General features: G+C 45.2%; 6 protein-coding genes and 1 long non-coding RNA gene across 14 annotated transcripts in view; 5 read left to right on the forward strand and 2 right to left on the reverse strand.

Moving 5' to 3' along the window:
• The first annotated feature begins 4,396 nt into the window (after nt 1–4,396).
• On the forward strand, nt 4,397–49,664 carry LOC116955526 (tyrosine-protein kinase HCK-like). Of its 7 annotated transcripts, none has more exons than XM_032976662.2 (13): nt 4,397–4,703; nt 9,410–9,567; nt 19,193–19,244; nt 20,569–20,659; nt 22,546–22,644; nt 23,901–24,004; nt 26,668–26,817; nt 29,008–29,160; nt 30,043–30,222; nt 35,294–35,370; nt 42,402–42,555; nt 44,169–44,300; nt 44,560–49,664. In XM_032976662.2, exons 2-13 carry the CDS (start codon nt 9,448–9,450, stop codon nt 44,760–44,762), a joined length of 1,515 nt encoding a protein of 504 aa, XP_032832553.2. In that variant the 5' UTR covers nt 4,397–4,703; nt 9,410–9,447; the 3' UTR covers nt 44,763–49,664. The 7 variants fall into 7 exon arrangements, with proteins under 7 accessions (XP_032832553.2, XP_032832584.2, XP_032832559.2 ...); XM_032976693.2 differs by having other exon boundaries at nt 9,410–9,510; XM_032976668.2 differs by having other exon boundaries at nt 4,397–4,688.
• An 8,837-nt stretch (nt 49,665–58,501) lies between these two features.
• Nucleotides 58,502–59,050, forward strand: LOC142931316 (uncharacterized). Its single transcript, XR_012947319.1, has 3 exons — nt 58,502–58,730; nt 58,775–58,870; nt 58,964–59,050. It is a non-coding gene; the product is annotated as an uncharacterized LOC142931316 (long non-coding RNA).
• A 1,240-nt stretch (nt 59,051–60,290) lies between these two features.
• Nucleotides 60,291–90,211, reverse strand: GCKR (glucokinase regulator). 2 transcript variants are annotated; one of them, XM_032976708.2, is made up of 20 exons: nt 90,117–90,211; nt 86,029–86,169; nt 84,468–84,642; nt 83,423–83,491; nt 81,077–81,145; nt 79,762–79,835; nt 79,332–79,398; nt 78,610–78,663; nt 77,151–77,245; nt 75,667–75,775; nt 72,713–72,831; nt 70,685–70,783; nt 68,335–68,432; nt 67,948–68,024; nt 67,341–67,437; nt 65,823–65,920; nt 64,974–65,057; nt 64,191–64,340; nt 62,326–62,460; nt 60,291–61,542 (listed from the first exon to the last, which is right to left on the reverse strand). In XM_032976708.2, exons 3-20 carry the CDS (start codon nt 84,627–84,629, stop codon nt 61,402–61,404), a joined length of 1,797 nt encoding a protein of 598 aa, XP_032832599.2. In that variant the 5' UTR covers nt 84,630–84,642; nt 86,029–86,169; nt 90,117–90,211; the 3' UTR covers nt 60,291–61,401. The 2 variants fall into 2 exon arrangements, with proteins under 2 accessions (XP_032832599.2, XP_032832607.2); XM_032976716.2 differs by lacking the exon at nt 86,029–86,169.
• A 15,614-nt stretch (nt 90,212–105,825) lies between these two features.
• LOC116955587 (ADP-ribosylation factor-like protein 6-interacting protein 1) lies at nt 105,826–114,623 on the forward strand. Its single transcript, XM_032976736.2, has 6 exons — nt 105,826–106,165; nt 109,484–109,617; nt 111,235–111,354; nt 111,994–112,111; nt 112,512–112,596; nt 113,175–114,623. Exons 1-6 carry the CDS (start codon nt 106,133–106,135, stop codon nt 113,291–113,293), a joined length of 609 nt encoding a protein of 202 aa, XP_032832627.1. The 5' UTR covers nt 105,826–106,132; the 3' UTR covers nt 113,294–114,623.
• A 4,682-nt stretch (nt 114,624–119,305) lies between these two features.
• Nucleotides 119,306–128,050, forward strand: PTCD1 (pentatricopeptide repeat domain 1). Its single transcript, XM_032976748.2, has 9 exons — nt 119,306–120,504; nt 121,008–121,148; nt 121,529–121,753; nt 123,091–123,192; nt 123,841–124,542; nt 125,147–125,266; nt 126,204–126,320; nt 127,024–127,206; nt 127,532–128,050. Exons 1-9 carry the CDS (start codon nt 119,938–119,940, stop codon nt 127,637–127,639), a joined length of 2,265 nt encoding a protein of 754 aa, XP_032832639.2. The 5' UTR covers nt 119,306–119,937; the 3' UTR covers nt 127,640–128,050.
• Nucleotides 128,051–128,200: 150 nt separating this feature from the next.
• Nucleotides 128,201–138,889, forward strand: C3H16orf89 (chromosome 3 C16orf89 homolog). The gene is made up of 8 exons (XM_032976761.2): nt 128,201–128,702; nt 129,187–129,357; nt 129,686–129,917; nt 130,626–130,740; nt 132,136–132,271; nt 135,325–135,441; nt 136,589–136,651; nt 137,383–138,889. Exons 1-8 carry the CDS (start codon nt 128,348–128,350, stop codon nt 137,574–137,576), a joined length of 1,383 nt encoding a protein of 460 aa, XP_032832652.2. The 5' UTR covers nt 128,201–128,347; the 3' UTR covers nt 137,577–138,889.
• Nucleotides 138,890–139,058: 169 nt separating this feature from the next.
• The window catches only part of LOC116955611 (XK-related protein 8-like), a 12,772-nt gene continuing 7,651 nt past the window's right edge, over nt 139,059–144,179 (reverse strand). Inside the window, exon 5 of the mRNA XM_032976771.2 lies at nt 139,059–144,085. Within this exon, the coding sequence (XP_032832662.2) occupies nt 143,660–144,085 (426 nt within the window). The 3' untranslated portion in view covers nt 139,059–143,659. The remainder of the gene's footprint in view (nt 144,086–144,179) is intronic.

Here is a 144,179-nt window from a genome sequence, read left to right on the forward strand (position 1 = left end):
TCCGAATTTAAATCACTGAAATAACAGCGCACATGAACACGGCTACACGACTGCACAGGGTGGGCATGAAGAAGACGCGACTGGCACGTGGATCAGGGCTTCACGCAGGACCGCGAGGGACGGCGTCACCGTGGGGAGGCCTTCATCCAGCAGTGGATATACCATGTCTGACGCAAATTCTATATACACTAATTCAAGGCCGTAACCATGGAGTCAAGATTGGGGAGGACCAAATCTCCCAGGGGATCTGGGAGTCCCCCCCCCCCCCCCAGAAAAAAATCTAAATTTGAAAACTAATTTCCTGCCTAAAATATAAAAAAATTCACTAACACATGGGATGGACTTTTGTTCACAATAATGTCTACTAGTGTATTATATTACATTGCTCTGTTTTTTTCTTTTTTTACCTTTTCTTGTCTCCTTGTATATAATGGCAAAGATTAGGGATTAATAAAGGACTTTACAGCCACAATATAAATCTATGCATTGTTATATGAAGACAAGTCCAGATATTGTGGCCAAGGTTTAGCAAATAGTTTTTTTATTTGCATAGCATAGCAATTATTATTTTTAAATATTTTCATAGCAATATATTGGGGGGGATATTTTGAGCATATTTGAATATTGGGGGATGTGTGTTCCCCAATTTCTTATAATTACGTCCTTGCATTAATTTATCTCATTAAGATGACCCGAAAATAAAGTTATTATTCGTGTATCACAACATGTGCACATCCCTATGTCATTGTCACTGCGGAATGAACATCCGCACGCCTTTCGGGGTCCTGGAGGCTATTTGACCATACTTCACCCCGGTGGTTCAGTGCAGGTTGGTGGGTGAAGGCGGGGCGCATAGACGTGGCAGCATAGCGGAGTTGCAACAATGGATTATTCGCCACTGCCCTCTGCTGACAACCTATATAATGATAATAATAGGGGTTTTCCCCTTTCTGGCAACAAAACAGGTGTTAAGATGTTAAAACACCAAACTGGAACCTTTTACAAGGAATCAGTTTGCATTAACCACAGATACTTGTGGTGAACATGCAAACAAAAAACACGCTCTGACAGAATATGCATTGTTCTTGAAACTGATTGGTCCACAACAGAGACAGTTTTCTTTAGAGCCGAGTCTCAAACGGTGTTAGACCAGAGGACGCCAAAAGGCGAACAGCACAAAGACAATGCACTATCAGAGTAATGAGAGCTCGGGGTGAGCATCTACATCATGGGCTCTCCTTTGCCAGTACCAAAATATAATAGGGTTTTCCCCTTTTATCTGGCAATAAAACCTATGTAATGTGTGCTGGGCCGTGTAAATTATACTTTTTTAATGTTATATCGAGGGACAGAGAGGCGAAGGAGGCGTATCGTCTGCTTAATTATTTCGTTTGTCATATTTCCCATGACGGGCATGAGTATCGTGTGCTTCTGTACTACACCGAACTAGGACCCGTATCTAACAAAGTAGGAGAGAGTCCTTGCCTCTAAACATCTGGCGGTCCATCAGCATTGTTGGGTTAAGCAAACTTGAATTCAAACTAGATTCGAAGCTTTCGTGGCTGCGGGAATTACTCTTTGGTTCTTTCGGTAAAGTCACGTAGAAAATAAAATCAAATAATAATAGAATACGACGTTTCGATTGCAACACAAGCAACCGTCATCAGGTAAGAATGAATGAGAAAAAACAACATAGTAAAACTTAGAAACACAATGCAACACAACACAGAGAGCCGGACAACACAACAGCAAACACCCCTCCTGGCTGACCACGGTTCCTCCAAAGCAGTGAAGGACAGAATGTATAAAAAAATACAACTTTACTGGAGGAAATGTAATTACACTACAGCATATACAAATGACAAATTAACCGCCATCTCGCGCGCTATAAATACACATCGCCAATTACTGAGGTGAGTAATTTAGCCGCCAGTTCGAAATGACAAGTGTACTACAATGCGGCTACTTATTTCAGTTATATGTTATTTGGATCCTGCCCCAAAATTCCATGGTGGTATTTCGCTGTTGTGCCTGCGGCCTCGGGTAAACTCCGAAGTCCATTTCATCTCGACCCTGGCCGTGGAAATCCCTCAAACTCAACGGAAACGTTGCCCACTCTTTGTTTTCTTTCCTGAGCTGCTACTCTTTTTTTTCTTCCAAGAAACCGTAATACAGTAAAGTGTGCAATTGTTACCAACGTGCCTGCACAAGTATAGTGCCAGCTTCGGCTCGGCACTGTTTGCAACTCCACTGCTGGATGAGAGCCTCCTCCCACGCCTTGTGGGTAAGGCGTTGTGTCACCATAATCACGCATTGTCTCCAACAAAGTAGGGAAATGGGCACATGGATAAGTAACCACTCTGCATACGCCCATTTTAAACCTGGCCATCAGAAAATATATTTTGAAATGTAATTCTCATCAGGCCCCGAGGTGTTGTCTCAAACTCGTATTATTCACCCTATCTCTCTGGCGTCTCCGTTTACGTGCTGCGAAGAAGGCCCACTGCCCAAAATGTCGCCGATTATATTTGTTCTTACGGGCACACAGTGTTGTTTTTCCGTATTTCTGTCGAGGGTTGCGCGTGGGTGGAGGGGGCCCACGGCTGCTGCAGGGAGCCAGGGGAGACCACGGGGCGGCGCCGTGCGCGCGTTCAAGCCTCGCCGTTGTGTTCCAGCGTGGGGCGGGGAGCGGTGGCAAAGTGGTTAGCGCAACTGCGCTACGATCCTGGCGACCCGAACTCGTGTTTCTCGCCAAACTGCCAATATCAGTGGCGAATATATGCACTGTTCCTGGACCTTCCCTAGGGTCAGACTCAGTCTTTAAATAAGTACCTGCTTCGGTGTGTAAATATCAGCACTGGGGAGACAAAGGCGACCGGGCGTGGTGTTGGTCACCCATTCCTTGATGTGCTCCGCCGGCCTTCATGAGTGCTCGCTAACAGCACTTGCCTCCAACAATCTGTTAAGGCTATACGGGGGGTGGGGGGTCTTTGTCTTTGTTTGTGAGTGTACTTGCCATATACGTGTGCGCGTTGGTGAGCGTGTGCGTTTGAAAGTTTGTAAGTGCGTCCGTGCGTGGGTGTAGCGGGTGGCGAGGTGTTGTTGTTAGTGGTGAGCGCACTGCGCCACCAACCCAGGCAACTTGGACTCGATTCGCGTTCACAGCTAACAGTGACATCTGAGCCAATTCTGGGCCTCCCCTAGATCGACTCAGCCTCCAATAAGTACCTGAGTAAACATTCCGCATTGGGGAATGCAACGGGCTCGGTGCTGTCCACACCAAATCCCTCGTCCTTCCTCCCGGCTTCAGTAGGAGCTCGCCAAGATCCCTGGCTCCTAAAAAGTCTCAGGGTTACACAGGACCCTGTTTTCGTCTTGAAATGTCTGCTCGAGTAATAGTATACCGTGGATTAAAAAAAGGTTCTTGTAAACCCATTCCATAAAAAAAGGCCGGTCAGCCGAAATGTCACGATTGTTTCCCCCCTTTCAATGACAATGAAAAAGCGCCTCGGTTTTTTTGTTGTTGTTATTGTTGTTGTTATTGTTGTTGTTGTATGAACCTGCTCTAGGCGTGTGCGTGAGCCCTCGATGAGCGCCTTAGCGCGTTCCGTCGCGACCCCGGCGACCCGAGTTGAGTTCGATTCCCGCAGGTCACCTAAACCGGTCCTTGTGGGCTTCTCCTCGGTCGACTCAGCCTCAATGAGTACAGACGTACAGTACCTGCAGCGATGTGCGAACATTGTCACGGGGGAGACAAAGGCGGCCGGCTGTGGTGCTGGCCACCCACCCCCTCGTGTCCCGGCCTTTGGTGAAAGGCGCTTTATAAATATAAAATAGAATAGGTACTCGCTAACAGCACTTGCCCCCAACAGTCTGTTAAGGCTATCTTTGTCTTGTACGGGAGATAGACAAAGGAATGGAGAGACGAGACGCAGAATAATAAAAAAATACAGAGTCGCAGCAAAGAGTGAGACTGAAAGACAGAGACACGCAGATCGACAACATGGCAAGAGGGACACTGAGTGAATGACACAGGCAGACCCGTAGACGCACGTGTAAGTATGTATACGTGTAATCTACGTTCGTGGAGAGCCGAACAGACAATTTCGGTCGAGGCAGCATCAACCTCGTGCCGTTAGCGAGCGCCTGCCAATGTCGGCACGGCACAAAGATAAGCCGGTTTCACGTGGCTTATAAATCACGCCGGGACACCTTTGTCTCTCCCCAGCGCTGACGTTTAAACACCTCTCACCGGGTAGCCATTTCAGGTTGCGTGGACCTAGGCGAGACCCCCGGGACCCGGTCCGAACATTGGCCACTGTCAAGTGGTCGTCGCGCAATGCGCTAACCGCCGCGCCACCGCTCCCCCCGCACAACACGTGCGCGCGCACGCACGCACGCGCGTTGAGCGATGCCCGCAACACCACGCCGGGCCGCCGCCACTTCCTCGTCACAGGGGGAAGCGGCAAGGAGAAGTCTCTCGCGGCCCCCCCCCCCGCAACATTTATTTCATTTTCACTCAGGCGCCACTGCCTCTCGAGAGAAGGGCGGATACCTCACAGCAACCAGCAGCAGCCGCCGACGACGACGCTTCAGTAGCCGCAGCCGCAGCAGCAGCGGCATAATCGGCACCAGGGGTCTGTGCTGCTGCCTTTGAGGGGCGGAGAAGAACGGGGCGTCCCGGCCAGGTGAGCTGTCTCCAGGTGAGCTGTCTCCAGGTGAAGGGTCTCCAGGTGGGAAGAGAGTGAGGTGGGGGGGGGGAGCTCAGCCAGATGAGGTTACCCTGACCCTGGGGTGAGAATGGATGATGTTTCAAGCCAGGTGATAAATGTAGAGGGGAGATCCAGGCAGGAGGAGATCCCGTCGGCGGTGAGAGGGGGGTTCAGGCAGGTGTGGTGTCTCCAGGTGAAGCAGGACAGTTTCAATCAGGTAAGCTCTCTCTAGGCTAGAACAGAAATGAGTCTCAGCCGAGTGTTACCTAGCCGAGGTGCACTGTTCTCATCAGACCGCATAGTTGTGCGTTGGATCGTCTAATAACTTAGCTGTGGTCAAGATGTAATGTTGGTCCACATGGGTTACAGTCTGTGAGTCTACATCACTGACGAGTTAGCTGGACCTGTTTGATCCTGGAGTTAATGGAACCATTACGACGGTTTATTTTTTTTAATGAAATCACTGCCCTATTAAACATGTGTAAGACTGCGATATCAGGGATGCACATGCACCCCATTAACAAAACTCAGCACAGTCTGCAATAGCACTGCCATAAAGAAGAAACGCATATCCAGTGTACAGTAACAATAGCCCATCTTTATAGCAGAAAGGCCAGAGAAATTGAGTGAATAATAGTTTGGAGCACTGCACCGTACACGATATCAGAATATTTTTTCAGAATGAAAATATTTATACTGGACGAATCCGATGAGCTATAAAGCTATTTTTCAAACGTCCAGAAGGGCGGGTAAGAACGTTACAACAACAAACAATACAACAAACATGACCGTAGTTTAGGGCCCTCATATAAATTAATATTTAGACTGTGGATGAACAGCCCGACATTGACCAACACCCGAAACGTCGCCTATTGTTTTATTTTAAGATTATCGACGAATGTGTTTTTTGTTTGTTATTATATCTTGTTGCAAAATTGCCAACGCAGCAGCAGCCTCGCCAAAGTCCAACATTGGCACGCGAAAAGTGACCCATCATGAGTAGATTCGCTGCCGTGCGGCTTTGTTCAAGTTGCCTTGCTGCATCTGCGGAATCGGTATTTAATTTTCTCGTTATTTTACAGCGCCCCCCCCCCCCCCCCATCATTGCTGTGGCCGTGTAACGCAACCCTGCCCGTGTTTTAATTAGTAACGCGACTGGTAGCAGCGTTAATATATGGCCTGCGAGTGGGGGGGGGGATTATTTAGTCAAATCGATCGGGATCAACGTGGGTCGCGCAACAATGGGCTCGCGCGAAGGGCCTCCGCCCTAAGTCTGCCACGGTGGGTGGATTGCAGCGGCCCTACGAGCGCCCACCTCGCATTGTCACGCCGACTCCACGCCTGTCAACCCATACGGTTTATACCACGTATTCTTGTCCGGGGAAATTGAGTTTCCAATGTTCATACGGCGTACAGCCGTTTCAATACGGGCAATGTATCTCTCGTCTGTGTTTGTGTTTCTCCTTTGTGATGGGACTTTGTATGGATGAACGTTGAGATTAATAAGGGCACGGGGTGACTAATAAGGGGTGTGCGACCTTTGAACGGCGTGGGGGTGGCACGCTTTGTGGTGGCTCTGCCGTGTAGCAGTGAGTACACAGCGTTGACAGAGCAAGCCCGTTCCACTGCTGGATGCGAACCTTGCCACGCCTTGAGGACTATTTGACAATACTTCACTGCGCCGGTAAAGGTATGGGTGGGATGCAGACATCGCGGTGTCTTTGGCTGTCCTGCCCTCTCGCTGCTGCCCACAACGCCGAGATTGTGCCTGTCTTGTGCACACGGTTGTGGTCACGCATCCCAAGCCCTATCCAGGCTCAGCCCCTGCTTAGCTTCACGGCTCTGGCGAGATCCGAGCGGGCGCCTTCTCTGGGTGATTTTGGTCGTCGGCTGGAGTCGCACGGATTCACCGTTCTTAACTAACATCAGCCGCTCATTTATTATTCATTTACGAGCCATTGTCATTTTATTTCATTATTCAATTAAATGTGTGACCCGTTAGAAGCGGGAGGTGAAGGGTAATTCAAACAAACGTGTACGCACAATTTAAAAGGCACACAATTTGGGGTGGGTAAGCAGACGACACAGGGATGGGTTTGTTCCGCGCAGAGAGCGTTAATAAATCGGTATTCCCCATTAAAATCGGACGGGGCGATCGTGAGAAACACGACGACGTAAAATGCAGTGCAGCAAACAAAACGAAAAAAACCCCACGATGTGAAATAAATGCTGTAGAATGGACAATCCCGGGATGGAGCTGCCGTGGTGTTCATGGATCAGAATACAGGACTTGCAATACAGAGGTCATCTGCTCGATTCGATTTCCCGGCGTGGCAGTTTATAAACAATGGACAACATTTCTAGAACCACTTCATCCCCACTCCACTCCCGCCCGCCCGCCTCTGCCCATCCACCCAGCCAGCAGTATAAATGGGCTACACCACAGTTGGGGTAAAGTGTAGGCCGATATACCCCCCCATTCCTCACTGCCAGGACGTCTGACAACCGTGGAAGAGTAGGCCGATATACCCCCCCATTCCTCACTGCCAGGACGAATGACAACCGTGGAAGAGTAGGCCGATATACCCCCCCCCCCCATTCCTCACTGCCAGGACGTCTGACAACCGTGGAAGAGTAGACCGATATACCCCCCCCCCCCCATTCCTCACTGCCAGGACGTCTGACAACCGTGGAAGAGTAGACCGATATACCCCCCATTCCTCACTGGACGGGTCTCTATAGGGGCTACCTGCAGTGGAGGCCTCTTTCGCCAGCAGTGGCATGAAATTGCAAGGTCGCACATAACCTTCTCCTCGTGTGCAAAAACAACATCACAACATTAATTATTATGTTTATATACCCCAGCAGTGGGTTGTGGGGAAAAGAAGGGGCTGTAATAAGTATTTACCGCATTATCACTGGAATATTTTATGCGTCTGTTGCGGCTCCTAACTGTTGACATTCCAAATGAGAAAATCGTTACAGTTGGTAACGCTGCCTGCTACCCTCCCCGGCTCTGTTCTTCCTCCTTCACCTGCGCCCGCTGTGCACCGTTGCAATGTTTATTATTTACACGATTATGTTGTTGGCAATGGACGCCTCGGTCCGACCGGATTTTGAACTGAATGTCCAAATCGAACGCACGATGCATTCCCCTGTAAGTGACAACCCGGCTCTGGGGAGCTATTAGGCCAATCGATTCGCCAATAGCTGGAGGGCAGTCATCGCAGACCTATCACTGCTACGTGTGTGTGTGTGCCAGTGTGTGTGCCAGTGTGTGTGTGCGTGCCAGTGTGTGTGCCAGTGTCTTGTCGTGTGGGCCGCTGACTTTGTGTGCCAGTGTGTGTGTCCAGCTGCATGTGTGTGTGCGTTTGTGTGCCAGTGTATTTGTGTGTACCCAACTGTATTTATGTGCCAGTGTATTTGTGTGCCAGTGTATGTGTGTGTGCCAGTGTATTTGTGTGTGCCAGTGTATGTGTGTGTGCCAGTGTGTGTGTGTGTGCCAGTGTATGTGTGTGTGCCAGTGTATTTGTGTGTGCCAGTGTGTTTGTGTGTGCCAGTGTGTGTGTGCCAGTGTGTGCCAGTGTGTGTGTGTGTGTGTGCCAGTGTGTGTGCCAGTGTGTGTGTGTGTGTGCCAGTGTATTTGTGTGCCAGTGTATGTGTGTGTGCCAGTGTGTGTGCCAGTGTGTGTGTGTGCCAGTGTGTGTGTGTGCCAGTGTATTTGTGTGCCAGTGTGTGTGTGCCAGTGTGTGTGCCAGTGTGTGTGTGTCAGTGTGTGTGTGTGCCAGTGTGTGTGTGTGCCAGTGTGTGTGTGCCAGTGTGTGTGCCAGTGTGTGTGTGTCAGTGTGTGTGTGCCAGTGTGTGTGTGCCAGTGTGTGTGTGTGCCAGTGTATTTGTGTGCCAGTGTGTGTGTCAGTGTGTGTGTGTGCCAGTGTGTGTGTGTGTGCCAGTGTATTTTTGTGTGCCAGTGTGTGTGTGTGTGCCAGTGTGTGTGCCAGTGTGTGTGTGTGCCAGTGTGTGTGTGCCAGTGTGTGCCAGTGTGTGTGTGTGCCAGTGTGTTTGTGTGTGCAGTGTGTGTGTGTGTGTGCCAGTGTGTGTGTGTCAGTGTATTTGTGTGTGCCAGTGTGTGTGTCAGCGTGTGTGCCAGTGTGTGTGTGCCAGTGTATTTATGTGTGCCAGTGTGTGTGTGTGCCAGTGTGTTTGTGCCAGTGTATTTATGTGTGCCAGTGTATTTATGTGTGCCAGTGTGTGTGTGCAGTGTGTGTGTGTGCCAGTGTATTTGTGTGCCAGTGTGTGTGTGTGCCAGTGTGTGTGTGTCAGTGTATTTGTGTGTGCCAGTGTGTGTGTCAGCGTGTGTGCCAGTGTGTGTGTGCCAGTGTATTTATGTGTGCCAGTGCATGCGCCTGGCTGCGGACTGTGCTACGAATCCAGCAACCCAAGTTAAATTCCCGATCACGTTTTAACATCGATGCCGAGAATATTTTAATCCAGTCTTCACAGGGCATCTCCTCTACGAGCTGTGGTTTGTAAACATCAGCACTGGGGAGACAAAGGCGGCGGGGCGTGGTGTCGGCCCACCAAATCCCTTCGTGTGCCGATCCAGTCTTTCGTAGGTGTCTCGCTAACAGCACTTGGCGCACAGAAATCTGTTCAATGCTACATGGAGGATCTTTGTCTGTGCCCGGCTGTGGTGGCAGGTTGTGCCTGTGCACAGAGGGCTCGATTTGGATGAAGAATGGGCTGTGCCCAGTCCTCGCCGCAGCCCGGATTGGACGATGGAGATGGCAAGAAGGACAAGGTACAGATCAAGGCGCCGGGGGGTATCTACGTTCGGGACCCCACGTTACGGCCGCAGGTGCCCTGCAACGCAGCACACGCACAGCACACACTTCACACAGTACACAAAGAGTTCACAGAGGTCATACACTACAAGCAGTTCACACAGTACATATAGTTCACACACATAGTACACACAGTTCACATGGTACACACATTTCACACAGTACACACAGAGTTCACAGAGTGTACACAGTTCATACAATACACACAGTTCACACAGTACACACAATTCACATAATACAACAGCAACAGCACACACTTCATAGAGTACACATAGTTCTGACAGTCCACAAAGTTCACATAGTACAAACGCACAGTACACACTTCACACAATATACATAGTTCACATAGTACTTTACACACAGTTCACATAGTACATGCATACAGGACACAATCAATACACTGCACACACAGCTCATATGGTACACACACACTACAATGTTAATACAATACACATAGTTCACAAAGTGCACACACTACACAGTTCACATAGTACACACAAAGTACATCGTTCACATATTACACACAGTACACACAAAACACTCATTACACTATACACACACACAACTTGCATTACGCACAACACACTCGTTATGCACAGCATACGCACAATCAGCACCTAACACATGCAGCACAAACACACAACGCACGCGCAGCACACTCATTACTAAAGCAACAGACGCAGTACGTACATCACGCTCACTGAACATAGTGCACACAGAACACACGCACTGGACACACGGTGCACACACGTGTGCGTGTGTGTATGTTGAACTTCTTTAGCACCGTACGTAGCCAACCGTACTAATCGGAGGTGCGGGGGTAGGACAAAGAAATTCAACACAAAAAGCAGTTCTAAAAAAAAGTTAGTTTTCAATCGAGCACTAATTGGGCGTACACTGTGCAGTCTCAAATTTAATATGTCAACCCGAGTTTATCGCGACTCAAATGGCCAGAAATATAGTTTGCTAGTTACCTGCTGTCTCTCTAAGACAAGTCAAAATTTATTATTAACCAGGTGAGAGCTCACTGAGAAACTCGGTCGGTTATGCGGGCAGAGAAAAAGGGGGAAATGCAATTACACGCAGAAAACAGGAAACTCAAATGTGACATGTCACAAATAAACCCTTAAGCTACAGTACATCGAGAGTAACTTCCTGCTCAACTGAGAACTGAGCCGGCGCTCAGCTCCTGTTTTACAGCCCCGGTTTATAATTCCACGTTGATATGGCGGGGGTTGAGTCCATTCATTGGACAGCTACTCTAATTTTTTCCCCATATTAGTTGTTTGTTTTATAGACTCCGGAGGAATTATGAGGCTGAATCAACCCCGAAACCCAGTGATTGCGAGCCGATTGCGAGCCGCCCGCTCAGTCGAACAAGCCACCGGACCCCGTTAACTATCAAGAGCACATTCAAACCATCGGTCGCAGACATGGACAATGAACACAGATGCGGTTCAAGAATCCGTACAGCTCAGATGTGGCACAGGGGTGACCAAAAAAGCATTTGCACTGAAAGCGCCCGACCACTGGGTCAGGTTTTATTGAAAAAGGACTTATACCAAGAGGACACACTCGTTCTATTTGAGAGACGTAGCATGATGATGATTATCATCATCCCCCACCTCTCTTTTTCTCCTTTACGTTTGTTCCCCTCGCCTCCCCTTCCCCAAATAAGAATTCTACGCTCTCGCTGCTCGCAGTCCCCTACTACGTGAGTGAGGCAGTTCCCCCCCCAACATTTTCTCCCCATTCCCAGAACCCAGGAGAGCACCGAGTTCGTACTTAGGTCCGCAGAAGTTCTAAATTCCCCCCTCGCCCCCTCCCTCGTTACGGTTCGTGCCTTTTACCAGACTCTTGTCAATTAAAGTAAACAATAAAAAAACACTTAACAAGGAGTTTATTAACAAATAATAATGAAGATTGAAAATATTACTACTTATGAAGATTACTTAATGAGGAGTAACTTCAGGGCTTTTTGAACGCTTCCGTGGGCTGCTTCTACTCAGATCGAAGGGGCTACACCCAGCCCGTGATGATGGGCGCTGCCATGACGCGGTGGTGACACTATCAGAAATATTTGTTCTAATTTATCATTATTACATACTCTTTGGTTCTTATTATCATTGAAAAAAACAATTTATTTTCTAAAAATTTTTTGTTAAACTATTTTTTTCTTTTTTTCTTGGACACGTAACTGTGACACGCTTAGCTAAGTGTGAAGTGGGACCCTAAAAGATGAATTGCGTAACTGCGAATTCGCGCTATGGGGATGGGGGGGGGGTGGTACATTACGCAAGGGACACCGGTACATTACCACATAGGACAACACGTACACAGTCACATCGGCGAATGCTTAAGATACTTCCAAGTATTACACAAGATTTTAAAGAGCTTAGTGTGTCCGTATTTTTTACTTTTTCCACACCGTAGTAGCCAACCGTGTTCTTAGATTGTGATAAAATGCCCAATTGTACCATACCTGTCAACCCCTTATCACTGCCTCCTTTATTACAGACTAATTCAGGGCTTATTGGTCACCCCGTGACCTTATACATCTCAACGTTCATCCTACAAAGTCCCATCACAAGGGAGAAACACAAACAAATAGACGCAAATAAATGTGCCCGTATTGAAACGGCTGGACGCCGTATTGGAACAGAAAAACTCAATTTCCTGTACAATAATACGGGTAAACCGTATGGGTTGACAGGTGTGTTGTATTCATTATACAGCCACGAGAGTAGTAGTTAGTGTGGCCAGAGTCTTTAAAATAACATGTTATATTTAATGTTGTGGCGAGTAGTGCTTTGCGGAGTGTAGTCATCTGCGCTGGGGAAGTGGCACCGAAACACACGCGTGTATTTGTGCTGTCCACTCCGCTCAGGGAGGGCACCACCACAGTGCCCTCCTCCATGCTCACACTCACGCGGAAGTGTCAGAAACACGACGCAGCGACGCAAGGCGCCAACGCCAACCACCGCATGGCGCCGATCTCCACTGCCACTGCAACGTCCCACAGCGGCCGCCCCCTCACCACCACCTCCCATTGTCTCGCGTAACTGCGTCTGCCCAGCCTCTCCTTCCTGGCCCATTCAGGTCTGCTCACCAGAAATCCGGTGCTAATTATAGTAGCGGTGTATTCCTATGCACGGAGTGGAGCAGTGGCGCAATGGTTAGCGACGTGACTTTCATTCCACCAGTGGCGAATACTGTACCTGAATCGGTCCCGGGTCTCTTCGCTTCAGCATCACGCATTGACCACCTCCGATTACCACGGTTGGCTACTTGCGGTGCAAAAGAAGTTCAATAAACATTCATACGACCAGCGTGTCCCTGTCCTCACCCCTCCACGTGTGGGGGAAGGATTACAAACTAAACACAAAAAGCAGTTCTAAAGAAATTAGGTTTCAATATATATTTAAAAGTGCATAGCTCCAGTGATGTTCGTGCAGTTGACACTCTGGCCTTGTTCAAGCCAGTATTTGAGGCTCATGTTTCATGCGCATGTAGCTAAAAATGTGTCAATATTTTTCTTTCTACGAAGCATCTGGAGATGTGGGTGCATTTAAACGCTGAAGAAAAGGTAAATTGTACAGGAACAGCCGTTTCAATAACCGAATCTTCTCTAGTCGCGGCATGTCATTTTCCCAAATGCTGTCCCTCACTAGCGTGTAACGCATATCTTCAGACACCGTGCGTCCAAGAAAAATTGTGTGGTGGGACACTTCGATGCGTTCCAACTCTGGCTGACGCCTGATGAGGCTGGTTGTAATTACCGGCGAAACGTCATGGTACTCGAACGGTAAATGTTCTGGGTTTTACTTTCTAACACACCGATGTGCTGAACTAGTATTGAATTGGCATGTTTTGTTTACGTTACATACCTCACTAAGCAACTGTTGGGTGGTGGCAGGTTTAACGATATATTTGCGTGATCTAATCCAAAAAACCTCTTTCATGGAATTCCTCCTCGTGGGATGTTTGGAGGAGCTCGTGGAGTTTCACTGAAACGTTTACTCACCGTTGATTTTGTTTTCAGGGAAACGGTCTCCCCACGTATATAGGAAATTCTTCCACGCGCAGGCTTTGCCCCGTGCCTGTGGGATGTGAGTGCTGTGGCAGGAAAAAAATTGCTGCCTGTAAGTTCGCTGCAGGAAGATGCCCACTTGTAAAGTGGAACATGGACTGCGTTCCCTAGCACAGCGCCATTAGCGTTATTGTCTGGTGATGCCGCAGCTCCCGAGAGCAAAGATTAAGGTCATTTTATTGCCATTTCAAAAGGAAAATGTTGGGCAAAAAAAATGAGCGCTTTACACTATGGTCATATTATAGAAGTATTAGCGACAAAGCGTGATCATATTTTACTGCTTAGTTTTTCGAATTGTATTCTGTAAAAATATTCAGCATTTTTGGGCGATTGCTTTGAGATCGTAAGTGCATTTAAAATTCCATCCTGATAATGTACTGCATCACGCTCGCAATTTGAGTAAAACATTCATGCTTTGATAATGACATGTCTTGTAAAATTAAACACATTAAATATTTCCGTAGCACCAAAAAAAACCGGGAACAGCAGAGAGGAAAGGAACGACGAACGGCGTTAGAAATGTTGGTGGTGGTGGCGGTGGGAATTCTAAACAGTTGCAGGGCCGATGCGTGTTATCGTGCAGACTGCAACTGTGAAAGTGGCTGTACTTTGGCAGTGAGCACTGTTGAATTTACCGCGAACACGCCTGACATGTCCAGTATATATATTTTTTTATTTAAAAATGCTGTCACAAGTTAAGATTAGGTCGAATGGTCCGTGGAGGTATCGAGTTACGGTGGGGATTTTTTTTCACATGGAAGGCAGGTTGTTAGAGGTACAGTGCTTGTGGGGGCTTTCTATAAACCCCGGGCCACTCTCCTTTCAAGAGGCGCAGACTCTGGGTGTGTGCAATGGTTGCTACCTCTCCTGGGTTTTTATTCTCTCAGTCCCCTCCTATTTTTGAACTAGCTGTCCTGGGAGATCCGTCAATCTTCCCAGGACATTAAAATCTCCATGTTTTGTCAGTCGTGTCACAATGCATGTATCAGACAATGCATCCACGTGTCGTTCTGCCCCCCCCCCCTCTAGTATCATGAGATATTCTTATTATTCTTCCCATGATTGTGTGCTAAACCAAGTATGTGTGCCTCTCTCTATTTTGAGTTCCGGCTGTGGTGTGGATGTTGGCATCTTAAGGGAAGACTGTACAGGTTTACATATTTGCGGGCCTCTTAGAGACGTATGGACTCGGTGTGTTTGTGGCTACACAATGAGCCAAGTTCTGACCCAGCGGCACGAGCAATGCCTTTGCTGGTTAGCTTTGCACATGGTCCGATTAATTATTTTAATCAATTTGTTTTCACGAGGTTGTCTCATTCGAGTGCTCCCCATGTGTTCGTGACACGGAATGGACTGCATTATGCAGCGTGGCTAAACCGTCCACACAAAGCCCCGCTGCGCTGACGCCTTCGCACACACTCGCCGCATCTTTTTGTTTACAAAACCCACATTTATATCCGTGCTAGGCACACACGCACACACACAGGGCTAAGCTGAGCGACGCCCCATTCGATGATGGTAGAGGTAGTCCCAGCCAGGCATTCCATCCAGGAGACAATATTCATCATTGTAATTCCTCAAACTACGCGGCTTTGCCTCTTGCTCCTATCGTCTCCAGGGTCGACTCTTGCAAACGACAGTCATCCTGGTCTCTTGAGTTCTCACACCTGGCTGAAAGAAAAGACACTTGGCGACCTTCATAAGTTTATCTGCTGACCTTGTCCAAGACACGTGGTCTCACTCTTATCTGATTCGCCGTCGCAAGCGCCTCGATTCCGCAAGGTTCACGTTGCGTTGTCGGCATTGGGCCCGTGATGAGCTGCAGTGCGCGCACGACTCTACGCACACTTGAAACATCACAAATATCTGCCCGCCGAGACAGAAATTCACGGACGCCACTAACTGGGGTAGCAGGAAACCGGACGGTTTAAGTTTTATCTTGAAATGTGATCGTTGCCCCTCTGTAAATATTTTTCGTGAACTGAGAGTTCACATTTTTGCATTTGCATTGCGCTTTGCATGGCGCGCGTTCGAGGAAACTGGCCCCATCACTCGCTCGCTCTGTCACTCACGCGTTTTCCACTGCTACCCCCCCCCCCCCCCCGTAGTCTGGCACCCCCTCCCTCACGTGCTCGCATGTAGACGCCACGCACATCCACAGTGTACTGGCACAACTTGATTTTCGGTGTTTTTTTTCTCCGTGCCGTATTGTTCACCCGATGTTTGGCGCAAGCTAAAGTGTGACCAAATCACATGTGGCGTGTCTAAGAATTTATACTCGTGTCGCGACGTGGATTTCGAGGGCTTCTGAATGCAGCTGCGTTGCCTTAAGACGCTGTACAAATAGGTCAATGCGTAAATCACGATGACCTCAATACCCGTATACGTGTAGAAGCTATTTTTAGAAGAAACAAGAAAAACAACATTCGAGGGGTATAAGTTGAGGGTTGACATGCTACAGGGCGAGGAATCTGGTGAAGGTGCAAATGAAGACACTGAATAATATCTCGAGAAGGTGAAAAGTATGGGTTTTGGCCTGGACTTGAACACGGGCAGAAGGTTACCTGTGGATCGACAGAGGCCTGTCGTTCCAGACAGTGGGAGCAACAGCAGGGAAGGAGCGACCTCCCACTGAGAGGAGGTTGCTTGGGGACATTGGCACAAGCACGTGGATGGGGAGTAGAGTGAGATGAGAGGGGAGAGGTAGGTGAGTGCATGGAAGGAGTAGAGTGAGGTGAGAGGGGAGAGGTAGGAGAGTGTATGTAGAGAAGATGAGTGAGAGGACAGGTAAACAGGCGTGGATGTATGTTGGATCTTGGAGACGGTGTTGATTGAGATTGGATCGGGAGCCATCGAAGGGATTGGAAGTACAGAATCGGGATGATGTGTTCTCATTTATTGGTGCGGGTTATTAAACCTTTACCTTACTGGGTGGGGGCGATGAGTTGGTCTTCTTTCGTGAGTTGCAGGATCATTCCGAGACTGTCGCCGTTTTTTTTTTAAGTGCTCTCGTTTCCCGGTGACAAACCGTGCACACGTGGATAGATTTCCCTTGAACATATTTGCTGATTGAAATGCCTCGTTAATAATGCGACTGCGCCGTTCATTTTTAGAAAAGAAAATTGTTACTCACGTCATATGTTATGCACATTAATAAGTCTCTAAAGTGTGTGCTGGTGAATAATTAATACCGGACATCTTGTCAGTTTAATATCATCGCGATGCTTTGTTGAACTCTTGTGAGCTTTTGTCTGCCCCAACCAAGTAGGACAAGGCAGTGTCTGGTAACATCTGAGTAAGATCATTATTTTGCTGCTTTGGAGAGTTGTGGATACTAAAGTAATCAAGAGACAAGGATTCATTTTGTCGCCAAAAGTGCATTGAAGTTACACTCACGTGCACCAACCTCTGGGCCTTTTGGACTAGTGGTTTTTCTTCCCAGCACGATTGGTTTAAATACCAAAATCTTCTACTGTATGCACACAAGTTTCAAGTCGTGGACATGCATAGTTCTTCGATGTGTTTATCGGGTTGTTTCGCGTTGCTGTTCGAATTCCTCAGAAACTTAATTCCCAGCCTCTGGAGTGAAACGTCAGACATCGTGATGAATGTCACGCGCTAGAACCGAAAAATACATCGGAGCGCTGTACAGCTCGATTAAGCAGTGGTGAACGTAACGGTTATTCAATTTTTTTGGCCAAGATTCATATGCTTATTTGTTTGTTATTTCTTGACCGACTTCATTAAGACAGTGTGCTTTGCAGTATTTTCAGTCTTCTTCTTTGGTTCTTTCGGTAAAGTCACGTAGAATGAGAATAAAATAATAAAATAAAATAACACAGTAAAATTCTCACGACGTTTCGGCCACAACACAAGTGGCCCTCATCAGGTGAAGGGACCGGACTGTCCAGAGGACAGTGTTGGAGTGAAGACAGCCAAGCCCAGGTCGCGTCCTTTAAGCTCTGTGGGAGGAAACAAAAAACGCCTTGACAAAGGAATTAGCATAACAATGATGTACTGGTCCAGCACGGTGGGGGTGGGGGCGGGAAGGAGTTTACATAATGTTGGTGTGAAGGGAAATAAGTGGCTGTGAAAGTTTGGGATACCACTACTTGAAAAAATATACTGTACCATTGAAAATTAGTTTAATGTTTGGTTTGATTTAGAACATCTTTCCAATGAATGCTTAATTTGAAACCATCCTCTCGGTTGAAATTGCGTCTGTGTTTGTAAATCTGAATTGCCTCGTGGACAAATCTCTGATAAAAAAAAAACCCGTGGGTTTGCAGAGAACCTTGGTATCGGAGAAAACTATTTTAGGAAAGGCCCTCGCTGTGGGCCAGCTGGGACAGATGAATGTGCCGAGAAAGGTTCCGCATTAAGATAACGCGTAAACATTTTTTGAATGTCCCTTTACTGCACTTGAACAGAGGTCCTCAGTGTTCACGGAGTGCTCTTGCACATAACACAAGACAACCAGGCAATGATATCTAACAGATTGAAAACTCATTTATTTTGACACTTAGGCTTTCACGAGCAATGTTATTAATAATAAAAAATTTTTTTTATTAGATCACAAAGTATAAATGTGTCGTTAATCCGGCACCACCCAACATAGCCAATTAGTAAGGTTTGTCATATAAACAAAGCGTGCCAGTTAGTTACTCCTTCAGCCGGTGTGTTGGAGAGTAAATCCACAACATTTACAATTACGCCAATTCTGGAAAAATTGCCCGATGATGCTGGATGTAATTACCAGCGATACGTCGTACTCAAATTGTAAATGTTGAAGTAGTAACTAATTGGCACGTTTTGTTTACATGAAAAACCTATAATTAGCTGTGTATAGTGCTGGCGGGTTAACCACACATTTATATTTATGCGATCTTACAAAAATAAACTTTATTATGAATCATTTCTTTAGAACTGCTTTTTGTGTTTAGTTTGTTGACCTTCCCCCGCACCTCCGATTAGCACGGTTGGCTACGTATGGTGCGAAACAAGTTCAACGTATACATACAACAGGTCATGCCCTGCTGATGAGATTTAGAAGTGAAAACAATTTTAAAGCCCGCCTGCGTAAACAAATGCTGGTGGAAAACATTGGTCAGGAAAAATCTTTTGGCTGGGGGAGCAAAGTGTCATTTAATTTTTTTGGCGGTCAAACAGCCCTTGGCGGTTTATTTATTTAAGATTTCCGTAAGCACCGGTGTGTGTGTAACAGAGGCTGAACCAGCAACTTCCTTCGGTAGTGGTGGAGGGCTGTCCCGTAATGTCAAGCCTGTTAAATAGGACCCTACATTAATAATAATAACGATATATAAGATACCAACTTCCAGGGTCTTTAAGGTGCGGGATGGGATGGGTGGGGTGGGTGGGGGCGGAGTTCTAATCACTTACAGTGGATACATTCTCAATGTAGAATTGAAAGCGTTAAATATATATAAAATATCTTTTGTTATGGTTTTGGAAAATTCCACAGTGACGATTGTGCATCAACTAACCAGCTGTGAAGCGGACTGTGACCGTTCTGTGAACTTTCGTTTCAGAAGGAACCGTCTACTGTGGACGTCACCCTCCCAGGGATGCGTGAGCCTCCAGGTACGTGCCGTTTAATCTCTCTCTCCCCGTCAAATTCTGTAAAGTTACAACTCGGTTTGTTTTAACGATAAAGCCAGTAAACCCTTTACAGAATCGGTCGCTGATTCCGAGTGTCGGGAACTGGTCATCGATTCCATTGGGACTTTCGTCACGGATTCACTGATTGACGCACAGTCCACATTCAGGGCAGTGCAAGTTTTGCACGGCATGTGGCCCAAGAGCCTTTACTTTGAGGGTGTTATTTCCCCTGTTGAATACAATCATTTACTTGGTGAAGCATCAGCAGAGGGAGGGAAACCACTTTTACCTTGCTGTCAATGAGTAATTATCACGTATGATTGCACCAGTTTTCACAATTCAGACAACTTCCTGATGGTGCTGGTTGTAACTTCCAGCGAAACATCCGCACCAAATTGTTAAAAGCTGTGGATCTCTCTCCAACGATAACCCACCGGTGGCGCTGCTGAAGCAGTAATAGATTGGCACGTTTGTTCACGTGACAACTTTGTGAATTGGCCTTGTCGAGTGGAGGAGGGTATAAGACACACATTGTTTTAATGCGATGTGGCCCAAATATCTATTATGTATAATAATTTTCGTCGTAAAGTACAACGTGTTAAAGCTACCAATGCTGATAAATTATAAACACGTAGCAGGGTTATTAAAAAAACTCATTTATTGCCGTTCCATACTCTGTATACCAGATGTCACTTAACCATATCTTAGAAGTTGTTCTGTGATGTCCACTTCCATGAGCAATTCTCTAACATGAAGCCGGGGGTGGGTGTTACCACTCTGCAAGAGATCCCAATGGAGTCTTCTTATCGTGACGCGACACTGATCGGGGATAAAATTGGGAAATAGACAACAAAGCGTGGCACTCTGGTGGGGTTGTATTCATGCTGCTGCCTTTTGCGCCCTACTCCCAGTCACTGTGCTCGTTCCTTTCCCTTCTTGCTCCCCTTCACTGGAACATATTCCCACCGCATAATAAAACAATAATTCTCACTCACGTGGTTTCCGTTTCTCCCTTAAAACACTTAAAACAACCACCATCTCATCTCCCTTACCAATCCTACGACTGCTACTCCCTGCCCTAGCCCTGCAGCTACTAGGCCTACCCCAACCCCTCCTTAACTTCTCCCGTCTGTCCTCCTGTCACCATAACTACACTACGTTTAATAACCCCACTCTCTATCTCAACTCACTATCATCTTATGCACAACTCTGTAATTGCTGTAAAGCTCCTTGGAATAAGGCACTATGTAAATGTATATAAGATAACATCCAGCTGTGTTGACGTTTGCGGTTTTATCATTCGCAGCTGAGCTCGTGGTGGCCTTATATGACTTCGAGCAGCTGAACCCCGACGACATGGGCTTCAAGAAAGGAGATAAAATGCGAATCATCCAGGAGTAAGTTGGCGCTTTGCTCTCCTAATGTCGGCAACCAGGCACCCACACCGATAGAAACACCCCGCGCACTCTAACGCACCTACACGTCGCCACACTGAATTCTAGCGATGCACACGCAGTGTGCGTATGTTGCACGTATGTTGAATCAGAGGTGTGCGGGGAAATTGTAGAGCAGAGTGCATCTGCTCGTTGCGGAACTGCAACCTTCGGCGGGTAAAATGCTGCACCACTTTATCAACGAGTGCAACAATTAATTATGACAGTACAAACAATTAATTGCACAGTGATTATGATGCTTTGTTGTGATTTCATACCGCGCGACATTGAAATTATGTAAAGTCTTCACGGTTAAATCAACCGTTATGAATGAGAATGTTGTTATTAATGATAGTTTCTTCTGTTTATCCAAGGAAACCTCAAACTGATACTCAATACCTTTGTTTATCAGGAGGATCCTGTTATTTTTGAGACGTTTGGCCAATTTCATTCGGGAGTTGTTTGTTTTCATGTTGGAGGAAACTGGAGTATGCAGACAAAACGCCCCACGTGTGCAAGGGGATAACAAAGGGGATAACAAAGGGGATAACAAAGGGGATAACAAAGGGGATAACAAAGGGGATAACAAAGGGGATAACAAAGGGGATAACAAAGGGGATAACAAAGGGGATAACAAAGCTTTGCATGGTTCGGTTCAATGCTGTACTACCATCATCATGCTGGCTGATGTGACAGCCACCTCGCAACCCGTTAGGTTTGGGAGTTTTAAAGATCGTGATCCGCCCACCCCTTACCTCCACGATCCTGGGATCACAGGATGGGCGCGCGCCACCACACCGGACTGTGCGTGCGTGCAAGCGCGCGTCTGCGTGTGTGCACACAGATGTGGAGGGAGCAAGCACCACAAACCCCGCTGCCCAGTTCCATTCCCACTCACGACCAATAACAGTGGCGAATTTTTTTTTTAACCGGTCATGGGCCACTTCGCAGGTTAACTTAGCCTCAAATGAGCACCTGGCGCGATGTGTAAACATCACCACTGGGGACACAAAGACGTGGTGTTGACCACCCATCCCCACGTGTGCTGTGCCGGCCTTCAGAGGTGCTCGCAAACAGCACTTGCCCCAACAGTCTGCTAAAGGCTACACGGGGGATCTTTGTCTGCCTGTGTGCGAGCGTGCGCAGATGAAACCATTGGCTGTATTTTACAGTACGAGCGGGTGGTTGCTCAAACGCAAGCCGGCTGCCAAATCACTCAATTACAGTTACTGTGGCTAAAATGACCACCGTGGTTACTGCAGTGTTTTAAAACAAGTCGCCATTGATCCAATTCCTTTTCGAGGACCTTGGGAGTGATAGGAGCGGGCGTTTTGGCTTGCTTAAGCTTGACGCGTGTCAGTGTCCGTGTACATTAGGCTAATGTACACGTGCGCACAACAACAAAAACCACAATCGTTGCACTGCAGAGCGAGGCCTCTTCTCAATGTCACTCTCGGCCGGCCCCAGCCTTGAGTCGTGGGCGCTTGGAGGCGGCTCGCTCCGGCACCGTCCAATGAACTTTCTTTTGGCGGTCATCCCACAAAGGACGTGTCCGGCAAGGGTCGCTGTTACAGACGTGCGCTGTGCTACGAAACCCGGCGGAGAGCTGAGTTTGATTCCCGCTCACGGCCCCCACGTCAGTGCTGTTATCTAAGCCTCACTCAAGCCGACATCCTCAGATGAGCAACGGGTACGGAACGCGTCAGCGGTGTGGAGAGACGAAGGCGGACCGGGCGTGGTTCTGGACTTTTCTGGCCTTGATGTGTTTGCTCGCCGACAAACTTGCTTGTCCCGACGGTCTATGTCGCCCGTACATGGTGGGGGAATGATCTTTTGTCTCTGTGTGGCAGGCGTGGCGAGTGGTGGATGGCGGAGCTGATGGACGGCAGCCATAAAGGATACATTCCCAGCAATTACGTGGCCAAAGCCAACTCACTGGAGACAGAGGAGTGAGCCATTTGTTTTTTGTTGTTCACTCGGTGCAGCATTGGCGTCGCCTGCCGAGGCGTTTCGCACGCATGCGCTGGACAATCACCTGGCGTTTACTTTACACGGTGGGGGGCTGGGGGCTACAGATGCATGAAGTCCAGGAATGTGGCTGGGCTGGTTCAGCTCTGAAGTCACTTGGTGTTAAATGCCATGCAAATTCAACAGTCTGAGTTGAGCGGAACAGGCTATGATTGATGTGTGATTACGCACGCGTCATCTTTAACGTCTAATTTATCATCGACGTACTGCTGCTGACTTATTGACGGATGCTTTGTCCGCGATTATGCTTATAATTGGAGAATCCAAAAGTGGTGCAAAAGATGAGCGGTTCAACAAAAGAAATTGTCAAACAAAATCTCCCCCTTTCTAAAATTCTAGTTTTTTTTTACTACCAGGAGAACGGGGGCGAAATATTTGGAATTGATTTCATTATCAGCTCGGCAAACACCACCTCACTGCCATCTGCGAGTCACAACGCAATCGATAACTGAGTGAACAACAGGGAGTGTGCAACAGTGCTCCAAGGTGAAGAGAGAGAGTGGATTGAACTGTACACCGTTCATGATCCATCCATTGCCTCGAATTGACAACAACAAACACAGCCACCGTAGCTACGGTAGAGCACCAGTGGCCCCATTAGAGCTCGTACTGATTATAATTATTTTTGGAAAGGATAATTTCAGATCAGAATAATTTGTCTTGTTGCATTTGGCTGAGTGAATGGCCACTTACAGGTCCGAGTTTCAGAGAGCCCCTCTGTGGCTTCATGCGAGGCTGAGTGAATCGCTTCTGCTGATGCTACTGCCTCTTGTTGAATTTCCTAAGTAATAATAATCATCATGCGAGGCTGAGTGAATCGCTTCTGCTGATGCTACTGCCTCTTGTTGAATTTCCTAAGTAATAATAATCATCATGCGAGGCTGAGTGAATCGCTTCTGCTGATGCTACTGCCTCTTGTTGAATTTCCTAAGTAATAATAATCATTAATTATTATTTGAAATGTTGCGCTTGCTGCATGGCCAACACAAGCGGTATTACAACACTGGCGCAGCGTGGGGTCACGCGGTGCCAATACCGATTTGAGTTAAAAAAGGGATGCTGGACGAGAGGCGATGTTGACGTTCATCCCTACCCTGTACGTGTCTCAATTCCCCGCACCTTCCACCCTTGCCTCCTTCCCCATGGTCTGCGCACGTCCGTTTGTCTCCGTACCTAGGTGGTTCTTCTCGGGTGTGAGTCGCAAGGAGGGCGAGCGGTTGCTGCTGGCGCCGGGGAACAGCATCGGCGCTTACCTGCTGCGAGACAGCGAGTCCAACAAAGGCACGGCACCCTCCCCTGGCACCCCGCTGCACCACCTACACTCACTCCCTCCCCCAAACATCGACACATTGAGTTCTGAACTCCCCTAGATAATACACACTTCCTCGTTGCTTTTTTTTTATTTTACCAGTATGTAAGGCACACTGAGCTGTATAGCTTTTTTTTTTCAGAAGCGATCTGGCCACAAACGATAGCTCAACGAAGTGGCTGATCGTGTGGAAATTTATAGCAACCAAATACTAAATGTGGATGGGGAAAACCGGAGGACTCAGAGAAAAATTAACACGACGATGGGCCGATAGACACGCAAACTCCAAATATACAGGCTTCAGGGTCGGAATAGAACCCACGACCTCCTGTATACCAGGCGAGGCAGTTAACATCTTGCCATTGCGGCGAGATGAAAATAATATCAAGACTTTGTTCAATACTATGTTACATTCAGTGTCATTAATATTTACTTCCAATTGCATCTAAAACGTGGTCTGCCTTTGCAAATGTATTGATCGTACTTGCATTCTATTAGGATTAACCAATGACGATATCTGAACCTGATGGCGGGACCCCGGGGTCCCATAAGCCCCCGGCTCTCGCATAAACATTTTATTAGAATGTAAACATAAACATTCTATTATAATGTAAAATTCTATTATAATGTAAACAAAAAACTTTGTTCTTTTTCAACAATGGGTTTGAAGGATGGTGGCAAGTGTTGTCTTTTGATTTAAAGCTTTCTTGACTGCAGGGATTCATATTGAAAACTGAAAACTACTTACCTGCAGTACCTCTTTAAATACACTATCGAAACAAATATTTCCACCCCCTGTCAATCATCGTGTTTCTCAGTGTGGATTTGTGAACACACTTTGTAAACAGTACATAAAATAGTACGCGTTTTCAATGCGCTGTTCATATTGTAACAAGCGTTTATACCAATGTTACTCTACAGAGTAGTGGGTCGCCGCTCCTCTTATCCGCATCGATACGAGCGGTATGTGGGGACTATAGCTTAACCGCAAAAAAAAAACTATCTGCACAGATGCATACGGACAAGATAAGTATTATCAAACAGGAGGAATTTACGGTGCAACGCATCTCATCTGTTAAATATCTGCAGGTAATAGGATTGTCATCGATTGATCCTGGCTGCAGACATTGTTAGGTCACAAATAATAATGAAGATAAGAGAGCAGTTTCACTGTATTATGCATACCGTTATGACAAATAAAAGACTTAAGCAGCTTTAGATAAGACATCCTGCCCATACCCGAGCATGGAGTGCAATTCGCTTGTTCAGCTCTTCTGCGTATTCGTCCTCGCTGCTGCGCTTGGACACGACACGACAACAGAATGATCCGCGCCAGGTGGGCCGCGGCATTGATGTGCGCGGTGGGACGGAGTCGCCAACAATAAATTAATGACGATTTTGACTTCCGTTTATTCGGGACCCTCGGGTCCCACCATAAGGTTCATCTCTCCACCGCCGGCAGTCTGTAACTGCCCACTGCTTGGCGAGGGCCTCCCCCTCTTTTTCTCTCATTGATAAATAGACAGACGTGGGATGACCTTTGGCACCGTCTAACCGGGCAAGGGGTGAAGCTGCGGTGGTGGCAGCGCTTTGCGCACTGCACTATGGGCCAGCGGCTAGTGTGAGTGGTGAGCGATATCTGTGACCAGTGCTAGGCACCCCCCCCCCCCCCTTCACCGATCCATATTCACCGGTGTGGTACAGTGTGGTTAGACATCGTCCATGACAAAAACATGCTAATGGGAATGGATTGACGAAAGGCCCGTACTTTTTTTATCTACATAGCCAAATTGAGTCTATTTTTCAAGGGGAGAGTTGGGATTAAATAAGTACAGAAAATCAGCAAAACAAATTCCAATGTGTAAACAAAACAACCGGCAGGGCAGGTGGTTTCCGGCGTCAAGGGGGTTGGATTCCGCATGCGTGAGGGAATTTGGAGAGAGTGCGTTGTGTTTCGTGGCTGCGTGCAATTGGGCTAAAAGAAAACGGCATCAAATTGGTTACAAATTAAAATTAATAACGACGTGGGCAATTCTTTTTTTAATCCGATTAAAATCAAATCTACCGATTGTGCTCGATTGGCTGATCCGAAGACACATTTGCGATTCTACCCTAAATTTGATGCCACGCTTCCTTTCAGCACGGCCAACAGAAGATAAATGTCCTGAGTGACCCATTACCCGAATAGAGCTGAAGTGCTCCTGTGTGTCACCGCAGCGATGTTGTTACACAGCTTGACGGCTGCAGCACTGGAACAGTCCGGCTGTGCACCGGCTACGCGTTGGGTTGCATTTTTACCATTACCGTGACGTGACGGTGTTTACCTCTCCGATGTGTTTTCGGGGTTGTAACCGCATCACGAAGTCCGACGTTTTGCTCCATGCGCCCCCGGGAGCTTTGTTGGGATGATGTTCCCGGCACTTGGAGCGAAACGTCGGAACATCATGCTGAACCGTGCGTGGTACAACCCGATAACATCAGAGAGCTGTACAGCACAATCGTGCAAACCCACGCAGCAGAAATCAGTTCCATTTGTTCTCTGTGTTCAGTAAGTGTCTGCCAAGCCTCAGCCCCATGTGACCACATCCACAATTGTTTCCGTGTCTCCCGCTGGTGTCTCTTGTGCTCATTCCAGGTTCGTATTCGCTGTCTGTGCGCGACTACGACATCACGAATGGCGACGTGGTGCGGCATTACAAGATCCGGACGCTGGACAATGGGGGATACTTCATCTCCGCGCGCCTCACGTTCCCAGACCTGTTTGCCCTCATCCAGCACTACACCGGTAGAGACGCTGCACGCACGGTGTCACACTCACCAAACCCTCTTGGCCGTCATTCTACTTGTAACTCAAGATAGAAAAGTAATAATTCAGGAAAATACGTAGCAAAAATTCCCCTTAAAAAGAGCATGGGTTTTTTTTCGGAGGGCATGACCTGATTTAGTGAGTGACAAATAAAATCTATTGGAGATGATTAACAGCTCAGCCTCCCACCTCGACGCCATCTGCCAGTTGCGAGCAATCAAACGGACGTTGATCGGAGGCGTACCAGAGATTGCGCACAGACTGTGTGTTTGGACGAGGTGAAGAGAGCGAGTGGGGATTGTGCACACAAAACTTACTGTCCATTTCGAATGCATGATGACTATGGACACAGTCGTGAATAGGTGCCAAAGGTACCACCAAAGCTAATAATTAACTCACAAGCCATCTTTGCCTGCGTGTGGTTATCTTACTGCACATCTTTTGCGTTGACCCCAATTCAGTAGTTTTGAGTCTAATGCCTATAACTGCTCTGAGCTCCTAGATCCACTTGGAGTAGAATGTCCACATCGCTAACAGGGTGACGTATGTATGTTGAACTTCTTTCGCACCGTACGTAGCCAACCGTGCTAATCGGAGGTGACAAAGGTATTTGCAGTGCTCGCCTTGAGTGACATTCATTCTCAAACAGTGGCCGTTTTTAATCTACACTGGGATGTGTGAGAGCGTCTCAGCATAGCGTGTCCAAAGTGAAGGAAGGGACGTTACGGGCAGCGCTGTCGATGCGCCACACACCTTGCCACCACCTCCTTCTGTTCGATCTCTTAGCTGCTACAAGGTTGACACCCGACCTCCAAGACATACTATGACCGTGTAACACCATCTGGCTTCAGCTCTTCCCATTGCTCGCCGGTCTCTCGGTGTCACTCCACCCTGCACAACACGTGTCCCACCCATCACCCATCACTTCCTCCTCCAAACTGCACATCATATGTCCCACCCATCACAACCTCCTCCACTCTGCACAACACGTGTCCCACCCATCACAACCTCCTCCACTCTGCACACCACGTGTCCCACCCATCACAACCATATCCTCCACGTGATTGCATCGACAGCAAGCTCCAGCCACGTTTAACTGTCACCCTATCCTGCTATGAAATCTGCTGATGCCACACTGCCTTTCAGCAAGGCCAACAGAAGACAATTGTCCTGAGTGACCCATTACTGAATAGAGCCAGAGCTGAAGTGCTCCTGTGTGTCACCGCAGCGATGTCGTTACACAGCTTGACGGTCACAGCACCGGAGCACTCCGGCTTAGTGCCGGCTACGCGTTTGGGTTGCATTTTTCCGTTACCGTAATGCGACGATGTTTACCTTTCCGGTGTGTTTTGCGGGTTGTGACCGCATCACGATGTCCGACGTTTCGCTCCACGTGCCGGGAGCTTTGTCGAGAAAAGCGTCCCGGGCACCTGGAGGGAAACGTCGCACATCATCACATCCTCCACACGAACCTGCCGTGAAAATCGAGGTTCTTTTTCTAGATGCTCTGTTCACGTCCAGATCTCTGACCCAAACAGCAACACAGACCTTACTAATGCCGTCAACACTCATCTGTCAACAAGAGTATTATACCTCTCTGGCTTTTGAGATTGTGTGACGATTACGAGAAAAAAACACATTGTAAACATAAAATCAAGATTGAACAGAAAAAAATAATTGGTATTCGCGTGGAGTTATCAATATCCCTTGTACACGATGACTTCTGTTTGTGTTTACAAAGTGAAACTTTAAAGGCGGTATCTTGTTATCAACTACAATTGTAATTAAGCAAGCAAATGAAAACAAAACACTTTGCTTACATTTTTTAAATAATTAAACCGTGTTTTTGAATACTGTAGTGTTTGATCATGGTTAGAGCGGTTGTGATAAAACACAATTTTTTTAGAGCTGTAAATATGAAGCAGTGAATTACAATATAACACACGAGTGTTATATTACTCTTGGGTTCTATTCGGTAAAGTCACGTAGGTAAAAAAATACATGTGTGTTATATTGCATATATGTGTGTTATATTGCAACCGGACATGCACCCTCCGTCACTTGTGCGGTAACTGTATTTATTACATTTCAAGGAATCTCCGCTGTAGGTTCTATAATGCCCTGCGTAGACTACTTGTTGTTTGAATGCCGTCTCTCTTTGCCCCCTAGCCCACTCGGATGGGCTGTGCCAGAAGCTGCTGCGGCCGTGCGTCAGCAAGAAGCCGCAGCAGTTGTGGGAGAAGGACGCGTGGGAAATCCCCAGGGATTCGCTGAAGCTCTCCAAGCGGCTGGGCGCTGGCCAGTTCGGGGAGGTGTGGATGGGTGAGGCCTCCACACCACGCAAGCACGCGCGGGCAAACGCACGCGCGGGCAAACGCACGCGCGGGCAAACGCACGCGCACATATGGTAAACGCCACCACCAAAGACAAAGACCCCCTGTATAGCCTTTACAGTCTTTCGGGGCAAGTGTTGTTAGCGAGTAGCGCTGAGAAAGGCCGGCACGGCACACGAGGGGGTGGGTGGCCAGTACCACACCTCTCTCCCCAGCGGCGATGTTTACGCACCACAGCAGGTAATAATTTGAGGCTGAGTCGACCTAGGGGAGGCCCAGGACTGGTTCAGAAATTCGTCACTGTCATTGGCCGTGAGCGGGAATTGAACTCGGGTCGCTGGGTTCATCGCGCAGTGCGCTTACCGCTACACTTCCACTCCCCACCACCACCACCACCAGCAGCGGCAGGGAGCGGTCACACGCTGAGAAGGCCGTATGCTGAGAGGCGGGAGGAGAGGCGGGATGTTTGGTGTGGAGCACGCTAGCCAGCAAAGCACTTTCCCTACCGCTATCCTTGACTATCCAAACAAACAGCGACGACTAGTACTAACCCTTCCCCTAACCACACGAGCTAATCAAACACTTGCCCTACCCTAACCCCTAACTAACCGACGAACCAGCTACTCATATTTGTGCTCCCAATTGACCCTAACCAACAACTAACCAATTCCTCATCAGCAAACTTAAACACTCATGTTGAACTGCAGGGGCACACAGCCTAGGTGTAAAACTGCAAGATGAGAGCCGTTGTTTTTGTGTTTTCGTCTTCAAGTTTGATCAAGTCCTGTGCGCCGAGAACGTTCGTCTCTCGTGCAGGGCCACGGTGTATTCATCGCCCCCGCTTTTCCCGCCACCACGCGTCTCACCGCAGGCATTTACAACAACCGCACGAAGGTGGCCATCAAGACAATGAAGCCGGGTAGCATGTCACCCGAGGCGTTCCTGGACGAAGCAAACCTGATGAAGACGCTGCAGCACCCTCGGCTCGTGCGCCTCTACGCCGTCGTCACACAGGAACCCATCTACATCGTCACGGAGTTCATGGAGAATGGTGAGTGCGCAATGCTCGCTTGCACCCGTCGCGAAATAACACTCAGGAGCTTTCAATCTGATCGAAGCCATCTAATTTCTGCGAGGCTCAGCCAGGACACACCACGAGCTGGCAGCCCCTTCCTCAGGTCAATTCCCGCCCACTTTTAAATAGCCACGCCCATTCACCTGCTAGCCCCTGTCGATCACGTTGACCCTGCCTACTGCTCATAGGCACTGCCCATTCCTCTGCCAGCCCCACCTACTATTCATGTAGCCCCAAAATTTGTGTTTAAAAGCTTCAGGACACCGCGATAGACTTTCTGAAACCACTGGCCACTGCCCCTCGCATCGTCTCCTTACTCACCATGGAATGGCACACGACTCCCTAACCCATTGTGGTCTCATGCCTGATATGTTCTTACTTAGCAGAACAACGAGCACCTCCACCGCCACGTAACTCCTGCCCAACTCCTCAGTAAGGTTACGAAGTGGAAAACAAAATTCTTCTTTTCTACCCCACGTGAGCGTTGGTTTTGTGAGTAACTATCAAAGTGCCGATTGTAAACTTCTCTGTTTGGGTTTAGAAATTCAACACTGTATTGTCGGGAGCAGGAAACTGACACATTAAAATGAAATTGCACCCACTGTGGGAAACATAAGCTTCCTTCAACTGCCGTCGAGCAACTTGTATGCAAATTGGAAATGTCAATAGCCGCTCCATTGCACATGTAATGTGGAACCAAGTTTCCTCTATTCGTGTACTCGTGCGGTATGCTTGCACACACACATGCGCACATTCACGTGCACACCCACGCACACCCTCGCTCACATCCACTCGCACTCGTGCACACAACAACAGCCGCCGTTCGCCGTTAAGTGACGGCGACGTCACCACAGCGCTTGTGCCAGGCTAGGTGCGCCGTGATGTAGCGTAAAATGTGGAAGGCTCACTTGTAGGGGGCGACAGGAAAGACCTAGATTATACGGGTTAACTAAGATGACTGACAGATGCGTGCAAACTCGTGCACACGTTCACATCGTACAGTTACACAAACTCGCTCAAGCTCAGTCGCGCACACACGCACACACACAGATCCCCGTTATAACCTCAACAGACTTTTGGGGCAAGTGCTGTTAGCAAGCACCTACGAAGACCGCCACGGTACACGATGGGATGGGCAGCCAGCACTTCGCCCGACCGCTTTGGTCTCCCAGTGGCGATGTTTACACACAGGTACTCATTTGAGGCTGGGTCGATAATTGTCACTGATGTTGGCCATAAGAAGGAAATAAACTCGGGTCGGTGGGTCCGTAGAGTAGCACACTAACTGCGACACCACCGCTCCCCATGCACACTCTTGCACACCCACTCACACGCAACACACTTGCACAGACTCAGCCAGTCTCATACACAGGTTCTACATTCACACCCTCATCACACACAAAATAACATACACATAAGTACGACATTTTCCTAACTTGCCCAATTGGACACTCACGCACGCACACGTGCGCACACACACACCAGGTGGACGCTGTTGTGAAAGGACAGTATGATTACAAATTGAGGGGTTAAGCCACAATGAACCTCTTGTGCTTCCTGGAAAATGTGACCACCGTAACATCCGCAAATGTCTCTACTTTAGGTTTGACTTCTGGCAGCCAGGCACTTGTGAAACCCGAACGCTTCAGCGCGTTCAAAACGTTCACTCGGTGATTGTAATGCTATAACTTAGAGCTTGAGTGGACTTGTGCCCTCAATAATGGGATGATTAAAACAAAATTACGATAGCGTTTTTTAGAACATTTCTATCAAAGGTCTCGTCTTTGCAGACAGCCTTCTTTAGTTCGGCTGTAAAACTATTCATGCGTGTTAGACATAAAGAGCTAATGAAAATATGATGTGGAAAATTGTATTTCCAAGTAAATATGGCCACTTTGGCTTTTGTAACCATAAATAATAATACTAGTTATCCACTCCTGGATGAAGGCCTCCTCACGTGCTGTGTCGGTCGTGGGGGAATAATTTGATTGGTTTATGAATCGTTACATAAACACTGTGATAGTGACGATGTGTTGTGTGTTGGCATCGTGTTGACGCGTACACAGTCGAGATTGACGCAGAATTGAAACATGAATCCCATCTCCCGTCCTGTGAGACTCATTGTCTCACGACGTTGACACGGATTGCATTCCTCTCCCGTTCCAGTCCTATTCCTTGCCGTGGCAGTGAACAAGAAACAACGCAAAAACATACAGAAGGCAAAAACAGTGCAGGCTACAACTGAGACATCAGATAGAGGCAGTGGCACAGGCCTGGGGCTGCGCTCGACCTCTCACTACGGACGAAGCGGCTGGCAGAAGACGATGGGGAACACTCTACAGTGGGCCGAAGTGCACTGAGGGCATTCTCTATTGGTTGATAATATCTTAATTGAAAGCAAATTCAAAAGAACGTGTTTATTTTGTACAGTGTATATAAAACCAAAACAAGAAACATAAAATTCACTAGTTTTGACTTTTATGGGAAAAATCCGATTTGAATCAGGAATCGAGTCACCAGCCCTTACGGAGGTGATGCATCGGTTGACGAGAGGGTTGAGTTGTTCCGGGCCGAGTGACCCTGTACACTTGGTACCATATTCGCAACGTTCTTAGGGCACAGAGGATACAACGAGAGGGCATTTCATTACCAATGTTCATGCCCGTGATGTCACCATGCCCTGGTCATGCACACATCAAAGTCCACAAATAACGACTTGGATTTTTCAACAAATCAAAGCCTTGAATCATGACAATTTTTCCAACTGCTCAGATGCTGGCACACTGCACCATGGAGACCTAGCGACCTGAGTGTTGATTTTCAGCCATGGCCAATATAGGCTAGTGATATCTAGACCAATACTGGGAACCCACTTCCATCACTCATCTGCACTGTATGTATGTATGTTGAACTTCTTTCGCACCGTATGTAGCCAACCATGCTAATCGGAGATGCGGGAAATTGTAGAGTGCATTTGCTGGTTTGCAGAAGTGCAACTTCCAGCGGGTAAAATTCTGCACCGCTTTACCAACAAGTACAACAATTATGGTACAAAAAATTATTGCACAATGATTATTATGGTATCGTGCAGTATGTCTGTGTATGTGGTTGTGTGTGAATGTTTAACCTGTATATGAGTGTGGGTTAGTCTGTGCACGTGTGTTGCATGCATGTGTGCGTGCGAGAGTGTGTAGTAGCGGTAGTGTAGTGGTTAGTGCACTGTGCTCCTCACCTGGAGGTGTGGGCGAAGGACCAGCTTGTTGAAGTGTTTTGTTGTTTATCAAAACCAAAACTAATATTCTTTTTTTATTTTACCAAATAAGGCCGACTGAGCTATGAAGCTCTTTTTCAGAGGCGACTTGGCCACAAATGATAGCTCAATGAAGTGGCTTATCATGTGGAAATTTATAGCAGCCAATTACTCTTAAAGTATGTTTCTAAACGTTGAGGGAAAAACCGGAGGACCTGCATAACCAGGCGACCCGCTGCTGGGCAAAGGCAATTCCAATCGTGTCCCATTCAACTCTACGGATATGTCCCCGGTCCAACCAGCGCCTCAGTACGCCTGTCACGTCCACACGTCCATCGCTCCGTCTCTGCTTTGGGCGTTCTCTATTCATTTTCCCATCAAGTATCTGGTCCGTTGCAAATTATATCCATCTGTCATCTATTTGCAATGGCCTGAATGTACCTGGTTAACCAGAAGGTGGCATGTGACTAGTACCCACATATGTTTGTTGAACTTCTTTCGCACCTTACGTAGCCAACCATGCTCATCGGAGGTGCGGAGGCCGCAGAAGCGCATCTTAAAGCGCGCGATGCAGTCACCCTCATTGTTCGATGGCTAGCCAAAAGCCGCTGCTAGGATGACCAGAGTTCGCGTGATGGTTTATGCTCCTTAACGAGATCAGCAAAGGTATTGTGGTTAATTTTTTGAAGCACTTTGTGCGTAATGAGTGCGAACTTATTACGTATTCGTTCGGCAACCAGAAGCCAATGCAGTTCAACCAGCACTGGATGGACATGGTCGCATCTTGCAGTAGCCGTCATGACACGTGCCAGAGAATTTTATACACGATTAAGATTGGTAATGTTTTTGCCAGACGTCCCGTAGAGTAGTGAGTTGCACGACCATAGATGAGAGATATCATGAATGCGGTGTGTGCCGGGGGTGTGCAAATATTGTATAGGTCACCCACCCAGCCAGCCTTGGCTGGAATGAAGCCCTGTTGATTAGTCTCTCCTGCATGATCCGGCCATTTCCAATGTCACTGTTGATAAGTATGTGTGTCACTCGTTTTCTTCCCCTTGTAATGTTATTTCTGATTCTGTCTCTTCTCGTTAACGGTCAACGGGCTTCTCGTTTCCATCGTGCCTTGACGTACTTGGTAGTTTTTTTCGAAAATGTTTTTGCGTTGTTGGTGCTCGCATTTGCCAAGTGGTGACGTATGGTCAGGCAAACCACCATGATCAATTTGGTGTGGGGAGGCGTTCATCTAGCAGTGAATTAACAGTGGGCTGTAAGTTAATATTAGCAGGAGGAAGTTTGTAATTCTTATGAAAATGAGTTCCCACTACGCACAAAATGATCGGATTTTGTTTTTGAAACGTACTCAAAGGATTTTCACGTATTTTAAGTGTTGCATCAGACCTTGAATGTATTGTGTTCTTGGGGTTTGGAGGGTAGTTTTAACTAGAAAACACCTGCTTTGTCAGAAAATGTGTGTCATATGCAGAAACGCTTGCGAAACTTGCTATGTCAGCGATGGAAACACCACTGTTGCAGCAATGAGGAAGCCTTGTGGGGTTTTTTTCTAAGGTCGGCATTCTGCTCAACTATTTCCTTAAATTATCTCACACATTGCTTCAGGGCAGTACCCTGCTATGTTCGGCATGGCGTCCGAAATTTAATTCCGTGTGCTGGGAGCTTATTCTGACTCTGCGAAAACCCATGCGGTGGAACGTCCCCTTATGATCCTCATTGCATACACTCTCTCTCTCTCTCTACGTGCGCTCACGTGCGTGCGTTCGTCTCGTCCCCTCACAGGAAGCCTGCTCGACTACCTGAAGAGCACAGAGGGCAGCACTTTGCCGATGCCCAAGATGATTGACATGGCTGCCCAGGTAAGAATATCACCTCACTCCCAAGCACTGGGCACTGAACAACGATCCCATTGATTCATCGATTTAATAACGTGTTTTTGTTAGTTTACTGCAGCAGCATTATTTGTATTATTTGCAATGCAGCTTGGCTCTGATTGCATGGCCCACGAGTACCCAGGCCTCGCCCACTGAAACTGCAGCCACAGCTACTGAATCTTCGTGATGCCAGTCGATACATGATGGCAGTAACTGAGCAATCACGTGAACACCATCCTTATATATAAACTTAATTACTGGAGCGGAGCGGCGGTACAGTGGTTCACACACTGCGCTATGAACTGGGCTACCATAGTTTGATTCCCATCAGAAGCCGAGTGATATCAGAAACGTTCCTGGGCCTGTCTCCCCTTCATCCTTCACCAACACATGGTGACCAATGTGGTGAAGTACGGTCAAATAGCCCCCTGTGGCCGACACAACAGATTTATAAAGGGTTGTAAATCATTATTATTTTCCACCCCCCCCCCCCACCACTAAAGTATTTCCACTGCACTCTGTGTCACGTGGTATGAGACGAAGATGTTTCCATCCAGAACTGCACAGCTAAGAGTGCATCGCTTAGTGTCAGAGAATGGCCCCGGAAGGTGACATCACAGAACTCGGTTATAATAAAGGGCGCTCGATCAACAATGAGGGCAAACCTTTCATATGCCCTGCTAATTGTTTCTTTGGTTGTAAACACCCCGGTGAGTGTCAATTTAATGTGTTGAACAGCCAAACGTATTGGTGGTAGTTCCGTATTATGGCCATTGATGTGAGTGGCTCCAAGGAGTGAGTGTACCCTGAGTGTGAAGGGACGAGGCTACAGCGGAACAGGCAAAGTGTGCAAGAGTTCTAGATGCCATAGTTCCTTGTAGCAATTACAGAGGAGTGATTAGATAAAAAAAAAATTGTAAACATATTTTTGTAATATCTAGATTTGAAGCTTTCGTGTCTGCAAGGATCCATACTCTTTGGTTCTATTCGGCAAAGTCACGTAGGTAAAAATAACAAAAATCACGACGTTTCGGCCACAACACCAGTGGCCTTCATCAGGTGAAGGGACCGTGCTGTCATGAGGACAGTGTTGGAGTGAACACAGTCAAGCGTTTTGCTTCCTCCCACACAGCTTAAAGGACGCGACCTGGGCTTGGCTGTTTTCAATCCAACGCTGTCCTCATGACAGCACGGTCCCTTCACCTGATGAAGGCCACTTGTGTTGTGGCCGAAACGTCGTGATTTTTGTTATATATATTTTTTACCTACGTGACTTTACCGAATAGAACCAAATAGTATATTTTTGTAAATCCACTGCTGGATAAAAGCCTCTCCATGCTGTGTCGGTGCTGATAATTGTTTGACCACACTTCTCCGAACTGGTCAGGAGCAGGTAGATGAAGGTGGGGGGGGGGGGGGGGGGGGCTATGACCAATTCAGGTATCACCCGTTGCCGTTGTTAGCCGTGGCCGTAAATCAAATTCAGCTCGCGGGGTTCGTAGCGATGTGCTCCATCCACTGCAGAATCGCTCCATCCACTGTGTTTAGATGTTAAGGGCACATATCTTGGTGACCTTTGGCATTGGCAGTGGACACTGTTTCACTCCACCTCTTTATCTAAGAGGCTTCGGGTTCTTGATGATGTGACATTTCCATTGTTAATGCGTCATTTAAGATGTCCACCAATGTTGTTCGGTGCAACTCGACAAATAATGAATAGATGTAATAAAATAGTAAATAAATCATAACTAAGAATGACCTTCAAAAGTGACGGGTGGCGTGGCGAATTCCGCATTACTCTTCGTGGTCACTTCAATGTCAATTTCCTGGTTTACATTAATTACCTGTCGGGGTTGCCACTTGTCCTGGTTTTCTCAGGATCGCTCTCTTTTTGACAAGCTTTCCTTTAAATCACTCTGTCTGTTGTTGTCGTTGTTGTATCCTCAAATCTTGTAACTCAATTTTAACCCACTTCCCAATGTGGTATCGACTGCAAACTTGGTATACTTATGTCATACTGATGACAATACTATATTTTATCATAAAAAAATAAAAAAAATCTATATTTTTTAACATTCTTTTTTATATGTTATGTTTCGGCTTGGGTCTAATTGTCCACGGTCAACTGGCGTTGGCTGTAATTGGCCACGGTCCCTTACGTTATGGCGAGCTTCGGGGCCACTTCCTGGAGTCGTGGAGTTTTGCAATTAATAGTACATTTCCTAAAAGCGTGTTTTAAAAAATATATTTTTTACTTATTTAAGGTGGCTATCCTGGGATATCTGCAAGTCTTCCCGGGCCATTAAAAGTCCCGGTTGTTGTCGTTTTTTTAATAATTCACCACGATGGGCAACACATTTGCATGTAGTTTTCCCATCCCTGCCGGTATTGTGAGATATTCTTCTTCCAATTATATATCCCAGTTTTTTTGTAGCTCAGAGATGGCAACCCTCTTTGTCTGTGAGAGAGGTGAGGCCTCACAAACCACGGGCATCTTTTGCTTTTCATGTCCTGAGAAGCTGATTATCTTCAGAAATCACTGAGCCTTTAAAAACTCCCATTCCTGTAACGAACTTGTTTATATACGCTCTAACATCAATTCCGAATATATGCGCCGCAAACGGAAAACACACATTCTGCAATTGGTGTACGTAACACCGTTGAATTCGTTTTGTTGTTTTTGAAAGATAAGATATTTCTGTACAGCTGTAGTGTTCCGTTGCATGCATGTGTGTATTTTTTTTCTGTTACAAGCAGAGCCAGCAGGAAAAAAGGAAAAAAATGCATTAGGGTTAAAGAAGGGGAAAAAAAATGTGACTCCTTTTTGATTTGCCCGAGTGCATGTGATCAATGACACCATTGAGATTAAATTGAAGGGCAGGGAGGGGAGTACAGTGGTGAGAGAAGGAGGGGTACACGGCAACCGATCGCCTCGTTTCCTTGACTACAGTACCCAAGCTGTGCTGGTCCAGGAACAGTCGCACAGACTTGAGGCCCCCCACTCACCCCGTCTAATATGCAAATGAAATATCTTAAATTCGATCAATGCCATGCATCTCCTCTGCCCCCCTTCCTCCCCATATGCCCTCCTGTGCATCTCCCCGTTTACTGCGGCCTAGTGTCTGACCCTGGGAGGGTGGCCTCCAATGGGCAACAATCTATGCGAGGTCTAGAGGTATTGGGTGGAGAGAAATTTGTAAAAAAATATATACTTGTTTTAGCTCAAGTGAAATGTGGGCATAAGGTTAGATAGTAAAATTGACATGTATTGGAATTGAATTTGAATTATTTGGTCCCTAGATTTGAAAATTAATTCGAAAAAGATAGATATGTGAAGTGGGCACATTCTCAGAGATGAAAGGTTGATGAAGGGAATTCTAGAAGGGCATTGCCTAGAGGCAGATACAGAAAAATGCTGCTTTATGACTAAAAGTAGGCCTATACAGTGCATTAATTCATAATAATTCACTACGTTTGGTATTTGTGCCATTCTTATCAAGCAAGGCTGAAAGGAAGGCGCTTAGTCTCACAGAGAAATGTGCTCTGCCAGTCGGGAGAGATGTTGCTATGTGGTTTTACCTCAAGTGGAATCATTTTCAAATCTTACAAATATGGACCTCGACACTGGTACACATGACCTATTTAACGTCACGGAATCTTTAACGTTCACTGCAAAGCAGATGGCGTGTATTGTGTGTTTATTGATAATGTAATAAGAGTATTAACTAAGATGGCCACTGGGTTCAAACCACGAACCTTTGCAACGGGTGGAAAGAACAATTTTCCAGTTGATTGCTTGCATTTTATCACCAGACAAAGAAATACAGTGTGGAACTCTCACAGCTAGCAGTGCATCACCATGCGTGAGAGAATGACCCGAGAAATGAGTTACCTTAAACCATGTCCGAACCGACCACAGCAGGTGCAATCCCCTTTTTCCTAAAAATTGAATAAAAAATTACCCAAAATGCAATTCTGCAGCGTGCCACAATGAACGCTGGGAAGGGATTGTGAACTGGTGTCCACTGCAAGCGTTATCTGATGGCATTAGCGGTCTCCACAATCGTTGTGTCCCCTGAAGTCAGCGGTCTGGATTCACAGCACTTTATATCGATGCTACTCACTTAACCACATGAAAGAATAAACCTGGAAGTTGATGTCATATAACTACTTCTTGAAGTCACTATCAACACTCAGAATTAAGTTCTTTTTTTTAGAGCTGGAATAAGATAAATGAATGATGAACCAAACCTAACAATCGTTTTTTTTTGTGTAGTCGTTGATGACCAAGCTGAGACAATTCACTACACTGGAGAACCCAGTTTAATTTTGGTTGGCTGAAACCTATACGCGAACCCAGGGTTACAGCAGCGGTGGCTCAGAACCTCCAACCCCTTCAGCCACTCGGCCACTCTCAAATGCAATATTTTGCACATCAATTCTGAATGAGAATAAAATTCAGGTCAGCCCACTGATGAATACTAATATAAATCCACTCCACAATACTGTGCTCTATAATCCGATTAAGACACTTGCAAGAGGAATTGGATTTTGAAAGCATTTTAATTAAGGGAATTTTACAAAACTGAATTTAGTTTGCATTTCAAGCACCATGTTATTAAGACTGCAGTGCAGTCATGTATGTGCCACGCTTTAGAACTGTTTTAATTATAGACGTTTAATAAACTCACGGAACCCTTTTCAGTAGAGTCCCTCATGAACAGCAATATTAAAGCAGACTTTAATCTGAATTGCAAGGGAGAGTGAGCAATCCGGAGGCAGGTGTTAATTAAGTGGTTTGCAGATATTAACAATTCACCCCATGAAACAACTCGATTGAATGTTATGATTTTGATAGGATTCATAAATCTACAGTTACAGTGCAGTGCACGTGGCATCACTGAACTGCAATAGGGGCTGCAAACTTTCCAGGAACCAAATCGCAACGTACGAAAAACAATATAGACGATTTGGAAACGGCTCGATTCAAAGCATTTTTTGTTGACTGAGAATAATAATAATAATTCAGTTTGGTCACTTTGAGCAAATTCAAATAATTTTTCGTGGGACATGAATGGAAAACAAATTATTATCTGTATAGCTGGATCCATTATTGAAGGTGAACCGAGATGGATTTAATCTGTTTATGGAGAGTGGCATTACCATTGTGCCTAAATAAAGTACATTTTCAATCAGTGCGTGATATATCAAATTGGAAACACGTACACGGACAAAGAAGGTGGTAAATAAATATTTAAAAGATGCAAAGAGGTCCATGCTTGGAATTACACCGAGACAGAAAAAGAGCACGTGTGGACATCATATGCATGTATGTTGAACTTCTTTCGCACCGTGCATAGCCAACCGTGCTCATCGGAGGCGCAGGTGAAGGACAACAAACTTAACACAATAAGCAGTTCTAAAGAAATTAGTTTTCAATTGAGGTGATTTAAGAGTGCATAGTAGCTCCAGTGGCTTCCTAATAATATGGACTGTGAAGAAGAGTGTGCTTGGGCAGGACGCGTCGCTCGAGACTAATGACGGTTTAGCAACAGGAGGAGGGAACGCGCCCTGCCGGACGACCACAGGGCGCAGAAGTGACATGGATTGTGGCATCGCAGAAGCCTGAGAGATTGTTTCCGCTTGGGGAAGCCTTCATCCAGCAGTGGGTAGAACATGGCTGACGAATCGGTTTTGAACGTCAAATCTGTGGATGACCAAACAGGGTTCTTAAGTCCACCGTAGGCTGTGCGCGCCGTGTTGTTTCGTTCGACAGGGGGGCGCCTATATTTCATTCCTTTCCTGCCGTGCTGATTTTTTTTTTTAAACAACAACAACCCATGGCCATAATTGGCGTGAGACTGGAGCTGAAGATGCAAAGCTGCATGGACGCGGCGAGACAGATTGAGCGAGGACCCGGGGTGTGCGCTCTCTCCGGCTCTCTCGCATCAAGCGTAACTTTACCCGTTTTCCTCAACGTCAAAGATTGATGAGCCAATGCTTTTAAGAAATAACTAGCAACCAACACCTCCCTGACCCCTCGTAGTTTTGATCAAATGAAGGCAGCAGTTGCTTTTATCAGATGAACCAGTAAATGTGCCCGAGAGATTACATAACCGATCGTAGAGGGACTTAGGAACTCTGTTACACGTTTTTGTATTGGACACTATTATCGACTGTTTATTGTTTCTTACACTCTTCGCTTCTGCCAAGCATACTCCATCGTTGTCTATCCACTGCTGGATAACGGCCTTCCTACATCGTCGCCATCGCGGTCCTGCAATGCTTCAATCCACCTCACCCCTGCCTATTAACGCAAATTGCAGCATGGACGCTCGTTAAAATGCACTCGTGAATAAAGTACGGTCAGTTAATGTCCTGCTATTTAAAACTGTATTCTAAATTTGCCCGTTGTATGATACTAACATTTAGCAATTCTGACTGGACAAACACACACGAGAACATACGCGTGCAAGTGTACGCAAGACAAAGATCCCCCACAGAGTCTGTTGGGGCAAGTGCTCTTAGCGAGCACCTGATTGTTTTTTCGTTGTGGTTGTCCCCACCTGATGACGGACGCTTGTGTTGCGCCCGAAACGTCGTGATTTAATTTAGTTGTTTTCATTTTTGCTTTGTTTTATTTAATTTTATTTAATTTTTACCGACGTGACTTTACCGAAAGAACCAAAGAGTATGGATCCTTGCAGTCACGAAAACTTCAAATCTAGAAGCACCACGAGGGGGTGGGTGGCCAGCACCACGCCCGACCGCCTTTGTCTCCTGAGCGGCGATGTTTACACATCGCACCAGGTACTCATTTGAGGCTGAGTCGACCTAGGGGAGGCCCAGGACCGGTTCAGATAATCTGGTGTTGGCCGTGAGCGGGAATCGAATTCAGGTCCCCGGGCCCGTAGCGCAGTGCACCAACCCCCACGCCACTGCTCTTCACTTAGCACAGAGGCCGAGTCACACATCCAAACGGCGCTGACTGCACGAAACGCACCTCACGTTCACAGATCGCCGAGGGCATGGCGTTCATCGAGAGGAAGAACTACATCCACCGAGACCTCCGCGCCGCCAACATCCTGGTCAACGAGCAACTCGCCAGCAAGATCGCCGACTTCGGGCTGGCCCGCATCATCGAGGACAACGAGTACACGGCGAGAGAAGGTGCACAACCGCTCGCGTTTCTAGGCACAGCAGCTGGGCATGGGCCTGAACAAACGTCTGTTATGCAAAGCAACTAGCTTGTGACTAGCCTAGTAAAAAGTTAAGGCGCAGCCTTGCAATGTCTTGCTCACGCCACTGCTGGCAGAAGGGACCTATTCGTACACGCTGGCCATACATCCTGGAAGAGGTAGGGGGCACCCACAAATTAGCCCACCACACGCGGCCTGCCAATCAACTAACTATGGCGTGCCTATTTATACTGCTGGATAGACAGAAGCGCGGCGGGGGGGGGGGGTTTAAAAAAGAAACGTACCTGCCATGCCGGGAGATGGAACGGAACAGGTGACCTCAGGATTACAAGGCCAGCATGCCGAGAACCTTTCCCCCAATGCGGCAGCATCCCATGAAAATCTTACAGCAGATGCAACTGTCATGCCAAGTATGTTGACGGATTCACTAAGAGATTATCATTGTGAAACTTGGTCAGAGAAACCGTAGGTGGGGTGTGTAATCCAAACAATGGCCTTGGTTTAGGACCGGACTTAAGACCAAAATTACACAAAATTATCTGTTGCAAGGGAGACCTGGGGTGTAAATACGAGCACAAATATTTGTACTAGTTACTAAAATTCCCTGCTGAAAACACCATAAAAACACCAAATAAATGACAAATTTAAGTTACAAAAAATATTTATGAGTACAAAAATATACGTTGCCAAGAAAACACCGAATGAAAATCATTGCACAGTGAAGAGGCTTCAGAAAAGTGATTTTACACCAGACCAAATATGTACACTCCTTGTACAAATCGGGGTTTGTATCAAATTAGGACGTGGAAGGAAGTAGTCATTCTTGGCTTCCTGTGTAATTTAGCTTTCTAGGAAGTGGCATCCATTTGTCGTTCAGGAAAGACTTGCTGAGCCTCAAGACTTTTATAGGAGGGTTCTAAATAAGGATGATTGCTTCACTTTTAAGGATTGGTTTTCACCTGGCAAGATACGAAGAAACCTGGAGAAAGCCCTCCTATTATGAGATTATAACAAACAAAGTTCCACAGACGGTCTCACACAAGGCCCACATCTTTGTCAATTTTGCCGCGAAGTGGAGTCAAAACAGGGTCACCCAGGGGTTCCTAGATACCCTAGGCCGCCCTGCTGACATCCTGCGCGATACCCCAACTCAAAAGCCCTATTTGATTACGAGCGTACGTCACCATGCCCAGCTCGGCCCAGAATCTTTCGTTCATCCCTCATGACAGTTTGTGCGTGTGCGTGCGTGCGGTGCCTCTTCCACGTGTGGAGGCGGGTGGTGCAGCGGTTAGCGCCTTGCGCTATGAACCCGGCGACCCGAGTTCGATTCCCGCTCATGGCCAACACCAGTGACGATTATCTGAACCGCTCCTGGGCCTCCCCTAGGGAGACAAAGGCGGTCGGGCGTAGTGCTGGCCACCCACCCGCTCGTGTGCCGTGCCAGCCTTCATAGGTGCTCGCTAAGAGCGCTTCCCCTAAAAGTCTATTTAGGCGAAAGGAGGATATTTGTCTTTGGTGCCTCTTCTGTGTGGCTCGGTGATCACCTTTTCTCTGCGTTCTCTTGGCTTTGTTCAAACTGAGCAGGTGCCAAGTTCCCCATCAAGTGGACGGCGCCCGAAGCGATAAACTACGGCTCCTTCTCCATCAAGTCCGACGTGTGGTCCTTTGGCATCTTGCTAACGGAGATCATCACCTTCGGCAGGATCCCCTACCCAGGTTTGGACTGCGCGCGCTGTGTTATCAACCCTTTGCACGCCTGGGAAATGACGGACGCAGCATGAAACATTCCGAGTCGTACCCAACACACCGAGACAACGATCAACGTGACCCAGGTTTCATGCACGCGTGCCTGCGTCTGTCTGCATGCCTGCTTATGACCTGTGCATGCTTCTGCGTGTCTACCCGTGACCTTTGCGAGTGTTTGTGACCCGTGCGTGCTTGCGTGCGTGCGTGCGCGTCCGCGCGCATTTTTCAGGCATGAGCAACTCGGACGTGATCCGGCAGCTAGAGCGCGGCTACCGCATGCCGTGCCCTGAGCAGGCTCCCAAGCAGCTCTACGGCGTCATGATGGACTGCTGGAAGGAGCGGCCCGAGGAGAGGCCCACGTTTGAGTACCTGCAGGGAGTGCTCGAAGACTTCTTCACGTCGACCGAGGGCCAGTACCAGCAGCAGGTGTAGGGCGCGGAGAGCGAGGAACGGCGCGAGCGGCCTGCGGCGCGCGCACGGCGCCCCTGCGACGTGAATCGTGACGCACGCGCGCGGGATCGCGATCGCACGTCAAGTACACTTTGTGCACGCGTGCGCACGTGTGTGTGTCTGGTCACATTATGCAAATGTGCACGTACGGTAAATGAAATACACATTGCACAAATGTAGGAACACAGGTTTTTTTCTTTTTTTCTCCTGGCATTTTACGTGCATGCATGTGCACACTGCACACGTGCGCGTGTATACGCTCGTATGAATAGTACGCGCATAACACAAATGTGCCGCTTACAGGATGCACACAAATGCACATGAGCACTTAGACAAATTGTATTCCCAGTGCACAGCTGTGGAAATACCATAAATAAGTAACATCCGTAGCATGCGCGTTGTTATCACCGTTTTTCATTTTCTTTGTGTCAGCAGTTTTAATTTGTGCTGGGTCTGTGATTTGTTTTGAGAGCATTCATCTTGACAGCTGACAGCTACGACCTCGCGTTTAGAGTCTGCACAAGCGACCTGTGGTCGTGGCTTAGTGCGTTTGTGCTACAGTCACAAGACCACTTTTGCTTCATTAAACAATGCTCAAATGTTATATTTTTGTTACATAAAACACCATGCCTTTTCCAACTACACATTTGACATAGGCGACAACGTTCTGCTCGTGGTGAGTAGCGTTGGCTTCCGCTGCATTTGTGCTTGGGGATCTCCGCATAAAACGCCGCGTATCACCGATTGGAGCTGTGAAAGCCGTTATCCCAGGTCATCAAAACTCACACTGCTTTGGCAGTACTCGTAGAACGAGATCCACTTCATGATAATGTGGCTTCTTAAGAGGGCTCATGCCAGACAATTTAAATGTTGAGGCAGGGCGTACGCGTACAGGGTCACACGTGGGGTGAACGAACCCCCGCTTAACGATTCGTGTGACATTAACCTCTCCCCGCGGGAGCAGGGTTAACTTCTGACACCAGGGTTAACTTCTGACACCAGGGTTACCTTCTGACACCGTGAAAGACGTGGCCTCGGTCTCATGCCTTGAAATCAATTCAGAAGTTATTCACTTTGCCAAAGATTTATAACGCTGTCATGTTTTGTTCCATCAACATACACAAGACTGTTGCAATATATAACACAAATCAAAATCGTTTGGGCTCAACCTGCTAGAGTTTGCTAACATTGAGACCCACAGTTGGTTTTATTATATGTTCCCTACAGTGGCCCACTTGCGAGTGAAGGCCTGCACCAGCTCCGTGAAATTGTGTTCATCGAGTCCAATTTAGGGATCCGGGTTTGTCACTGGGACCACACGCATCCGTCACATCACCCAGAACCGAATCATGACCGCACTGTACAGTAATGGGTTTGTTACAGAGTATTCTGCAATGTTTTTAATGCGAGAGCGTAAATCGGGTTTTTTCTGAACTACGTGTGACGCTACGTAGCCGCGTCACACACACAAAAATACCAAAAACAGGGCCTTAATCTAAACAAAGCGCTGTATGCTGTTTAGAAACCAATACGCGAATATGGCAAAATCCAATTTTAAAAAGCGGACGGTGGACTTCTCCACTGTGGGCGTTTTTGACACGGGTCCGCGTTTTGTCAAATCGCATTGGTTACGTTTAACTTTGCTTCACGCGTTCACGTCCACTGCGGTGAAGCCGCTACGATTTAAATGAAATTTTATTTCAACACGTTTTTGGGAAGGGACGGGAGGGGGCGCTTCTCCTAAAATCACATTAAACTAAAGAAAATAGCTCTCGGGTTTTTTGTTTTAATAGTTGATGCACGAGAGGGTTAATATTGGTAAGCGTCATAACCAAGCAAAACGTTCGGCGTTCGTGTGTTTTTTGGCACCTGACATCACAATGGATTGTCTTGCTCCCGTTTGTCTCTGGGGTGGTACTGGCTGTAGTGGCTTTGGCATTTATTCTTACGGTGAGTGGGTGAGTGTTCCGCATTGTTGCCGGTGAGCAGCAGCTGTTAGCATTGTTTGAACAAAGCAAACAACAACTAAGACAGGAAGTCGGGCGTGGCCCGTCGTTCGCAAAGGTTGCCACTTCGTGGAGGTTGGGGTCTGCTCCCATGACCTCTGCTTTTCGTGATGTCTTTTATTTTCATTCTGGCGACCTTAGTTCGATTCCCGACCACGGCTATCATGATCGGCGAGTAATATCTGAACAGGTTTCTGCTCCAGCTCATCGCCATGCTTCACCAACCTGCACTGACCAGGATGGTGAAGTATGGTCACATCAGCAGGCGGGGGGGGGGGGATAAGCCTTTGATCCAGCAGTGGAATGAAAAAAGGCCTGCGAATAAATTGTTCGTTAACATGTAAGTTTGATCGACTAATTGTTAGGACATTAGCTTAATAACTCCTGCCATGATTTTCCCAGTTGTGACCGACAAGATTTAAATTGAATGGTACACAGGCACTCCCCACACCACACCTGGCCCCACGTGAAAAAGCTGAAAATTGCGTTGGCCGGTTCACTGGGAAAACGTGGAACACCATCGCACCGATTTCATGGCCACGCGCCGGGGTCATGGACGCGGCGAGAAACTTTTCCACTGCGCGCCACTGCCCTCATCACCCCGCAGCCGTGCGTGGCTGCTTGGCGAGAGTAGGCGGCATAATAAACATGTGCGTGTTGGCCTTCGGTGTGTAAACATCGCCACCGGGGAGACAACGGCGGCGGTCGGGCGCGTGGTGCTGGCCACCCACCCCCTCGTGTGCTGTGCCGACCTTCATAGGGGCTCGCTAACAGCGCTCGCCCCAACAGCCTGTTATTACGGCTATGCGTGGGATCTTTGTTGTCTTTGTGTGTAAATGAATGTGTGTGTGGTGATAGTTGTGGGAGCGGTGGCGCAGTGGTTAGCGTGCCTCGCCACGAGCCCGTCGACCCGAGATCGATTCCCGCTCACGGCCAACACCAGTGACGATTATCTGAACAGGTGTCTGGGCTTCCCCTAGGTTGACTCAGCCTCAAATGAGTACCTGGTGCGTCGTGGTGCTATCTACCCATCCCTTTTGTGTCGGGGTGGGTGGTTTGCACAGGGGCTCGCTAACAGCACTTGCCCCAACAGCATGTTTGTCTTCGTGTGTGATAGTGGGTAAAATGTGCGTGCGAGGGTGTTGTACAGGCAAGTTGATCAGTGGTGATGTTTTCAGGAAGCAGCATGGTTGGCCTCGTTCTGCTGATAAGAGGACATGGGTTTATCTGGGTTCCCCATTCTCCTGCACTGTACAGTACTTCGCTTTTTCTCTCTTCAAAGTTCCTTTAAAACGTAAATTTATAACTATCGGTGACCCGAATGTGCCAACACGCAACAGAATATAATGCATTGAATTAAACTTTTTTTTCATTCCAGAAACATGTAATCATCTTTTTTTACTGGAAGCTTTTTAAAAGGGAATTAATAACACAATTAGGCACATAGTCAACGTATACATTTAAGCTACTCGATTTAACATTTTTACAAAACATTTTAAGAAAAATCCAGGTTTGTAGCTGAAATATGTACGATTCAATGTTGAGCCGCAAGCCTTGAACAGAACATAAAATGTAGGAATAACTTGTTTAGGTTGCTGCTGTTGTGCTGCCTGCCTCTCAGTGATGTGCTGTTTTGGCTTTGATGCCCGACGTTCCGCGCCAGGGAGCTTGCGAAGCTTTTTCAAGAGGTGTTTCTATTCACACCAAAAATGTCGTCATGTCATTTTACGGGTCACCCAGTCTTTGAGGTTTGTCGTTCTTATACATCTCGAGTCGATGGTGTTCCTCTCGTTGCTGTGGGTCATCGGGTGGCCATGTGGAGCGAAGCGTCAAACAAATGCCGACCGGCACGCGGAGACACAACCCAAGAGCCTACCGGAGAGATTCCATCGTATTTGTTGGAGGGAGAGGAAGGCTGACGGTGACGAATTGAGTAATCGTCGACGGTGCAGCAGATTATTTTCTCTCCCAGTTCTCTTAAGAAGAACTGAGGTCCCCAAGTGGTACCGAATTGTCAAGTGCTTAACGTCACGGGCTGACACTGGGTTTCTTGTATTTGATAAAGCTGCCATTAATGTGAAAGAGCTTCCTTTTGCGATTCAGCAAAGAACGATATACACGGCTTCTGTTTTGGTTATTTAAACGACGTAATGTTGTTCAGAGTTATATTTTATATATCGTGACCCATTCCCTAGCTTGCTTTGTAAGTTTGTTTTGGTAAGCGTTGGATACGATTTAAAAAAACAACCCGCTTTGACATTCTAACACAGCAAGTTTCCCTTGCCGCCTTTTCAAACACGCTCGTGTTCAAAATATATTTTCCATCTAACGTGTGATTGTAAAGTAATGATGATAATAAGTTATAGCCATCTTTGTTAATCAGCTCTAAAATCCAGGAGAGAGTGAGGTGACCAGACACTTGAATCTTGTGGCGCCCACTTCATATGGCTGTCGGCAAGAGGGCTATAGTGCAACAGAACGGCTTGTTGTACTGCACTATGATCCACGCCTTCACCAACCCACACTGGCCATTGGTGACATTCATTATTGCCAAATAACCTCTATGACCCGCACGGAGGAGTGTGGGAAGCCTTTCATTCAGCAGTGGATTGACAAAAGGGGCTTTCTCTATATTTCCACGTACGTCACACGAGGCCCAATTGATTCCAGGGCAAACCATGATTTCCAGCCTTTGGTGAGCTCAGCAGCACCCTGGCAGTATCTCCACACGCCACAATCAGTCACTCCACACTCGTCACCTGGATTCTAGTGCCAGCCTTAAAGACAGCTTCACTGTGTTAGGATACGCTGAAGATTTTTGTTTTCTGGAAAAAAAAAAACTTCCTAATAAAGTGTAAGAGCCGATCAACTAACTCCAGCCATTTGCAGTGTTGCCTGAATGCACTCTGTGTTTGCGTGTTTTATATCCAATGGTCGCTGCCCACGTGATTTCGCTTGGGAGCTTGTGGTTCTACCGTTTTTGTAAGGGCTCGATGATGACCACAAGCCTTCGAAGTAAACCACAGTGAGTTGATTGGTAGGTCGTGTGTGGTTGGGTAAACTGTAGGTATTCCCACCTCCTCCCAAGACGTCTTCGCAGGGTAGAAGTGTAGGTCAAAAATACCCTCTAGAGCAGTGGTTCTTAAGCTGGGTTCGATCGAACCCCAGGGGTTGGTTGGATCACTCTCCGGGGTTCGGCAGGGGTCAAGACACACAGTGTAGCAGCCCGATTCGCACTGGCAATGTCAGGTCGTTTTTGTCGGCCGTCACAAAACATTGGCAACACACAATTTTTCTTCGCCGTGTTAGATTACAAATATTTAGTTGCTTAGTAAAAATGTGTCACACAAAATAAATTCAGCCCACTTGTATTATTCGTGACGTCACGCTCCGCTTGGCCATCATTGGCTGCACGTGGCGTGATCAGGAACTTGGTGCGCTCAGTAGTCGACTTGCGGCTGTTGTGATTGTACGTCATTTGTGATTTTCTTTTAATCTTTCAATCCCTTCATACTCACTATGTCGAGCAAAAAAATAAAGTGGTTGGACGAATACGTACAATATGGATTCACGTGTATAAAGGAACGTGATGGGAATCAGCGTCCTCAATGCATGATTTGCAATGCCAAGTTGAGCAATTCTAGTCTAGCACCGGCAAAACTAAAGGAACACTTCCTAAAGCTGCATGGAGATGGGAAATACAAGAATACAACGCTCGCTGAATTCAAGGTGAAGAGAGGCAGATTCGATGAGAAGGCTACTCTGCCTGTTCTTGGCTTTGTACCCATCGACAAACCGATCCTCACAGCATCGTACGAAGTTGCGTACCTGATCGCAAAGCAGGGCAAACCACACACCATTGGTGAAACACTCGTAAAACCAGCTGCGTTGAAGATGCGAAAAGCTGCTGAAGATAAATTATCCTCTTTCAAATGACACGATCAGCAGCAGAAGATAAATTATCCTCTTTCAAATGACACGATCAGCAGCAGAATAGAGGACATGAGCGATGACATCTTGGCTCAATTAGTTGCAGATCTGATTTCAAGCCCAGGAAAATTCAGCCTCCAACTCGACGAGACCACCGACGTTTCCAATCTAAGCCAGCTTGTTGTATTCGTGCGTTATATGAAAGACGACGTGATAAAGAAAGATTGTTTTATTTTGTAAGCCTCTTACAACAACCAAGGCAGTCGATGTGAAGAAACTCGTGGATGACATCTTCAGAGACAACGATCTTTCGTGGAATGTGGTTTCTGCAGTTTGTTCGGATGGAGCTCCAGCCATGCTGGGACGACACTCTGGTTTTGGAGCGCTGGTGAAATCCGATGCACCACACATCATTGTTACGCACTGTGTTCTACACAGGCATGCGTTGGCAACAAAAACCTTGCCTCCAAAACTGGCAGAAGTATTAAAAATTGTAGTTGAATTTGTGAACTACGTGCGAAATATTGCTATGAAGCACCGCATCTTCAAAGAGCTGTGTAAGGAAATGGGCTCTGAATTCGAGGTACTTCTGTCCCATTTTAACGTTTGGTGGTTATCCTGGGGAAAGGTGCTGAATCGTGTTTTTGCCATGCGTGTGGAATTAGCCCTGTTATTGCGAGAGTACCAACATTGTCACGCAAATTGCTTCGAAAATTCTGAGTTCATTCTCATTTTGGCGTACATGGCCGATATTTTCGATGCTCTCAATCATCTCAATCGACAGATGCAGGGCGGTAGAGTCAACATCATCGAAGCGGAAGAAAGCCTGAAGGCGTTTAAAAAAAAGTTACCTTCATGGAAACGACGAACAGAGAATGATAACTTCGCAAACTTTCCCCTGCTGGACGACTGTGTAAGTAAGATCGAAGATGTGTCTGGAATTGGAGACATTTCTGTACCTGGGAGCTGAAGCAAGCAATTCGCCATGCACTTAGATGAGCTCGCAAAGTCTCTCGACGGATACTTCCCCACCAGAGAGTCATATCCAGCATGGGTGAGACAGCCGTTCACGTTTAGTGTTGCAACAGCAGATGTCAACGATGAATACCTCGAGGAAATAATTGAACTTCAGCAGAGCCAGCTTCAACAGCAACTCTTCAGAACAACAACGCTCTCAACGTTTTGGTGTCACCAAATCGTACCATACCCTCTTATTGCTAAGAAAGCCCTTGAGATACTCACGCCGTTTGTTACAACGTATCTTTGCGAGCAATCTTTTTCGAGGATGGTAGACATAAAAACTAAGAAAAGGAACAGACTTTGTTGCGAAAATGATATTAGAGTGGCACTTGCCAAGGTGAAGCCGCGCATTTCTGAACTTGTATCTGAAAGGCAACAGCAAAAGTCACATTGATTTGCAGTAAATATTCATTGAGTTATGTTTTTGCGTGAAATTCATGTTTTGTTGGTTTTGTTCTTTGAACACAGTGATTTTGTGTGCAACTGATGCATGGTTCATTTTGTGCACTAATAAAACATATACCTATGTTTTGAAGAAATCATATTTTATTTTTCCAATTACGAAGGTTTCGGTGAATGCACTGATGAAGCTTGCAGGGTTCAGTACCTCCATCAGAAAGTACTTGCAGATCTGCACCATTACCTCTGTTTCAGCCTCCTGGTCTGATTTACACATTAAATTGAGGCACTTTTTTACCAGGTAAGGCCCAATTAGCTATATAGCTATTTTTCAGAAGCAATCTGGCCGCAAATTATAGCTCAACGACGTGCCTTATGTGGAAATGTATAGCAGTCAATTACTCTAAATGCATGCTGATTCTAAATGTGGAGGGAAAAAACAGGACCCAGAGAAAAATCCACACAACCACGGGGAGATCTTGCATACTCCAAATATAGAGCAGGCGTCAGGGTCGGGATCGAACCCACGACTTCCTGTAAACTAGGCGAGGTAGTTAACATTTCGCCATCGCGGCGAGACGAAAATAGTATAAAGACTTTATGTTCAATGCTATGTTATATTTACTGCAATTAATGTTTACTTCAAATTGCATCTAAAACGTGCTCTATCTTCGCAAACGTATTGTTCTTACTACACTATTAGGGTTAAAAATAACTGCTAAACCGATTAATCATTTAAATATTTTCGGTTATGAAAACGATGACCAGTTAAGGAGCCATAAACCGATTCCAGTGGCATTTTAGGAATACATGCCCTCATCGCACAGTGGCCTAAATCACCGCGTGGTACATTTGCGCTAATTTTTAGTTTTTAAAACAGGTGAAGGTGCAGCCCTGAAATGGCTTACTCAAGGGAGCGCTGGAGGGTGTTTGGTCTACTCTTCCACGTCGGCCCTGACATCTCTGGGAAGAGCTGGCAGTACAACCACACCTTACCCCAGCACACTTCACCTTCCGATCTGCTCACCGTGGTGTTACTCACTTATACTGTTGGATGGACCGATGCTGGAAGGAGGGCCGGTGGTGCAATCGAACCGGCGACATCCTAATTTGCAAGTCCAATGTGACAACGATAAACACCATTGTGGCAGCAGCTCCCTTCGTTTCTCAGTTAAGAAGATAAATTAATTCCACGTTTACTCATATACATGTCTATATATTCGTGCTGAAAACCGGTAACCGGTATTTATAGCCCGGTTTTTTCATTTGGTAAAATGTAATTTAAAACTCTATGCACTGTACGCACAAGGCCACGGGTTGATGTACAAACACAACAACAATGCGCACATTGTAACGATGCATCATTCAATTCATTAGCATGGTATTACGCTCATGGTAGGTAATCAATGCATCTAATCATGCGCGTGGGAATCGATTGGTTTGGATTCAGAGATGTGTCTGTTTGGGTCCACGTATAAACCCCGCAGTCACTCGGCGGGAGAAAATTAGAGAGTATTGGCCACGGATGTTGAAAACGAGTCACGGTGATCGACTCTTGAATCAAGCGATGACTTCGAATCCCTACATACATACATGGGTATCGCGCTGAGTGTGAATTGTAGTTACACGTCTAGTCATATCTCTAACATGTTAAATGAGATCAATTACAGTCAAATTATTGTACAGGGTAGTCACGATGTCTTGTGACCCCCATTTAATTAACTAAAACATAGTATTTTTAAATAAAGTTGATTTAAAACAGAAATGAATCTACAACAGAAAAGCAATGCAAGGGTCAATTAATTGAGGGTCACAAGACATCTGGATCACCATGTATATTCAGTACAAGAACGCTGCTCGAGATTACGCTTAAAAACGACGATGGGGAATTCATCCTGAATTTAAATAGTCAATCAAAGATTGAAAACACATTCGTCAAAAAAGAAACTGGCCTTAAAAGAAAACAAATAGAGACTGGCTGGCCATCGAACAAAGACGGCGGTCACCGCATCGCGAGATTTCAGATGCGCTTCTGCGGCCGTCTGGAACGCTCTTCCTTTCGATATTAGGAAGCCACTGGAGCTATGCATTTTTAAATAATCTCGATTGAGAAACTCACTTCTTCAAAACTACTTTTTGTGTTTAGTTTGTTGCCCTTCCCCACACCTCCGATTAGCGCGGGTTGGTTACGTACGGGGTGAAAGAAGTTCAACACACTGTACACACAATGAGCGAATTCGTAGCCAGCCTATATGGCACAGACACCGATGTACTCAAATCTGTTGACCATTGCATGATCTTCTTGGCCGCAAGCTGAGAACCCAAATCCGTTCATAATTAATTTATAATTATCCATTCCACGGGCTCTTAATGTTTTAAGTATACCATGAATTATGCATCACAGCACACGACTTAATAACGCTTGTTGATTCAAATGTGCGCAATGGCGTATGCATCCCGTGTGTTTTGCGTGAATATTGTAAGTGTTCATTCACACAGAGCGGCGTCTTTCGGAAGAAGGCCTGCCAATGCTGTACAGCGGTGTAAAGTGGTGGGTCTGAGCAACATGTACCCAGGACAGACCCACTAAATGAGCCTTAGTTATGTAATTATAATAAACAAATTATTTGATGATGTGCTATGAAGAAGGGCCATTATCCGTAACGTCGCCGATTACAGTGTATAGGTTTTTTTCTTTTAAGGCCAAAGTGTGATGATAAGTGCGTTGATGTTTTTTCTCTCTATCTCTCTCTCAATAATGGAATTAATTAAACATCCTTAAATCAGGACCCTCCTGCAAAAAGAGGGGTAAGACTGATATGTTTAAACTGTACCTTTAATATCAGGGCAGGGCGCAGCAGTGGTTATTAGCACACTGCCCTCTACTCATGGGAAACCGGAGTCCAATTCGAACTTATTTCGCACCCTACGGAGCCAACCCACGCTAATCGGAGGTGCAGGGGAAGGACAACAAACTAAGCACAAAACGCATTTCTAAATAAATGAGTTTCAATCTAGATTATTTGAAAGTGCATCGCTCCAGTGGCTTCCTAATATCGGAAGAGCGTTCCAGACGGCCACAGAAGCGCGTCTGAAAGCGCTCGATGCAGTGAACCGTCGTTGTTCGATGGCCATCCAAACACAGCTTGGAGGTAGACCGGAGTTTGCGTGATGATGGTTTATGTACCTTGACGAGATCAGCAAAGGTATCGTGGTTAATTTGCGGCCAAGCACTTTGTGTGTAAATGAGTGCCAGCTGATAATGGCTTCGTTCTGCAAAGCGGAAGCCAATGCAGTCTGGGCGAGCACCGGACGGACACGGTCGAATCCCGACATCACAACACGTGCCGGAGGTTTTGTGTACACGCAGCAGGTGTAACATCAGTGGCGCCGTTTATTTTGTGAACCCGGGGACGATACGTTTATATTTACGCGATCTTACCCAACAACAAAAAAACGACCTCTATTATGGATAATAACGATCTCGAAAGCCTCCGTGTTTAATACCAATCTGGGAACACGTGACTCCCTAAATCTCCACCTGTACGAAACCCCACCGATTGGTATGGTTAAGTATGTCTCGTTACACCTGGTCTGTGGGGATACCATTTGTCCAGCAGTAGTTCACAACACGTGATCTGTACCGTACAGGTTAAGTAAAACATATATTACGGCAATTCAGATGCCACAAAATACGATAACGTTAAAACTCCCAACACATTCGTCAATATTGTTGTGGCCGCAAAAGAAGAAAAAAAACGTATAACAGGCGATGTTTCGGGCAATGGTCCTTTTTCATAGCACAACATGGGGTGGGGGGAGGGTCAAAAATCGTCCAAAATCGCGTGACGTCATTTATAGACGGCCCCTATTACCTGTCTAGTGTTGGTTCTTGATTATGCAAGGATAAGCGTGGTTGTTGATCAATAATGCAGTTTACTTGTAAATGGGAATTACTCGTATGGATTTACATCAACATGCGATAAACCAAATGACCCTCCTCATGACTATTCATGATGCTCTTGTGTGGCCAATTGTTCTCCTATAACTCTGCTGCGCCTCGCACAGGTTTATCGATCTCCCTCGCCCTCTATGCAGGGATCATTGGGTTCGATCCCCGATCCTTGCGACGCCCGTAGTGTATTTGGGATTCCCGTGGATCGTTCTCCGGGTTCCTCCGTTTTTTTTGCCCTGAACATTTATGAAACAACCTCGCGTTTAGATGATTTGGCTGCTACTCTAAATTCCCACGTGCGATGATGATGATTATTATTGAGTCTTTAAGCCACTTCAATGGGTGACAAAGAGGCAACAGATCCGTAGGCTTCACCTGGTAACTAAATCGTTTAATGATTTACAAGTTGCATTTTTTTCGTTACATTTGTTCCATAAACACGAGGGAAACAATCGCTCTTTCGACACACGTCACAGAATGTGACATCAACTCAATACATTCGTTAATAACCCTGTCTTAAACGGAAAAGTACCGTTAAACACATTCCTGCGGAGGGAGCTGGTAGGAACGTTGGGTTGCCCGGTCAATGGCCAGGGTCAACGGCGGCACCACGTGGTGTATTCCGCAAATATGCCCGACTGTGAAGGCGGGCACAAGCCGGCGTGAGTAGGTTAAACGTTGAGTTTTATAAGGGCACCACGGGGTGACCAGCCCCTCCCCACCCAGCCCCACCCCTCCCACCCTCCCCACCCAGCCCCTCCCCACCCTCCCCACCCAGCTCCTCCCCTCCCCACCCAGCCCCTCCCCACCCTCCCCTCTCCACCCAGCCCCACCCCTACCATTGTTGGATGCACGACAGACGGACGGACACAATATTCCCCTGTGGGCTGGTGTAACCAGGAGGTTCCTACCAGTATAATATGTAAATACAGTATGATGAAATTATTTTGCCGCGTACGTAGCCAACGGTGCTAATCGAAGGTGACGTTTCGGGCAATGAGCCATCTTCATTGCACATAGAGGCTACAGAGTGGATAAGGGTTGGACACTGCACTGTACACAATGGGGCATGATACGAATTACATTTTGAAACGTTTCCTTTAACAGCTTTTTGCTTAACATAATTAACATATGAACAACTGGCTTTCATTCGTTCCAAGGTCGATTAGAATTGACGCGGTTTGAAACGGTGACTGCTTGTAAATCGATGATTATTATGAACACTTAATATGATTAGTGAGGGCAATGTCTACTGAATTCCCCTCTCGTCATGTTCAAATAACCGCAGCGCCAGGATGACTAATCTGTGTGCCGCTCAATGCGTCATGTGGAGCGGTGGCGCAGCGGTTAGCAACACCGCGCCGTGAGCCCGGCGTCGACTCCCCCACCACCACCCCTCCACTTTGATTCCGCGTCCACAGTGAACATAGGTGGCGAGTGAGATATTGGAGCCCGCTTCTTGTCCTCTCACAGCTTCACCAACGCGCGCTGACCAGCGTGGTGAGGTGTTGGTCCAATGATTCCCCGTGATTTACAACAACGTGGTGAGTGAGGTGTTGGTCCAATGATTCCCCGTGATTTACAACGGCGTGGTGAGTGAGGTGTTGGTCCAATGATTCCCCGTGATTTACAACGGCGTGGTGAGGTGTTGGTCCAATGATTCCCCGTGATTTACAACGGCGTGGTGAGTGAGGTGTTGGTCCAATGATTCCCCGTGATTTACAACAACGTGGTGAGTGAGGTGTGGTCCAATGATTCCCCGTGATTTACAACGGCGTGGTGAGTGAGGTGTTGGTCCAATGATTCCCCGTAATTAACAACAGCGTGGTGAGTGAGGTGTTGGTCCAATGATTCCCCGTGATTAACAACAGCGTGGTGAGTGAGGTGTTGGTCCAATGATTCCCCGTGATTAACAACGGCGTGGTGAGTGAGGTGTTGGTCCAATGATTCCCCGTGATTAACAACAGCGTGGTGAGGTGTTGGTCCAATGATTCCCCGTGATTAACAACAGCGTGGTGAGTGAGGTGTTGGTCCAATGATTCCTCGTGATTAACAACGGCGTGGTGAGTGAGGTGTTGGTCCAATGATTCCCCGTGATTTACAACAGCGTGGTGAGTGAGGTGTTGGTCCAATGATTCCCCGTGATTTACAACAGCGTGGTGAGTGAGGTGTTGGTCCAATGATTCCCCGTGATTTACAACGGCGTGGTGAGTGAGGTGTTGGTCCAATGATTCCCCGTGATTTACAACAGCGTGGTGAGTGAGGTGTTGGTCCAATGATTCCCCGTGATTTACAACAACGTGGTGAGGTGTTGGTCCAATGATTCCCCGTGATTAACAACGGCGTGGTGAGGTGTTGGTCCAATGATTCCCCGTGATTTACAACGGCGTGGTGAGTGAGGTGTTGGTCCAATGATTCCCCGTGATTTACAACAGCGTGGTGAGTGAGGTGTTGGTCCAATGATTCCCCGTGATTTACAACGGCGTGGTGAGTGAGGTGTTGGTCCAATGATTCCCCGTGATTTACAACAGCGTGGTGAGTGAGGTGTTGGTCCAATGATTCCCCGTGATTTACAACAACGTGGTGAGTGAGGTGTTGGTCCAATGATTCCCCGTGATTAACAACGGCGTGGTGAGTGAGGTGTTGATCCAATGATTCCCCGTTATTTACAACGGCGTGGTGAGGTGTTGGTCCAATGATTCCCCGTGATTTACAACAGCGTGGTGAGTGAGGTGTTGGTCCAATGATTCCCCGTGATTTACAACGGCGTGGTGAGTGAGGTGTTGGTCCAATGATTCCTCGTGATTAACAGCGTGGTGAGTGAGGTGTTGGTCCAATGATTCCACGTGATTAACAACAGCGTGTTGAGTGAGGTGTTGGTCCAATGATTCCCCGTGATTTACAACAGCGTGGTGAGTGAGGTGTTGGTCCAATGATTCCCCGTGATTTACAACGGCGTGGTGAGGTGTTGGTCCAATGATTCCCCGTGATTTACAACAGCGTGGGAAAGGCACTCGTCTAGCAGTGGAGTGGGCAGTGGAGTGACATCAACGGCTGCTGTTAACGCAATGTTTGTGACTAGCACGGTCTAGTGACTCCCTGTTGTGTGCCTGGTTGCTGGACATTGTACGGTATATTTAAGCGGATCCTAAAACAAGTGTCCCCCGACTCTTGCATATAAGCATTCGTGGCAAAGGTCATTTGTTCAGTTTGTCATTATGCACACTTTTGGTTAATAGATGTTTTCATGTTTAAGGGCTGGCGTCAAATGCGGGTGATAGTTACGTAACAATGTGTATTTAGATTGACATTTGCACTTAAAAGTACCACCATAAAACCGTTTCAATATACGATCTATAAACACCGTGAACTGATGCATGATTTAAAATCTGAATTGTATTTTATCATAAAATTACTAACTGGCTATGAATTGTATAACTTACATTTGTTTGCTACACTCACAATCATACACATATAGTATACTTATTCAAGGCAAAGATCCCCCAATATAGCCTTAGACCTGTGGGGTAAATGTTGTTAGCGAGCACTTACGAATGCCATCCTGACACACGAGCAGATGGGTAGCCAGAACCACGCCCGGCCGCCTTTGTCTCCCTCATGACAATGTTTACACATCGCACCAGGTACTCATTTGAGGCTGATTCGACTTAGGGGTAATCGTCAGTGGTGCTGGCCGTGGGCAGGAATCGAATCCGGTGAGCTGGTTTCATACCGCAGCGCACTAACTACTGCACTACCATAATTAAAATTGTTAATCTTGCCTAAACTTGAAGTACGTGTTATTCTAAACTAAACCATTTTTTAATTACTGGATAAGACCCACTGAGCTATATAGCTTTTTTAGAAGCGACCTAGCCACAAATGATATCTCAACAAAGTGGCTTATCAATTGTAAATTTATAGCAGCCAAATACTCGAAACGCATGTTTAAAAATGTGGAGGGAAAACCGAAGGACTCGGAGAAAAATCCATGCGACCATAGGGATAACATGCAGACTCCAAATAGACAGGCGTCAGGGTCAGGATAGAACCCACGACCTCCTACCTACCAGGCAAGGGAGTTAATATCTCGCCACTGCGAGATATTGGTTCCTGAATAAAGTCGCGTGTATCCAGGGAGGTTCATTTTAGATTGAAATGTATGGACAAGAAAAAAAAAGAAATGCCACAGGGCAGTCATGTGATGGATGCCACCAGAAGCAGGAGTTTAATTGGTCTTCGAAATGTCAGGTGAAGAAGTTCTTTGGTGTTGGGATGTCATACAAAGTTATTTCTGACTTGCAATGAGAACAATTTGATGAGGGCTGCCTAAGAGAAACGTGAACTTGAGCAAAGTGGTCGGAAACATTATCTTCAGGGGACGGACCAAGTTCTATTTAACAGTGAGGGTAACAATTCAGTTAATTATCGTGATTAAAGGTGGTGATTCGATTCAAAATCAGTTGTTTGTGTCGTTTTTATTGTTGTTCATGTTATCTGCCTTGTTTGTACAGTTTTGTTCGCTCCATTAATCAAAGTATAACATTAGCATTTATAATTTTCATAAGTGGCAAATACTCGAATTTGTTTTTTACCACATGATTTAAGCATTGCAAGTAAGCATGCACCGTTACATACCTATTTAATAGTTTGGATGGTCATGGTACTTTTTAGAAAATTAAAAGTGTAATTAAAAAGAATGGCAATGTTATACTGTATCTTACATTAAACTTTCTCGTATCATCATAGGTATGGACAAGTGCTTCCCTAAACCTTGGCTCTGATTTTACATACAGTATTTTTAAAGTGGTTCAAATATTTATTCTCCAGCAATTGCCGACACTGTCAAAAATAAAACTGCCAATCCTATTCACATGACCGTGGAAATAATCATCTCCTTCAAAAACATTTCACATGACCGTGGAAATAATCATCTCCTTCAAAAATATTTCAATATTTCATAAAGGTAACATTTAAAGCATGCACCACAGTGAAAGTCAATGAGCGGGGCGAGATTTATAGGTTTTTATCCAGTGTTTGTACTTATTTGCTCACACTGCTCAATTTGGAATACCCTCCCATCGTCTGTTCTCACCAGTTTCTTAGAACAACCTTGCTCAGTTCAAGAAACACATAAAATCGTTTATCTATTCTACTTTCAAAAGTGCTGTTTGTTACAGGCTGCTGGCAGTTTGGGCCATTGGGCCTGTGGTAAAAACCGTGACTTTTTTTTTATTAAGGAAGGGCCAGGTCTGTGTCAATTCTTTTCGGACCCCGTGGTCTTTTTGGCCAACATTGCTTGGTGAAAAGCTCAGACAATGGGTGTCCTCTCTCTGCGGAGGTCCAGGCAGTGCTCAATCGCGTCTCTGATGACGCGACGTTCACTCAGCAGTCTCCGTGCCTCTGTTACGGAGCAGTCGCACAGCAGAGCCACCATGGCAGTGGGCACCACCTGCAGACCACAGTAACGATTCATGATGTATCCAAATGTTTACGATTTTTTTAATATAGTGTCGTTGTTCATGCTACACTAAAACTAAACTATAATTATTTTACCAGGTAAGGCACACTGAGCTATATAGCTCTTTTTCATATGCGACCTGGCGATCACAAATGATAGATCATCGAAGTGGCTTATCATGTGGAAAGTATAGCAGCCAAATACTCTAAACGCATATTTATAAAAATCCACCGCGACCACGGGAAAAACATGAAAACTCCAAATAGACATTCATCAGGGTCGGGATCGAATCCACAACCTCCTGCAAGCCAGGTAAGGTAGTTAACATCTCGCCAAAGCAGCGCCACATCTGGTCAGCGTGCCAGTAAGGCCTTCATGCAAATTGCATCCCACAATTTTTTGAGGAAGCACAGATAAGCTGGAAGGCAGCAGCCAAGCTGTGAGCAGACACCAACAATTGCCCAAGCTCTGTAATTATCTATCTATTTAGATATTTTCAGCCAATTTTTAATAATTTCTACGTGTTGGAGGAAGCCGGAGAAAACCCATGGGTGTGAAGGGGGCAACACTCTATCCCGACCAGGTGGAACAGATCGAGATTAGTCCACACTTTGCTGTACTGCCTTTTCCTGTCAAGCCACTTTTTATTCAAAAACTCCCTTTGTGGCCCATATGCCGTTCAGTACAAAAAAATAAAACCATTAATACCAAACAGCATGAAGGAGCGTTATGTTCAGACACGAATGTGTATAAACAAGTCAGGGTTTACATCACCTTTTCTTTGTGCGCAATGACTTGGATGTGCCTTGAAATGTCTGCATTGCTAGTCTCCTCAGAAATCTCCTCTGTCTCATAGATGCATCGCAGTAAGGCCTTTAGGCACTCCTTCCGCGGTTGTCCTGTGAATTTCTGAAGCACATCATCTGCAGTTCAATATAAATACCACACGTCTCCAGCAATGCATTGTCATTCGTGACCAATTTACCAAAGATAGAATGCCCTGAAAAAGAGCTTCTTAGCTCAATGGGCCTTACCCAAAATAAACTGAGATGCCATGGGGCACAAGATACATTTCCTAGTGTAATGTGATGTACTATATACTGTACAGTGACGTGCGGTGAGGTCAATGGCTGGGGAGGCACTTGCTCGTGTCAGAGCCTGATTCACACACTGAGGGGGGCGTGGCCTCACGGAGGGGGCGTGGTCTCACTGAGGTAGATGTGTTGCTGCCTCCCCTGGTGCTTTATCATTGAGTTTCATGACAAGACCAGCGAGCCTAAATATCTTTATACACATACGTGAAATAAGTTACCTGGAGTATGGAAGGCGAGGACATGAAATGAAGGGGTCTACAAACATTACATTGGTGACATACTGAGATAGTAACAGCCACACGCTTATTGCCCACGCTCCATCCAGCTACTGAGGGGTTGCGCAATCAGAGGGGAGGCTGAGCTCGTCGCTGCCTCACCTCACGTCTCTTCCTGTATTTGTAGCGGAGCTCCGCAAATTTGGCGATTTTGACTATAAAAATTATTGGAATCGTACAGAAATGACATTTATAACACAGATCAGTGGAAAAATCTTAATATTTATTTTATTTGATTATTATTTTTTTAATTTTCGTAACAGCTATTTTCATTGGAGTATGACAGGTGAGGCTCTACCTCCCCTGACTGCACGTCCCTGATACTGTAATAGCAGAAAACAGTATTGCTATTACAGTATTATGCACAGACATGTTTATTACACTCCTGCTTTTTTAACATTTGCCCAAAAAGTTAAAACAATTTAAAAGAATATTGTTTCCAACTGAAGAATATGTTAACATTTTAAGGTTCAAGAGGCATTGCTTTACTAAAGCAGTCATAATATGTTGTGTTTTGCACGTTTATACTCAACACGCAACGATTACACTAACAATGATTTTCGCAAACAATACGTGCATTACGTCGCGCGTGCAAAGATCAATGAATTAATGCTATGCAAAAATATCACCTTTTTGGGATAATGGAACACACGAGACAGAACAAGTTAGAATATATGAGGCAGACATTACAAGCGAGACATTACATTCTTGAATGGAATAGAATTGTGACCCCCAATCGCTGGAAGGGGTGAATCGTTACAGTGAGTCGATACATAAAGCGACTACCACATTCCTAGGAAGATCGACCAGGACACGTGGCAAGCTGGCGGCCCCTCCATCTATCAGCTCTGCCCACCTTTACAAAGTCGCTCCCACTCAGTAATTAACCCTGCCCACACAGTGAACAGCCTTCTTGCTCTTTCAGACCAACCATACCCACTACCCGGGTAGCTGCCACCTTTTGCCTGTATCATGAGCTGAGTATGAGGCCAGAAAATGTTAAAGCACAAGATCTCGATTTTCATTAAAGCTTGGTACGCCAGGAGAGAAAACGAGAATTTCTGTAACTTTACCTATATGTATGTTCAACTTCTTTCGCACCGTATGTAGCCAACCGTGCTAATCGGAGGTGCGGGCTAAGGACAACAAACTAAACACAAAAAGCTATTCTAGAGAAATGAGTTTTCAATGTAGATGTAAAAGTGCATCGCGACAGCGGCTTCCTAATATCGGAGGGGAAGAGCGTTCCAGACTATCACCGTTAGCTTACCTGCAGTATTCCCAAAGCTCGCTCAAACAGCTTCTTGTTGCTGACTTTCAGGTCCACCATGAAGTTGTGGAGCACCTTCCCCTTGGCCACATGGGCGCCCGTGCTAGCGGCATTCAGGATCCACTTTGTGCTAAGCTCCCAGTGGAATATCTGGAGAACACGTTATCTTTTGATTTAAAGCTTTCGTGACTGCAGGGATTCATATTCTTGGTTCTTTCGGTAAAGTCACGTAGAAGGGAAACAATATATTTTTTAATATATATTATTGTTTCCCTTCTACTGGACTTTACCGAAAGAACCAAGAATATGAACACGTTATCGTTTACTACTCTCGCTATCGGCATCACCGTCTTCATGATCAACAATGTAATTGCCTTCAGGAATATAAATGATATTATTAACTTCTTTATTGCATACTAAAAGCTGGTGCCGAACTTCATGGTGGTAAATAAACCATTCAACTGGATATAGCAAAACATGTAATCAATCAATATTTATTTTACGTGCCAATATCGCCCTCAATAAAGTAGACATCAGTGCACATTTCAACCGAATGGAAATTGTACAGGGGGCGTACAGCAAACATTAATTAAAAATAAACCTGCGACACCCTCAGCGGCTAACACTGACTTAGCAAAGGTAATGTTCTTGCCTGCCCCTACTGGACATCCGTGAAACAGAGCTTTATAGCTCATCGGATTCCTGCAGTATAAATACATATTCTGATTCTGATAAATTGCAACCACGCGCAAATTAAAGTGCAACTGTGAAACGTTTGTGTACCTTCAAGTAATGATCCATCTTGTGTGAACTGATTGTAGGCCATGTTACTTTAACGATTGTAGCAAACAGACTCTCCAGTTCTCCCTGCAGAGAAAACCGTACAATATATTAAGGGGTACCATTCACTCATTATTGGGTGGCATATATATGACAAGTGCTCTATGTGGTAGATACTGTAAGGGCAGATCTTGGAGGTCACGCGTCTACTGAGAAGCACCTCCATTAGTTGGCGGAGGATAGAAAGCATTGCCACGGTGATGTGGTGGCATTAGCGGCTTTGGGCATGAACACATCTCGATTTTGTGGTCGAGGAGGCTGGGTGGCTCAGAAGGTTAACACCGTGTCGGAGACATGAAGCCGGCACCACTGTTTGAGTCATGGGTTCAGCTGCCCATGATTAAAACTGGTTCTTAATTGTATGGTCGCAGCTGAGTCAGAATAGCAATACAAAAAACATTCAATTTTTTTTATCAAGACTGCTTATTCTAGTTCTGAGAATTAAAAAAAACGTTGGTTTGATATACGGTAATCGCTCTGCATAGCGCATATGGACAAAAAAGGCATTTTGATGGAACTTCAGAAGTAGTTCTGTGATGTAATCATCTGGCATCTTTCTCTGACTCCGCATGTTTACTACTAACTGCAAGATTTCTAAATAGACATGATTCTTAGTTTGCTGACATAATTCTGATAGAACAGTTATAATTTTGCGTTGCTCACCGTCACAGTTCCAAATAAAAATGTGTGCAGCTCAGGAAAATATGACGTCAAGAAGATGATTGGAATATTATTCGGAGAATAAAAATACAAAGGAAATTAAATTAAACAAAATGCTGCGTTGACGCTTACCCTTAGATGTTGCTCACTTGACGCATGAACGATGGCTGAGATGTGTGGAGAGCGAGCGCGGATCGTCTCTGCGAAGCACCGTACTTCCAGCTGATCGTCTGTGCGCACACACAAAAGGAATTTTGTGTGGTGCCTGGGTGTACGAGCCGGCACCGCCAAGATCCTGGGTACGGGTACGAATCAGGGTTTCAGCCGCGCGTCAATTAACCTGGGTTCTCATTGTTAACAAGTTGATGACCTGAGCCAGGTCACCAATCACTGCACCCAAAAATACAAACGATCACTCTATATTTAGTGTTTTGCTCAATTAGGCTAAATTCTATTTAAAAGTTGAAAATGTTAGTTTGACTTTTGGTTGACATATGATGAACAATATTTGCACTACGTTAAAAGATCTTAATATAATCTGAAGGCGACTTAAAAAATAATTCTATGATGTAGTCTTCAGAGTGGTGAAATAAACTAAAAACGATAAAAAAAATATATATTTTACCAGGCAAGGCCCACTGAGCTATAAAGCTTTTTTTCAGAAGCGACCTGGCCACAAATTATAGTTCAACGAAGTGGCTCATCATGTGTAAATGTATAGCAGCCAAATACTCTAAATGCATGTTTCTCAATGTGGAAAGAAAAACTAGAGGTCCAAGAGAAAAATCCACGCGAACACGGGGCGAGAGACATGCAAACTCCAAATATACAGCAGGTGTCAGGGTCAGGATGAAACCCGACGTACTCCTGCATACCAAGCGAGAGTTGTGTTAAAAGGTAAAATTGTCCACACCAAAACTGGTATCCTTATTGCTCTGAAGAACCACAGATTAATACACTAATAAGCATTACGACCATCCTGAGAATGTATTGAATCAGAAACCATGATTTATATAATCGTCAAAAAAACATCAGGATTGAAAGTCATATTTTTATACTGCAAACTGATAAATATTACGTTGGAACATCGATAGAATATATTACTGTTTAAATATGCCATTCGTTACTTCGTATAATGATAATTATTTCAAACTAAGCAAGTAAAACATTTTCCATACTATTTAAGTGAAAATGTAACTCAATTGGTACGTTCAACACGTAGGCTTTCGCGACCAATATTATTAATAATAAAAAAAAATTGGTTAGATCGTGTAAGTATTAATGTGTTGTAACTCTCCAACCACATTGGTGGGCTGAAGTAATAACTAATTGGTGCGTTTTTTTAACGTGACAAACCTTACTGGCTGTGTCGGGTGGTGGAGGGTTACGATACATTTATACTTACACGATCTAACCCAAAAACCTTTATTATAAATACATTTATACGGACTGCTGGAAGGTCATTGGCCAAAAGTTTCCTTTTATAAATCACGTAAAAGAGTTTTAGTGTCATGTATCATTGCAACTTGATAGCACATAAGCACATGATTGGTGTCATTCAGATCTCATTTAAATAACACAATTACAAATATACAGGAATTGGCTTGTGAGAGATGTTTCATTCAGCCATAGTCATGTTAAAAGACAAACCATCGCCGGTGAAGATAAGGATCACTGTGTCCCAATCAGTCAAGCACGGTAAGATGTTCTTCTTGAAGTCCTCATGGGAAAGGAAAAACTGTTGACCCTAAACACAAAGTTGTCACATGGTTAAGGCCCTGATAAGAAACGCGCGAACTCTGTCAAGACTGTTTTACATGGGAAGCAGCACTGCCCGCGTTTGCATGAGATACACGGCTGGGTTGGAGGGTGTTTGGGAGGCGTGACGTCGGCGCGGTGCACGAACCCGGCTCAACACTGTGGGATGCGGGCCACGTCATCACGCAGATGTGCGCTGTGACATCACCACAGTGCACCTGCGATTTGCATTTAAACCTCTCCACGCAATGTCGGTCAAGGAGACTGTTTGACCATACCGTACCAGGTTGCTCAGTGCAGGTTGTTGAAGCGGCGTAGAACCCAAGACCAATTCCGATATCACTCGCTACGGATGTTAGCCGTAACCAGGAATCGTACTCGGGTGGCTGGGTTCATAGCGCAGTGCTTTTAACCACTGCGCTAACACCGCTCCAGTCACAAAAAAATACTTTATTGTTCATTAATGTCTCTTAGACGTGAGCCAAACACAATACTGTACCTTAGATGAGACGTCACCCTCCTTGATTCCCAGCGTTTGGTAACCCCCATGGAGAAAAGCACGCACGTCATTGATGTCTTCAAAATAAAACACAGACAGGACATTGCTCATCACTTGTTGTAATAAGGACCTGCATGTATAGTTTTATCGCATTAGCTGTATTACCGGACCTATTACCAACTCACCCGGAATGTGCCCAAGTAATACACACATCTCACTCGAATTAAAAGTGAAATTTAGCAAAGTAGATGTAGAATTACATCAGGAAATCAATGAATCCAAGATTTTTTACGTGGCATATTCAGCAAATATGTTACACGGAAGTGCCAAAGGCAGTGCAGGTGCAGTCACATGGGTGTTCATGCGGTGGCGGTGAACGTATCTGACCGGCTCCGAAGGTCGGTGGACATTCGCTGGCGTCTATCATCGCCACGATGCCCAACGTCCCCCAACCCAGGTAGTACAGGTGCCCAGCTTGTTGTAAGCTGTGAATGAGGTATGGAGAGCCTTGACCAAGTGAGACGATCATATTGTGATTCAAATTTAGGAAGTTTAGGATCAACATTGCAACGACCCAAAAACTATTATTACATTTGTTAATGTTAACGCAATACTAGTTTAAGTTCATTTTATTTCTTTACAAGGACGATCACCTTTAGCCAGTTTTCCGGCTATTTCCACAAGGGACATCCGTGGTGCGTGAGTACAGCGACAACAAAACAAAGCCAAAAACATCATCAGTATTGCAGAGCATGAGTACAGGGTCCTTCAGGAATGGGGCACCGCGGTGGGGAGATGCTATCTGCCTGGCCTGGTATGGAGGAGGTCGTAGGTTCGATTCTGACCCTGACACCTGTATATTTGAAGTTTGCAAGTTCTCTCTGTGGTCGCGTGGATTTTTTCCGGGTTCTCCGGTTTTTCCCTCCACATTTAGAAATATGCGTTTAGATGATTCAGCTGCTAGAAATTTTCCACGTGAAAAGCCACTTCGTTGAGCTATCATTTTATGGCCAGGCCTTACCTGGTAAAATAAAGTGTTGTTAAAAATTAGGTATAGGTTAGGAATATTGCACAACTAATAAATGAGGTCGTTAGGCACGCAGCCTTTGTAATGTTTAAAGAAATGAAGATTTTTAGCACACAATAGCCACACATCAACAGCGCATTATATGAAAGGTATGCATTTACAACTAGCAAAATGTATTTATTTACGGACAGAACACTTCAACCCAAATGCAACGATCTCAACAATCTTAGAATGCAAACAACACATCTTAAAATGTCAAAACATAATAGCTCCCCTAACCACATGAGCAGACCTCCAGGATGTGGAATGCATTCTAACTTGACCACAGTTTGGGTGTCAAGTCACAAATAAGTTGTATTTGAATACCAGGGGTGTGTATTCCAAGCTGTCTGACACGATTCTGAAGCTTCGTTCATGAGAAAAAGACTTTCAATTGACTCTCGGGAGTGATTATGATTCTCAAAAGGCATCATCACAGTGACTATTTTCTCGCCAAAAGCTACATCGCAAATGCACGACTGCATAGTGATTCGAAGGTCGTTTTTCATCGTAACGAAGCTTCAAACCTATGTCTGACAACACAGGACAGGTGATCTAGATGTGTAACTACAAGGTATTTTGTTGTTGTGTCCCTTTAACAAAGGCAACACTTGACTTTGCATGTCAATGACACCTGAACAGGAAATTCAACTAGCAGTCATGTGTTCACCTTCGTGTCAGAAGGCAGAGCTATCTTGAGAGTGGTGCTGTGTAGCAGTGCTGATGGTAATGTATTTGCATATCTGTTGAGACAAATTTAAAGTTTTAGGGGTTCGTTTACTTTATAAGCAACTAGCTTTACTACCCGGCTTCCCCCGAGACTTGGAGTCTTGTCTTGGATTAATACACGGCCGACGCGGAGGGTGGGGGGGATGCGTGACGTCAACAGGCACACTGCGTGACGCTTCCGCATGCGGGTGCCATCACAAGATGTGACGTCACCGCAGTTCAAAATATATCCATCATTGCGCCCCCTCCCTCAAAATACAAAAGTCTATTTTTATACTTTTTGCATTGTGTACAGTCTGCAAGCTACCCACATGCTAATTTTCAAGTTTGTTGCATGTTGGAAAGTATGCTAAACATTTTGAACAGACACACATTCACACATTTCCCTTTTATATATATAGATTGTGTCACTATACTTCCTGCCATGTGCTCTCCCCTCGAACCATGAAGGCCTTCCTTTGTCATCATCCTCGTACACTGTACTGTATATCGTACTGTATGTACGTTGAAATTTTGCCCTGTACGTAGCCAACCGTGCTCATTGGAAGTGCGGGGGAAGAACGAACTAAACACAAAAATCAGTTCGAAAGAAATTCGTTTTCAATCTAGATTTAAAGGTGCACAGCTCCAGTGGCTTCCTAATATCAGAAGGAAGAGCGTTCCAGACGGCCGCAGAAGTGCATCTGAAAGTGCACGATGCGGTGGCCATCTTTGTTCGATGGCCAGCCAAAATCCGCTGTGAGGATGACCGCAGTTTGTGATAGTGACGAGATCAGTGAGGTAAATATAGCTTCTTGTCTGTGGTTTCCCAAGAAAACGTGTGCCCCGATTTTTTTCCAGCGTCTTGTAGACGAAGCCGCATTGAGATACAATACAAAGACTACAATTTTCGTTGTACATTTATATGGCACTATTGAGTGGGAGGTAGAATCTGTAGTTCACCTTGTTCCACATCTGTGCACCAGTTCAGCGATGCTTGGGCTGCAGGCGTAGGTGGTCTTGTGCACCGCCTCGTAGGACAGCAGGCACTCTCGAACACAGCTGCACACGCGGTCACACGATGCCGTCGCCATGTTAGTGTACAACTTTCTTTTTTTTTTCGTTTTGGCAGGGAGTAAATCGACGTTCATGTCGAGGTTGATGAGTAAGCCAGTGGATGGCTCCAGGACGAGTAGCCTGATAGACTATACAGTGGCCCTAAGTTTTACAATGCCATCGATTAACGATATTTCAATTAACGATCCGCCTCCCATAGGGTCCCATTATTTTTTTATTGACGAGACATTTTCGATTTACGATATGTTTACGATATCACGCGGCCGCCAATTTTGGCCAATCGGAGTGCTCCTAAGTGCACTCAGCAGACCTCAGCCAATCAGCGAAGCCCTTTAATGAACGTCAAGAGCAACTGGCTGCTCAAAAGAAAGCTATCTCTGGTGTGGACCAATCAGTTTAAAAGACAATGAATATATTATCAAAGTATTTTTTGTTTGCATTCTGACCACAAGTATTGTGGTTAATGCAGACATGATTCCTTGTAAAAAGGTTTCAGTTATGTTGCCAGAAAAAAGGAAAAACCGATCCTTATAGCCTATCTATTAATTATTTATCCATGTTTGTATTAGTATAGATTATTTAACATGTTTTTATAACGTTTATTTATTAAAATTGCGTGCTCAAATATTTAAACTATGTTTTTAGGGTTATTTCAATTAACAATGATTTTTGTGGAACCAATTAATATCGTTAACGAGGGACCATTGCATATGAAAATACTTCCCAAAAAGTGTGCAGCATCGACCTAAGCCTGCTGAAAGTTAAAGCCAGCAAAGCCATGGACTTGCAGGGGTTCATTTGAGGACACTAACCTCAAAGAATGTTTAACAATTTTGCACTACTTCCGGGCTAAAAAAGGCTGCGTGTACCAATATGTGCGCGTGCATTCATATTTAATTGCGTTTTAAGAGCAAACAAATTGCAGGAACATGACATTGATATCTAGGAAAGCACTCTTGACTCCTGCATGTCAATATGCTTTAAGTAGAACACATGAGGAAGACACTCGAGCTACGGCACTTTTCAATCAAGATAAAAACATTTTTATTTAGAATTGCTTTTTGTGTTTAGTTTGTTGACCTTCCCCCGCACCTCCAATTAGCATGGTTGGTTAGGTACGGTGCGAAAGAATGTCAACGTACATTCATACATGAGCTATGATTACACAGGCACTTTCGGGTGAAGTGGCGGTGCGGTGGTGACCATACTGTGAACCCAGAGGCCCGAGTTTGATTAGCAGTCAATGCCGCTCAATGGCGAGTTTTTTCCGAACCACTCCAAGGCCCTACTCTTACCAACCACCGAACGGTCAAACACCCATGCTCAATGCAGCATGGGGAAGGCCTTCGTACAGCAGTGGAATGACAATCCGAGGAAAATTAAACCACCGTATCCTTCATATGTGAGATCTTTACACATCATATATTGCGTAGATATGAGTGTGCATCGATATTGTATAAATCCCCATTATTTTTATATTATTGCATTTATAAAATGCACCATCTTAACAGGCTAACATTCGGGGCAATGACCTTTCTTCAGAGGAGCAGACAGAGACGATGGCCAGATTGGATGACCGCGCAGATTGATGAAGGGGCCAGCCCAGAAATGGTCTAGATATCAGTCGCCACTGATGTTAGCCGTGCTAACATTATCGGTCGCTGGGTTCTCCGTTCCACTCTGGGACAAACATGAGCCCACGAAATCTTTGAATATTATAAAGGAAGTCAATTATTGAGAACGTGACTTGTACATTTCTCCCAATGCGTTTGATGTTTTCATATAATCCCTGATCATATTACTTTATTTGAATAAATCGGCGCCCTTGTATCCGTCAGTCAAAGGCTTAGGAGCTGCGTCGATTGTGTCCCATGTGCGGACACTGAATTTCGTGAGTTATGTATGAAGTCGCACCTGGGTGAGACTGCAACGCCGGCGTTTAGAGCCGTGTGCGCGGCCAGGAAAACCGTTTCTAAGACGACCTTGGTCGCGCTTCCTCCTTTCATGCGAGTGGAGCCAGTCAGAGCCTCCGCCTGTCACACGCCAAATATTTCAAACAGTTCCTTAGCGCAGCGTAGAGCTGTTAAGTGCAAGGGTCTACAGTTATTGGCATTATAGGGGTCCAGGTTACAAAACTCCACCGTGGAAATTTAGTATCACAATACGATATGTATTATTTTTACAAAATGTATTGTTAATTTTTACGTGTCAATTATTACTTATATGCAAGGTGGGCAGAATATGATGTGAGAAATGTACAGTGTGAAAGTGGCATCAAGCTCAAGCTGTTTTTCATGTTATACAGCAATCCCTCGCCAACCTTAGGGGTTAGGTTCCTGAAAAAGACCGCGGTAAGCAAAACCGCGGTTGGTAAAGCACAGGGCATATGGGAAATAAGGGGGTTAGGGGAACCACAGCCGCGATCAGACTCATCATTGCTTAACTAAGTTGCCTGTTTCTTCACTAAACACGAATGAAATCCAGTGCATTGCACAATAACATAATACAATTTGAAATAAACATAAAATTTACTTTGCATACCTTTAATATTAACGCTGATGATGACAATGACATGGGGGGAAGGGCTGGTTAGAAGGAGGGGGGCTCAGTCCACCTTCCCCCTCTTCCTCTGGGCGACAGACGCAACAACTCTCACCTTCACCACTCGCTTACACGCTTCGGGTTCCTGATTAAGGGCAAAATTGGCCCTTTTCCGGAATTGGAAGAAAAAATTAAATAACTTTATCGGTAAAGTACGTCTTTAGGTCGTAAGATGTACGGAGGCTCCCACTATAGACTATGCGGGAGGACGTGTGGCACAGTTTGGCGCCAGCTATGAGAGTGCGGTCGTGTCGCTACAGTTCTCTGCCGTGAATACAATGTCTTTAAATCAACAGCAATAACGCCCCTAAATCAAATTAACGCTAACCGCTTGCACGTTGCGGGGTGGTGCTGTGGCGCAGACAACCACCGCCCCGCCCAAAATTGCAACAGGATGTCGTGCTGTAATGCAATGACGTCATTGCTGTAATGCAATGACGTAATACAGACGTCGTGTGACTTCCTTAACACCGTGTTTACTCGCAGAGACTCACATTTTCAGGCCGCGGTTGGTAAATTGTTATACAAATAATAAACAAATGTATACATGAAACCACGGTTGGCAAGGGATTCGTGTATAGCATCATAATTGTGTCACGGGTTCAGAAGGCACCCTTTAAACCACTTCAGCCAAGGCAGCATCTCATCAAACGAGAGATCGACTGAGGAAAATGACAGCGCTACTGAAGTCACTTCAATGGACCTCTCTTACCCAGCACTGAGCAATGCCCCTTCATGCTCTCAGTACAGGGTTATACTCCCAATGTGTACATTTGAATCCTGAGAGCTGTACGCGTGTGAATTACATGTGTGCATGCAGTGCCTTTAATGTAATCCAGCACTTTGCAGGCAATGGTTTGAGGATCAGATTTGTGGAACTTCCAAACCCATGGCAGTAGCAAGTAGATTGAACTCATCTGTGCATAGGTTTGAGTGTTATCCCCTCATTCATGCAGTTTTCTTCAGTTACCTTAGTTTCCACCCACACGCAAAATTTAAATTGTACAAACATCCCAACGCAGAACCTTTAAAAAAATAACTATTCAGACCAAGAGGCTTTCCTTGATAAATACAGGACATTGTATGTACAAATCGAGTATAACACTAAATTGACTGATGGTGTTTTTATACAGCCATTGAAGATTGGGCTGAGACTACCAGTTTACCGTGATAGACTGCCCCAATTCTAAAAAAATAAACTTTTTATTCTACCAGGTAAAGCACACTGAGCTATATAGCTCTTTTTCAGACGTGACCTGGCCACAAAATGATAGCTCAACGAAGTGACTTATGTGGCAATTGATAGCAGCCAAATGCATGTTGATTCTAAATGTTGAGGAAAAAAACGGATGACCCGGAGAAAAGTCCCCACGACCGCACAAAATATGCACTTGAGATTTTATTTTCTACAGACAACAAAAAATGTATGCTGATAAATTTGTACTTAATAAATGAACGCTTTCATGTTTTTAATATCCTGTTTTAAAAATGTTTTTCGTAGCATCTCACTTGCCTACGGTCACATTTTCCACCCGTCTACAGCGATGTAGATCCTGCTAAGCCATCGAAATGATGACTATGTCCAGCAAAAAGGAGAAGAATTATGAAATATTAAGCAGAATAAATAGACCATCTCAGAATTTAAAAAAAAACTCCAACTGCCTTGTCTGCAAACAGCATCTTCATCATGGAGTTCCTCATGGGCATTAAACACTATTGTTCTGTTTTTCTTGAAAGACCAATACCCGTATAATACATTTAAGATATCTGAATCTATCTTTTTCTTGCCCAGTTTGATTCCAGTTGCATTAGACGTCATGTCTTTAGATGAAATGTCCATCTGGAACTCACGCAGAGCGATGCATCACTCCGTGTTATGGAATGGCGCGTGAAAGTTATCACAGAACTACTTCTGAGATTCCTTCAACTGACCTCTTATTCACACTAGGGGTCTCTGCACTTTCCCACATACCGTTACTATGGAGAGTCGTTGATCCCGTGGGAGTCATCATGCCATGTAAGTTTGCCAAGTTCAGCGAAACACTAAACCGTGATGTTTTTTTGTGCAATTATTATTGACCAAGTGGTGACCATCAACTCGCTTTCAGAACCCAGTTGAGTCGTTAGCAGCTGAAACCCACAAATTAACTGAGTGGTCTCGCCTCTCAGCCACTTGACCACTTCGATACATTTAACTATTTACTGAAAATGAATAAGTACTGAGTCTACGATGACTTGTGAAAGAGCCCACCAAAGGATGGACTCACCCCAACCAATGGGTTGAGAAGGAAGGAGGTGGTGGTTGAGATGCTTCTTGAGTGAATCCTTTCTGCCACCTGTGCAAAACTTGAGTGCCAGCCCTCCACCTTGGTTGTCCTGAGCACAACACCGACAGGACGCACTCAGAATTAAAGTCACTCTGAAATCTCTCCCATAACCTGACATTTTGGCAAAAAAAAACCAATAGGATTAACGGTATAAATGAGATCTCACTATTGGTCTCCTTTGTATCATGTGTGCCTGAGTGCTGAATACTTATGGATGTAAGGATTCATTTATTAAAATATCATCTTTAACCAAAGATATATGCAGTGAATAATGTACAGAAGAATCGATATTTGATGAACAAATAAACCAACGTTTTGTTATATGTAGGCTTTACCCAGCGAACAAGACTTTACAAACAAGATGGAACGTGCAGATAATATATTGGAGACAGTACAAGCAAGACATGTTTAAATCAAATTGAAACACAGATTCTTTATTTATTTTTAAATGTCGGGGTAAGATGTTATGATTCCAGCATGAATATTAGTACTTACACTCATGATACAAACACCACATTTGCATGTAAGGATGTAATACTTATGATTTGTATATTTAAATTTTTAAATAGTTTATCACACTAGTTTACCTAGAAAATCCTGACTGAGTCTCGTGACTTAAATATATTTGGCTTATGGAAATCCTGCAGCCACTTTACATTTTACATACACTATTGATTTCACAGATCATACTGCACTTGAAAAAATGATTCAATGAGTGAACTCATGATCCCTGATTGTCATAAACTCACAAAGGGGTCAATCGTCAGAGCCGTACTGTTTCATATCTTTATATAAATCGGTTACACTTGTGATGTGAGTATCGTCCAGCAAAGGGCTAACACCTGAAAAGAAGTTTACATTTCTTGTAATAATTTAGTGCTTACGTTTAACTCAAGAGACAGATGAGACAAATAGAGTATATTTATCAAGCGAATCCGGGGTTAAAATAAATACATCAGACAGCTGTTGTTAAAATTTACACTCGGTGCTAAGGATGGCTTGGTGTACAGAAGTTCTGTTTTGGGATACGCTGCCATTCATTTGTGAATGTCTGCCCTTTTCCAGGTTATTCCTTGAAAGAAAAAAAACACCTGCGTAGATTGTTGACGTGTAGATGTGTGTGTGAGTTGTGTGCGTGGGGAGCGATAATGTAGCGGTTAGCCCACTGCGCTACGAACCCAGAAACCCGTGTTCGATTCCTGTTCAACACCAGTGACGATTATCTGAACCGGGCATGGGCTTCCTCTAGGTCGACTCAGCCTCAATTGAGTACCTGGTGTGGTGTGCAAACATCGCCACTGGTGTTGGCCACCCACCCCCTCGTGCGCCGTGCCAGCCTTCACAGGTGCTCGCGAACAGCACTTGCCCCAACAGTCTGTTGTTCAGGCTATACGGGGAATCTTTGTGTGTGTGTGTGTTCTCACCGTGCCAGACTGAGAGGGTTGAATCCTAACAGCACCGCTGTAAAGCGACCTGGGTCTGCCAGACACATGTCCAGCTGCCCAGCTACAAAGGGAGCCTGAGAAGGGGGAAGGGTCATAGGTCATCTTTCCAGAACCTGCCACACACTTTCTGTGCGTGAGCTTGTAGGCTGTAGGTTCAGTAGTGCCGTGTGTAGTAGTGAAGCCGTGCTTTCAGGGAAGTACGATGCAGACTTTCATCAATTAACATTGATTCTTAGTTTCGCGATTCACGCGCACAATCATGTGATGGAAGTGATGTTGTTTTTTTATTAGCGTGTGTTGCATGTAATTGCTTCAAGTGACCAGTGCACCAGTGCAGAGAATAGAGGTGGTATCGTTCACCACAACGTTAAACAATTAATCTAGTCTTCAATCTAATGATGGCCCTGAATCGTGACAATCTGTCAAATCTCCGGAGAGGGATGTATGCATTGTTCCACGTTAACAAGATTGGACGTTACTGTATATCGGTGACTACGTTGCTTGCTCATCCCCACGATGCTATAAATCACACAGCCACGCCTACAGTAATTCTAAATGTATATTATATTGTTTAGTTACATTATTATTTAATATTGAGTGTCATACATTTTTAAAGGGTGTTATGTTTTTATTGAGAATACATCTTAAACCCTCATCTCCCTTTATAAAACGGCTCTGATCTCACTGGGCTCGTAAAGTAATTGGTTGTGAATAAGGAGATATCTGTCAATGTTAAGTACAAGGGGTCATCAGTTGTGACCTCAGACAAAAGAACAAAGCACTTCTTCAGGAAATGGCTATGGGTTTGCTTGCATGTGCACAAAGGCTGTGTGCTTTTTACACATTTTTGCATGTTGTTTCAAACTCATGGTTTTTCTCGTCTACACTATTATTCCCTATTATTTACATATTAGGATTATTTAGAATATTAGCAACAAAGAAAAATGGTGCAGCCTCACCTTGTGCAGTAGAGAATCTATTAAATTTAGAGAAAACAGGTGTTTAACAGTTCTGCCAGCTAGACTCAGTGCTGATTGGTAGTGTATTCCAGTATTAACAAATGCACTGTTTAATTGCATGCCTATTCAGGTTATCATATATTTTTTAACTATGATAATCCCAACCGATAATATATACTGAATATTTTCAGATTAACATAAGCCATTATAATTTATATAATTACATTAACCTCCATCCGATCTTCACACCTGATAGGCACACAGTGATAACATCATCTTGCTCGATTTAACACCAGAGGCAGGAAGACTTCAAACCTTACTAATTGGCTGTGTCGGGTGGTGGTGGATTAACAACACATTTATATTTATGCGATCTAACACAAAAAAACATTATTAAGAATAATATTGGTCGATAAGTCTTATGTGTTAAACTAAGGCACAACTTTGTGGCTTAACGGTGGTACTCCGCTTTCACTCACCGACAACCCGCACGTAATGCCTATGAAGAGGATCATCTTCTTATCCATTGTGACCTACATTGGAAAAGGAGGAAAAATCATCCACAGCCAGATTCCCACTGCACGCATCTGCATCATGATTTGCCCCCATTGGCGGTAACTGGAGACATAGACACATTTTTTAAAACTGAAAAATGCATAGAATCTCACATTGCCCAACAAGATAATCTGTCTCGAGCCGTGCAAGTGTATGGTGTGAAATATTAAATTTAAAATTTTCCAAGATCCACGAAGATAATCATACAGGAAGACTTTTGCTACAAAACAAATTTTAAGAATAACCTCGACGTGATGTTATAATCCATGACCCAACAATTTATAGTACTATTTTGCTCTAGAAAACAAAATCTTTCCCATTCCCAAGGATATGTTCCCTCTCACTTGCTTAGAAGGACAAGCGAAACAATTTTAGCAGAAAAACCGGTGAGCGAAAGCAACATGATGTCCCAAGAGGTGAACAAAGAAGGCATGAGATGTAAAAGGAAGACAGCCCACGAAGGTCAAGGGTCAAGACTGTGCAACAGCTGAGGAAAACTAGGCAGGAGAGGAGGGCAAAATGTGATGACATTCATAGAACCAGCAGTAATTACCTCTTCGCAATAAAAAATATAATGCTGCCTTACATAAGCTGCTGCAGTAAACCGTTTGCCAACCCAGTCCGTTTTTAGGGTCACCCTGAATACCTCTCTCAGCTGCTGACTCCCAAGCTCGGGCTGGTCTTCCTGGGCCTCCTGAGATGTAATCAACGCCCTGTGGGCATATAGAGGGCATTTACAGGACGTAACAATTCGGCTTGTACTCGGTGTCAGTGCTGTGATTTAGATTCGTTATACTGTAACAATTCACTCCCCCGGACCCCCACCCCACGAAATTGGGTGAATTATGGTCGTAATTCGATTGAAGTATCAATGATTTTAACATCTTTTTTTATCGTCTCATTTGTGCTATTTCATTTATATTGCTTTGTCTCACTGGGCTCTCGCTTGAGTAACGTCCATGTGTGTGTACAGTACATGTGAATATATGCATATATAAATGCCCATCTTTAAGATGGACACTACATGCACACCGCGTTGACATGCACGAGTGCTGTTCATGCATCACGGCCCCTACTTATCTCCACCCGCAATGACATATGTGTAGCACGGGGAGCGTCCACAGTCCTGCAGCAGTTTGTTGAAAGATTTCTACAGTAAACACACATGTCAGTAAATTAAACTAATGGCAGCAGAACTTATGGATTAAAAAATTTCTAAAATAGTATTTTACCACAATTTTATCCCAATTGTGCCAGTGGTGTTATGTCACGTGTGTAGAATCCATTCAGAGCTCTCGCAGAGGGCAGCGCTACCCCCGTCTTATTGAAAAGGGCCATGGAAGCGGATACATATAACTAGTCTTGAGATCTCTTCAAGTTACCGCTGATTCACACCTGCCCGTCTGCAGAATAATATTCGTTGCTTGACAGTCTATTCTCACAGCTGTAATTTAGCCACATTAAGATACTGAGTGCAGAACCAATTAGATAAAAAAAAGTTTTAAAGTCATTCTGACCAGCTAAATATAGTAACACTTGATGAACCTAGTTTAATCACAGGCAGCTGCCTCGAGGATTTCAGTTTGCAGTGTTTAATTTTGTATTTGTTTAGGTAGTTCATAATGTGTATTCCCATGTTAATTCAATCATGGCTTGCTCTCGGTACAGATATTTTTGTCGAGACTACGGAATTTTAATGCAATAAGAGTACAAAGGTCAATTTGACTGTCGCAATTCGGCATGTAACAAGTCACATCCTTCCAGCAGTTCGATTAATAGTCACCATTTGGAGTCACAGTCTGATTTAAAAACACAGTACGGATATTTTTGTTCTAATTTTACCATCTCGACAATTGTATTTTATTCTATAGTTTTGATTGCTAATTTATCATATATGTAACATGAACATATAACTTGATTGAATGCAGAAAGAGCATACCAATTTATTTTAAATATTCACTGCATCGTTATTTGTCCAGTAGCAATGCTGATTAATATCGTGGAGTTTAACAGTAATCAAATATACATTTTAAAATAGACTTACAAAACTATGCATAATTAAATCTTGACTTAAAGCTTTCGTGACTGCAGGAATTCATATTCTTTGGGTCTTTCAGTAAAGTCACGTGGATAGGTTTAAAGAAAATAAAAAAATAACAAAAAACTACGACGTTTCGATCGCTTGTGTTGTGATCGAAACGTCATAGTTTTTGTTTTCTTTGAACCTATCTACGTGACTTTACCGAAAGACCCGAACACTAGGCGTAATTAAAGGACTTAACCTGGCTGAAAGGAGTTTTATGAATGTGTGCTATTTTGATATACAGCACCATCATGCACTGTGCATCTGTAAAGTCCTCAAGTAGAACTAGTGGCTGCAATTTGACATACCGCAACAAGAAACGCCAGTCTTCCCGATGTCCCACATCCACTCAGCACTATCGCATTGTTCTCCGGGTTCTGAGAACCAAGCCATGTACAATCGATCCACTGTCAGTTTTCAAAATAAAATATACAATGTACTGTACATTCATAGTCTAGCACATGAAAATGAATTCACACACAGGCCCACAGGAAACATGCACTTACTTGGCAGACCTTATGAATTGTAATAGTATAATTTGTCTTGCAATTTGTTGAATATTGTCCGAACATGAAAAGGCCTAATTTCTTAAACTGCATTTGTGTACGATGGGTTACTTTTAATGAAATGTTTTTTAGGAGCCTTAGAACTCAGTCAGAATAGCTGCACGTGGTGTACCTTAATAACATGAATATTTAAAGTATTGATAAACACTTCCAATAACAGCGTGGGCAATTCCACAAAAACAATGATCGCGTCATTTATTTATCGAGGGAAAACCTCATTGAGTCTTAAGGCTTTTTTAGAAGGGTACTGCATTGGGATGTTTGCCAAATTTCCCTTTAAGTTGAAAACCCACACAGTGAGGGAAAAAAAGTATTTGATTCCCTGCTGATTTTGTACGTTTGCCCACTGACAATGATCAGTCTATAATTTTAATGGTAGGTTTATTTCAACAGTGAGAGACAGAATAACAAGAAAATCCAGAAAAACGCATGTCAAAAATGTTATAAATTGATTTGCATTTTAATGAGGGAAATAAGTATTTGACCCCCTCTCAATCAGAAAGATTTCTGGCTCCCAGGTGTCTTTTATACAAGTAACGAGCTGAGATTAGGAGCACACTCTTAAAGGAAGTGCTCCTAATCTCAGCTTGTTACCTGTATAAAAGACACCTGTCCACAGAAGCAATCAATCAATCAGATTACAAACTCTCCACCATGGTCAAGACCAAAGAGCTCTCCAAGGATGTCAGGGACAAGATTGTAGACCTACACAAGGCTGGAATGGGCTACAAGACCATTGCCAAGCAGCTTGTTGAGAAGGTGACAACAGTTGGTGCGATTATTCGCAAATTGGAAGAAACACAAAAGAACTGTCAATCTCCCTCGGCCTGGGGCTCCATGCGAGATTTCACCTCGTGGAGTTGCAATGATCATGAGAACGGTGAGGAATCAGCCCAGAACTACACGGGAGGCTCTTGTTAATGATCTCAAGGCAGCTGGGACCATAGTCACGAAGAAAACAATTGGTAACACACTACGCCATGAAGGACTGAAATTCTTCAGCGCCTGCAAGGTCCCCCTGCTCAAGAAAGCACATATACATGCCCGTCTGAAGTTTGCCAATGAACATCTGAATGATTCAGAGGACAACTGGGTGAAAGTGTTGTGGTCAGATGAGACCAAAATGGAGCTCTTTGGCATCAACTCAACTCGCCGTGTTTGGAGGAGGAATGCTGCCTATGACCCCAAGAACACCATCCCCACCGTGAAACATGGAGGTGGAAACATGTTTTGGGGGTGTTTTTTCTGCTAAGGGGACAGGACAACTTCACCGCATCAAAGGGACGATGGACGGGGCCATGTACCGTCAAATCTTGGGTGAGAACCTCCTTCCCTCAGCCAGGGCATTGCAAATGGGTCGTGGATGGGTATTGCAGCATGACAATGACCCAAAACACGGCCAAGGAAACAAAGGAGTGGCTCAAGAAGAAGCACATTAAGGTCCTGGAGTGGCCTAGCCAGTCTCCAGACCTTAATCTCATAGAAAATCTGTGGAGGGAGCTGAAGGTTCGAGTTGCCAAACGTCAGCCTCAAAACCTTAATGACTTGGAGAAGATCTGCAAAGAGGAGTGGGACAAAATCCCTCCTGAGATGTGTGTAAACCTGGTGGCCAACTACAAGAAACGTCTGACCTCTGTGATTGCCAACAAGGGTTTTACCACCAAGTACTAAGTCATGTTTTGCAGAGGGGTCAAATACTTATTTCCCTCATTAAAATGCAAATCAATTTATAACATTTTTGACATGCGTTTTTCTGGATTTTTTTGTTGTTATTCTGTCTCTCACTGTTCAAATAAACCTACCATTAAAATTATAGACTGATCATTTCTTTGTCAGTGGGCAAACGTACAAAATCAGCAGGGGATCAAATACTTTTTTCCCTCACTGTAAGAGGTCCACTTTCTCTTCTGCCATCTGCTCTCTTTGCATACAAAGTATACAAATCGATGCATCGTTTCACAACCTAAAAAACTTATATTCAAATGTTAACAAAGAATATATGACAAACGTATGTTGTTGCCTTTGTGCCATGTTAAACTTGCACACATTCTCTGTATTTTAAATGTGGCTTTTAATAGGAGTCCTTACCTCGAGTATGATTTTTGCTTGTGCAGCCACATCGGTCATCAACCTTATTGTGGACTCACCAAATAATGTCTATAAAGGAAGGAATAATTAATGTTTTAATTAGTACTTCATTGGTATTTAGTATTTTTACTTCACCTCCCATTGAACGCAAACAATTTCATCTCCCGTACAACCTATTCACACACACACACACCGGATGCCTTTACACATGATAGACATACAAACTTTGCGGAGGATGGCAAACTACCTTCTGTACAAAAACAACTCTACAATGACAATGTGCGTGAAAGAAAAAAACGAGGCGACGTTTCTGGCAATGGCCCCTTCACAGCATATAGAGGCCAGAGAAGAAATAGAGTGGGTAACCTTCTCTGTAGCCTCTTTTGACCTGCAAAATCCATAAACCCCACTTCTAAAGCGAGATGGGCCATTGGCTGAAACGTTAATTCTCTGTTACTGTATATTCTATCACATTACAGTGGTAATGATGCCATGAGGTTGTTCTTTAATTGTGCTTGTAAACCACAGCCAACAAAGCCTATTTTTTGATATTTACATAGGATTAAAGGGTATACATTTTCAAAAGGATGCATTTATATTTAGAACTATTATTTATTTTTAATGATGTAGTCTTTCTAAAAATGTTAATTTCACCAGAATGTGAATGCACGCACTTGTGTTCCTAAATGTTGCACAAAACACATTTTCTAAAATAGGGCCTTTTCATTTTCAATTATCTAAATGTTTGTTTTGTATTGGTCCACAACTATAACGTCACTGGAAAGTGAAAATACTTTTTATGGCAAGAGCGATGGCGCGTGGTGTCAGCTGATGTCACTTTTGTTAGCAAAGCACGAAGACATGTTAAGTTAAAGTTGCTATTACAGTATATAAAATTATAATAAGTATAAAGATGCGAAAATCCACCCAAAAAAGGTCTGAAAATTCCCTTAAAAGTCCGAAATTTTTAAATCCAAAAATGCATCTCATACAAAGTGATGTGTACACATGTTATTGTCACAGAGGTAACCACAAATGTTAGCACCATGTGTTCTTCAGCCGCTGTTGCTTTGTCATCTCGTTGGAAGATCTCTAAATCACACTCTTGAAGAAGCTGGACAAGCTGGGATGGCGAGGCAGTGTCCAGGCCATGAGTACGTGGATTTGCCCTCTCTGTGTGTGGCACCAAATCTTCAAGTGCTGCCATCTCCCCACAGACTCTGCGATCCAGACAGACATCTGATAATGTGACACGCGCCACACACAAACGAACTGCAAATACGTAAAACAAACTTGAATACAGCTTTAGTGTGGCAGTCAATTAAGCAGAGTTTTCAATGTGTGAAGAGCATGCAACTGACGCACGACTGCATATTAATATACTGTACAATCATCGTAAAAGCTTTAAGCTAATAAACGTGCTCACTAAATTGCAGGTGTAAGGGCCTCCACTACAGCGGAGTTCTGGAGGGTAATTTTAATCCAAGGTAATGTAATGTATGTATGGTATTTTAAAAAGCAACCAATAACACAACATTCATATAATACACTGTGGCTGCTTCTACCCAACTTAAATTTTCAATAAAAATGGAGTCCATTCGTTTTTATCTGAATGACTTTTTTTATGTGGAAATAACTATATTTGCTTTTGCAATGTGCATTGACTTTCATGGCTATGCTGATATATACATTTATAGCGCATGACATGCTCCATTGATTTTTTGAGTATTATCCATCGAAAATGGTTTAAATGAGACTGACATTACATTTTGTGACGATCAACATTTTTATGAACATCTCCATTCCCAGTTTCAATGGATCACACGTCTGTAATATAATTTAACAAAGCAAGCTTTTAATTTAATGCTCACCAGTAGCTTAAACCAATTTATATTCGGAATCATTTCTTGATTAAAAATGCATTGAAATATTTTCACTCAATTTAAACCAGTTCATTCATAGTCCATAAAACGAAATAAATTAACAACTCAGCTAGAGCAAACACCAAAGTTTCAAAAACACACTCATAGTCCACGAATATTACCAGATTTATTACAATCATTTGTACTGTATTTAAAATGCACCATTTTACGTTATAAAAAAATCCCAAACAATAATTTAGCCAAAGTACAATACAAGCACAGATGTTTACTCAACACCATCTATATACATATTTAAATCGGCTCAAGCCCCATGTAAATCCCGTGACTTGTGTGTGGCCACCCCTCTCAAGCCCCGTCTCCTCCCGCCCCCTGTGACGACACGCGCTGCTCCGTGAAGCACCTCCAATGAGCACGGTAGGCTACGTACGGTGCGAAATAAGTTCAACATACCTACATCGCCTCTACCTCCCTGAACATTTTGCTGCCGTTTTTTTTTTCCCATTCATTCGACTAATTTACATTCTTTCTCATCACACGCCCGTTGCTTTTTTTTCTTCCATTTGTATTATACTTTGTGCCCCGGACTCTTCCGTTCCCTTCCCCGTGGTGAGTGCCACGGTAAAGAAAACACACACAAGTTGCTCATTTGCACCAACATCAAAAGAGATGCACCACCAAAAAGCATTGAATCATGTGTCATTATTACTGGCTGCGAAAACATACGTATTGCAGGGCTTGAGCAGAACACGTCACCGGAAAGGGATCACGCTGAGACTGACGATGGAGCGGCAGTCAAAGGAGAGAACACGTCTGAGAGGACGTACAACCGTTGAGATGGAGCGATGAAATCCAGGTCACGTCCAGCTGCCAGGTGGATTCATTGCCGCGTCGTAAGACGGTGATAGATCACGAGGGACTCTGTATGTTGCACTTCTTTCGCACCGTACGTAGCCAATCGTGCTAATCGTAAGTGCGGGGGGAAGGACAACAAACTAAACACACAAAAAACTGTTTTGGAGAAATGAGACCTCCCCAAGGCTTCATCCAGCAGTGGATTGATCATGGCTGATGGTGATGAAACTGCAAAGCGGGCTATGACACGTGTGACACGTGTGTCCGTCTGTGTGTCATAGCTGTGGACTCTCAAGAAGAACCCCCTCCTTGGAGAGAGCAGTAGATTTCTGTACAGGGTGGTCCAGATGTCTTGTGACCCCCCCCCCCCATTAATCCACCCCTATTCTGTTTTAAATAAACCTTACTTAAAAATTTATATTACGTTTTAGAGAATTAAATTGGGGTCACGAGACATCTAGACCACTCTGTAGATCAAGTTACGGGAAAACATAACTCGAGGAAGTTGTTTGAGCTGCGATGCAAGTGTGCGTGTTTTCAATGTGTTCAAAATATAACATGATTACGTGTGTTCACGTGTATACTCTTGAGTGTATTTGCTCATGCGTACTAGAGTGTGTGTAAATATTTGTAACCTTTGTGTTCGTACAGTACTGTATTGTGTCAATGTTTGTACGGTGAGTTCACGTGTTTGTGTCTTTGAAGGTAAGAATGTGGATGGTTGTGGAATGTGTGTTAACGTGTCTACACTGAGCGTAAGAAGTGTGCTCGTGTGGCATCGGGTAAGCAACGCAGTGAGTGTGACCACAGCACTGCTTCTGGCTACGTGTGTACTGCAAAGTGAGTCTCTGTGAGTCTATGCTAGTCGATGTGTCTACACTGAGTGTGAGCGTGTATTCACGTGTGCATAGTCGGTGTTTGTGTGTGTGTTCATGTGTCCGGCAAAAAACAACCCCCTACCTATACTCTTGGTGCCGGACGGCAACGCTGTGGTGAGCAGTGCCATTGGGGGGAAGGGCCAATTCAGATTGGCCATTCCCCTCATGGGCGTTTGTAACCACCACAGCGACCAAATGGGGGCTCTGGACGGGTGCGACAGGATTGGAATGATGCCCTGGTGGTCGATCCAGAGTCTGAGACCCGGAAAGGCACCGGGCAGAGATGATCTCCCAAGCGAAATGCTGAGGGAGGGTGGTGTTTGTGCACAGACTGCCCTACATGACATAACAACCACTGGACGGGTTCTGCAGGATTGGAAGGATGCCCTGGTGGTCCCCCTCTTTAAGAAGGGGGACCGCACAGACTGTAACAACTACAGGGGCATAGCACTCCTCAGTGTGCCGGGAAAGGTCCTGAAAAGGATTATTCAACATCGCCTTGCTAGGCACGCTGAGGAGAGGCTTGCGGAGCCCCAATGCGGTTTCAGGGAAGGGCGGTCCTGCACAGATGCCAAATTTTCTGTCCGTCTGCTACAGCAGAGGTATAGGGAATTCAACAAAACCTACATCTCTGCTTTATTGACCTGGTCAAGGCCTATGATGCCATCAGTAGGCCTGGGCTCTGGGTTATTCTTCGTGCTTTTGGAGTTCATGACCCTCTGCTCACGATCATTAAGAACCTTCATGATTGTGAGCGGGCCCGGGTAAAACTACGTGGCCGGGAGTCGGAGCCATTCCCTGTTCACCTTGGAGTGCGACAGGGATGTCCTCTGGCTCCCACATTATTTAACATCTTTTTCGACCACGTAGTTCGTGAAGCCTTCGATGGCTGTACCGGAGGAATTTCCATCTGGTACAGATACAATGGGAGGCTGATCGATGCCCGGGTGCGGTCAAGGGATGGCTCCCTATTGGTCAACCACGTTATGTATGTGGATGATCTGGTAATTGCTGCTCACTCAGAGGAGGAGTTGGAGATGCTACTGCTGAACCTGGAGCTTGCCACTAAGAGGTGGGGCCTTACCATCAGCCCCACCAAAACTCAACACCTGCCTGGGTATTTTGTACCATCGGATACTCCACCCCCACAACTCCCAATTGGTGATGGGGCAGTTGTGGAGAGAGTGGAGAGTTTCCATACCTGGGCAGTGTGCTCATGACCAGCTCCGGTTTGACAGCAGAAGGTCTCACTCCGAATCAGTCGAGCGGCAATATCTTTTCATCGGTTGCGTAACGCTGTGTGGAAGCTACCTGGTCTGTCGCTGCGCACGAAGCTTCAGGTCTTCTCGGCCACGGTCATTCCCTCCCTTCTCTACGCTTGCGAAACGTGGACCCCCCCTAATGGAACATCTTCGCCGGTTAGAAACATTTAGGCTGACCTGCCTACGATCCATCCTGGGTTTAACCAGGCTGGATTGTGTGAGGCGCTCACAAATCCTTGAAAGATCTGGGCAAAGTCCCATCGGTGAGCTCCTCCGGCAGGCAAGGCTGCGTTGGCTGGGCCATGTAGCCCGCATGCCCAGCCACCGCATGCCGACACAGCTTTTGTTCGTCCGGATCGAGGGGGCTAAACGGGCGCGGCACGGGCTGGAGAAGAGATGGAGTGATGTGGTACAGGAGGCACGGGGTTAGAGAAGAGATGGAGTGATGTGGTACAGGAGGCACGGGGCTAGAGAAGAGATGTAGTGATGTGGTACAGGAGGCACGGGCTAGGGAAGAGATGGAGTGACGTGATACAGGAGGCACGGGGCTAGAGAAGAGATGGAGTTATGTGGTACAGGAGGCACGGGCCTAGTGAAGAGATGGAGTGATGTGGTACAGGAGGCACGGGGCTAGAGAAGAGATGGAGTGATGTGGTACAGGAGGCACGGGCTAGTGAAGAGATGGAGTGATGTGGTACAGGAGGCACGGGCTAGAGAAGAGATGGAGTTATGTGGTACAGGAGGCACGGGGCTAGTGAAGAGATGGAGTGATGTGGTACAGGAGGCACGGGGCTAGAGAAGAGATGGAGTGAAGTGGTACAGGAGAATGTGGAGCTGAGTGGACTTGCCGATGACCGGTACCAGCGGTGTCAAGATCGGCCTCTGTGGAGGAGGCTCGTGAAGGACGCTACTGGGAAGTTGGAGGCAGTCGCCCTCCAACAACAACGGAGGGCGGAGGAGCGACGCTCACAACAACGAGCGGAGCGCCGGGTGGATAAAGCACAGCAGGTTGGCACAGTAGGGGGCACAGGTGGTGCATCAGCCAGTCATCTCAGTCAGTCGACCCGTGACACCTGCTGGGTCTGCCCCGTGACCTCCTGCCAACGGGCGTTCGACACTTCACGTGGTAGCCTCAAGGTGCACATGGCCTGGCACAAGCGTCGTGGTGACATCACCGCCACTTAGTGGTGAATGGCTGTTGTTGTTGTTCATGTGTCTATGTTGATGGGGATCGTTGGTGTCGCGGTTAGTGTTACGCAGCCCTTTCAACCCGGCGTCCCGTGTTCAATTCCCGATTATCTGAACCGGGCCTCCCCTCGGTCGACTCAGCCTCAACTGGGTACCTGGTTTAGCGGTGTGTAGTAAACATCGCCAATGGTGCCGGCCACCCACCCCCTCGTGTGCCACACAGTGCCGGCCTTCTTCACAGGTGCCACTCGCTAACAGCACTTGCCCCGACAGTCTGTTAAAGGCTACACGGGGGGGGGGGGGGTCTTTGTCTTTGTCGATGCGTCCTGAGTTGGCGGTGAACGAGTGTGTCGATGCGTTTACAGGTACACCCCACGTGTGCACTTCGGTGTGTCAACGTGTCGCGGAGCACAGCGTGTGCGTCTGTGTTAGTGCGCGCGCGTGTGTGTGTGTACACGCAGAGCCTGCGATGGCTGTCAACGTCTGCATTGTGTGTCCTTGTGTCTCGATGTAAAGAAGGCAGTGTTGATGTGTTTCGCAGGGCACACACATGAACGTGCGTCGTTGTGCGTCGACGTGAATGTGTAATGTGTGTATGTATGTTAATGTGGGTACACGTGTGTGCATGTACCGTGAAGACGACCCCCAAGGCACGCACACCCTGCGGTCTTTGATCCTCACGCTCCACGTGCTGAGACGTCACGGGGAAATTCCCCCCACAAACCACCCCCCTCACCGCCGGTTTCCACCCCCCCCCCCCCGTCTATGATGCGTCTGTAGTTTTTGTACAAACAGAATAACTTAGCGTAAAGCAGAAGAACGCCAGACATTTCGGGTCCTCTTCGTTCGGAAACGCGAACCGCTTTGCCACAGTTCAACAGGGAACTGTTTGTATTGAAAACTAAAAAAAGGAGAATGCTGCTAAAACCCTTGACAAATTGCCCACGCGGTTTCCCCCTGTGCCAGTTTTAGAGCCATTGTGATCGTGATCGATGTGCACAGGGGCCTGCCGTCAGTTCACCGCTGGATGGGGGGCTGGATTATAACAGACGCAATTTTAACTAAACAGCAGGTGAAGCTAAGAGGGGACGGTAACAGTGAGAAAAGATTAACAATCAGCTTGATGTTTGTGATCATAAATTCAACTTGCCCAAATGTGATCTACATCTGTTCCACCTGTATGGGATAGAGTGTTGCCCCTTTGCACGCTGTGCGTATTCTCCTGGTGCTCCGGTTTCATCACACACGTAAAACAAGCATTAACTGGCTGGAAACATCTTAATAAATAGACCACCGCAGAGCTTGGGCAATTGTTAGCGCCTGCTCGCCCACTGACTGCCCTGCTGCCTGTCTTTGTGGTTCCCCCTCGTGCCATTTGGTCGTTCTCTCTCTTCGAGAGAAAATACTGTGCGACACGTTACAAGTAAAAACAATAGCACTATATTTGGAATTAAATGTAGCTACTGTACTCTTCAAAACAATACTTGAGAAAACAGTTTGATTCCTGGATGTTTTTTTTTACTAGCGTATAGGGATCTTCGTACAATTCCCCCAGTAATTTTAAATTCTACTTGGGGAGACTTTCATCCAGTAGTGAATAGATCGTGGTTGATGAAGACGGTACAGTACTATCGTTACTTCACGTTTTAAATCACTGTGGTTTGGCGGAATGCCTCCATTCGATTTAGCGTCACAGAATGCCACCACGATCTTCTCCGACGTGGTGATTTGCTGCCGTCTAGTGGACTATTGAGACATTGTATACTGTATAAGTGCTAACTCGTACAGCACAAGTAAAATAAACACACACGGAAACGTGTACAAAAAGCATTCAGCCTTTGCGCAGTGTATGCAAAACATTTGCAGTTCCTGATGAAATTAATTGTTGGCACTCTTGCCATCAATTACGGTAATAATTTGTGCAAGTGTTACCAACTGTCAGGCAGCAGTGAGACACGGACAACTTGGCATGTTCTGTTTACGTGACAACCCTTACTAGTTGGCTGTGTCGGGTGGTGGCGGGTTTAACGACACATTTAGATATTTACGCGATCTAACCCAAAAAAACCTCTATTATGGACACCGACGACTGTTGGCTGGTTTTGTTCTCATGAGGACTCATCAGTACAGGAGAGTCACCAATGCTCACTGCTGAAAATCCTGCCTCTGGGAACCAAATATGTAGACTCCCCATTTCCACACTCTGGTGCAGATTTACAGATCATGAGATCCATTTACGGATTTGATCATACAACACATTACAGCAGCCTATAGCACAGTCGTGATTTGTTGTACTGCACGGCTCTCCGATGCGTTTTCATGAATGCTCTGCGTGCTGCTATGGCATGATGTCTGACATAATTCCCAACGTGTTTGTGAGCTTCTTTTGGAACGCAACAACGATGTCAGGAATTGAAGAAGCTCCCAGTACACGGAGCGAAAAGGTCGGACATGATGCAGAACAACACGCGGCACAACCTGAAAACACATTGAAGAGCCACACAGCACAACTGAAGAAGAAAAAAAAACCTACACCGCTGTAACTGGTGTCATGTAATGATATTTTTCAACATTTCCCAACAAGTCACATTAGAGTGTGCATTTCTATCATTATAACAAAGCAACCGTACCCTTGTGCCCTTTTCCCATTTTCTTTATTGCCTCAAGCAGAGCACAATCTGTCACATGTGATACCGAGAGCCAGTTTGATAAAGCGTTCTGGAATGTTTACCATAATCAGAGTACAGTAATGGTGAATCATTTTCAATACTATTGCGGTTATATCACTGTTATTTTTTGTTGCACTTTATATGAATTGACAAAATATTGCACGACAATTTTCTAAGCATATATAAATGCGATGCTGTATAAACTTACGACAAAGTCTGCGCGGTTAATATAGCTCTATAATGTGCTTCAATTGGTGATTTTGTAGGAGATAAATAATTTGCAATGCCTTTATAAAATGTGTCACGTGTAGTTTTATCTCATCTCTCCCGATGTCTCTCATTTTTCCAAACTATAACAATGCACTCTCAATTCTACCAGTCTACACATCGCGTTCGGCATGGCTCCATTTTCTGCTGCTAATTGGCTATGTCGGGTGGTGGCGGCTTTAACGACACGTTTATATTTACGCGTTCTTTCCCAAAAACGCCTACGTGTTATACATATACCACACTGGCGGAGTGTCAAGACTCACTTGTATAAGGGACGTGCTCCATTGGGATGTTTGGCCAGTTCCTTTTTAAGGATTACTTTGCATATAATAGGACAATGGGAGTACCTGGAGAAACCCCACCACACATACGAAGGGACTACAACTCAAAAGTTCACAATGATGGGTTCAAAAGTCCACACGAGTGAACCCCCTTGATTGTACTGTATATCTCCTGGCACCAACATGTTTAGAAATGTCCCCTGTTGGCTTTGCTTTAGCCCTCTTCAATTTCTTAAAGCCATACTTAATGACTATATCTTTTCCTATACGACTATACACGTATGTTTTATTTTCATGGTGTTTTTTACAGCGTTTCAACCTACTTGCCTAATCCGATTGTATGGTTGCCTTTGACAAAATCACCCTTAATGCACCCAATGTTGTTGGTTCTCAAAAACTAAGTAGTGCAAGCCAATTCAGCACTTGTTGGATAGGTGACCACCAGGGCTTGCCAGGTGAAGTAGGAATGGAGCTGTGAGGTGGCCAGGAGATGGCAGTGTTAAGCGTCACGCCTATATAAAATGCGATTCTCTCCAGGCACTGAAGTTTTTTTTTTTATCAGGGATATAGTAGTTCAGTTTCCATGGTGGGAGCTTCTTTAGGAAGGAACTCAATTCGGTTACTGTAACAAAAACAATTCTCAGCAGCACATGGAGCGAAACGTCAGACATCATGCCAAACAACACGCGGTACAACTCGAAAGCACATCGGAAAGCTATGCAACACAACCGCGAAAGCCTAGGGGCAGGAGTATTAATGGCATTGTCCAAACATCCCAATGCACTACCCTTTTGGGGATTCCTAGATATAGGACTGCGCGTGTACAGTGGATCTACCTAAACTATAAATCACCCTTGCCAAACCTGTCTCGTGTGCAATGGTTAAAATAAAAGAAGGGTACGCCTTAGCATGGATTTTGAATTTAATGCAAAGTTACACGAGCGGTATGCATTGTGTAATTACGCGATATTTTTTTGTTCTCCCAAATTCAGTTGCCAGTTCGACGTAATATTGATCCGTGTATTATTATTATTTTAGTGTCGCGTTGCTGGCCCCAGAACAAGCCTCGAACAAAGCGGTGAACCTGCCTTGCAGGCAACAAATGCGTAGGGCAAAGCAACTGGAGCACGAAACAACACATCGATGACTAGTGGAGCATGACGAAGAGTGGCGGTCCAGACACGCACAGCAGCAACGACAATGCCCTCGCCTGTGCTCCGCTCTGCCGTCGCCCGTTAAATTAATAACGCTCGCAATTCAATAGCTTTCGTTCGAACGAAAACTACAATATTTGGTACGTGCGGTGGCTTGCAGACTGCGGGTGCTTTAATGGGTGCGCTTCGTAAATTGTGTATACAGCACTGACGATTCCTCGACAACGTTCATCAACAACGCATACGGCGAAAAAGTTGGTTCAGTCACGGACAACGTTCCGGCGTTATTCCAATCGCAAGGGCAATAAACAAACATTCATATACAGTCGCATATACACAAATATATATTTTTCCCCCCAGTTAAATCCCACTTCTCTGTACAGTATATCCCAGTTTTACATACATATGATACCTCTTGATATTACAATATGCTCAATAACCCATAATAGAGTTGTTTTGGGTTAGATAAATAACGTTAAGGTTCATAACCGTGCAACAATCACAATAATTTAATAATATACCCTCGGATCATAAGTACTGTATAAAACTAGACATTATACAGACTATAGGAATAGGTTTTACCCTTTTAACTGGCACAAAAACTGACACCTTTATTCAAGGCATCATGTTTGCAATAACCACAACACAAGCAGTCGAAATGCAAACAAAAAAGACAACTCTGATAATAATATGCACTGTCCTTGAATTTGATTGGTCCACACCCGAGACGGCTTTTCTTAGAGCCTAGTCTCCATTGGTGTTGGACCACAAGACGCCAAAAGGCGTACAACTCAAAAACAGCGCACTATCAGAGTATTGAGGGCTCGGGGTGAGCATTAACATTATGAGACCTCCTTTGCCAGTAACAAGATATAGGAATAGGTTTTACCCTTTTAACTTGTACGCCTTTTGGCGTCTTCTGGTCCAACACCAATGGAGACTAGGCTCTAAGAAAAGCTGTCTCGGGTGTGGACCAATCAAATTCAAGGACAGTGCATATTATTATCAGAGTTGTCTTTTTTGTTTGCATTTCGACTGCTTGTGTTGTGGTCATTGCAAACATGATGCCTTGAATAAAGGTGTCAGTTTTTGTGCCAGTTAAAAGGGTAAAACCTATTCCTATATCTTGTCTCTGGCAAAGGAGGTCTCATAATTCTACAGACTGTAATATGAACAATATGTAACTTAAACGTAATGGAAGAGGGTAATTGATAGGCAGAGAGATGGAAAAAGGAATGGACATGGGCAGATAGAGTTGTAGGCAGAAAGAGGGAGATATGGACAGAGAGAGAGACATGGGCAGAGAGGGCAAATGAACAGATGGACATGGGTCAGATAGAATAAGTGGCGACCATCAATCCCAGCATTCCGGTGGTGTTGAGTGTGGTTTCATGGATGGTCCAACTCTACCTGTGACTGCCTCCACAAAAAAAATATCCCAGACCACGCCCAGGAAGATGATAACCAAATTTAAGCCCCTCGGGACGATGTGGAAACGGCAATCCAAGCAGTAAGGGACTTCTGGGTGAATTCTTGATGAAGTCCCTTCATGGCGGGATCTGCAAGGTGTTTGTTGGTGGTCTAGCAACATCATGGACTTGATGATCCTTTATGTAAGGTCTGGAATCATGAGGGACAGCATTTTGTCCCTCGCAGTGTCGCACGTGTTCTCCTTAATCACGGTCCATTACATCGGCCCCACCTGCACAACCATTTAAAAACAACAGGCTTAGAATGTACCCCATCACCCCTGTGTCTGACACATGCACCACAGTCCTAGATTCTGAAGGCAAGGCAGTAGCAGAACCACAAAATGTACTCACCCATTCAGCAGAGAGATTGAGATAGACTGTCATCAGGAATAGATGAACTTCATGATGATAATGCAGAAGCAAGTGTGAAATTTTGATTTAAAGCTTTCGTGACTGCAGGGATTCATATTATTGGTTCTTTATTCGTTCATGAGGCTATCCACATATACAAACACAGAGACAATTTCAACCGAGAAGATGGATTCTGGCTTAGCAATCATTGGAAGGATTTGATAAACCATTTCGGGTCTTAATTCATTGATCACGCTAAAGGTGGCTTTCAGACCGCATCCATTGTTTTTCGTCTCCCCCCTCCTCTTTTCCGAACATAGATGGACTCGTCCATCTAAACAAACTGTCAAATCGCTCTCCGTGGTGCTAACGTTAAAAAACGCCACTTTTTAAAATGTTCTTGTTGTGGTTTTCACACCTGATGATGATTGCTTGTGTTGCAGTCGAAACGTCGTGAGAATTTAATTGTTTTATATTTTTATTATTTTATTGTTTCCCTTCTACGTGACTTTACCGAAAGAACCAAGAATAAGTGTGAAATTATTATTTAAAAATGGTTTTGTCCCTTGGACTGACAATTTGCAAGCAATTAGGAATGTAAACAGATACGTATTGTGCAATACAAAATTAAGTATCGTATTTTAATAACATACACAGCATAATACATTTCTGGCGTGTTGTGTACTCATATGTATGGATTTCGTGAAATACTCTGGTTTTCTTCCACAGCAAAAAACACTGATTAAGCCAAATGTTCCAAGTAGAGCCTTATTGAAAGACGGGAAGCTTTCGTGGATATAGAACATTAATCATCTAGATGGCACGGTGGTTAGATCATTAGGCTTACAATAGGAATGTTGTACGTTCAACTCCCGTTTGCGAGTCAAATCTGCTTTTCAGTACTGTACCACATCGTGGAAAGTTATGTTCTTATAGAAAGACTGGCTCCCACTGTGAGAATATGGCATTTTCAGCTGCACCAACAAATATTATCACAAGCCCAATACTTACACTTTGAATAGTATTACATATTCCATTTACACCTATGACCAAATTACTCGGAATGCACCAAATCTCGTTACATCTTGGAAGCTAGACAGAGTTAAGCCTGGATAGTGCTTGGATGGGCGACCATCATGCATAACAGGTGTTAAAGGCTGCAGGGCTACGTTGTCGGCAGCACAACACCATCAATTGTATTGTACAATGATCCCACGTCTTTCCTCCCCACCTTTCAGCAACCCGCACCGACAAGTGTGGTGACGTACGGTCAAAAAAAACTCCCACGATCTGCATGCACAACGTCTTGAGACCCTCATCCGTCAATAAATTGATTTAAAAAAAAATGGCTATATATGTATACGGTACACTTTGGGCCATTTTCCACTGGTTCAATCTAACTGCAGGTGAACTGGCAGAATATCCACCCAATTGTTCGCTTGTATATGATGGATAGGTGATGACAACCAAGCATGCCTCTAGCAATGTCACTCGAAAATACGTCAGCATGCACCGCCCATTTGGTCAGTATGTGTAGAGGAGATGCGATGCAAGTAGTTCACATCTACACACGTTTAAGGTGAACCATCTTCTGCGCTGCATAAGATGACACACCGATGCCCAGGAGGCCAAGCAGGATGGCCAGACGGTTCAGACGGACCTCGGCAGGCTTTGTCATCTCCACTCCGGCGGAGACCTGGTTCTAATAACGTCCCCAAAATTTTTTAACGCTTTTCTTGTTGTTGGATCCACTTTGAAAGCACTAGCTTTTTTTTTTTAAAGCGAGCATTTGGAAATCTAATAATAGCATGATGTAAGCAGTTGGATGGGACTCTCAATAAAAGATAATGACATTTTGGAAAGCGACCAATATTGTCCATAATAGATGTTTTATTGGGTTGTTAAACCCGCCACCACCCAACGCAGCCAATTAGGTGCGTCACAGAAACAAAACATGCCAATTCGTTACTCGTAAACATGCGTCTGTCATGGTCATCTGACCTCAGGTATAAGGATGACACTTAGACTGAGATGTCATAGAAGGCACAGTATTCATGGAAAGTTTTGCCAACATTGGTCCAACGTTTCATGTTTACTGGTGATATACATGATAAGGCTAGTCATGTAATATGGAAAATCTAGATTGATTGGAAAAAATGGTAGCACGTTTAAATGATTGCACGTTAGAACATGTTTGCTATCAAGGTGTTTACTGATTGTGATCTCTAACTCTTTTACGATGTTTAACTCTGAATTTGTTATACGCAAACCTATTTTGCTCTTGCTGTGCTCTTGCTGTTATGATATTTAACTCTGCGTATTAATATATTCATATATTGCACCATGACCTTTGTCACTTCAGTGTCTCTATTTTACTCACGTCTCTCTTGAAAAATAGACGTCTGACCTCAATTGAATTGAAAAAAAAAGGATACTGGATGAGTGGAAGGAAATAATTAAGGTTTTAGCAAGATGGCCTCCAGGACATGTACAGTAGCATCTGCCATGTCCCTGTATGTTGACGTTACATAGATTAAATGTAATTACTGCTTATAGGGAGTGACCCAGGGACAAAAGCAACACGAATATTGTATTAACCTGTGTTAATCATAAACCTCATCAGCCGTAATTTATGTAATGTTGGGGATGAAGGATTCCCAAAGCTATCGCCATCTCTCACATTATCGCAATACAACGATTCATGTCGCTGCTACACACAACCTGGTCTCATCGCTCCATCTCCTCCGTGGACGTTCCCGAGAGCGTGTTCATTCCCTCGGATGCCACTTTATAGTTATTCTCAACCACCGGCTATAATTCCTTCTGGCGGTCTTTATTTTGGTGCCAGTAAAGTCAGTAAAGTGAATGCAAATGGCAATTGAATTGCGTTGGTGCAATTCATATTAAACGCGCATTACTCAAACGTAAATATTTCCCCTTCAGTATTTACATATTATGTCTGTATATTCAGCATTTAATTTTAGGATATATCGTGTGCTTCCATAATGATCCAGATTAATTGCATATGAGACTGGGTTACAAGCACCAATATCATTGCACGACAATTCGTTAATAAGCAATAACATCAAATAAATGACACATTAAATTCGGAAATAACATGCATCATAATACATTTTTCTTATAGTATTTGTTTAGTACCTCAAAGTACTTTTTATTTTCCTTTTCGAAATAAAATCAGGAAGTAGTTTAACACGTAGGTTTCCGAGACCAATATTATCCATCCATAAATGTGTCTTTAAACCCACCACCACCCGACAGCCAATCAGTAAGGTTTGTCACGTAAACGAAACGTGCCAATTAGTTACTACTTCAGTAAACCCATAACATTTACAATTCGAGTACGTTTACTTTATCATGGATACAGCGGTTATAACTTAATCAATCGTACCTGGAGGAGACGAGAGTAGCTTGGAGTAAGTCTCCACAGTCCAAATGCCATGGTGTTGACAGCATAGAAAATATACTTGTTGACGGTGTATTCTGGTTATTATTGTATTTTTCTCATATTTCGATCGTGCTTTGTGTTCTTATTTATCAATGTCCTCATGCGGAATGGAATCTGCCCACAAAGCTGAAATGTTTTTAAGTTCCTTCGATAAAATCCTGGACATGTCAGTCTGACTCCCTTCAGCGAAAGCGGTGAAGTGTGTGTAAGACCCCTGTGCCTAGGCATGCGCATGCGTGCGGGCAAAAACTGGGTGCAACCACGAACCAGCTATGCCGAAGCAGAAAAAATATATTAAATGCACCAGAATTTTACACGCACAAACGAGGGAAAACTTTACCTCGGCCCATAATTCTGGAGGGATGGCCCTTTGGTGGAGTTCTCGACACATTCAGAAAGTGGCGACTCCAAATCTTGCCCAGGAGCGGCCTCAGCTCATGGTTTCTGTAGCGTTGATAAAATAAGCACCGCATTTTGGGAAGTCCACATTGACTGTCGTCTGGAAAAAATGCTCCCCATTACACGTAGGTTTAATTTTTCCATGAGTGGCTCCCTAACAAAGACACAACTTCGAAGGGTTCTGAACCGTAGATCTGCCTGGGACACTCCAGTACTGTGTGTGCGGTTGCAATCAAGATTTGAGTCTGGTTGATGTCTTTTTGAGTGAAAACACACATTCCTGGTCTCGTATATTACAGCAATTTAGCTTCATCTCATAATGTGTTATCTTACGATCAACTTAAATTATTTAAAAGTAGAGCAGGAACGTCAAATATATATAAAAGCAGTAAATGTATGCTTAATAGAGCACACTGAAGATAACGATATTGAATTAGTAAGCATAATGAAGACACTGTAATATTAGTTATTATAATATTTGCTCTTTCAGTCAGGTAATGAAATGTCAGCTATGAATTTCTTTCACCTTATCAACTTGACGTTTGTGTCAGTCCACACATTCATCCAGGCATGCACGCAGAGCCAACGTGTTTGTCGAATCCCATCGCTGATCACAATCATGCAAACTCGCCCATCTGCCAGCTAAATCGGATTTGCGTTCATTTAAAGCGTTCCCTCCATTGTGTACTGCCAAATTATTTTTAACGTTTTAAGGGATATGGGAATGCAAGTTTTGTTTCAAGTGTACTTTTATTATGATAATTTGTACATTGTAGTTCTTTTATAGATACACAGTCATGCGTGCAGTGCTCTGTCATTCCAAATTTGCAGTGAATAATGTTAAAAATGTCTGGATAAAATATTGTACTATATTGGGCATTGCATGCCTCCTACACGTAAACAGTACAGTATATGCGCTCATTGCACACACTGTGACTGCAGGGCAGTCCACATAATAAAGTTAAACTACGTAAACTACAAGGTTAATATATAATATAATATTTCCAGTTGTGTAAAAAATCAATGGTATTGTCTTTCAATGCTTTAAAATAAATTAATTGAAACGTGAAAAATTGTCACCAATCCTCACCGTCCTGTATAATGCAACAATCAATCCCTCTGGCTCCTGCACATAAGCTGGTCTCATCACTCCACATCCGCGGTGGTCATCCTTTTTCAGTGTGTTCCCTACTTTGGCTGACATTCCATCACCAATCTCGTCCATAGGCCATCATCCCCTATCGTAACGTGTCCTGCCTAGGACCACTAAGTATTTTCTCAACAGTCATGATGTATAAAATTAGCACTTGTTCTCTGATCCGTGCGTTCTTCTTTCTCAGTGAAATTCCAAATACACCGTAGGCTCCTCTGTGCTTCTTTGTGTATTTAGTATTTTTTAACATCTTCTTTGTCAGAGTCCACGTTTCTAATTTTCCATGTCGTGGCAGGTAATACAGTATTCACAGATTTTCATTATGAAGTTTAATTTTCAAAAGCACTACCTCCTGCTCTGTCTCTCCTCTTTACTTCAACATTTTGATTGCAGACAACCTTCAATAATTTATCTAAATATACATACAGTTGCTGTTGTAATTTTCAGTTGTTAAAGTTAAGATTTCTAAAATGGTTGAATTGGGACGAATCCGGGTAAGACACGTTCTTAATATGTTGTATGTGTAAAAAAAATACACGTTCTCTAGGGTATTATGGATAAAATTATGAAATAATTAACTTCTCTGATACATTACTGAAGACGGAACAGTTTAAGGATTCAGGGGTTAGAGTTCGTGGAGCAGGGGCTTGGTCAGAGGCCAATGCAGCGGTGAGGTGACTGTTTAACATTGCCAAATTCATTAACATTTTGCATAATGTATAGATTTAGAATCAGGAAAATAATCATCTTTCTCTCTCTCTAAAATGTTAAAAGCCTTAAAAATATGGGGATTACACAGTAATGGTTGAATTAAGGCTGTTATAATAAAACAAAACTAATCGGCACAGCACCATAGTAAATTTTGCCCACATTCCTGAACATGCAGGAATGCCCAGTAAAGTTTAGCATGTGTAAAAAATATAACTGTTTATATTAAATGTAACATTCAGTCATAACATAAGGTGAATATCCCACATATACCCCATACAACCAACAAATCTACTAAAATATATTGGATTATTATGCCACTCATGAATGTATCCAGCCTGGAATCGAGGACTTTTGAGGTTAGGCTTGGTGGATCACATAGATAAGTGACACTCCCAAATCCGTTGGGCTCTGATGTAGCAGGTGATGGCAGCACATAAAGTGGTATCGGGAACCCATGTGTGAGTTTGCTCTGGGTACGACAATTTCCTCTCACGTGCTAAATACTCCTTTAAAATGAATTTGAAGAACACTATTAAGCAGGACCCTGAATAAATATGAGACTCATAGGGGCTTTCCTCAGTAAAATATAGTGCATTAATGTTATTAAATAGATAGATAACGTTTATAACCAGGTAAGAGTAAACTACGGTAGAAGCTGTTCTGATCTAAGCAACGCATCCTTACGTTACACTGATTATATTTGGTGACACTGCCTTGGCTATTGCCAAAAATGTCACCTGTTATATATTTTTCCTTTTATAAATGTTATTGACGAATATGTTGAGTTATTTTCTTACATTACACTGGTGGTCACTTCTGATACAAGCATACTTCGGATATATCCACGGCAGGTCTTGCTCCAAAGGCGTGTATTCATATCCAGAATCTACGGTGCATGTATAGCCTGCAACACGTGTATCTTAATGTTCATGAATGTGTCCGCAAGACACATTCCATTTGTACAGTACTATAATGTAGTAAAAAAAACTCAACACATTCGCCAATAACGGCCCCTTACACAAAGTAAAATAACACGCTGGCGAACAGTGGAACAACACGGACGCCCAGAATAAACGCCTAATTCCAGACCCAAACATTACACCTTCTTGCATTCCTCGAAGACACTGGTAGAACCATAAATAGCATCAGAACATCAACAGGCACTTCTTTATAATTGGAAATTTAAATACAGGCCACATTAGTGCGAGTGAGGCCATGCAAGCCAAACAATGGACCATATAGCAAACCACTATAGTCTGAGCTCCTTCAACGGAGGAGGAATAGCAACACGATACGAACTCTCTCGTGACGCCCTCTTGTGGCAAGCAAACGTAGGCGTGGCATTTAGCTCCTGAACACATTGCCACCCGCACGAATAGCATAGAACCGCATAAAAAAATAATAGGCGACGTTTCAGGCAATGGCCCTTATCTATCACTGCCAACGCAGTACCACCAAATAATTTGTATTGTATTTGGGAAAGGTGATATCGTGGACTTAATTCAGGAGTCCAATGGCTTGCCCTGGGCCGTCAAGACAAAATTAAATGCCTCCACCTGGTGGCAGCACCACGAATCGTGGAAGTTCTGAAGTAGAGCACAGATGGACACGTCAGAAGAGCTACAAACATAGCAAGGTATTAAATATTCAGTGACTGCTCTGGTGAGGTTAGCGATGAGATGGCAAGTCCTCCCAGGTGTTCCCTGAAGCTATTTTTGTTTTCTGCGTCTCACTAATAACACCATGGCAAGGACATTGTTTTGCAAGAGATGCAGTCACCAAACTGGTTGTGTGTGGTACACATACATGTATGCTTTATTTGGAAGTGTATGGTCCATTTAGGGTTGCCACTAGTCCTGGTTTGACCTGGACATCTCTGGAATTTCCATATGGTGGCGGGAATTGATTTGTACCGAGATCTTGTGATTCTGTTTTGAACTTTATTTAAGTAAACTGCACAGTTTTGATAGACTGAGGCGACTGAGATATTATTTTGTCCGGGTTTGGTTTGTGGATAAGGGAGCAACCCTCGGTCCATTCTATAATTAAAATTAATATACTGTACATAAACACATAAAGAGCTGGATGCAAGGGTTGGTGTACAATGTATGTATCACTTCTTTTGCACCGTATGTGCCAATTGGATCCGTACCAATTGGATCAAGGTAGAGATCTGACATTCTCAAACTCGCTCAGCTTCTGGGTCACCAGATGGCAGTACAACACGTGCATTCATGAATCCATCCGTACAAAGCTACGGGTGTTAACCCCTAGTATATGGATGGTGTGTTTTTTTCCCAGGTCCTCTGATTTTCTTCCACACAACAAACTCATCACCACGGTATAATGAAATTGGCCAACTATCCCAAGTGTAGCACAGGACCCTCCCGAGAACGAGCGTCGAGACCAATTTAAGCGTTAGTGAATAAGTGAATGTGATCCAGTACTTTATACATTAAAATAATATTGCACACTCACGCAAACACAGCACGAATATTCAGAGACACAGTACCCCCACCACCTCCCACACAATGTAGCCCGCCTGCTATTTGCGAGCACCTATTAAGACCCGAACAACACACGTGGGGCCAGCGTTGATATTGACACACCGCACCAGGTACTCGTTTAAGACGAACGCGGACATATTTCACTTTTCATTTATTTTGGTATAGTCCTGTGAGCCATTCGGCTCTTGAATCGGCTGCAACCACAACAAACAAAAAACAAAAACACGAACAAGAAAACATCTTAAAGTGACTATGTGACTGTGCAAACAGAAAATTCATGAAAAAACAGCAACATATTCCTGAGAAAAGCACCGTACACCAACGCTGTGTGCAAAAAAATCCCAGTGGAATGCAAGTCAAACAACAACAACAACCACAAGACAACTTAGATTAAGGCCATCAGTCTAACTCCGTACTACAACAAAACAAACATGTCCAAACCAAAAAACGTTTTCGAAATCACCAAAAAATAAAGCCATAATTGCAGCGTAACAGTGATCACAGGGACTGTGACCGAATTTTTACAATAAACTACATAAATAACATGTAACACCAAATCCTAGAGCCATAGCTGGCTGCATGAGTCACTCCACAACAACAGAAGCATCAGTCGGAGTATCAAATTTTTAAATGCACATTTAAGATCACGCTAAATCAAAATACAGATAATACTTTGCAGCGGTCATCCGGAGTGAAACATTTTATTTTATTTTACGCCAATGAATAGCATTGGCAGCTATGGGTGTACAACTCTTCTAGATCAGTTTTGAGAGAAGATCTCATTGGTAGCGATTCAAGTTGCAGTTTATTGGCAATAGTATTCCAGACCCTGGGGCATCAATAGCAAAGGCCCTTCCTCCAGTTTTTGTACGACAATAGGGAATGTGAAGCTGGTAAAAGAGCGAAGACCTGAGGTCAAATTTGTTCTTTGAAACAGAGAGGAGATCCAGCAGGCAGTCTGGGTTATAACCGACTGAAGATGATTGCCGTACAATAAAACACAACAGCCGCCACCAAGTGACAGTGGGGTCACCACAGTGCCTGTGCCAGGCTAGGTGCACCGCCTCCACGTGCAACGAATCGCACGCGTTACAAAACCAATACCAATAGCCGACATTCGCCACCGAGTGACGGTGACGTCCCCACGGGCGCCTGTGCCAGGCCAAGTGCACTTTGAGGCTGCCACGTGGAGTGTCTAAGGGCTCGCTGACAGAGGAGGCCTCGGGACAGACCCTGCAGGTGCCATGGGTCGGCTGACTGAGATACCCCCCCCCCCACTACTGTGCAAACTTGTTTTTTTATTTTATACGTCCGGCGCTCCGCTCGTTGTTGTGAGCGTACACAACACACAACAACACAGAGACACTGAAAACTCACACCACAGTCTGACTCCTCTTCAATTCCTCTCCTCCACCACCACACCACCACACTCCGCCATCCCCATCACCACCACCGTCATCCTCTTCAATTCCCCTCCTCCTCCTCCACACACTCCCCCATCACCACCACCACCGTCATCCTCTTCAATTCCCCTCCTCCTCCACACACTCCCCCATCACCACCACCACCACCGTCATCCTCATCAATTCCCCTCCTCCTCCACACACTCCCCCATCATCATCACCACCGTCATCCTCTTCAATTCCCCTCCTCCTCCACACACTCCCCCATCACCACCACCACCGTCATCCTCTTCAATTCCCCTCCTCCTCCACACTCCCCCATCACCACCACCACCGTCATCCTCTTCAATTCCCCTCCTCCTCCACACTCCCCCATCATCACCACCACCACCGTCATCCTCTTCAATTCCCCTCCTCCTCCACACACTCCCCCATCACCACCACCACCACCGTCATCCTCTTCAATTCCCCTCCTCCTCCACACACTCCCCCATCACCACCACCACCACCGTCATCCTCTTCAATTCCCCTCCTCCACACTCCCCCATCACCACCACCACCACCGTCATCCCCATCACAGCTGCACCCACCCCCTAGTGCCGTGCTCAGTTGTCAGCGACGGCCGCTGCGCCCAGCAGCAGGCGCACGTTCACTGACTCGGCAACGCCTTTTGACTTGCTCGGAACAGCAAGCAGCGGCAGCAGCAGCAGCAGCACCAACAACACCAACACCACCACCACCGTCGTTACCTCCACACACAGAGAGAGAGAGAGGGGCCGGTGTTGCGGAGAGTTCGAGCCACAGCAGCGATATGGACGGCGACAACAAAAGCACGAGCGTCGTGGTGAGGCGGCGAGGCGGGGAGAGGCCTCGCTCGGAGGCGGCGGTCTCGCGGGTGGACACATCCACGCTTAGCAAGGGCGCGGGGATCATCGACAACAACAATAACAACAACAGCGAGCAGAGTCGAGGATTTAATCGCCTCGCCCGTGGTGTTTGGCCTTCACTGCCGCGCCGCATTCTAGTCTGGGACGTGAGGGTTGCTGGCGGGTTGTTGTTGTTGTGATGTATAGGAGGAGGAGGGGGGGGGTGTCCCTGGTAATGGCCTAAGGAAGGCTGGATGCGGTCGGAGGGGTTTCGTTGTTTTTGTTGTTATACAGACAGGGGTCTCGGTGTGCTCTGAGAGAGTCGGGGTTGTGCGATGGCCAGGGCCTGGTGTGTGGCGCTTAGAGGGCTCGGCTAGGTCAGGTGTGGCCTGCGGGGCTTTGGTTGCGTCGTGCATTGTGTTATGGCTTTTAGGAGGTTGGATTTGGTGCGTTTATCGCCTTTGAGAGGGAAGAAGATTGGTGTGACGAGAGGTCTGGGTAGGTCGGGGCTGCGTTTGTGCAACGCAGGGGCCTGGTGTGGCCTCAGCAGCAGTGTGTGGCCGTGTTGTAGAATTGTTGATATCGAGTAAGATTCGGTATGTATATTATGTCTGTCTCGCTATATGGTTTTCCTTTATTGAGATAAGTTAACGCCGTAAATATTGTCGGAGGCAAGGACGCGGGACAAAATACAATCCCAGGCCAGGATTTGTGGCCGCCTGATGTGGGATTATTTGCCGTCTGACAAAATGACCCAGTCCCCGCAGTGTTGCAGTAATTCTGTGGTAAAATTGTGTTGCTGTATCCATCCCTTGCTGTAAATCTCGACGGTAAAAGGATTTCGTAAAACACCTTTAAAGGTGTCACCCCCAAACCTTGCAGTTTCTGTATAAATTACCGCAGGCGAAACATCGCCTTAAGGTGGTTTATGTAGCTTGTGGCCACATGCATCTTAGACACTTAGGATAAGTAGATGTTGTGCCTAGGCTTCGGTAGAACAAACACAGTTTGGATGTGGTGAACACAGCCATCCTATCCGTCGAGTTAAGAAGGCCAGATAATCTATTTTTTTTCCCTTTTCAAATGGCTGTCTGTTAAACTATGGACCGCCCGGAGGTTAACATTGTGGAATTCGCCAAATACCCGGCATGGTATGGAGACTCCACCCCCATGACACAATGCATTTGTCTGTCTGTCTGTCATGGGTCATGATCACGAATTGATTTTAATAATGGATTACCATGTTGTGAATGTATAATCTCTTAAGAGTGCTTTGAGAGTTTACGTTAACAAACAACGCACAGTATACGAATGGGAAATATTCTACAGGACTGTAATGGAGTTCGCACCAGACGTATGCACATTTGGTGCATGCATTGTGAGCGTAAGAGTCAAATGTAATTTATGAAACTATGTGTTTGTTCCATGCCTCTCGAATGCCACTAAACAAGATTTCCCCCTGCATTGTGATAATCATTTAATATTTTAAATTGACACGAAAGTGTTCACTGGCTAATAATGCTGTACTGTATTTAAGTCACGTTTGATGCGGTGCTCTTATGTTAGCATTGCAGTAATGCATTCTTCAATAACCAAGTGGCCGTTATAAGGAGACTAAATTAGTTTTGGGTCCACACCGGCGACGGGGTTTGAAACAATGAGTGATGGGGGTTGTTAAAGCAGCTGGTGTCGCGGCACCAACGCGGCGGCTATGGTTCACGTTCATTAATACTGCATAGGTTGCGCATTAGCCAGGTTCCAAAACAACAATGGGACAGCATTAGTCATTCGCCTATAGGGTAGCGTAACAAGCCACGTGATGCACATCGACACACGGTATACCTGTGAAATATTAGATGTACGCTTACTGCTAAAGGGAACTCGAACAATAACTAACAGCTCAATTTTTTAAAAAAGAGGTTATGTCGCTGCGAGGATGTTGTATAATCCCGTGTAATTTAGTCTCATCCAACAGTGGATTAATATTTTCTGATGGTGATAATGGTAACTGTATAATGAATGTAATGTAAGCATGCACAGTGATATGAAATGCTTGTGTACTAATGGTATTATTTTTAATATGCACAAGGTCATAAAATGTTACTTTAAATGGGTTCACGAAATCATTTGCAGCATCATAGGATTGTAATTATGATATCGTGAATTTTTAGCTTTAAAAGGAAAAGGCCCTCTATCCATACTTGTTGGAGGCCCCCTCTGCAAATAGTATGAACAAAACCCGTTCTGTGAATATCAATGTTGAATAGATGATTATTGTAGTGCCATTGCAAAATGCATTGACATGCACGCGAGATCATGTTGCCATGTCACGGCTGTGACTCATAGAATGTTGACACTAAAAAATGTTTGTTATAAGTTAAACTAAAAATAACAAGCACTGACTTTTACATATTGGAGGAAGCACATGACTGCTGTTTATTATACTTGATATTTGTATTGCTGTTTTATTGGCATGCCACAGTACAGTAAAAATGTGTGACAAGATATTTCAAATGACAATCTGATGTTTTTTTCGACATCTTTCAATTAAGTATCTACTAGACGGATTTGGTTTATATTTCAGATTGATTTTACAATTAAGGCCAATTTTTTTCTTGTTTTTTTCCTGAAGTTGCACGCTCTGCGTCATGTCATGAATTTCAGAAATGTCTATTTACAACTCTTAGAGTGCGCGGTTTAACATATCCTTGATGGCAGAGAAAGCCCCGTGAAAGTAGATATGACAGTCGTATTTGAACTTATGAATTATTGTTTACATGCCCATGTGTTTTTTTTCCGTGGAAAACACAATGTAATATATTTTCGTGCAGTGCAGAAATTAAATACTGGGTTGAAACAATCAGCTGACCACACTGATAATCCAGTTTAGTTTAAAGTGGCTGAAACCTGTATTTAAACCCAGGGGCGGAGCCAGGATTTTCAGCCCGGGGTGACATTCAACAAATTTTAATTTCAAGAATGATTAGAGAGTCAGGCTGTTGAACTAGACGCCATCGGTTGGCGACACACTCTGACAATGCAGTTGCACGGAGTCCGCCAGACCGAGTGTCGTACACTTATACGCAGAATGTTTCAGATTTTCGATTTTTTTCGGGGGTGACAATTGTCTACCCTGGCTCCGCCCCTGTTTAAACCAAGGATCTCAGTGATGCTGGCGCTCAGTGCTTTGACACGGCCGTGATTAACTCTTTGAGCCACCTAGCCGCACCACAGGTGTCGGTTTTTTCCATGTCTCCTGGTGAGTGGTGGTAATCCCTGGTGTTTGGTCCTATCAGGCACAGGAGACGGCCCACCTGGAGGAGCAGCTGCAAGGCTGGGGGGAGGCTTTGCTGGCTGCAGACCGTGTACTTCGCTGGGAGAAACCGTACTTCCCAGCTCTCGTCGTTTCTGCAACCACTTTAATCTTCCTGTAAGCTACGTTAGTGTCAGTTTGCGTTCAATAGAAACCCAACTCTCCTGTGTAATATTTAGTGAGAACCACAATGTTCTGTCGTGGTATGTTCCGAACTACACATTTTGTTGTACAGTACTTTGTGAATGTTAATGAGTACCACTGTGGGGACGTTGACAGTCGTTGTCCTTTCTAGATTTAAAGCTTTTGTGACTGCTAGGATCCATACTCTTTGGTACTTTACCCAAGAGAACCAAAGAGTCGTTGTCCTCTATGGATAGACACATCCTTGCCAAAGCAATGTGGAATTTCCACCACTGTTTCAATGTTGTAAACAGGATATAAGCGCAGTACTTTGCTCAGCTGAGCAGGAAACCACTTAAATGGGTTTATATTCCAAAACATTTTAAATAGGAACCTGCATGTCATTGTATTTATATAATCACTGTGTACAGTACAATGATGGATATCTGACCATCTCAGATCCACCCTGATCAATTGACCACCCACACCCAGTGCAGTACTTTTGCATGGTGCAACTTGTAACTTTCTATAGATATTAACAAATACAACCTTTTCACTTACAATAATGTATATTTAATCTCGGGTATATATTTACTTCTAAAGCACAGTCAAGTATATTCCTATGTCTAAACCAGTTTGTGCTTAAATTGTCCAATGACCTATTTGTGCACGATAAATAACCATCGTTTTTATATACAGGCGGTCGTCGACTTAAGTTTGTTCGACTTATGTTGATACACACTTACAGAATGACTCCAACTCAGGCGCCGGTTCTGCATACAAATGTCGCCCAGTCAATCTGCCTCCCCAACGTGATCCGGTGCAAAACCTCTGTGCATTCTGAGTAATATTTAAGTATTTTTTCTTCTTTGGTTCTTTCGGTAAAGTCACGTAGAATGAGAATAAAATAATAAATTGATAAAATAAAATAACACAATAAAATTCTCACGACGTTTCGGCCACAACACAAGCGGCCTTCATCAGGTGAAGTCTCATCCGTTCACCTGATGAAGGCCGCTTGTGTTGTGGCCGAAACGTCGTGAGAATTTTATTGTGTTATTTTATTTTATCAATTTATTATTTTATTCTCATTCTACGTGACTTTACCGAAAGAACCAAAGAAGATGAATCCTTGCAGTCACGAAAGCTTTAAATCGAAATTTAAGTATTTTTATTTGTTTATTTAATCCTTAAAATTGTTTGATAAAAGGAAAGGTCATTGTTCTCGTGAAGGTGTTAAAAAGATTGTAGCAGTCCAAATAAGCCAGGAATTGCAAAGAATCAAGGTAAGAACTTTCTAAACACTTATTTTTCTTTGTATATCATTGGTAGTTGATTAAATATGCTATTTGTGATCATATGTATAAAAAGTAGCATTTTGGAGCCTTTGTCAGGAACGTAACCCACGATTATATCATTGTTTCTCTGGGAAAATCAGTCTCGACTTGCGTTGTTTTGACTTACCGTCACCTTTTATAGTAACGTAACCTGATGTAGGTCCGAGGACCACCTGTATAAATGTTCACCTCCGTCCCCAGCAAGTGCTGTATGCAACATTGAACTGGAACTGATTATGTACCATATAAATAACTGTGTTCATTGCCGTTTCAGAGTGATTTACTGGCTGGACCCATCTGTGCTTACGGGCCTCTCAATCGTGGTGATGTTGGTCTGCCTGGCAGATTACCTTATTCCAACCCTCACTGCTAAGTTCCTCAGTTCAAAGCAATGGTGGGTGTACATCTTTCACATCCTCAATTATATTTCTGGATCCATGTGTTGGCTAAAATTCCTTATTGCTCAATTTTTGACTGATGTCCGCATTTGTGATTATAGAGTAATTTTCCAAAAATTTACATGGACAACGCAAAAGCATAGTTGTACGGTGTTGCCCAATAACATTGCGGTATGAAATGTTGGTACAGTGGTTGGTTGTTTCCAGATCCTTAACCCTGCAGCTGATAAAATGCATGTTACTTGAAAAGGAGAAGCAGTCAGTTAAAATAAATGGGTTTTTTTGATGTTGCGGATGAATAACTAAGCCATGTGTGCCAAGGGATCTCCAACACAAGAGTACATCTTGAACATTACTGTCAGGAATCCACTATACTATTGTAACCAGTCTGTCACACTATTTGCATATATTTTAAAACAATGCCAATGCAGTGACTTTACCATAGTGCTAAAATATTATGCCCAACTTTAATGCCTTTTATTTCATTAAAACACATTGGACAGCCCAGGTCCAGAGCCTTGGTACATATCTACAAGATGAGCCATTTTTTGGGGTTCCATCTTTAAACCAATCAGTCAAATGCCATTGTCTGCAATTTAAGATTAATTGGTTGCCTCTTGTCCTGTACGTGTTAGGACTACGGAACAGCAGCAGCGCTTTCATGAGATCTGCAGCAGTCTGGTGAAGGCTCGCCTGTCTGTAGCTCACTGGGGACACCAACTGTTGGCACTTAAAGAGGAGAAGCCCAAAGTGGTACGTCGCAGTTGATTAGCAAAGATCCTCACGCAAATAAATAATTCAATATAACGTTCCCTGATAATGATAACATGTTTTTTTATCCCTTTTAGTAAGTTTCTTTACCTTCTTAAAGTGAACATAACCTATTTTAGCAATGAAGCTGATTCGAACCCAGTGATGGATATTATTTGTGTAACCTGATGATATCCTACAAATAATGGTCAAGTTCAAGAGGCCACTAAGACCTCACCTTAAATTCCTTCCACTAGATTCTTTATAAAAACATTTCCTTCCTCAAGTACAAGTGTGGAGATTTTAAAATACTGAAATAAAGTTTTAAAAAGCGCAGTGTTAGAAGTGTTTTATATGTTTTAAATACCTCTGACTTGTAGCTTTCTCCTGTGCCTTTTTACAGTACTTCATCTCCATTACTACTGTCCTAGCTCTGGCTGCTTGGATTGGTCAGCAAGTTCATAACCTTCTTCTTACTTTCCTGATTGGTACGTCTGATAAAAGCACAAACTGGGAATAAGATGGCCTTCATGAGCTAATTTTGCTTTATGAATAGATATATTCAGTAGGTAAATGACAAATTGTGCCTCTGAGATTGAATGCAATCTCATTATTTTATGGACAACTCTATTCAAGAATCAATAAAATGTTATATTATTATTTCATCCATTTGTATTCTGTATATCCAATCTCGTCCATTCCATCATCCTAATGTAAGCTTTAAGTTGCATAATTTTTAATGGATGGATTCTTACACATGACATACATATTTTTCACGTATCATGAGGGTAATAATCTATCAGGGTATCATTAAATGCCTATATGATTCACAAGTTATGTATAGTATAATGGCCTTCTGGTGCACAATGGGATGCATGTATTATGAGTGTAAAATATTTATATGTATGCATAACTTACCTGATTTTATGTAGTTAAAACCACAACAATGGGCTGCTTGGATAAAAAGGTAAAGCATTTGTCAAAATATCATTGGAAAAGATTGTTTAAACCCATTTTAACATGCATTTTAACTTGTTTGTAAACAATTATTGTGATGTCATTGCAGTGACTTTTCTGCTGCTCTTTCCTGGACTCACCCAACAAGGGATAATCTGCAGTTATGTGGGCATGGCAAAACGAGAGATCAACAAGCTCCTTAAACGCAAGGAGAAGAAAGCAGAATGAAAACCCTTTCTCATTGCTGCACTGCTCTGGTATAATTAACATAGAGTGGACCAGTCTACTTGCTCCAAGTTAGCCTGCAAAATGTAGTTGTACGCTATAGCAGAACATTCATGTGTTAGGATTTTGTATTTACTGGTGTGACCATGTGTAATCTATTTTGAGGTTTGATGCAAATGCACTGTGCATCAATTTTGCATGATGGGTTTGCTGCCTAGAGGTTGTTTAAAGAAATGGCATTTTAATAAGCTCTGACTGAAATTTTGATTTAAAGCTTTCGTGACTGCAGGGATTCATATTCTTGGTTCTTTCGGTAAAGTCACGTAGAAGGGAAACAATAAAATAATAAAAATATAAAACAAAAATATGAAACAATAAAATTGTTTTATTGAAACAATAAAAAATTTTATTGAAACAATAAATAGTTTTATATTTTTATTATTTTATTGTTTCCCTACTACGTGACTTTACCGAAAGAACCAAGAATATATGCTCTGACTGCATTATAATGATTAGTAGTTGTGTGTCTACATGTTTCCGAAACGTCTTCAGAAACATTTCAAGGGAGCTTCAACAGTGGGACTATGATATATTTGCTCTGTAGATGTAGAAACGTTTAGATGTTCTACAAAAAACTATATTATGCATGGGGTGAATTCTCAACCACATACTTTGGTGTCACACTGGAGATTCTTGCACTAAACGATCGGTGTTAACGTTTTACTCTTTGCCATTCTTATTATTCCCACAAGTATTTACCAATGTATTTTTTAATTTGTCGGTCCTTTTTGCATAGGTGCTTTTCTAGAATAGAATCTTCATTTTAAGTAGAAAATTTGCTTTCAAAGCTTTAAATACACTGAACTAAGAAGCCACAGATACAGTAAAACCGCGATGTAATTTTGGTGTGAGAAAACATATATAACGTAAATGGATGAAAGAAAAATACAAATAAAGATTGGTTTGCAAATGGTGTGTCACCGTAAAGTCCCAAATGTTAAGTGGCGAATCCAACACCTACATCCCCTCCATTGGTCACGGGAGAGGTGGCAAACGGCCATCATCCCTTTCAGCTCCCTCAGTCACACATGTGCAATTGGGCAGACATATGCATGTATTTTCCATTATCACGTGGATAGCCTATAACGAAGGTGTTGTATGTCTTCCAATGCCTATGATATATCCAACCTTTACTGGATTTAATTATTGAACCCACAAAAAATGCATTACCTGAAATACTAGATCAGAGTACTGAAACATTGTGGGAGGACAAAACTATTGTGGTTTTGAGTCCAGAATTAGTCATCTAAATGGCAACACCTTACACATGGCATTTTGGTAACTAAAGATGCAAATTGAAATGTGGTTTAACGAGTGCAGTTCGAAGGAAATAAGCAATGACCAACCATAATAATGGAAGCTTTTTTCTTATTAACTTCAGATTTTGTTCCAGTAACTTATTGGCAGTGTTTTTCAGTCGGGGATCCCTGCAAGTCACCCTTGAATGAACATTAAAATGCTAATTTTATAAGCCAAGTTGAACTAACAGCACCGGTATACAAAACTTACCTTCATTTATAATTTTAATATATGCACAATATCAATGTCAGTGCATCTTTGAACAGTATCACGAGGATGGAGACGAATTTATTTGCTGGTTCTGTTAAGTGAAACTGCCCGTAAGTGCACAATTGTACATGAGGGAAGTTTGAAAAAGGCACCATGTGTATTAAATTTATGCTTAAAGAATGATGTGTGGACACAAGCTTATTTCCATGGCAGAGTACATATGTGTTTCGCTTTAATTCAAATATAGCGATTCCGTTGTGCAAGTAGTGACCATGAGGGCACTACGGATGGTTGAAATATAACAGGAATTTGGAGGTGCAGATTCGTTATAAAAAACGTAATGCTAGTGGAATACAAAGTAAAACTTGACTACAGTAGACGTCAATCTGCTTTGAAGGGCCATTTATCGGTTAAAATAAACGTTTTGGTAGTGTATATATTGCTGTTGTAAGACCGTAATAACAATTGTGGGGCCGTTTTGTAATTGTCCTCAACTTTCGGGAGCAGAAATGAGTGGTGAGCCAGTGAATTTAAGTCTGACTTAAGGCGTAAGTTGCGAAGCTGTTAAATTACATGGCAGTCTCGTCTTGTAGAAGGTCAAGTGAAAATTCCAACACCAGTAATTTGGAAACCTCGAGGCAAAGGATTAATTTAACCCCAGCAGGGAAATGCGACAAACGGGACCGAATGACCTTGAATTGAAACCGCTCAACTTGGTTAAATCGTCTGTGCCCAGATAGAACAGAAAAAAATCACTCCAGATCAAATAGATTCCCTGCATTGAATCATTGACGGGAGTGTGGAGCACACAATACTGTATCGACGTATCGGTAGTCATCGCCTTACGAACATCCGCACTTAAGAACGAACTTCCATAAGGTATATTTCTTTAACCATCCGACTTGCCAACTCGCATTAACGAACCAAACTGCGTAACTTTTTTGTTCAGTGGAGCAATCCTTGATGTAATGGGGCGCAGCATGCCGCTGGAAGTGTGGGTACGTGAATGAGTGTGGGTACGTGAATGAGTGTGAGTGTGGGTACGTGAATGAGTGCCGGTACGTGAATGAGTGTGAGTGTGAGTACGTGAATGAGTGCGGGTACGTGAATGAACGCGGGTACGTGAATGTTTGTGTGGGTACGTGAGTGAGTGCGGGTACGTGAATGAGTGTGAGTGTGGGTACGTGAATGAGTGTGTGGGTACGTGAATGTGAGTGTGGGTACGTGAATGAGTGTGGGTACGTGAATGAGTGTGAGTGTGGGTACGTGAATGAATGCGGGTACGTGAATGAGTGTGTGGGTACGTGAGTGAGTGCGGGTACGTGAATGAATGTGGGTACGTGAATGAGTGTGCGTGTGGGTACATGAATGAGTGTGGGTACGTGAATGAGTGTGGGTACGTGATTGAGTGCGGGTACGTGAATGAATGTGGGTACGTGAATGAGTGTGTGGGTACGTGAATGAGTGTGTGGGTACGTGAATGAGTGCGCATTGTGGGGAGCGGTGGTGTAGTGGTTAGCGTGCTGCGCTACGAACCTAGCAACCCGAGTTCGATTCCCGCTCACGGCCAACATCAGTCACGATTATCTGAACCGGTTATGGGCCTCCCCTAAGTCGACTCAGCCTTAAATGAGTAGGTGGTATGGATCCTTGCAGTCACGAAAGCTTTCAATCTAGAATTGATAACCTCTACGGGGAGGGTTTTCACCTATCTGTTAGAGCTTTTAACAGACAACGGGACAAGAAGTCACAGCTCATCGAGACGCTGACCTTCCTCAAAAGATGCCGCGACCACAAGGTAATACCCATCGCTTTCACACTCACTTCTGCTGCTGTATCTTCTCCGAATTCTAAACAGATTCTGCTTAAGGCCAGCCAATCTTTAATCTCAGAGAGGATAAGGCTACTCCGATTTGAACTCGATACTTTAGACAGGACTCTCCTACGAGCTCATTTAATGTTAACACAAAAAATGTCACCTTATGATTGGAATCACGTAGACAACATGACTCTTCTTCTGCTGAGTCACTGTCAGTCAAATGTAAAGCTAACTTGATTTCTAAATTCAACCACCTATCAAAGAAGAACCCAGTTCCACATATAACAAAACTAGATGTTAACTAAATCGTCATTAATCAGAGTAGCACCCCGATTTCGGACAATCTGAAAACAGTACTGGCGAGGGGGCTACATTTTTCTGTCACCCCAAAACACATACCAGTAGATGATATCATCTCTCAGGTCGATGTAGCCCTCAAAGGCGTAGGACACATCCAAGCAGACGTTGCGAGAGCTAAAATAGCCACTATTCTTAAGAATGCTAAGAAACCCATTAGTAACAGCAAAAATGAACGCTCTGAACTCGCGAATTTAAAAAAAACAGAAGTGATATAGTCATCCTCTCAGCCGATAAAGGCAACGCTACTGTTATTATGGATAAAGATTCATACAACAAGATCCAGAATCTGCTCAACGATGGAAGTTACTCAAAAATAAAAAATGACCCTACCAATAGCCTAGCGATAAAAAAACAACAAGATCATCACAAGTTCGACCTCCCTAATCGACCCAACTAAACGTCCCTCCCTAAAACCTTCTGCTGCAAGACCCCCTAGATTCTATGGTCTTCCCAAGATTCATAAAGAAGGCACCCCACTACGACCCATCGTATCCACGATCAACTCCCCTACCTAGCCTGTTTTCTGTCAGATACCTTGCTGCCTTTCACTGGCAAGACCGCCTCAGCAGTACTTAACTCAGCCCAATTGGTCTCTATGGTCAAAGACGTTGTACTATCCCCTGACGATATCCTTGTCAGCTTCGATGTGGTCTCTTTGTTGACCAAGGTCCCAGTACCTCATACCATTGAAATAATTGAAAATTTGGTCCAACATGGACTAGACCCCGACACACCTGCACTGGTTAGGCACTGCCTCAACAATACCTACTTTACTTGGAATGGCTCCTTCTACAACAAAATGAGGGTACCCCCATGGGATCCCCCTTGTCACCAGTGATAGCCAATATTTTCATGGAGAAATATGAATCAGACGCCATCCAGACTTCCACCCTCAGACCTTCCCTGTGGAAGAGATATGTGGATGACACTTTCGTCATTTGGCCGCATGGCCTCCCAGCTCTGAACCTTTTCCTACACCACATCAATTCCAGACATCCCGCCATCAAATTCACCATGGAAGTGGAGAAAGATGGCAAGCTACCATTCTTAGATGTTCTGTTTGAGAGGAGACCTGATGGCTCAGTGGGGCATTCTGTCTACAGGAAACCCACCCACACAGATTCCTACTTGAAACCTGATTCCCACCACCACCCAGCCCAAAATAATTCTCTCATCAAAACTTTATACCATAGGCTCATTGCATTTCGGACCAACACCACCTGACCAGTGAATTAAAACATGTACACCTGGCCCTCAAAAGGAATGGTTACTCTGACCGTACCATCCGCCAAGCTGTTTCTCCCTCCATACAGAAACAACCACTTGATACTCCGGTCAAAGCCATCACACTACCATATATAGCAGGCGTTACTAAAAAGATTTCCAAAATTCTAAACAAACACAAGATCCAGGTCCGGTTCAATACAGTACACAAAATTCGTGATCTGATCCCATCCGTGAAGGATGTCATTCCTGACTTACAGTACCCCGGGGTTTACAAATTGAGTTGTACCTGCGGTGATTGCCATATCGGGGAGACAAAGCGACATCTCTGACCGAATTCGCGAGCACAAATCAGATTTGAAACACGGCAAAACGAATTCTTCTGCTGTGGCTGATCACTGTTACAACGCTGTGGGTGATCACGAGGCAATTCAGATCTACAAACACAGACACAATTTCAACCGAGAAGATGGTTTCAAATTAAGCAACCATTGGAAAGATGTTCTAAATCGAACTAAACATTAAACTAATTTCAATGGTACAGTATATTTTTCAAGTAGTGGTACCCCAAACTTTCGCAGCTCTTATAAATTCCCTTTTCACACCATCAATAGGTAAACTCCCCCCCCCCCCCCGCGCCAAACGGCAAGTCCACCGGCACGTACACCACCTCTTTTCTAAAATCGGCCAATCAAATGCTAATTTTTATGCTAATTTCTTTGTCAGGACACCTTGTTTGCTCGTACACAGTTTAAAGGTCCGCTGTCTGAGCGTGGTTGTTTCGCTAAATTCTCCTGTTTGATTTGTACTAGGTGCCTCGGTGAATGTATATGCTCTGACTTTAACATAGCTATTTCTGTGACCAGTTACAAGCTAATCACTCAGCTATTTCAATGCTAAATTCTATGCTAATTCCTTTGTCAAGGGGTGCCTCTGCGGATGTGTATACTTTAACTTAGCTATTTCAATGAGCCATTTCAATGCTAAATTCTATGCGAATTCCTTTGTCAAGGCGCTTGGTGTTTTTCTTCTCACACAGCTTAAAGGTCGTGATCTAAGCGTGGCTTCTTCCACTCCAGCGCTGTCCTCCAGACAGTCTCGTCCCTTCACCTGATGAAGGCCGCTTGTGTTGTGGCCGAAACGTCGTGATTTTTGTTATTTTATTTTTTACCTACGTGACTTTACCCAATAGAAGCAAAGAGTAAGGTGGTAAGGTGTGTAAATATTGCCACTGGGGAGACAAATGCGGCCGGGCGTGGTGCTGGCCACCCTTCGTGTGCCTTTATAGGCGATGCTCGCAAATAGCACGTTCCCCCAACAGACTGTTAAAGCGTGTGTACGTGCAATTGTGGGAACTCATTGTGTCCTCTTCCGACAAGCAAGCAAGCCAGCAGCAAGTGAAACTAAAAACGGATATTTGCTTCTATTCACGTGACTTTATTTCACGTTTTACTTACTATACAGCATTTCTCACGGTGGTACATGCAACACGTTAACACTTTATTATTTACGAGTGTAACAATGCCTCCCTTTTTGTTGCTGTGCCTTAAACGCGTTGTTAACACTTTGACCGCGTGTACGATGCGGTCCATTTGCGTTCCCGACTTACGAACCGCCCGACGAAGGAGCCGACCCCGTGCGTAAGTCGGGGCCTTTGCCCCCTTGAAAACAAAACATGGAATCGATTCTCGTAGCGTGCACGCGGAATCGTTTCTTCGCGATTCCTAAAAGGTCAATCCGTTTCACGTCGCTTGAGTTATCGCTCCACGCGCAGAGAGAGCGCCACTCCGCACACTCTCTCACACACACACAAGGAGGCCGAGAGGATACCACCACCACCTCTCTCGCTATGCTCACTGCCGCCGTAGCGCGCTGCTCCCGCCGGGGGCCCCTGGGCTCCCTGGCTTCGCTCGGCAGAGCCCTTGCCGCGGGGCAGGTGCGGCGTGAAGCGGGCTGCGGGAGGCCTGGTCCGGGCTGCGGGTGGGAATCCAGGCGAGCGGCGTCTGCCTCCTCCTGGGAGCGCGGGGAGAGGACGGAGTCGGCGGCGATGGAGGACGCCGAGGAGGAGAAGAAGAGACTCGGGAACCTCTCGAGTCGCTTCGCGGCGCGCTCCTTCTTCAGGAAGAGCGCGGCGACACACGAGGAGGAGGACGGGGAGGAGGAGGAGAGGGTGCGGGGAGGCCGTAGGGATACAGCGTACTGGTTCCACGTGCAGTGCAAGCGCCTGGCGCGGAGCGGACAGGTGCGGCTCGCCACGTGGGCTCTGTACCGTGCGTCTGGGGTGGTGTATGGTGTGGTGCGAGCGTGCGGGGTGGTGTGAGCGCGTGGTGTGTTGGGTGGTGTGTGGCGTGGTGTGTGGGGTGGTGTGTGCGCGTGGCGTGGTGCGTGGCGTGGTGCGTGGGGTGGTGCGTGGGGTGGTGCGTGCATTTGAAGAGCAGTAAGTGTTGCGGTTAGCGCGCTGCGCAATGAACGCAGCGTCCCGAGTTCGATAGCCGCACACGGCCAACACCGGTGACGATCATCTGAACCGGTATCTGGGCCCCCCCCCCCCCAAAGTCGATTCGACCGCAAATGAGTGCCTTGTGTGAGTGTGTTAACACCGCCACTCGGGAGGCGAAGGCGGCCGGGCGTTGTGTTGGCCACCTACCTCTTCGTGCGCCGTGCCGGCCTTCGTAGTGGCTCGCTAACAGCGCTTGCCCCAAAAGTCTGTTAAAGCTACACGGGGGATCTTTGTTGTTGTTGCAGCTGGAGGAGGCGCTACGTCTGTTTGAGGAGACGGGGCTGAAGCAGCAGCGCCTGCAGCCCGAGGAGTTCAACTTCACCGTGCTGATCGGGGCGTGCGCACGCGCCGGCCTCACGCGCCGCGCCTTCCGCCTCTATAACGACGTGAGCGGTGGCAGCTGGCGCCCGTCCCACACAGCACAGGGCCACTTGGCTGCACACCAGTAGTAGTAGTAAGCACCAGTGGGGCTAAATTACATCAAGCGTGAATGTTTGCTGTCACCACAGCATTCCATGTGTCGTCCTGCGCCAAGTTCCACATTGCCACTGTTGGCTGAGATTCTGTTGGTCCCCTGGTCGGTGGCCCCCTCTAAACAGATCCTTGAAAATATTTTCCCGAGGAATTGGTTTGACCTCCTCCTCCCATAATCTCATGCCTCACCTAGTTAACCCATGGTGCCCCCTACTCTTTTTGATACCTTCGGTACATTGCTGTGAGCCGCTATTTCTCCTGATAGTCTACCGTGGTGTTCCGTGTCTCCCAGATGAAGAAGCGTGGGCTAACCCCGAGCTCGCACACCTACACGGCGCTGTTTAACGCGTGCGCGGAGTGCGGACGCCCTGAGCAGGGCCTAGCTTTGGCGGAGAAGCTGTGGGCCGAGCTACAGCAGAAGTTTGGAAGAGCGGATACACATCTTTTCACGTACCACGCCCTGCTCAAGGTGTACGCACGCTACGGTAGTCTGGCGCCCGCCATCAACGTGCTCAAGGTACTCGCCACACCAATCGTGACACTCTTGGAGTAATATAACTTTGTTTATTAGGAGCGAAACTCAATTAACATTGACAAAAAAAGTATTGCCATGCTGTACACCGAGTTTTCATCCTGAAACGAAGTCTTGCTAAGTTCTGGTGCTTGTGTAATGACAGGGTGCCACCTGTCGGCCTGAAGGGGTAATCGCGGTTATGGGCATGTTACGCAATGTCTAATTATGAAGGGAGCTTATCGGGGGTAAAGGTGGAAGGCAGAATCAGTCGAGAAGCTCCGGGAACCTGCTTGAAGGTTCTGGAAGGGGGCGTGACCGGAGGCGGGGCTTGGCCGCGCCGGGGTGTATATAAGGGAGACCGAACCAGGGGTTTCAGTGCTGTTGCGGGTCCTGGGTCCTGGCTGCGTCGCTGCTTGCCGTCATCTCTCTTCATCGTCCGGCCACGTGGCCAATCTTCTGCAAGGCTCTCATCGTTGATGTCGCTGCGCTAGTCAGACAGTTGTGTAGTTAGACGCCGACGATGGGGTTGTGTAGAAGGGTCAGCTAGGTGTAGCTACGTAGAACGTTACATGGATGTATCGCTCAGTGTTGTGCTTAAAGTGTGAGAATAAATAAGAAGCCTTCTACACGACGTGTCTCGGAAGTCGCTCACTACACTTGAATGCCGCACAGGCTTCAAACTAGGTCAGTGGATCTCGGGGAGAAATGTCGTTGATGTCACCACACCTTGTTGTCGATTTCTTCTGCTAGGACCCATAATCGGTAAAACATTAATAACCCCACAGTCATCCACATTTACAGTATCCCACCATCCAGTTTCAGGGCTTCCTCATGTTGATCAGTCGATATCTCCTTTATGGGCTTCTCTTACTGTCTCAATGCCTCCACTGTCTGGCTTTAGGTCTTCCCCTTGGTTGCAGACCTTCTGAGTGCTACTTGACTACCCATCTCCAATGCCTATTGGAGAACAGATCATTATATTGGTCGTTGTTGAATACCCACAGCGCTGCATCTGTGTGCGTCCACTTTAAAACCCTATTCTATCAAAACATTTCTGGTTGCACATGTAACTAGCTGGTGTCCTAAATCAGACCTGATTCCAGAGACGTTGCAGTTTATGCTCCCAGTAAGTGTAGCACCAAGTGTAAGGTGGAGATGTAACTGATGTATTGGATGGGAGATGGGGTGGGTGAATTAGTTCACCCAAAACCTGGGGGGGAGTGGGGTTCACAGTCAATTGTAGTGGAGCACCTCCTGGTTGCTGGCTCTGCTGCTCATATGAAATCTTACCTTTGTGGGATGCCTCCTGACTTGGTTTGACTTTGTTGTTTGATTGCCAGGAAATGGTTGGCAATGGTGTGGTCCCAACCTCCACCACGCTGAGCTTCCTGCTGGAGGCAGCCAGGCGAGATCCCTCGGAGGGCTTTCGCCACGCCCTGCAGGTTTGCACCACAGTTATATTGTACACACCACACGACCGACCAGTACAGACGCACAACACAAATACATACACAGCAACATCAATAAAGACACCGCAGTTCAACAACGACAACAATTGGCGTTCGCCACTCAGTGGCGGTGACATGACCAGAGTACTTGTACCAGGATAGGTGTACCTTGAGGCCACGGGACAGACCCAGCTGTTATCACTTGACTGGGATGACTGGCAGATGCACCACTTGTGTTCCCCACTGTGCCAACTGTGTTGCTAAACACACACCTACACACTACCATCAATACACAGGCATCTTAGTTAAAATCGAAGACTACCCACACACACACACCACTACCACCAATCACACACACACACCAACACTACACACAACACATCCCATTAAAAATAAACATACACCACCATTATACACAAACATCACTACAAATAGACAGATGCTATATTGTTTCGGAGTAAACAAAGATTGGTATAAGTGACTTGACGACATCACTGTTATGGGTATGCATGTTGAACTTCTTTTGCACCGTACGAAGCCAACCGTTTTATCGGAGGTGTTGGGAAGGACAACTAAACACAAGAAGGGTAGTGAGTGGAGCTGGTTGTTATATGTGTGCCTTTGTGTGATTTGTCGTTGTAGCTGTGGCGCTGGATGGAGCGTGTCGGGGTGGCCCCAAACCTCCACAACTACAGTTTTCTGCTGTCCGTTGCTCGGCAGTGCGACATTGGCGACCCGGCGGTTGCCACTGCTCTGCTGCTAAACGATTCCAGTGAGAGTAAAAATATCCGGAGTCTTCCAGTCCGCAGCCAGAAGGGAGCCAAGAGACGGACTTCTACGAGTGCGGCAGTGGCAAGTGTCCAGGACCTTCAAGGGCGACTGTTCAACTCTCAAAGAGCTTGTCCACATCCAGATTCCGTGCGACAGGACAAGAGCACAAGGGGTGCACACGAGTGGCAGCTCACCCACGAGCACGCACCACAGACGAGAACTGACCAATTGTCGACGAGCTGTGCATCTAGGGAGCGGGCGCATGTTGAGGAGTGTCCCGAGCAGATGGCAATCGCACAGCGGCACTCTGAGCAGATTCCCCAGCACTCAACATCTCTGGCACTTTTGCCCGAATCGCCGGGCAGTCACCTCGAGTTACCGGGCAATCTGCTGGAGCCAGGCCGGCGCAGCACCAAGGGCCACGTGCTGTCTCTGAGGGCGGCGCCCGACCCTGCCGATCGGCTGGCGCTGCTGGGCGGTGTGGCAGGAGTGCTGGGGGCTCTACGGAGGCATGGCCTGGCCCCCAACGTGCTTATCTTCACACAGCTCGCTATGCTGTTGCCTGCTGATCAGGTTCGCATGCTGCTGATCCACACGGACAACGGCAAACACTCAAATTATTCATCATCACGCTTAAAGTTTGAATGATCCGTTGACGGTAATAGTTGTCCCAATTGTATCAATCTTATGCCTGGGTAGAGTGACGGGGCAGTGGTTACCCGCTGCACTGTGAAATTAGTGACCTGAGTTTGATTACCAGTTATGGCTGACGTCAGTGGCGAGGGATAAGTGAACTGGTTCTGGACATCACTTTGACCAACCCACACTGACCAACATGCCGATATATAGTTAAACGTGCCCCATGACTGACACAGCGTCGAGAGGCATTTTTCCATCAGCGAATTGACAAAGTGCTGCAAATTATTCATTTTTATCCTTTGGCAAACCATATTTATTAGAGATATGACTCACCATGATCCCGAATTGTGGCAATTCATCACATGCCACTACTCTTTCACATAAACCCCGTGCCTCACAAGACCACGCTGCACATTGCTCTCCACGTCTTGTAACTCGTGCATTGCCCACTCGGCCACGGTTGCCCTTGAGTTTCCCCAAACTTCCCCCCCCCTGTGTGTCTGGTATTTCTCTTTCCTCACCTTTACGACCCGGGCAGTTTGATCAAGACGAGCGGCTGCTACAGGAGGCGAAGGCCTGCGGAGCGGAGCCAGACGTCACCTTGTACAACGTCCTGGTGGGGCGCAGGAGCCGCGCCGGCGACCTGGCCGCAGCGCGCGTAGGGGCCGCAAGCACAAACACGCACATCCTCGCCTGTTTACACGTACATGTCTGTGTATGTTGAACTTCTTTCGCACCGTATGTAGCCAACTGTGCTAATCGGATGTGCGGGGGAAGGACAACAAACTTAACACAAAAAGCAGTTCAGCCTATATGAGTTACATTTTTCTGTAACTTAATTTTGTAGTTGTACTGTGATCGGTCTAAAAAATAATCGTCCACAGCCAGCTTTTGCCAGCAAGGAATTAATTTAACGTTGATTTACGTTTATGCGTTTTCTATTGCTCGCGTGATGAGGCAGTTTTTGTTTTGCTTTCTATTTGTTCTACTTTGTTTTGCGTTTGTCATCTTGGTAACCAAGCTCGCTCCTGTAAATCAGGCTAACCTGGGCTCTTGAGTTCTCACCTGGTCTAAAACAACTAGAACGACACATACGTACACTGACGCAAACATGCGCGCCCGCACGCCGCCTACTAGCATGGACACATGCGTGCACACACACACGTCACACTTAAACGCTTCCATGCAGACACACACGCTACCTACACACACACACGAATGCTGTGATGAAAGCATGCACACACTATACACGAATGAGCGCTGACATGTACACATGCACGCATATATCAACATTTCCGTGCACTTACACGTTACGTCGCATGAACATTTTGTGCAATAGGTTGATGGAACAAGAGACAGAACCAACTGGATAGAACGTAGAAAGCAGACTGTACGAAAAAAATAATCCATTCTCCAATCTTGACCCCGACTTGCGACAATTTGTCAAACTGCATGAGTGGATACAGAATCGTTATGTGCCTACTACACACGCATGCCCTTGTCTATAGCATGTGTGCGCGTGCGTGAGCGCACGAGTGTGCCTGTTTTTACACATACGCTTGCCCGCTCATGAACGCGCACTTGCGAGATTGCAGGCGTTGGTGGGGGAGCTGGTGCGGGAGGGGCTCTCCCCTGACATGCACACGTACAGCGCGCTGGCCGCAGGCTGCCAGCGCGAGGAGGACGGTGTGCAGCTGCTGAGAGACATGAGGGTGCGCACCTTGCTACTGCTGCTGCTCACGATCACGTGCACAAGGACGAGCGTAAAATCGTCAGCTGTGATCAGTGCACTGCTAGATGAAGACATCCTGCCCTACCCGACAATGCTTTGACATCTCACACTGATCTCATTACGGTGGATGTCTTCTCAGGCGTGTCCACTCCTTTGGTTGCCGCTCTGACAGAAGTATTGACCCACCAGCCATCGTCCCTTCTTGCGATGCGTTATGCCCAAACCAAATTTTCTTAAGTTAATTGGAGCAACTTTTCCCGCTGCAATGATTCTTATGTAAACATTTGAATTCGTGTCGCTAAGTTGAATATTGACCTCAACACTGGAGGAAATATCTTGCCGCGGGATCTGATTTTATTGCCGAGTGCTGTGTACGTGTTTGTGCATCTCTTAGCTTGGTATTTTTATGCTTTCCAACCAAGTTTGAAATCGTTAATGCATTATCTCTGTCCATCTGTCCAAAGCTTTGCAATAAAAAAAAAACCCATTTCTTAAAGTATCCTAAGTGGCCAAGGGAATTGGCATGTCATCTTGCGTAGTCGTATGTGATGCTCCGTGTAACTTGTTATGCGCTTTAAAAACATACCGCTATCGCCAATTTGGAGGACAAATGTTTTTTGTGAAAGCGTTGTAGAATCCATGCGCGTGTGCGATTCTTGCTTGTTGTTTTCTGCTTCCTACAGACAAGTGGCTTGACTCCGAATTCCCACGTGTGCGGGGTGCTCATCTCCGTGGCGATCCGTCGTCTCGACTACTCGTACCTGACTGCGGTGCTCAAGGAGATGGCTCGGTCGCACATCGCCGCCTCGCCCGCCATCCTGAGGCAGCTCGACTTCGCAGCCCGCTACCCACCCGGATACGATCACGTCAGCACACGCAGTCCACGGCACCACACGCCGCGCACACCGAATAAAAAATAATTCTATTTATATAGTGCTTTTTATCAACGATCTCAAAGCGCTGTACATGACAGAGCAGCAGTAGCAGACACTCAACATGAAAATAATTATATTATAACTAAATTTTTAAAATCTATTTACTAAGCGAACGACAAGTTTAATAAGCGAAAGCATGGGGGATAATATGCCTGTGTCGGAGAATTCAGCCCCGTTACAATTGTAGTTTGGATATTGGGAATCTTTGTGTTGTGTGTGTCTCTGACACAATGTCAATATGTTTGTCTGTGTGCAGTACAGCGCATCGAACGCCTATCTGGATAAGATCGACGGCTTCCGTGGGTTCTACCAGCTCTGGCTGAAGCGCACCTCTGCCGTGGACGACACAGCGCAAGTCCGGTGAATCTGTTGGCGTTGTCAGCCAAGAGACAATAAAATATTCCCCGCGAGAGATCATTCCCACACTCGGCTGTAGTGCTGTGAGCTGTATTTCCTGTGCCAATGACGACTGGACAAATATGCACCCCCTACCCCCCCTCACCTATCCGGCTGTCGTACGTGGCACAAAGCAGTGGACATCACCCTACCTCCATGTGGGAGCTAACAAAGAGAGAAGACACTCGTGGAAATAATGCATCTTGAACTCGGCGTTGTTACAATTGCCACTTCATCATCGCAATGAAAGTAGTGGCCAAGTGAGGTGGTGGTTGTTTGCAACATTCGCGTGCGTCCACTCATCCCTGTCTTGACACTGCACGAGAGAGCGGGAAGTGAGCATTACGCTGCCATGTCAATAAAACCCGACTGCATCTAACGCTTATGAGTTGTGTGTTGCCAAAGAGAGAGCGTGAGTATGGATGTGAGAGATATCGGGTGTGAATGCGTGTAAGAGGATCATTACATCTCCTGCCGCGTCTCTCGCGGAAGACTACACCATTGATCGCATTCACCAGCGATGTTAACGTCCACGCAGCCGTGAAGAGGAGGTGGTGGGGGCAGGCTCCGTGTCGTGTGTGTGTGCGTACCAGTCGAGAAGGGGTGCTGCCCGTGTACTTGTGTTGCATCAGATGGTCCCGTTGCCAGTGTCAGGATACGCAGAGTGTGCGTGCGCATGCTACAGAGACGCGTAGTAGGGATGGCGACTGCAGTGCTGCTAATAATCGTAACTTTGATCGGCGCTACTACTCACACCCCTTCACCTGGGACCTGTCCACCTGGGAAGTGTACTCGGGGTGAGGATCTCGGTGGTGCTGGGAGTGTGGGTCTCAGAAGGGCTGGGAGTGAGAGTCTTGGAGGATTTGGAGGTGAGAGCCCGGGAGAAGGTGGAAGCGAGGACCTGGGAGTGCTGTCTCGAGAGGAGGCTCTTCACGCCACGGTGCGGGCGCTGGAACGAGCTGCTCGTTTCCTGGAGGCGTCGCGGGAGCTCCTGAACTTTGACGGCGTCATCGGATTCCGCATGATGCACGGTGGGTACTCGCTCGCATCGTAGCTCAGGGCAGGGCCACTTGTAAAGGAAATGATTACGCTGACCACAAGGGCTCTTGTCACGTATTCATGCACGCTTACGATGTTTTGATACACAGGCTAGAAGGAAACAGTTATACATTTGGATACAGAGCGAGAGTTACCATTATATTTATTAGTCACCATTTGTAGATTTAATACAGTCGGCTTAACTCTTTACCAGTTTTGTCATCTGTTAAATTAGGCCTTGGCTCGGAGGGCATAATAAATAGTCAATGTGGTGAGCACACTGTGCAATTAAATCGTAGACCCCCGTTTAATTTCATAACTGGAGCTAAAACAGGTAGCAAGCGGCACGTGCCCTGGGCCTCGCCTACCTTGGCTATGAAAGGGACGAAGGCGGGCGATCGTGCTGTTGGCCCTTCATCGGTGCTCACGCATGGCACTTCAAAGTGGGGCCTCTCCTTCGTCTTTGTGCGTGCGCAGCTCAGTTGGCGGACGGTCTGCAGCTGGAGGCGGCGCTGTGTGGGGAGCGTGGTGGAGCGCTGCGCGTGACCCCCATGGTGGAACGCGTGCGGGAGCTCGCACTGCGCGTGCACGACCTCAGTTCAGACGCCCTGCAACATGCCTGCCTCTCTCTGCCCCATTACTGCTGGAGTAAGCAAACAGCAGGGCCGGGCCGTGTGGCACGGTCCTCCGCACCAGACTCTCCACCTTCAACACGTCCCCCACAATCGCTGCCAACTGCCAACAACGCCACCACAATCGCCAGCACGCCCACCGCAATCGCTAACAGCAGCACCATGATCACAAACAACACCACCGCTTCCTGCGGTACGAGCAGCAGGAACAGCCAGGCTCCGTGACGCCGTCTACAACACCACTGTCACCACCATCTCCGTTATCGGAAATATACAGCACACTTATCATTTTATCAAGGTGACTCTTTTTTCCCTGTGTGCGTGTGTGTATGCGACATCTCCAGGGATGGCCCCGTTGGCTATCTCAACTTTTTGGTCAAAGACAGAGCCAAGTTCCCGCTGCTCGCAAATGCCCCTTCCAAACAGCCGGCGGCATTCAACTCGCATGGAGGCGGAGGAGATCGCAGAGAATCCACTTGAGAGCTCCATGGAGTTTCTCTTCCCTCTGCCGAGCTCGGCGTGCATCCATGACGAAAACTCAAGCGACAGCTGCCTCAGCAGCCTGCTGGGCACCGGGTACTGGTTGATAAAAGTGCTTGAGTATTTACTGATATCCATAATTTCACTAATTTTCGTACAAACGAAATCCCGATATTGGTTACATGACATAATTTTGATTTGAAACTTTCGTGACTGCAGGAATCCATACTCTTTGGTTCTTTCGGTAAAGTCACGTTGGTATAAAATAAAACAAAAAAAACACGTAAATAACCTCTCGTTGTAGCAGCTCTCTCGCTGGTTCACAGTTCAACTGCTGGATTATTTTTTCCGCCTGAGGACGACCGCTTGTGCTGCGATCGAAACGTCGTGACGTAATTTTAGCAATGAAAAGACCAGAATTGCCTAGTTCTGCTGGTTGCCAGTTTATAGACGATGTTTTTAGGGTTCGTTTGAAAACATTTATTTTCTCTTGCGTATCTGTCGGTTTAGGTTTGTTTGCCTCTTAATTTTAACGTTCAGGGTTTTTACTGCGATTCTGTTGTAAAGCGCTGTGAGGCCTTGTGTTAACGGCTCTACATAAAACTGAGTTTTAGCTTACTACCAACATTTTCAATCAGGCACGTTTGGGTCAAGACTTTTGACTGTGCCGCCGATATCACCTGCTCGCCTCTCATCCCCTCTTAACTTGCGAGCCTCCCCCGCTTTGCGCAGCCTCCCCTGCTCCCCTGGCTAACGAGCCCGGCACTATGCAGTGGAGGGTAACGATTGTTGGTGTGCGTGTAGGCCCCGCATGGCAGTGTGCTCCGTGCCGACGCCATGTGCCCGCTGGGCGCGTGCAGGTGGATGCACAGGCTACGCGCTCTCCCATCAGTTGCTCTACCTGTTCGTGGCAACACAGGTAAGCACCTAACACTCGCCACAAAGACAGAGATCCCCCCGTGAAGCCTCAACAGGGTTTTGAGGCAAGTGCTGTTAGCGAGCAAGGCCGGCTCGGTACACCGAGGCAGTATGTGGCCAGCACCACACCCGACCACCATTGTCTCCCCAGTGGCGATGTTTACACACCACCACCAGGTACTCATTTGAGGCTGAGTCGACCGAGGGGAGGCCCAGGGCCGGTTCAGATAATTAATCAGCACTGGTATTGGCCATTTGTGGGAATCGAACTTAGGTCGCCGGGTTCATAGCGCAGCGCACTAATCGCTACACTGCCGCTCCCCACTTGCCAATAAGACATGCACACAAGATAGCCTTTGCTCATCTCCAATCGGGTCCATTGAGAGATCAAGTCTATTTTGCAAGGGAGATCTGGGGATCAACTAAAATATCAAACCAAGAATTACAACCTTTTGTCACTCCACTGCTGGATGAAGGCCTCTCCATGCTATGTCGGTACTGTATGTTGGTGCATATTGCCTGCTATGATGTACGTGTGTAGGGTGCATAGATTCAGCAGCACTGGTTTGTCACAAGCAAAACGTTGGACCAATTTCAACATTCAGTGTTTCACCAGCAGTGAGGTTTGCTTGAAAAAATGCTGGTGAACTTCTAGATGTTCATAGGTGTTGTTCGTAGTTCGACACAGAACTATCATATATACATACACAAGATAATCATTGGCATTATTGTGGAGAACACAAGTAACAAAAAAAACTGAGCAGGTGTTTGCCTTGCTAATCTTGTCAAGGAACATAAACCATCACGTGGACCCCGGTCATCCTCGCGGAGTCTTTTGGCTTGCCATCGAACAAAGGCGGTTTCGGATGCGCTTCTGCGTCCGTCTGGAAGGCTCTTCCGATATTAGGAAGCCACGGGAGCTATGCACTTTTAAATGATCTAGATTGAAAATTAATGTCTCTAGAACTGCTATTTGTATTTAGTAATGTTGTCATTCCCCGCACACCTCCGATTAGCGCGGTTGGCCATGTACGGTGTGAAAGAAGTTCAAAGTGCAGGACATACAGATTGACAAGATGCCTCTGTCACGCGCGTGTCCTCCATGTTATAGGTTTTTTTGGGTTCGATCGCATAAATATAAATGTGTTGTTAAACCCGCTACCACCCGACAATTGTAAATGGTGTGGATTTGCTCTCCAACACACCGGTGTGCTCGACTCGTAACGAATTGGCATGTTCTGTTTACGTGACAAACCTAACTAATTGGCTGCGTCGGGTGGGTGGCGGGTTTAACGACAAAGTTATATACTTACGCGATGTGACCCAACAAAACCTATAACATGGATGATATTGGCCGCGAAAGCCTACGTGTTAAACTGACGCGTGCGTTCCTCAGATCGGCTGCCCCTGGTCTCGGGGCCCGGACATACGGGCGCAGCAGGGAGCGCTGTGCGCGCAGATGATGCGGCACAACGGGGCCCTGGCCGCACTGGGACTCCCACAGCCACAGGAGGACCTCTTCGTGGAGAACAGTACGGGAGCGAGCCACTTTGGGCCCGGATGTCGATGGGGCCCATTCGCTAATTGCCAACGATCATGAAATTTGTTATGGGCTTCATCTTCTTGGTTCTTTCGGTAAAGTCACGTAGAATGGAAATAAAGTAATAAAAATAAACATGATAATTATTTTCTTCTTTGGTTCTTTCGGTAAAGTCACGTAGAATGAGAATAAAATAAAACAAAATTCTCACGACGTTTCGGCCACAACACAAGTGGCCTTCTTCAGGTGAAAGGGACAGACCTGTTGGGACGACAGAGCTTCAATAAACGCTGTTAAGATTCGTAGCGCCCTTTTAAGCTGGTTGAGCGAAAGTCAGGCACCCAAGCAGTAGAATTTAGCATTGAAAAAGGTTGAGGGATTAGCTTGTGACTGGTCACAGAAATGGCTATGTAAATTCAAAGCCTACACATCCACAGAGGCACCCAGCACAAATCAAACAATAGAATTTAGCATTGAACACATACTTCACCTGGAACGGAACTTTCTACAAACAAACTGAGGGCACTCCAATGGGCTCCCCCCTGTCTCCGGTTGTAGCCAACGTATTCATGGAAAAATTAGAAACTGACGCCATCCAGACTGCCACTCTACGCCCGACCTTATGGAAGAGGTATGTGGATGACACTTTTGTCATCTGGCCACATGGCCAGCCTGCTCTAGACCAATTCTGCGACCACATCAATTCCATACACCCAGCCATCAGATTTACCATGGAGGCCGAAAAAGATGGCAAGCTACCCTTTTTGGATGTCTTAATTAAAAGGAGACCTGATGGTTCAATGAGCCACTCTGTCTACAGGAAAGCTACCCATACAGATGGGATGGATGGTGGTGGGAATTCGGTTTCAAGTAAGCATCTGCATGAAGGCCGCTTGTGTTGTGGCCGAAACGTCGTGATTTTTGTTGTTTTATTTTTTATTTATTGTTTGATTTGTGCTGGGTGCCTCTGTGGATGTGTAGGCTTTGAATTTACATAGCCATTTCTGTGACCAGTCACAAGCTAATCCCTCAACCTTTTTCAATGCTAAATTCTACTGCTTGGGTGCCTGACTTTCGCTCAACCAGCTTAAAAGGGCGCTACGAATCTTAACAGCGTTTATTGAAGCTCTGTCGTCCCAACAGGTCTGTCCCTTTCACCTGAAGAAGGCCACTTGTGTTGTGGCCGAAACGTCGTGAGAATTTTATTGTTTTATTTTATTATTGTATTCTCATTCTACGTGACTTTACCGAAAGAACCAAAGAAGATGAATCCTTGCAGTCACAAAAGCTTTAAATCGAAAAATAATTATTTTATTTCCATTCTACGTGACTTTACCAAAAGAACCAAGAGGATGAATTCCTGCAGTCACGAAAGCTTTGAATCGAAATTGTTATGGGCTGCTAGAGTGTGGAGGTGTGGACTTCACAGTGGATGGCTTCCCACAGGCAGACTTTGCAGCAGTGAGCATTAGGGACCGTGCAGGGTTGGTCCAGATGTCTTGTGACTGCCAATGAATTGACCCCTACCATTGTCTTTCCTTTGCTTGTTAATTCCTGAAAATAGGTATTTCCCCTTTTTTTCCTGCAACAAAAACAATGCTTGTGGTCAGAATGCAAACTAAAAACATACTCTGATAATATATGCATTGTCAACATGCCAAACGGCGTCCTCTGGTCTAACACCGTTTGAGACGAGGCTCAATAGAAAGCTGTCTCTGGTGTGGACCAATACGTTTCAAAGACAATGCATATATTATCAGAGTATTTTTTTTGCATTCTGACCACAAGCATTGTGGTTAATGCAGACATGATTCCTTGTAAAAGGTTTCAGTTTGTGCTTTAACATCTTAACACCTGTTTTTGTTGCCAGAAAAAAGGGGAAAACCTATTATCATATTTTGGTACTGACAAAGGAGGTACCATTATGTCGTTGTCAATTCCTGTTTTAAATAAACCTTATTTATTTTAGATGGATGATACGAGTTCACATGCTATTGAAGAACGGTTTCTCGTGAGCGTATGGGCTCGTGAAAGATCAAAAACCAGAAAAACTGAGAAATGTTCGAAAATATTTTTGTGAAAGATTTAACAATAATGATATGTAATAAAATTGTATTGCTTACATTGAATTACAAAAACATTTAGTTTTAGAAAATTAAATGGGGGTCACGACATCTGGACCACCCTGTACAGTACTGTACTGATGAGTCATAATGAGGACGAACGCAGCGCTACAGTTGACTATCATCATATCACTGCTGCTGCTGTCGGTCAAATTTATTTTCTCACATTTATTTTGACGGGGACGTAGTCAAGTGGACCACAATGCACATATCCAGGAATCGCTGATGGTGTTTGCATAATACACATGCCGAGTGCTTTTTATTGAAAACGTTCTTGTGCTTTGTTTGACACCATCAGTTGGCCACACTTGACAACTCAGTGTAAACATTTAGCCTGATTCCGTGAGTTTTCAATTGCTCAATGACGTTACCAGTCCAGGGTCACTTACATTGTGTTATTTTGCATTCACGATAACCACATTAAAATCCCAACAAAAGACATTTCATGGTTTGTCACACATACATATAAATGTCTTGGAGCACTACACTCAATAATTTCACGTTTTTAACCGAGAAAGAGAGAAGCTATTGCTGAGCACCACTGGACTTGCAATCCAGTGGTCACCGGTTCCCTTCGGAAAACGGTTACCGGTTATCTTTTTTTTTATCAGCACGAGTGCAATCATCTGTGGTGGTGAGGCGAGAGAGTCCTCGTGCATGCAGTGGCTGCTTACCCGAATTTGATTCTCACGGCAAACAGGTGACGAATATTTGAACCGGACTTGGGCCTCCCCGAGGTCGACTCCGCCTTAAATTAACTTAAACATCAGCACTCGGGAGACAAAAGCGGCCGGGCGTGGGTTGGACACCCACCCCATCATGTGCCTTGCCTCCTTGCCTGCGTTCATAAGTGCTCGCTAGCAGCACCTGGCTCAGCAGTCTGTGAAAGGCTGTATGTGGAATATTTGTCTTTGTCGCGCAGTGCTGTTGTGCTCCATGGCGGGGAGGCGCATGGGGCTGCAGGCTGCGTGGCTCGGAAGAGTCGTGCACATGCAGCACCCACACAGCGGCTGCTTCAAGACTCCCGCAACACGAGGCAGTGAGATACTCTACCACACACCCAGCCACTCACACCTTGGAAGGTCACCACAGCATGAGGGGGGGGAGGGGGGTTGAGAGTGACTGGCACAACACCCTGCGGCCTTTTGTCTCCCCAGTGGTGATGTTTAAACTTTGCACTCATTACGCCTGTTGATCCAGGAAAGCATTTCAAGTGGTTCTTACCAAGTTTTTGGCAGCATTTACATTTAAGGCCGAGTCAACCTAGGGGAGACCCAGGACCAGTTCAGAGATTCGTCACTGATGTTTGCTCTGAGCAGGAAGCTACGTGTTGGTAGCACAGTGCACTAATCACCACCGCTCGCCATAAACTGGCAGTTCCCCACATGCACGCGATCACTGCCAGAGTTGATATGCACACTCCTAGGATTTTAATTTACAACCTTCCAACTGAAAGCCGTGAGCTCTAATGCCTGTGCCACTTGGCCAAATTACGTGGCAAATTGCTAAGTACAGCGGTAAAGACAAAGGTCCCCTCCCCCTTATCTTCATAGATTGTTGGGTCAAGTGCTGTTAGCAAGCATTTATGGAAGCCAGCATGGCACACGAGGTGTTTGCCAGCAAAGCACCCAACTTTGTCTTCCTAGTGGCCTTGTTTACACATGGCACCAGGTACTCATTTGAAGGCTGAATCGACGGTGGGGGAGGCCCAGGACCGGTTCAGATAATCGTCACTGGTATTGGCCGTGAGCAGGAATCGAATTCGGGTTGCCAGGTTCGTATCTACTGCATCACATCACAACACACGCAGCATTTTAGGAAAATGCAAACCAAAACACAAATGGCTGTTGTAGGCCACATGCTGCCGACTATCCCACAAGAGTTGTAACCTTCGGAATTGAGAACGAAATATACTAAAGAATCACTGCCATGTGCTCTGTCACGGTGTTCTTGTGATGACTCTGCATTAATGTATTAACATACACGCGATATTGAGTGGTATAATAATACACTGGACCGTAAATTGAAAGTCTTCTTGCCCCATCAAGACCGCTTTAAACTCACATAGGACAGCCAGGGATGCACAACCTCGGTTCGTGTCTGCAAGATAACCATTTGTTAATTGGTTTGTCTCCTTTAATCCCGGTTCACCACACACAGCGTGATGTCCTGCACTGTCTCGACAGGTTCCCACAGGGAGCCTGTGGGACTCGAGCGGCTTCACAAGAGGAGAGAGAAGCGGATCGATGGTGAGTTTAATCCAGCAACACTCGTCTCATCATTGATGCGCGAGCCTCAAAATCTTTCCCGAGTGAATATTATTACCTGTGGGAGTACCCACAGAAACCTCGCGTGTGTGTGGATAACACAAAACAAATGTGTGTCAAAATGAAGACGTAAACATAAATCGAGTTATTTTTATGTAAAAGTCTCGTTTGTTTAATTACCGTACTTCACCAACTCTGCCACTTGTCACGTCCATTGTGAGACCACAGAGCAACCGCACAGGACCCAGCTTCGCCACACTCACCCGGCTGAGACAGAATGAGGGGCGCTGTGGTGCACTGTGGTGATTGAATGAAAATCGTGGAGGGAAATAAAAAGTGGTGATGTGTGTGTGTACGGTTTCATCGGTGCTCGCTAACAGCACTTGCCCCCAACAGTCTGTTACAGGCTACACGGGGGATCTTTGTCTTTTGCATATGGTTAGCGCGCTGTGCTACGAATGCGGTGACGATTATTTGAACCGGTGCTGGGCCTCCCCGAGGTCGACTCGGCTTCAAATGAGTTCCTGGTGCGGTGCGTAAACATCGCCGCTGGGGAGGCAAATGCAGCCGGGCATGGCGCTGGCCACCCACCCGCTCGTGTGCCGAGCTGACCTTCATAGGTGCTCGCTAACAGCCCTTGCCCCCAACAAGTCTGTTACAGGCTATACGGGGGGATCTTTAGTATTTTTGTCCGTGCGTGTGACCGTGTGGAGGTGGCTGCTCAAGCCACAAGACTGCGGTCGCCGTGGGCCTCCTGGGTTGCTTTGTGCGAGAGTTGCTGCCCCTTGTTTCCTGCGCCGCGGAGCCAATTCCGCCACGGTGGGCGTCGAGGTTGGATGGATTCCCTCCTCGCCTGCCCCAGCGATTCGGCTCCCAGTCGCCAGGCAGGTTGTGGAGTAAACGCTAAACGGCTCGTCGGAGACGACCGCTCGGAGTGAGGGTTTTCTCGAGTAGTTTTAAGAACAGCGCCAAATAAATGTTGATTGCGATTAAGGTTTCAGTTGGGGAGAGACGCTCTCTCACAAGTATTTCAGAATCACAAGATTTATTCATACTGGAGGAATCTGCCGATGATCTATGAGGCTCTTTTTCACAGATGTCCAGCAGGGGCGGGTCAGAACGTTAGAACAGCAAACGATACAAAAACACGATAGGTGCAAATATATCGGAAAGGTAAACAAATCACTGAGAAAATTCGCTTATTAGCTTCTGTTTGTTGGCGAAATTGTCACAGGGTTTCCAGTTCCCGCGACCCACGTGACACACTAAGCGATCAACACCGGTTTGTCACGTGGACACACGTACACACACGGAACACGTGCACACACGCACCTACGTTTAGCACGGTTGGCTACGTACGGTGCGAAAGAAGTTCAACATACGCGCACACTGAGATCTTAATTTGAATTGGCTATTGACGCAAGACAGAGCATTAATTGCTTTGCGCCTCACATAGGAGCCTGCTCAACAATAATTGGGCGCGCGCAACGTGGAACGAGTTAATTTGTTTCGATTTAAAGCTTTCGTGACTGCAAGGATTCATCTTCTTTGGTTCTTTCGGTAAAGTCACGTAGAATGAGAATGAAATAATAAAATAACACAATAAAATTCTCACGACGTTTCGGCCACAACGCAAGCGGCCGTCTTCAGGTGAAAGGTACAGAACTGTCGGGACGACAGAGCTTCATTGAAGCTTTATTGTGTTATTTTATTATTTTATTCTCATTCTACGTGACTTTACCGAAAGAACCAAAGAAGAGTTAATTTGTATTTGAATGGGGAGTCAATTGGTAAACAGAGAAAGATGGTAGCGTGGTGGTTCGCGAGGACTGGAGTTTGCGAAACCCTATCTTTGAGTGGACATCTGGTTAGTAAAACAAATTCGCTGTTTATATCTGGTTATTAAAATAAATTTTGCTGTAATAAACGATTCACAATAACACATTAATGCTCCACAAGAGCTTCAAGCCACAAAGTTGCACAACAATGATGCAACATTAAAACAAGTTAGCTGCATAGTTGAAGCTGCCTCGTGTTTGATAATTGTTTTTTTTTTCTTCTGGTTTTGCTTCACCTCAGTTTGTTAAGACTTTGTACACGACGCTTCTCCACTTTCTCCGGGGGGGTAGGAAGTGACAATTACTACGATGTGCTTCTGTGAGCGTGATGTGTGGGCATTTGCGACTGTGGATCGATTCGTTCGTCATTAAACGCCCTGCAAATGTCTGCTGTGGAAGTGCTTTTTTCTTGTCGGTCTGATGTGAACAGCTCATTGAGACCGAGTCCGGAGAACCAGTGTCATACAGCTTATCCGTTTTGCTCACAGCCAATGCACGACACACTCTGAATGCATTTACTCAACGTGACAACATAAACAGACACCGATAGGTACAGAACATATCCAAATGTTTTATTAACACAATGTTAATATAAAAAAAAAATATTTAATTGATTTTGATCCATGTTTAACTTTTTGTTTTTACTTATTCTCGTTTTTTTTTACAAATATACAGGTTTAAAATTGAACGTTTGAAACGTAAACCTCAAATAGTACCCAGTTACAAAGTGTAGGGATTATCTCCCTGGGGTATTATTGTGCTGGTCAGAAAGGCGCCATCAAATGAGATGACATTAAACACTTTAGGAATCATCCTTGACACTTTCATCACAGATTTTCTCAGTGTACCAGACATCATTGGTTTACTGATATCACAATGCACATTTCACTACACGAAAACATACTGTTCACTGGACACAGCAGCATCATATGGTCACTTTACCACAAGTCCAAACCGCAAAGGCAATTTAGAAGGATGCGTTGCAACGGCAGAGCGTGCGACTCACAACAGTTTGTGAGTTTAAGTCCTGGTTGGGGCACGATTCAAGCAATGCACCTTTCATATGGTGAGACTGGCCAGACAGGAATAGGTTTTCCACCACCGGCTCAGAACTGCAAATGACAACGTGCACTGTGCAATGCTCAATTAAGGGAGATATCTTTTACTGAAAGTGAATTTAAATAAAATACTGGAGAAAGAAAATATCAGTTCAAATAGTCATATAAATACATCCTCGAATTAAACAAATCGCCATCCATTGACGTGGTGATGCATTTCCACGGCCTGTGTCCCACATATACCGACAGAACCAAGGCTTCAGGCAAAGAAACCCCCATTTCAGCAAGTGCCCACAAACAAAACCATGTTATCTGGCAGAACGACGTCACAGGTCCAGCTGCAACCATGATCAGTAGTGCATCTTCATGTCAAGCAGTGCGAGTGTTCACCTCTCGCCTGCTATCTACTCATATATACCAGCCGTCTTGAATTAAATTTCTAAACAGTAATGCAGTCAGTTGCTGTTAAGCAAAAAAACAACACCAGTCCAGATTTAATATCGGGTAGAAACCTGGGATTCACACCCAGGAATCTCAGCTGTACTGCATCACCACTGACACGAACACAACATTGTTCCCATAAGCCATCCAGCTGCCTCAGATGAATAATTTCACTATTTTATGGCATACAGTTTTAACACATTTTTAAGTTTTCGTGACTGCAGGGATTCATATTCTTGGTTCTTTCGGTATGACTGCTTGTGTTGCAATCGAAACGTGATAATTGTTTTTTTATTATTTTATTATTTCCCTTCCACGTGACTTTACGGAAAGAACCAATAATATAGTTATAACACGTATTTAACTTTACACAGCAGCCACACAGCATCTGGTCACTTTTAACAAAAACACAACGGTTGAAAGTTTTTTTACATTTCTTTACATACACATTATTTGTGAATGAACTTACAAACGACTTTCGTGTGAATTTTGGATTGGTGGTGGGTTAACCCCATAGAGTTCCAGGGAGCTTTTGTGCCTCACGAACATTTATCAACTGGAAAAGCTTAATGTGTTATGTAATCTGTATCAAAAATTCCTCCAGTAAGTCACGGACAAGACTTGGATCCCATTTGGTTCACAGCATTTGCCAATCAGTCCAAGACAAGATATGCACCGTGCAGTTTGAACAAATAAATCCACATCCATGAATCAACAAAAATGCTCTTACGAAAAAAAACGTTGTATCTTGTTTAAAAATGCTAGAAATCACTATCAACTGGTCGCGTTTACGTTGTAAACAAACTTCAGTGCTTTCAGGAAGGCAACGTGAAATATACCAACTGTTGAATTATTCAAATCGCAGGTAGAGTGTCTCCATGTTTTACACCTGCCACAGAGTAACTACACGTGATCCTTGGGGATGTAAATGCCCTGAAAGAAGGGGCTCTTATAATCACTGGTGGGCCACCTGCAGGGAACAGTCTTGTTTATGTGGAGCCGGTAGATGATTACTGAAAACACTGAAAGCTATGAGTCAGATTTACATCTTAACAAAGCAGCTTTGGAGATTTCCTCCATTGTTGGCAAGACATTGACACATTGTCACCAAAAATCAGATGCAAAGCAAACATTTGTTCACACGTGAACTGTACAGTATAACTCAAGTGTCAGTGGGATAGCAGAGGTGGAGACTTGTAGTATTTGTACGCTGGAAACTCCCTTGTAGAAACTCTTCAGCTCCTAATGCTTATCCTGACAGACTCCACCTTTCGCCACCTCCTAAAGTCACCTTGGTTCCTTACAGGGTCTGTTGACCTCGGTTAAATGAATGTATAACTTCTTTCGCACCGTACGTAGCCAACCATGCTCATCGGAGGTGTGAAATATGAGTGCTCTTGCACTCGAGTGTAAATGCTAACGCACACAACTACCATTTTGCACAAAAAGGTGGTGACATCACCGCGGTGGTTGTGCCAGGCTAGGTGCTGTGGCACACACAGTGTTTAGGAGGAAAGAATCCCGTTGGACCAGAGATTTGTCAAATTCGCTGGGCTGCGAAGTGGCCACGAGATGGCAGTAAAGCAAATGGGTTTATAAACCCAATGCTGTGGATTGAGGGTTACACCCTTACAAGCATGTGTTTTCTCCAGATACTCTATTTTCTGTCAAATGCAAAACATTCATTAAAGTGGAATAGCCAATTATGCTAAGGCAGGAGAAGTCTTAAGACTCAGCAAGACAATCTGGATAAATACATGACATGAAGTCTTGGGCTGTACTCTTACATTACCATTCTGGACACATTCCCACTTCTTTCCGTTCTGAGGAGACGATGGTGGCTTCACACAGCTGTGCCAGCCGCTAATCTCAAGCACAGCACAACATTCTATCTTGGCTGTCTCCCCCATAAGTTGTACTTGATAGAACAGACATTCGTGTTAAATACTGCACAGTATTCGTACAAAATACACTTCTATTCATCAACTTAACATCCTGAAGGTGAGGTGACATGTCCAAAACGTATGGGAAATAATATAGTCCACAAGTAGTTATTTTATGTCAGTCCGCTGCTGGAGGACAGGCTATCTCGTGTCATGAGGATCGTGGGGGGACATTGGCATACTTCACACAGCTGGTCAGTGTGGGTTGAAGGTTGGTAGCATAGATGTGTATGCCCAGGAGTACAGTACAATAATACAATTTGCTGCACTCCCCTTCGCTCCCCAACACACAGCCCCACAGCGGCCAATAGCAATTCATAAGTTTTTTTTTGGGTTATATCGCGTAAATGTGTTAACCCGCCACTACCTGACAGCCACTTAATAAGGTTTGTCACGTAAACAAAACGTGCAAATTAGTTACTTCTTCAGCGCACCAGTGTGTTGATCCACTATATTTACAATTTGAGTACGAAGTTTCGCTGGGAATTACACCCAGCATCATTTGGCGATGTTGCCATAATTGGTAAAAAGTAATATTGGTCACGAAAGCCTACGTGTCAAGCCTACAGCAACTTATTATCCATTGTGGTCTCCCATCCAAGCTTGCGCCAGGCTCGACCTGGCTGAGCTTCTAAAAATTTACAATTTGGTCAAAGGCATTGTAAACTGTAAATACAGTACAGTACGTACAAAATTCAGAAAACTACATTTGGCCGGGTCTTATAACAATCTAATATAAAAAGACTAAAAAAACTAAATAACTTTGACAACGACTGTTAATCAGGACATAAAATCCAACTCTTAGGCTAAGTGGAATGTAAATGTTTGCATTGTGTATTCTGTTGTGTACTTGTATTTACATGTGCTCAAATAAATGATCACAAAATGGCAACTTACAGCTAGGGCTCAGGATAAAGTAATTATGAACATGTTAACAAAAAATATAAATAATTCGCATTTGGGTTTTTGCACAACATGGATCTCAACCCGCTCTCTCACGCATTTTCGGGTCATACATCCGAGAGCTGTTAAGCACAACTTAAAACCTAGTAGAGGCAGACCTCGCTTAGCGCTCAAGGTGCGTTCCTGGAGAAGTGAGCGCTAATTGAATCGGTGCTAAAAGGGGTCATTATACCATTCTATATATGGGGATGCGTTCCCGAAAGCGTTATTTATTTCGTATAAGCATTATATGAGGGCTTCATTGGGGTATCGATAATAGCACGAACAATAATACAATGGGCGAACATTATTTCATAAACAAAAATAATAATTTATTTTCACATAAGTATTTTTAACTGTACACAAGTGCATTCTACTGGACTCCTCCTACAAGGCAGCGGTGGGAGATGAGATTGGAGGAGCTGTTGTGGTCCCAATGCGGGTCACTCTCAGAGAAGAGCTCCAGGACCTCTATGAGCTTCGCGATGGCCTCAGTCTAAATTTCAGTGGTGAGGTTTCTTTTCAGTGGAGCCTGGGACTCGTGTGAGTTCTCACCTAGCTAAACAAATACTGTACTGTAATAATATCGGATAAAAACATAAAAAAACAGATAAAAGTTTTATCGTGACTATGAATCACAATCATCGAGGTTCAAAGAGCGCGACAATGAATCATCGTTCTACGGCGTAGCATTAAGCGAGGTCTACCTGTAGTCCTCACCCTGAATTAAAATAGGCTCAGATTGTAAAACGCTGTCATTCCCTGCTGCTATACAATTCTAGAGCGGCTGTTGCTGCCATTACGCGTGCTGCTTCTGCTGCTGCTGTTGGGCAAATGTGGGTACCCTACAAACTTTGTGATTCGCTTGTTCACCTGCTTGGTGAATGGCTCCATTGGCCCATCTGTGTCCACGTCTATAATGTTCAACTGCACTTCAGGCTGCACAAACTCTACGGTCGCCACCGTCACACTGGGGTGGAGGCGCCTATAGTAAACACAGCGTACAGCGATTCCACAGGTATAGCAGATGAACACCACGGAGACAAAACACAAGAACACCAGCTTTTGAGTGTCCTCGCCAAGGAAAACATAATACACCATGATCATGATGATGATGTCGACGAGCACAGCGAAGTGGTAGATGATGCTCCTCCACAACGTCCTGGTTTTCGACACATTGAACCAGGAAAAAATCTGTACACAGATACACAAATATTAACATTAGCCAAGCAAATCATGGGGGCAAGTGCTGCTCGCGAGCGCCTCCGAATGCTAGTGCAGCATACAA

The sequence above is a fragment of the Petromyzon marinus genome, chromosome 3, assembly GCF_048934315.1.
Source record: "Petromyzon marinus isolate PM22_M1 ecotype Great Lakes invasive population chromosome 3, UKy_Petmar_22M1.pri1.0, whole genome shotgun sequence".
In the NCBI taxonomy this organism is placed as follows: Eukaryota; Metazoa; Chordata; class Hyperoartia; order Petromyzontiformes; family Petromyzontidae; genus Petromyzon; species Petromyzon marinus.

Bases quoted from the DNA above. Each gene is read 5' to 3' on its own strand.
- LOC116955526 (XM_032976662.2), top strand. From the start codon at position 9,448: ATGGGCTGTGCCCAGTCCTCGCCGCAGCCCGGATTGGACGATGGAGAT. The intron at 22,645-23,900 runs GTGAGCCATTTG...CTCCGTACCTAG, and splicing joins AACTCACTGGAGACAGAGGA to GTGGTTCTTCTCGGGTGTGA. The intron at 44,301-44,559 runs GTTTGGACTGCG...CGCATTTTTCAG, and splicing joins CGGCAGGATCCCCTACCCAG to GCATGAGCAACTCGGACGTG.
- GCKR (XM_032976716.2), bottom strand. From the start codon at position 84,629: ATGGCAGCACTTGAAGATTTGGTGCCACACACAGAGAGGGCAAATCCA. The intron at 65,058-65,822 runs GTAAGCGTCAAC...TTTTCTCTGCAG, and splicing joins CAAGTGAGCAACATCTAAGG to GGAGAACTGGAGAGTCTGTT. The intron at 61,543-62,325 runs GTGATGTAAACC...TGTGGTCTGCAG, and splicing joins TCATTGCGCACAAAGAAAAG to GTGGTGCCCACTGCCATGGT.
- LOC116955587 (XM_032976736.2), top strand. From the start codon at position 106,133: ATGGACGGCGACAACAAAAGCACGAGCGTCGTG. The intron at 106,166-109,483 runs GTGAGGCGGCGA...TGGTCCTATCAG, and splicing joins ACAAAAGCACGAGCGTCGTG to GCACAGGAGACGGCCCACCT. The intron at 112,597-113,174 runs GTACGTCTGATA...ATGTCATTGCAG, and splicing joins TCTTCTTACTTTCCTGATTG to TGACTTTTCTGCTGCTCTTT.
- PTCD1 (XM_032976748.2), top strand. From the start codon at position 119,938: ATGGAATCGATTCTCGTAGCGTGCACGCGGAATCGTTTCTTCGCGATT. The intron at 120,505-121,007 runs GTGCGGCTCGCC...TTGTTGTTGCAG, and splicing joins GCCTGGCGCGGAGCGGACAG to CTGGAGGAGGCGCTACGTCT. The intron at 126,321-127,023 runs GTGCGCACCTTG...TGCTTCCTACAG, and splicing joins AGCTGCTGAGAGACATGAGG to ACAAGTGGCTTGACTCCGAA.
- C3H16orf89 (XM_032976761.2), top strand. From the start codon at position 128,348: ATGCTACAGAGACGCGTAGTAGGGATGGCGACTGCAGTGCTGCTAATA. The intron at 128,703-129,186 runs GTGGGTACTCGC...GTGCGTGCGCAG, and splicing joins CGGATTCCGCATGATGCACG to CTCAGTTGGCGGACGGTCTG. The intron at 129,358-129,685 runs GTAAGCAAACAG...CGACATCTCCAG, and splicing joins TCTGCCCCATTACTGCTGGA to GGATGGCCCCGTTGGCTATC.